The sequence below is a fragment of the Schistocerca americana genome, chromosome 11 (genome assembly GCF_021461395.2).
Source record: "Schistocerca americana isolate TAMUIC-IGC-003095 chromosome 11, iqSchAmer2.1, whole genome shotgun sequence".
Lineage (NCBI taxonomy): Eukaryota > Metazoa > Arthropoda > Insecta > Orthoptera > Acrididae > Schistocerca > Schistocerca americana.
In genome coordinates this window covers 158,023,367-158,167,545 of record NC_060129.1, presented here as the reverse complement: position 1 = coordinate 158,167,545, position 144,179 = coordinate 158,023,367, and the positions used below count along the sequence as shown (strand labels likewise).

The following is a 144,179-nucleotide window of genomic DNA, read 5'->3' as shown; positions in this document are numbered from 1 at the left end:
CCATCACAATCAAAACTTCAGGGCTGCATGAACAACAGACCAATAAAACACTCTGGTAACATTTCACCAGTAACTACATTATAAAAAAATAAATGTATGCCGCTGCTAAAACAAGAAGACAACAGAGCTCTCATTATTCACTCACAGTGTATTTCACATTATCTTAGCATCCAATTTAAATTCACTAAACAATAATATTTAACTGGAAAACAAGTTATTTCTATTCTGGCAATTGAACATCACTTATGTTAGAACATACAACATTCCAGCCTAACCAAGATCCTTAGCTATGCTACAGGTTAGTCTGTCATCACAATGAAAACTTCTGACATCATGGACAACAGACCAATAAAACACTCTGGTAACATTTCATCAGTAAATACAAAATAAAAAGATAATTGTATGCCGCTGCTAAAACAAGAAGACAACAGAGTGCTCATTATTCACTCACAGTGTACTTCACATTTCCTTAGCATCCCTTATAACTACATAAAACAACAATATTTATCTGCAAGACCAGTAATTTCTATTCTGCCGATTGAACATCACTTATGTTAAAACATACATCCCTCCAGCCCGACCTAGGTCCTTAGCTATGCTACAGGTTAGTCTGTCATCACAATCAAACCTTCAGGGCAGCATGGACAACAGTCACTAAAACACTGTGGTAACATTTCATCAATAACTACACAATAAAAAAACAAGTTTATGCCGCTGCTAAAACGAGACGACAACGGAGTTCTCATTATTCTCTCACAATATATTTCACATTATCTTAGCATCACTTTTAAATTCACAAAACAACAATATTTAACCGGAAGACCAGTAATTTCTATTCTGGCAATTGCACATCACTAATATGAAACACAAAACATTCCAACCTGACATAGATATTTTACTATGCTACAGGTTAGTCTATCGTCACACCCTAAACTTCAGATGAGCTCTGGCAGTCAGACCAATTAATCACTCTGGCTACATTTTATTAGGAACTACATAATAAAAAAATCGGTGTTTAATGCAGCTAACACAAGAAGACAACAGAGTTCTTACTACTCACTCACAGTGTACTCACATTTCCTGAGCATTCCCTTTAAATTCACAAAACAACAATATTGAACTGGAAGACCAGTAAATTCTATTCTGGCAATTGAACATCACTAATATTAAACACAAAATATTCCAACCTGACATAGACCTTTGTCTATGCTACAGGTTAGTCTATCATCACACCCTAAACATCAGGGGAGCTCTGGCAGACGGACCAATAAAACACACTGGCAACAATTTATCTGGAACTACATAATAAAAAAAACGGTGTATAATGCAGCTAACAATAGAAGTCACAGAGTTCTCATTATGCACTCACAGTGTATTTCACATTTCCTTAGCATCCCTTTTAAATTAGCAAAACAATAATATTTAACTGGAAGACCTTAAATTTCTATGTGGCAATTGAACACTATTTATGTTAAAACATACAACACTCCAGCCTGACCTAGATCCTTAACTATGCTACAGGTTAGTCTGTCATCACAATCAAAACTTCAGGGCAGCATGGACAACAGACCAATAAAACACTCTGGTAACATTTCATCAGGAACTACATATTAAAAAAATAAGTATATGCCAATGCTAAAACAAGAAGGCAACAGAGTTCCCATTATTAACTCACAGTGTATTTCACATTTCCTTAGCATACCTCTTAAATTCACAAAACAACAATATTTAACTGGAAGACCAGTAATTTCTATTCAGGCAATTGAACATCACTTACAGTAAAACATACATCATTAAAACCTGACCTAGATTCTTAGCGATGCTACAGGTTCGTCTGTCATCACAAACAGAATTTCAGGGCAGCACGGACAACAGGCAAATAAAACACTCTGGTAGCATTTCATCAGGAACTATACAATAAAAAAAAATAAGTGTATGCCGCTGCTAAAACAACAAGACAACCGAGTTCTCGTTATTCACTCACAGTGTATTTCACGTTTCCTTAGCATCACTTTTAAATTCACAAAACAACAGTATTTATCTGGAAGACCTGATATATCTATTCTGGCAATTGAACATCACTCATATTACACACAAAACATTTCAACCTGACATAGACCTTAAAGTACGCTACAGGTTGGTCAATCATCACCCCCTAAACTTCAGGGGAGCTCTGGCAGACAGACCAATAAAACACACTGGCAACATTTTATCAGGAACTAAATAATTAAAAAATCAGTGTATAATGCTGCTAACACAAGAAGACGAGAGAGATCTTATTACTCACTCACAATGTATTTCACATTTCCTTAGCTTCCCTTTCAAATTCTCAAAATAACAATATTTTATTGTAAGACCAGTATTTTCTATTCTGGCAATTGAACATCACTTATGTTAAAACACACACACTCCAGCCTGACCTAGTTCCTAAGCTATGCTACAGGTTAGTCTGTCATCACAATCAAAACTTCAGGGCAGCATGGACAACAGACCAATAAAACATTCTAGTAACATTTCATCAGTAACTACATAATAAAAAAATAAGTTTATTCCGCCGCTAAAACAAGAAGACATCAGAGTTCTCATTATTTACTTACAGAGTATTTCACATTTCGTTAACATCCCTTTAGGTTCATAAAACAACAATATTTCATTGGAAGACCAGTAATATCTATTCTGGCAATTGAACATCACTAATATTAAACACAAAATTTTCCAACCTGACATAGATCTTTAACTATGCTGCAGGTTAGGCTATCATCACACCCTAAACTTCAGGGTAGCTCTATCAAACAGACCAATAAAACACTCTGGCAACAATTTATCAGGAACTACGTAATAAAACGAATCGGTGTATAACGCAGCTAACACAAGAAGTCAACAGCTTTCACATTGTGCACTCACAGTGTATTTCACATTTCCTTAGCTTCCCTTTTAAGTTCACAAAACAACAATATTTAACTGGAAGACCAGTAATTTCTATTCTTGCAATTTAACACCACTTATGTTAAAACATACAACACTCCAGCCTGACCTAGAACCTTAGCTATGTTACAGGTCAGTCTGTCATCACAATCAAAACTTCAGGGCAGCGTGGACAACAGACCAATAAAACACTCTGGTAGCACATCCTCAGTAACTAAATAATAAAAAAATAAGTGTATGCCGCTGCTAAAACAAGAAGACAACCGAGTTCTCATTATTCACTCACAGTGTATTACACATTCTATTAGCATACCTTTTAAATTCACAAAATACCAATATTTAACTGGAAGATAAGTAATTTCTATTCTGGCAATTGAAAATCCCTAATAACAAACTCAAAATATTCCACCCTGACCTAGACCTTAAACTATGCTACAGATTACTCTATCATCACACCGTAAACTTCAGGGTAGCTCTGGCAGACAGACCAATAAAACACGCTTGCAACATTTTATCAGGAACCACATAATAAAAAAATCGGTGTATGATGCAGCTAACACAAGAAGACAACAGAGTTCTCATTAATCTCTCACAGTGTATTTCACATTTCCTTAGCATCCGTTTTAAAATCACAAACCGACAATATTTAACTGGAAGACCAGTAATTTATGTTGTGGCAATTGAACATCACTTATGTTAAAACATAAAACACTCCAGCCTGACCTAGATCCTTAGCTATGCTACAGGTTAGTCTATCATCACAATAAAACCTTCAGGGCAGCATGGACGACACAACAATAAAGAACTCTGGTAACATTTCATCAGTAACTACATAAAAAAAATGAGTGAATGCCTCTGCAAAGAGAATTAGACAACAGAGTTCTCATTATTCACTCACAGTGTATTTTGCATTTCCTTAGCATCCCTTTTGAATTCACAAAACAACAATATTTAACTAGAAGACCAGTAATTTCTATTCTGGCAATTGCACATCACTAACATGAATCACAAAACATTCCAACCCGACATAGGTATTTAACTATGCAGCAGGTTATACTACCATCACAACCTAAACTTCAGGATAGATCTAGGAGACAGACCAATAAAACACTCTGGCAACATTTTATCAGGAACTACATACTAAAAAAATCGGTGTATAATGCAGCTAACACAAGAATACAACAGAGTTCTCATTATTCACTCAAAGTGTATTTCACATCCTTAGAATCCCTTTTAAATTCACAAAATAACAATATTTAACTGGATGACCAATAATTACTATTTATTTAATTGAACTTCACTAATATTAAACACAAAATATTCCAACGTGACGTACACCTTTAACTATGCGACATTTAAGTCTAACATCACACCCTAAACTTCCGGTGGGCCCTGGCAGACAGACCAATAAAACACAATGGCAACATTTCATCAGAAACTACATAATAAAAAAATCTGTATATAATGCAGATAACACAAGAAGACAAAAAAGATCTCTTTATTCACTCACAGTGTATTTCACGTTTCCTTAGCATCCCTTTTAAATTCACAAGACAACAATATTTAACTCGAAGCCAGTAATTTCTATTCTGGCAATTGAAAATCACTGATTTTAAACTCAAAATATTCCACCCTGACATAGACCTTTAACTATGCTACAGGCTAATCTATCATCACACCCTAAACTTCAGGGAGCCCTCGCTGAAAGACCAATAAAACACTCTGCCGACATTTTATCAGTAGCTACACAATAAAAAAATTGGTGTATAATGCAAGTAACACAAAAAGACAACAGAGTTCTCTTTATTCACTCACAGTGTATTCCACGTTTCTTTAGCATCCCTTTTAAATTCACAAGACAACAATATTTAGCTGGAAGACCAGTAATTTCTATTCTGGCATTTGAACACCACTAATGGTAAAACATACAACACTCCAGCCTGACCTAGATCCTTAGCTATGCTACAGGTTAGTCTGTCATCACAATCAAAACTTTAGTGCAGCATGGACAACAGCCCACAAAGCACTCTGGTAACATTTCATCAGTAACTACATAATAAAAAATAAGTGTATGCCGCTGCTAAAACAAGAAGACAACAGAGTTCCCATTATTCACTCACAGTGTATTTCCCATTCTCTTAGCTTCACTTTTAAATTCACAAAACAATAATATTTAACTAGAAGACCAGTAATTTCTATTCTGGCAATTGAACATCACTTATGTTAAAACATACAACACTCCACCATGACCTAGACCTCTAACTATGCTACAGGTTAGTCTAACATCACACCCTAAACTTCCGGGGGGCCCTGGCAGACAGACCAATAAAACACACTGGCAACATTTTATCAGAAACTACATAATAAAAATATCTGTATATAATGCAGTTAACACAAGAAGACAACAGAGATCTCTTTCTTTCACTTACAGTGTATTTCACGGTTCCTTAGCATCCCTTTTAAATTCACAAGACAAGAATAGTTAACTGGAAGCCAGTAATTTCTATTCTGGCAATTCAAAATCACTGATATTAAACCCAAAATATTCATCCTGACATAGACCTTTAACTATGCTACAGGCTAATCTATCATCACACCCTAAACTTCAGGGGAGCTCTGGCTGACAGACCAATAAAACACTCTGCCAACATTTTATCAGGAACTACACAATAAAAAAAATTGGTGTATAATGCAGGTAACACAAGAAGACAACAGAGTTCTCTTTATTCACTCACAGTGTATTTCACATTTCCTTAGCATCCCTTTTAAATTAACAAAACAACAATATTTAACTGGTAGACCAGTAATTTCTATTCCGGCAGTTGAACTTCACTTATGTTAAAACATACGACATTCCAGCCTGACCTTGATCCTTAGCTATGCTACAGGTTAATCTTTCGCCACAATCAAAACCTCAGGGCAGCATGTACATCAGACCAATAAAACACTCTGGTAGCATTTCATCAGTAACTACATAAAAAAAAAAATACTGTATAGCGCTGCTAACACAAGAAGACAACCGAGTTCTCATTATTCACTCACAGTGTATTTCCCATTCTTTTAGCTTCCCTTTTAAATTCACAAATCAACAATATTTAACTGGAAGTCCAGTAATTTCTATTTTGGCAATTGAACTTCACTAATATTAAACACAAAACAATCCAACCTGACATAGACCTTAAAGCATGGTACAGGTTAGTCTATCATCACACACTAAGCTTCACGGGAGTTGTGGCAGACAGACCAATAAAACACTCTGGCAACATTTCATCAGGTACTACATAACAAAAAAGTCGATGTATAATGCAGCTAACACAAGAAGACAACAGAGTTCTCATTATTCACTCACAGTGTGTTTCACATTTCGGTAGCATCCCTTTTAAATTCACAAAACAATTATATTTAACTGGAAGACCACTACTTTCTATTCTGGCAATTGAACATCACTTATGTTAAAACATATAACCCACAAGCCTGACCTAGATCCTTAGCTATACTACAGGTTAGTCTCTCATCACAAACGAAACTTCAGGGCAGCATGGACAACAGACCAATAAAACACTCTGGTAACATTTCGTCAGTAACTACATTAGAAAAATAAGTGTATGCCGCTGCTAAAACAAGAAGACTACTGAGTTCTCATTATCACTCACAGTGTATTTCACATTTTCTTAGCATCTCTTTTAAATTCACAACACATCAATATTTAACTGGAAGAGCAGTAATTTCTATTCTTGCAATTAAAAAACTTATGTTAAATAATATAACACTCCAGCCTGACCTAGATCCTCAGCTATACTACAGGTTAGTCTCACATCACAATCAAAAGTTCAGGGCAGCATGGATAACAGATCAATAAAACACTCATTTAACGTTTCATCAGTAACTACATAGTAAAAAAATAAACGTATGCTACTGCTATAACAAGATGACAACAGATTTCTCATTATTCACTCACAGTGTATCTCACATTTCCTTAGCATCCCTTTTAAATTTACAAAACAACAATATTTAACTGCAAGACCAGTAATTTCTATTCTGGCAGTTGAACATCACTAATATTAAACACAAAACATTCCAACCTTACATAGACCTTTAACTATGCTACAGTTTAGTCTATCATCACACCCTAAACTTTAGCTGAGCTCTGGCAGACAGACCAATAAAACACTCTGGCAACATTTTATCAGGAACTACATAATAAAAAAATCGGTGTGTAATGCAGCTAACACTAGAAGACAACAGAGTTCTCATTATTCACTCACAGTGTATTTCACATTTCCTTAGCATCCCTCTTAAATTCACAAAACAAAAGTATTTAACTGGAGGACCAGTAATTACTATTCTGGCAATTGAAGATCACTTATGTTAAAACATACAACACTCGAGTCTCACCTAGATCCTTAGCTATGCTACAAGTTAGTCAGTCATCACAATCAAAACTTCAGAGCAGCATGGACAGCAGTCGAAAAAAACACTCTGGTAACATTAAATCAGTAACTACAAAAAAAAAAAAAAAAAAAAAAAAAAAGTGTATGCCACTACCAAAACAAGAAGACAACAGAGTCTCAATATTCACAAACAGTGTATTTCACATTTCCTTAGCATCCACTTTAAATTAAGAAAACAACAGTATTTAACTGGAAGACCAGTTATTACCATTCTTGCAGTTGAACATCACTTATGTTAAAACAGACAACACGCCAGCCTGACCTAGATCCTTGGATATGCTTCAGTTTAGTCTGCCATCACAATCAAAACTTCAGGGCAGCATGGACAACAGACAAATATCACAATCTGGTAACATTTCATCAGTAACTACATAATAAAAAAATAAGAGTATGCCGCTGCTAAAACAAGAAGCAACAAAGTTCACATTATTCACTTACAGTGTTTATCACATTCTCTTAGCATCCCTTTTAAACTCACAAATTAACAATATTTAAGTGGAAGACCAGTTAATTTCTATTCTGGAAATTGAACACCACTAATGTTTAACACAAAACATTTCAACCTGACATAGACCGTTAATTATGCTATAGGTTAGTCTGTAATCACATACTAAACTTAAGGGGAGCTCTGGCAGACAGACCAATAAAACACTCTGGCAAATTTTATCAGAATCTACATAACAAAAAAATCTGTGTATAATGCAGCTAACACAAGAAAACAACAGAGTTCTCATTATTCACTCACAGTGTATCTCACATTCCTATAGCATCCTTTTTAAACTCACAAAACAACAATATTTAAGTGGAAGACCAGTAATATGTATTCTGGCAATTGAACACCACTAATAATTAACAGAAAACATTCCAACCTGACATAGACCTTTAACTATGCTACAGGTTAGCCTATCATCACACCCTAAACTTCAGGGGAGCTCTGGCAGACAGACCAATAAAACACACTGGCAACATTTTATCAGGAACTACATAATAAAAAAAATAAGTGTATGCCGCTCTAAAACAAGAAGACAACAGAGTTCAAATTATTCACTCACAGTGTACTTCACATTTCCTTAGCATCCCTTTTAAATTCACAAAACAACAATATTTAACTGGAAGACCAGTAATTCCAATTCTGGCAATTGAACAACACTTATGTTAAAACATACATCACTCAAGCCTGACCTAGATCCTTTGCTATGCTACAGGTTAGTCTGCCATCACAATCAAAACTTCAGGGCAGCATGGACAACAGACCAATTAAACACTCTGGTAACATGTCATCAGTAACTACATAATAAAAAAAAAAATATGTATGCCACTGCTAAAACAAGAAGACAACTGAGTTCTTACTATTCACCCACAGGGTATTTCACTTTCCATTAGCATGATTTTTAAATTCACAAAACAACAATATTCTACTGGAAGACCAGTAATATCTATTCTGGCAATTCAACATCACTAATATTAAACACAAAACATTCCTACCTAACATAGACCTTTAACTATGCTACAGGTTTGTCTATTATCACACCCTAAACTTCAGCGGAGCTCTGGCAGACAGACCAAAAAAACACTCTGGCAACATTATATCAGCAACTATATAATAAAAAAATCGGTGTATAATGCAGCTAACACAAGAAGACAACAGAGCTCTCATTATTCACTCACAGTGTATTTCACATTTCCTTCGAATCTTTTTTAAATTGACAAAACAACAATATCTAACTGGAAGACCAGTAATTTCTATTCTGGCAATTGAACATCACTAATATTAAACACAAAACATTCCTACTTGGCATAGACCTTTAACTATGCTACAGGTTTGTCTATCATCACACCCTAAACTTCAGGAGAGCTCTGGCAGACAGACCAATAAAACACTCTGGCAACATTTTATCAGGAACTACATAATAAAAAAATAGTGTATGCCACTACTAAAACAAGAAGACAACAGAGTTCTCATTATTCACCTACAGTGTATTTCACATTTCCTTCGCATCTTTTTTAAATTGACAAAACAACAATATCTAACTGGAAGACCAGTAATTTCTATTCTTTCAGTTGAACATCACATATGTTAAAACATACAACACTCCAGCCTAACCCAGATCCGTAGCTATGCTACAGATTAGCTGGTCATCACAATCAAAACATCAGGGCAGCATGGACTTCAGACCAATAAAACACTCTGGTAACATTTCTTCAGTATCTACATAATAAAAAAATAAGTGTATGCCGGGGCTAAAACAAGAAGACAACAATGTTCTCATTATTCACTCACAGTGTTTATCGCATTTCCATAGCATCCCTTTTAAACTCACAAAACAACAATATTTAAGTGGAAGACCAGTAATTTGTATTCTGGCAATTGAACACCACTAATATTTAACACAAAACATTCCAACCTGACATAGACCTTTAACTATGCTACAGGTAAGTCTATCATCACACCCTAAACTTCAGGGGAGCTCTGGCAGACAGACCAAAAAAACACTCTGGCAACAATTTATTTGGAACTACATAACAAAAAAAAAAACGGTGTATAATTCAGCTAACACAAGAAGACAACAGATTTCTCATTATTCACTCACAGTGTATTTCACATTTCCTTAGCATCCCTTTTAAACTCACAAAACAACAATATTTAAGTGGAAGACCAGTAATTTGTATTCTGGCAATTGAACACCACTAATATTTAACACAAAACATTCCAACCTGACGTAGACCTTTAACTATGTTACAGGTTAGTCTACCATCACACCCTAAATTTCAGGGGAGCTCTGGCAGACAGACCAAAAAAACACTCTGGCAACATTTTACCAGGAACTAAATAACCAAAAAAAAACAGTGTATAATGCAGCTAACACAAGAAGACAACAGAGTTCTCATTATTCACTCACAGTGTATTTCACATTTCCTTAGCATCCCTTTTAAATTCACAAGACAACAATATGTAACTGGAAGAGCAGTAATTCCTACTCTGTCAATTAAACATCACTTATGTTAAAACATACAACACTCTAGCCTCACCTAAATCCTTAGCTATGCTACAGGTTAGTTAAATGGAAAAGGCCTTACCCACACCATTTGATACAATTGAAATTCTACCCACCTCTCCTTCTGAAATTTGGAAGATAATAAACTCTCTCAAGAATAAAAGCTCACATGGAATTTATGGCATTTCCAGTGGGGTAATAAAAGCTTGTCCCCAAGAAATAAGTGAGATTCTTAGCCACATATGTAATAACTCTCTGAACAGGGTATTTTCCCAGATAGACTGAAGTATGCCAGTGTTAAACCACTGGATAAAAAAGGGGATGCGTGTGATGTCAACAACTACTGCCCAATCTCTCTTCTGACTGCCTTATCCAAAATTCTTGTAAAAGTAATGTATTGTCGAGTAGCTTCACTCCTTTGTAAAAATAAAAATTAAAAAAAATGTCAGTTTAGTTTCCAGGAGGGTTTTTCAACGGAAAATGCTATATATACTTTCACTAATGAAATATTAAATGCTCTGTGTAACCAGAAGTCAGCTGTTGGAATTTTTTGTGATCTATCAAAGGCTTTTGCTTGTGTAAATCGTGGAATATTTCTAGTTAAGTTTATGTACTGTGGTATGAATGGGACAGTGCTCAAATGGTTTAAATCATACCTAAATGGAAGAGCGCAGAAAGTTGAAATAAGCGGTTCACATAATATGCAAAAAACTGATGATTTCTCAAACTGGAGAACAATCAAGAATGGGGTGCTGCAAGGTTCGGTCTTGCGTCCTCTGCTGTTCTTAATATATATTAATGACTTGCTGGTCTATATTCACGAAGATGCAAAGGTGGTACTTTTTGCTGATGATACAATTATAGCTATCACACCCAACAGACAAGACTTAACTGGTGAAATTGTAAACAATGTTTTTCAAAAGATCATTAAGTGTTTCTCTGCAAATGGGCTCTCATTAAACTTTGACAAAACACAGTATATACAGTTCCACATAGTAAATGGAATGACACCATTGATAAATATAGACTTTGATCAGAAATTGGTAGCTAAGGTAGAATATTCAAAATCTCTAGGTGTACGCATTTATGAGGTGTTGAATTGAAAAAAAACAAACTGAGGATCTGCTAAAACGTTTGAGTTCACCTATTTATGCTATTAGGGTCATTGCAAATTTTGGCGATATACATATGAGTAAATTAGCTTACCACGCCTATTTTCATTCTCTGCTTTTGTATGGCATCATATTCTGGGGTAACTCATCATTGAGTAAAAGTGTGTTCATTGCACAAAAGCGTGTAATCAGTATAATTGCTGGAGCTCATCCAAGATCATCCTGCAGACACTTATTCAAAGAGCTAGAGATCTTCACTGTAGCCTCACAGTATATATATTCACTTATGAAATTCGTTATTAACAATCCAAACGAATTCAAAAGTAATAGCAGTGTACATGGCTACAACACTAGGAGAAAGCATGATCTTCACTACTCAAAGTGAAATCTAACTTTGGCTCAGAAGGGAGTAAATTATGGTGCCACAAAAGTCTTTGGTCACTTACCTAACAGCATCAAAAGTCTGACAGATAGCCATATCGCGTTTAAATGGAAATTAAAAGAATTTCTTAATGGCAACTTCTTCTACTCATTAGACGAATTTTTGGATATACTAAGTGGATAATTTTCCCAACCCCCACAAAAAAAAGAAATTAAAAATTTTGAGTGTCATGTAATATTTTGTGTAATGTAATATCTTGTATAGACACCTTTTATTAACCTGACACATTCCACATCATTATGAAGTGTTGTGTTGATGATCTATGGAACAAGTACCAACCTAATCTAATCTAATCTAAGAAAGTGGTCGAAAAGATAAGAAGGATGATAGCGCCCTCTGGTGCCAGTACTGTGTACTAGCTCAGTTGGGCTCTGGACCTCGTGGTGAACACACTGGACGACTGTAGTGCCTCAAATTGTTGAGATACAGACTGGTGCATGATTTCGACAGTTGGTGATTAGCAATCACGTTTGCAGAGTCTTTTAGTGATTAACGTGTCTGTAGGCTGTTAACATGACCCCAAGCATGTCAGAGCGTGTGTTTTGTATCTGTGTAATAGATATACTCCATCCCTAAATAAATTGTTCCAAAATAAATAAAGTACACTCCTTCCTCTCTCCACCAGCCCAGTGCAAGCGGAGGCCTTCTTCCACGAGTCCCTAGGAGAAGGTGGCAGTCGGATGACTTATGTTAATCCAAGTGTCCTTTCTTTCGCGCAATTTTCGTAAGGTAGCAGAAGTAGACCAATTGACCTATCTTCCCGCCAAAATCCAAACTTCCCACCAGCTCCTAGGATGAGGTGACAGGTTAGTGGAGGTAACCAGAGTGATCTATCTTCCAGTGATTTTCTTAGCTTAGTATATATAACCGTGGTGTGATGAATTATCCTGTTTTAATTTGAACTTCCCGCCATTTTGGTGAGGGAGGGAAGCGTGGCACTTTCCCACCAAATTTCAAACCTCCCGCCAGGGGTGTGTGGCAAGGGGTGTGGCACTTGCGTCATCAGTGACGTCACGGACCTCGTCTGGATTCTGCATAGTTTGGGGCGACGTCCTGGTGTGAGGTGACCTACTTTGGGGCGACACTGGCCTTGGGGTGATGCCCCCCTTGTCACCCTACTGGCAGGATTTTAGAAAAGGAAGTATCAGAAAAATCTGAGTCCTATCCAAGAATTTAAATTATTTTGTTATGCGAGTGTATTCTTGTGTTTAAAATGTTTATTGAAAGCCTTTTGTCACCAGTTTTCCGTTTTATCTATCAAGAAATGATGCCTGGTTTGCCTACTCCCTATCCTTCGATAATACTGTGACTTGCCCCCCTCTCCCACCCAATTCCACTAGTTTATATCGTGGTTACGCCCTTCGATTTCACATTCATAGGGACAAACCGTGAGGTTATTCTCCAGAGCAGATTCTCAGAGCAAAAAAATATTCACTGAGAAAGTTTGCAGTTTCATATGAATGAAAAATTGGAAGCGTATTCTCCGACGAGAGAGTTTCCTCCCTTCTGCCTCCCCACCTCCCTGAGAAGGTTCTCTGTGTGTGTCGTCCGCCGTGTCACCGTGTCACGCACAGAACGCACGCGTAACGCCAGACTTCGTTCAGCTCGCTCAAGCAGGCTAATCATTTAGTGTACAAAGATGGAACTGGGATCAGTGTGTTCTGGAAGAGTTGCACTACGTTCGATTTCACTTTTACGTGGGGCAACGAACTATTAAGACGATTAATGACAATTTAGAAAAATGCGTTTTCTGCGATCTTATCGAATTAACGATATGCGGGAACCTCTTCTGTTACTGAAGTTAGGTGAACACATTATGTGAATGAAATGTAAAAATTACACGATTTTTCATCTACTCCAAACCGGAACTGTGGCAGAGCTTTCTAACACGAGATAATTTTGATTGAATACGACGCGGAACGATCTGCTCGCGTGTCAAGGAGGCAAGCGATCGCCTGTGGGGTTCGTTACGAGAAACAGGTCGCTAGGTTTGTAATCAACCAGCTGATAATTCTTCTGATTCACCTACATTTCTAACGTAACAAGATATTAGATTTATGCTGTGAGAAGACATGATTATGAATATCCGGAAATGTCAGCGGCACAGTTGTTCTGTGTATACCAAAGTCTTCTCATACATCAGTTTGAAAAAATGTTTTAATTTTCACTTCGTTTGGAAAGTCATCCCTCTCTTTTATCATGATTTTCTCGAAGGAAATGCGCCAGGCAAGTGATGTTTTTTATTGGGAAACCCGTATAAGCTTCAATAGTTTTTCTCTTCTGTATTTCTTCAGGTTACGTATGCCTTCTTACCTTCCAGGCAATATAAACTCTGCCTTTACCGCCAAAATGTCGGTAAAAATTAACCTCTACAGAACTTACTCAGTTCGATGTATGATACAGAGATCACTTCAAAAAACAGAGAATGTTCTCGACTTGTGATAGGCTCCTCTATTTTACTGATACGAAATGCTCTTTGTTTCGAGCGACCTCCCCCACACCTTTACTCAAGCTGAGGACGTTCTCGGACGGTGTGTATTCTCCGACTCGCTTTATTTCTACGAACCTGGGAATGTTCTCCAAAATTTAGAATATAAAGTAGACTCTCCGTCCTATTCATGCGACGGAAGGTCGCGATTTTGTAAGTTGCACCAAACCATGATGACGCACACTCATTGAGGTAATTCGGTTCAGAAAGTTTTCCCACTGGTTGGGAGCCAATACTGGACTTGCAACAGTCTGTTTCAGAAATTGTTACGTTATTCACTCTGAAGCTGCAAATCGAAATGTATAATTCTATCCCAAATACAGCAACACTACTTTTGACCAACGTGTACCCCACAGGATGCAATGTACTTTTTTCCGAGGTTTATATCTTATACCTGTGAATTTCTACGGGCTTTTGGCAGAATCGCGTGGTACCAAGACTTACTTAGGGTGTTTTCAATTAAAGGTGACCAACACTGGATTGTCAATCAGCAAAAACGTCGTGTTACATAGTGCTTCCGTGTTTATTTCTGCTCCTTTTCTCTTTAACCTTCAATCCTCTCACTTTGGGTTGTCGAGATCAACTTCTCTCCCATTTCCCCCACCATCGGTGTCCCTGCAACAGTGCCACTCTCACTCCAGTCTCGCGACTGGAGAATTGAAGTCGATGTCTGAGCGAGATCTCTGCCACGACAGGAGTTTAGCGAGGAATACGACCGAGCAAGTTCTGCCAGCCCGAATTATGCACAACTTTTCTCCTGTTTTTTAATTTACGATTTCCCAAGAGCATTTACAATTCATTTTCAAGGTTACTGCGACCCCATGTGGTGATTAAAGTACTTTAAAGGGAAAGCTTGTAATTCATTTGTAGTTGTGAATAATAACAAGTCCAACACCACATTGCATTCGAGCACTGCAGATGGGGGGCGCCACGAACTTGTAAGTCATCTTCAGCCAGGTGTCCGAATACTTTTCATCACATAGTGTATGTGAAGGCATCGTCAAGATCTAAAATGGATGTTCCAGCATCCAGAAAGTGCAGAATTGTCCAAGTCTACGACAGACAGGTAGCTAATATGTTTTCCAGTCATTAAACAATCGAACTACACAGTGAACATCAGTACAGTCGTTACATGTGTAATGAATTTGATCTGAAAATCCACTACGGAAGAAACTGGTTGACATGGCCAAAGATGAATAACATGTCTATGTTGGACAATCCATGTTCACAGGATGATCGTAGATACATAAAATCAAACATCTTTGGAAGAACTATGTTATCTGTGAATACATTTACAAATAAATACATCTCAGGAAGAACAGTGTTATCTGCGACCGCAAGGTGTAAACAGTATGTTTGCAGAACAAGAATATGGTATCATCCGGAAAAGAATACTCACGTTGTATACAAGTTTAAATGAGGAACACGTCCATATGTCATACATACCATGCTACAGAGAACTGCGAAAGTTTGCTATTAAAATATTTTGCGTTGTAACCAATATGTTGCAGACCACTAGAGTGTCAGGCCTATGGCCGGAATGCCAAAGTTGATAGCGAAATGAATCAACATATTAGTAGCTCAAATTCGCGCAGTCTCTACTAATACAGTTCTAGGGAGACGAGAACCCACGATTAAGGGGACAGTACTGCACTGGTGTTAAGGATGCGAATTACATTGGCACAAGGACGATAAAGACACCCCATTTAATGATACATTAACAGAAAAAAAATGAATAAATTCTAGTGTCTGATTTCACTCTCGGCTTTGACCACAGAGTGAGGATTCAGATGCACAGAATTTATTTTCTATTGTGGACATACATTGCCACCGCGGACATGTGATCTCGGGGTGGCGTAGGTTTCTCCATAAAACGTTCTATACATGTTGAATGCCGCCATATCGTTAGTACAGATAGGTTCCCTTCGTATGTGTTGTGTATTTGGGACAGGTGTTTTGTAAACACCTTACCAATTTGAATTTGATACATAGAATAAACTATTCTCACAGCTTTGATGTGCAAAATGAGCGGGCATCACGTCACAGCAGCGTCACATCAGCGTGTATTCACACTGTCTCTCACGTCATGTAACGTCAGTTCACTTAGTCCGTGTCAGAGTGTAGTGTTGCAACTGAGGAACTACGGTTATTAATGGCCAAACCAAACCTCATAACGTATGTTCTTGATCAGTTTTGTTTGTTGAAATACTGAGACGTGAAACAATATTTCAAAACATCGACATTTCTGTGCTATGGAAAAGAGGGCGTCTGTTCTGTTATTGTCATACCTGAATAATTTTTCGCTTCCAGATATCTCACATTCCTTGTGTTAAAACATCCAGTGGAAATAATTCTAAACCTTTACAATTTGCCATATAACAACATACAATAATACAATAAAGATTAAGAAGATACAAAAGCACAAGATCAACTACTATAACGCGAGCGAGTGCCGCAAAATAGGTTAACTTACGATGATAGCAGACGATGATACCGTCGACACTTCCTTGCCGGGAAACCTTGGCCTGCCGTGACGTGACGTGACGGTCTGTTGATGACTTGTCTGAATGCCGCCATTTCAAATGGATTGTGGAATGTTATGACGACATTACAGAACATCACGGCCAAGGTGAACTGATCTTAAAAAAGAGTCATCCTGAGATCATGTGACAATTTCGGCTTAATGTTGACAACATGCCCAGCACGAAATGCACACTCCAGAGATTTTTCTACTCTGTGGCTTTGACCGACGTCGTATCGGAGTCACAGACGCTACTTAGAGGCGACATATGAAGGCAATGAGATTTATTCCTAAATCAAAGAATGTATTTCAGAAAAGAAAGATAATACACATACATACAATAACATCCCATTGCAGCTCACGCGATTAATTACATTGTCACAAGTTACATCGGAAAGAAATTGGGGTAACAAAAAAGAAAGTAACAACATAAAAAACATACACGCATTAAATAAATTATTATCACAGTTTACACGAGCAAGTGAAAGAACCATAGCTGGCCTTCAAAGTCTACTACAATATCACTCGTAGTAAACTCGTAATCTACATCTACATGCCGGCCGCTGTGGCCGAGTGGTTCTAGGCGCTTCAGTCCGGAGCCGCGTTGCTTCTACAGTCGCAGGTTTGAATCCTGCCTTGGGCATGCATGTGTGTGATGTCCTTAGGTTAGTTAGGTTTAAATAGTTCTAAGTCTAGGGGACTGATGACCTCAGATGTCAAGTCCCATAGTTCTTGGAGCCCTCTACATCTACACGGGCACTTACAAATCACACTTACGTGCTTGGCGAAGGGTTCAACTACCCACCTTCACAATAATCCTCGATTATTACAATCACGAACAGGGCGCGAAAAAACACCTATATTTTTCCGAGCGAGTTCTGATTTCCTTATTTTATGATGAAGATCGTTTCTCCCTATGGAGGTCGGTGTCAAAAAAATATTTTCGCATTTGGAGGAAAAACTTGGTGATCGAAATTTCGTGAGAAGTTTCTAGAACAACGAAAAACGCCTTATTTTTAATTAGGTCCGCCCGAAATTCTGCATCACGTCTGTGTCACTCGCTCCCCTATTTCATGATAGTACAAAATGTGCTGCTCTTCTTTGAACATTCTCGATGTAGTCCGTTAATTCTATCTGGTAGGGTCCCACCCCGCACAGGAGCGCTCCAAAAGCGGACAGACAAGCGTAGTGTAGGCAGTCTCTGTAGCCGATCTGTTGTATCTTCAGCCAGTAAAACGCAATCTTTGGTTCGCTTTCCCCCACAACATTTCCTGTGTGTTCTCTCCATTTTATGTTGTTATCTATATCTGGATCCCGCTCCAGCTACTGCCAGTTCTGGGTGCTGACGAGTCCTCTCCATTTGGCTCAGTCCTCCCACCACTTTTCTTCCTCCACATGCTGCCAGGTCACACCTCTCCTTTCCACAGATATTTTCACTCCCGTTTTCCACCGTGTTCTTGGGCGCCCTCTAGGTTTTTTTCCATCCATCTTTAGTTCTTCCATAATTTTGGGGAGTCTCTACCCACACATCCTCTTAACATGCTCGTACCATCTTAATCTCTTTTTTTCAGATTCTTCTCTCATACATTCTTGTTGAAGGTCCTTTCTGATATCTACGTTCCTTACTCTGCCCATTCTTGTTTTTCCCATAACTGCTCTGAGAAATTTCATTTCCCCTGGTTGCAGTCTGCTCCAGACCCTTCCTGTCATTGTCCATGTTACTCCTCCATAAGTAACAATAGGGAAGTAATAACCCTTATACATAAGGAGTTTTGCTTTTTCTCAAACTTCCTTATTCCAAATCAGGTGTTTTATTGTTTGGTAGAAATTGCCTCCCTTCTGTAACCTCCTATTAATTTCGTTGGTTATTCTTCCATCACTAGATATTTCACTCCCTAAATAATGTACAAAAGACACTATTGTAGAATTGGAACATCATTGGGGAACTCTGAATACTTCGAAATAAGACAAGGACTCAAGCAAGGAAGTGTTCTATCTCCTGCACTTTTTAATGTTGTGATGGAGGAAATGAATAGGGCATTTAAAGATATAGTAAAAGAAAAAGACAAAAAGATTATTTTTGCAGATGATATGGTAATATGGGGTGATAAAGAGGTACATGTACAGTTACAACTCGATGTGTGGAAGGAAATAATGAAAAGGTATGGATTAAAAATAAATAAAGATCAGAGTGAAGTAATGGTATTTGGAAGAGACCAAGGGATCAACGGATGTATTACTTTGAATGGAGAACCCCTCAAAATGGTAGACAGTTCATTACATTAATTTATCCATCTTCTATATCTATTTTCTTCATTTCTTCCCAGAGTCTTTCCCTGGTAAGTGAGTCATATGCCATTATCACCCTTTTGTTATATTCCCAACTTTTTTTCATCAGTTGACAGATAGAAAATATGAGGTCAGTTGTGCTTCTTCCTTTCCTAAACTCATGCTATTCTACACTCAGCTCCTTTTCTATCTTTTCACATATTCGATTTAGTAAAATTCTGTCAAAAATTTGGCTGTATGATTCATAGGGGTTATTCCTCTGTAGTTTTTAGAAAGCCTTTATTGCCATTTTTGAAGATGGGAACAATGTCTCCTCTTCTCAAATCGTCAGGTACTGTACTATTTCTCCATACACTTGATAGAACTCTACACAGCCACTGCATTCCCTACAGACCTGCTGCTCTTATCATGTCGTCAGGTTCTGCGGCTTTCCCCCCATTCATCTTCTTCACAGCTATTTCCGTTTCTTCCTATATAATTTGTCCTATTTATGCTTCCCAACTTCTCTCAATTTCTCCATTATTTGCTGTTACCTCGTGTACCTGCTCCTCAGCGTTTAACAGTTTCTTAAAATGTTCTTTCCAGAGGTCTTTTATATTCCCTGGATCTTCAACCACAGTAACTTCCTCTGTTTCCATCTTTACTGGTACTTCATAAGCCTTCCTTTATTTTTCATCATTTTATAGAACATTTTCTTATTGCTCTTCACATCTTCTTCAAAAATTTTTGTCAACTCTTCCCATGCCTTTTTCTTTGCTGTTTCCACTATTTCTTTGCACTTCTTCTTTTCCTCTTCATATCTCATATGGCCCTCGTCATTTTTAGTTTTCCACCACTTTCTCCATGCTCCATTTTTTCTTCTAATTGCTTGGATTGTGGTATCATCCCACCAACTTGTCTTTTCTTTTCCAAATGTTCTGCCACATACTTTTTGTGCTGCTTCGACTAAAGTGTCTTTGAATAAACTCCATTCTTTTTCTACATCGCAGAAAACTTCTTTTGGAAATTTTTGTGTGATTAATTCTCTATAATTGTCAGCACGTTTACTCTCCTTCAGTTTCTAATTCCATATCCTCATCACTTTCTACTGTTTTCTGTTTTTCACACATTGATCCATTTTCCATTGTCCCACCAGTAATCTATGGTCTCCATCTGCACTCACACTAGAAATTATCTTCACATTTGTTACTCTCTCTCCCAATTCCCTGTCTGCTAGGATATAATAAATTACACTCTTGGTTCTTCTATCCGAACTATATCTGGTGATAACATGACTTTCTCTCTTCATAAACCAGCTGTTTGCTAGTTTCATTCCATTCCTCTGGCACAAATCCAGGAGTCTTTCCCCTTCTTCATTTCTGCCCCCATATACAAAACATCCCAACACTTGCTCAAATCTCTTTCTGTCTTTGTCTACCTGTGCATTAAAATCTCCCATCACTATATTCACACTGTCTATATGGTTCTCTAACTTATTTTCAAATACCTAGGTATTTAGTTCAATTTACGAACTTTAGATTTGAATGATTTATCGTCTAAATAAAGTTTGACAGAGTCCTTTTCGCACTCATGTGGATGAACTCACATTTTTCATCATTTAGGGTCAACTACCAGCTTTCGCACCATATAGATATCTTTTCTAAATCGTTGTGCAATTTTTTTGATCTTCTGATGACTTAACTAGATGGTAAATGACAGCATCTTCTGCAACCATCCTAAGAGGGCTGCTCAGATTGTCTACTAACTCGTTTATATAGATAAGGAACAGCATAACCCTGGGAAACACTGGAAATGACTGCTGTTTCACTCAATAACTTTCCATTAATTAGTATGAATTGTGAACACTGTGACAGAAATCTTTGCAATAGCACTGCAACTATTGAGTAATAGTCTACTGCTAAGAAACACAACGTCTCTCTCTCGACCTTGTGTTTCTCGTGGAATATAATGTATCCATACAACTTACAATAATGCTGCCGACATCTTTCACAATCTCGTCTATTTCCAAACGTAAACTCCCAATCTCTTTGAAGGTACAAATGCCGTAATATTGGTGGCTGTCTAGTACATCACCCAACTCTATTACCGTTTGTTGTTTGAACCAGTCCCCTACATTATCAGCTTACTGGAAACTATTTGCTGGCAGCATGTATGATCCTATCTTAGATTGGCGTAAACTGCACCATACTCAATTTACTGACATATAAGCTGTGCAGCTAGAATGTATTTTCAGTTGCGATCTCAGACTGAATTTACTTCTGTGTCTCTAGCACACATACACTTTTTGTGTTCAATTACATCATCACATTGGTAGCAGTACTTACATCACATCGTGCTAACATCATCTGCAGTCATCTTACTAGTTTGTTTAAATAAAGGGAATTGAAGAAAAACCTAATACGCTTCCTTTCCCGCAAACCTGCCATGCTAGTCGTACAAAACAAGCTACCATCAAAATTTTTGAAATGGCACTGAGCACTATGGGACTTAACATCTGTGGTCATCAGTCCCCTAGAACTTAGACCTACTTAAACCTAACTAACCTAAGGACATCACACACATCCATGCCTGAGGCAGGATTCGAACCTGCGACCATAGCAGTCGCGCCGATCTGGACTAAGCGCCTAGATCCGCTCGGCCACTACGGCTGGCGACTACGATCTCTCAGAGGATTATACACAACTGTGCACAAGGGTAAGTCAATTATTATCCACAATTTAGTCATAGTTTTTTTTATTTTGGTACTACTGTCGTTTTACATTTATGAAGCATGAGTTGTTTATTTATAGTTATATCTTTACAATTATCAACCTGCTAGGTTAGTTTCGTTAATGCTGCTGCGCTGTTAATCATGGCTGCTCCCTTTCTATTTGCACCAAATAAGACCAGTATTGGGACAAAGGGAATACAGCGCCACTCTGCATTGTTGCCATGTATATGCAAGATGGCGGCGATGACGTCATCCAAGATAGTAGCGTATAGACTTGGCAACAGCACATGAAGTCATCCAAGATGTCGGCAATGACGTTATCCAAAATGACGAATTTTGGTGGGAAGTTGGAATTTTGGCGGGAAAGTGAAACGCCCCCCTCCCCGAGAAAACTGTCAGGAAGTTCAAATTCCAGCAGGATAATGCATCACATGGCGGTTATCTCCACTAAGCTGAGAAAATCGCGGGAAGACAGCTAACTTGTGCTACCTCCACTAACCAAAGTCATCCGACCGCCACTTCTTCCTATGAACTGGCGCCAAGTTTGAATTTTGGCTGTAAAGAAAGGTCACTTGGGGTTTCTCTACCAACCCAACAAAATTGCAGAAAACAAAGCTCACCTCCACTAACCTAAGTCACCTGACCGCCACCTCTTCCTAGGGATTGGTGGGAAATGGACTATGCCTGCACTGGGATGCTGGAGAGATGAAGGAGTGTACTTTATTTATTTTCGAACAATTTATTTAGGGATGGAGTATATTTGTCAAAGCTATACAGAACACATGCTCTGACATGCCACACAGCATACATACTTGCAAACTACTCCTAAATAACTCATGTATAATGATCTACACTTGCACTTGCTAATTGCAAACTGTCAAAATAACGCATTGCACAGCCCACAGACATGCAAACCACTCGTAAATAATGCAGTACATTTACGTCCTGAGAGCCAAACAATTCGTAAATTGTCAAAATAATGATCCATCTAAAATACTCTGCAAACATGCTTGCTAATCGTCAAGTATCGAAATCATGCACCAGTCTTTATTTAAACAATCACAGACAGCACCACCATCCAGTGTGTTCGCCAGGAGGTCCGCACTCCAGCTGACCTAGTACACACTACCACCACCGGAGGGTGCTGTCCAAGATGACAGCCATTACATCAGCTGATGATGCAAGTACAGTTATCCAATATGGCTTCAAACAGTGTGTTCACCACTAGGTCAGGACCTAGTACTCAGTACCACAACCAGAGGGCGCTGTCATCCTTTTCATGACATAACCCAAGATGGTGGGGGTAAATTGGGGGAAAATGACTCTGCCTGTGCGGGACATGAGTTTTTATTTTGCAAGCAGTGTCTCCGCTATGAGATCTAGACTCCAAGTGAACTGTACACATTAGTGTCACGAGAGGGTGCTGCCATCCCTCCTGTGACGTAATACGAGATGGTGCTCTGTAGGGGGAAAATGGCGCGAAAATGACTCAGCTTGCGCTGGGGAGAGTAAGGAAGGAGTGCACTCTATTTATTTTGGAATATTTTATTTAGGGATGGAGTATATTTATCACACTGACACAAAACACACGCTCTGACATGCCTGGGGTCACGCCACACAGCCCACAGATCTGTAAACTACTCCTAAACAACGCTCTCCAGACACGCAAACAACTCCTAATTTACCAAAACAATTTCAGTACAGACATGCAGACTCCTCCTAAGTAATGCAGCACAGTGATGTGTAGACATGCTCAGTACTCTTAAACTGTCCAAATAATGAACAGGGCAGCTCACAGGCTGGCTCGCAAAATAATGCAACAGACACACAATCAACGAGCAGACACTGTCCGCTACCCCTCTCCAGTAGAGTGCATGGGAGGTTAGCGGCAATCCCTGTTAAGTGATGCAGCCGTCAGCTGTCAAACTACACACAGGTTCCCTCAGGCATGATGTCGCGACATCCCTTTCATACTTGACAATAGAGAAATTCCTATCCAAGTACGTGTTCACCTAGACACAGGGGCTGACACGACTGGGTGAGAGCGCAGCCGCAATCTGGGGCCGGACACAGGTGAAAGCTGCCTCTATTTCCGAGTATACAGTCACTGTTATACCGACCTAACAGAACTCCAAGGTGCAGCCCCCATATGCGAGACATCTGTGGACAGCACTTGTCTTTACTGCTGATGACAGAATAGCACAGGCTGCTTCCCCCTAATGGAACACATTAGCTGCGTTCAGCTGTGCATACCCGCCCCAGCATGTCTGACACCTCGCCGTGAAACGTTCGCATGGCGACTCGCCATCTAAAACGTTCTCAATGTTATTCTTACATCACATGGCTTTGTAAAAAAATAATAGCCAAGTCAACCTCTCGGGAATTGGAAACGAGAGAAAATTTCTGACTGATGACCTAGGATAGAGAGAATACTAACTGCTGAGACGTTTTCATTTTCCACTGCAGTTGCTAATGAGAACTGCACTCCGTACTCGTTTGAAATTAAAACTGCATCATATTCATCTAATTTTGATTCGGTTTGTTAAAGAAAACTGCTAAAAACAAGTGAGGAGAGTTGTTCTCTGAGGAAAACCGCAGGTCTGCGGCTCTACGTCTGCATTTAAAGTGTATACGGCAGGGAACCTGACGGTGTGTGGCGGAGGGTAGTTTGTGAACCAGTGTCGCTTCCCCCTTTTCCTGTTCCAGTCATGTATGGTTCGAGGGAAGAGAGATTACCGGTAGGCCTCTACAATCTTATCCCTGTGGACTTTTCGCGAGATATACCCAGATGTGGACTCTGACCACAATCTGTTGGTTATGGACCGTAAATTACAACTGAAGAAACTGCAAAAAGGTGGGAATTTAAGGAGATGGGACCTGGATAAACTGAAAAAACCAGAGGTTGTACAGAGTTTCAGGGAGAGCATAAGGGAACAATTGACAGGAATGGGGGAGAGAAATACAGTACAAGAAGAATGGGTAGCTTTGAGGAATGAAATAGTGAAGGCAGCAGAGGATCAAGTAGGTTAAAAGACGAGGGCTAGTAGAAATCCTTGGGTAACAGAAGAGGTACTGAATTTAATTGATGAAAAGAGAAAACACAAAAATGCAGTAAGTGAAGCAGTCAAAAAGGAATACAAACGTCTCAAAAATGAGATTGACAAAATGGCTAAGCAGGAATGGCTAGGGGTAAGATAGATACCGCCTACAGGAAAATGAAAGAGACCTCTGGAGAAAAGAGAACCACTTGCATGAATATCAAGAGCTCAGATGGAAACCCAGTTCTAAGCAAACAAGGGAAAGCAGAAGGGTGGAAGGAGTATATAGAGGGTCTACACAAGGGCAATGTTCTTGAGGACAATATTATGGAAATGGAAGAGGATGTAGATGAAGATGAAATGGGAGGTAGGATACTGCATGAAGAGTTCGACAGAGCACTGAAAGACCTAAGACGAAACAAGGCCCCAGGAGTAGACAACATTCCATTAGAACTACTGACGGTCTTGGGAGAGCCAGTCCTGACAAAACTCTACTATCTGGTGAGCAAGATGTATGAGACAGGCGAAATTCCCTCAGACTGCGTTAGAAAAAGTGAAATAATCAACACAGGAAACAATGCTGTACTGCTTCATTTTGTTGTGTGAATGTTGAGGACTCTAATGGCTCGACACATTTACATAATAAAACGGTCATTTTGTTTGTTGCTTCGATACCTTTGGCCCCATGCTGCTATCCACCACCAGATTGATGGTGCCTGACTAAATAAATAGTTGGAATTTCATTAGTTTTGCTATAGCTTTTCACTTCTACGTTTTTATTCACACAATTGTAATTGACATTTTATTGGACACATCGTTTCTGGAATAATTACAGGGCTTGAATTCTCTCCAGTGTCCAGAGTCGCCCTCTCCAGAGCAGGCGAGCCTCCAGCAGAGCTCCGTGGCCACTGGGGTGACACCCGCTGCCACCTGCCGCGGTACCTCCTTTGCCGCTGAGCGCTCAGCCCTGCCAGAGGGAATCCAGGCCTGGCCGCAAAGCTACTCCATCGGGAACAGCTCTCAAGTCTAGCTCTGAAACGTGTTCATAAGCCTGCGACTTATCCAGTATTCGCTTTGACTTATTGTCTCGAGAACAGATCGTTCATAAGCTTCAGGAGTTAGATCTCAACTACAACTTTCTATGTTTATATCGAAGCACTGGCCTGGACGAAACAGTCGGTCCCTAGACATGCCGTCGTCTGTCGCAGAGCAACAGTAGACCAGCAACAAAGCTACGATCATTCTTGAAAATGTCCTCCCCACATGGGGACGAAACGTCGTGCTTTAAAGTGAAATCCCTTCGACCACGGCATAATAGCCCGGAATATTTCATTAATTATGACAAGTACGGGCGTGGAAGTTTACATTTTACAATCAGATTAAAATGTTCGCCCTGAATATTGTTAATTATTATCTTTAGAATTACAAACGATCACTTTACCAGAACTGTTATTGTAGTTATAGAGCAAAGAAAGATAAAACGAAAGACATCTGACTTTGTGTTACACGCCGGCCGCGGTGGTCTCGCGGTTCTAGGCGCGCAGTCCGGAACCGTGCGACAGCTACGGTCGCGGGTTCGAGTCCTGCCTCGGGCGTGGGTGTGTGTGATGTCCTTAGGTTAATTAGGTTTAAGTAGTTCTAAGTTCTAGGGGACTAATGACCACAGCAGTTGAGTCCCATAGTGCTCAGAGCCATTTGAACCATTTGAACTTTGTGTTACAACAGTTTGAAAACTCACAAGGTAACAGCTGTATGAAATCATTTGCAGATTAGAAACCTCTGAAATTACATGACATTTTCACAGATACATCCCGACAGACACTGTGCATTACAGTGGACATGAACTCTGATGGTAATTACATTTGTTGGCCTACCTGTGCGAATGGAACGTTCGTCTGCTCTGCAACATATTACTATTAAGGTAAGGATGAAACTGTCAAAAACGAAATTTTGTTTACCGTGCTTGCGAGCGACGTGCAGTACAAGAGGCTATCTTATCAGTTTTCATAAAAATGTTTCTGCAGCGAGTATGCAAGCGTGTCCATAAAAGTCAAGAATGAAAAATGAGGAACTGAAGTTAACGACCGATAAATGAGGACAAAGGCTACAAGTACAACTATGCTTCGTAAAGACTGGGAAGGGATGATTATACGCATACCAGAGGAAACACGTGGTGAGGGCCGTCGGTACAGAGTCGGGCTGAGCACAGCACTGCAGCACGGGGGCGCCCAAGCGAACACTCTGCCCGCTCTCCATCATGTGCGGCTGGAAAGGGGAAAACTTGTGACAAGTGTTACGGTGCCAAGCACTCTCTGCCATGCTCTTCGCAGTGGTTTGTACGTCGATTCAGATGTAGATATGACGGTGAAGACTCGGTGTTACTCAATATCTCAAGTATGTCTACGTTGTGACGCCACAGTTGTCTACAGTGGTGTGAGGCGTTCAGCGATCGGCAGAACAGCCTACACAGGGCTTCTGTGGAGTACACGTCTTCCGTCTGCGCATCGTTCCAGATGCTGGTTAGACCGGCAGGAGTTGTCGGCGCCACGTACGTTGTCACTGCTGGACGACCCACGTAAACTCATTTGAAAATACGAAGTAATACTACGAGACTCGAATACGTGTAACGCAACTAAAGCATAGGGAACAGTAAAATCTCGGAATCGTCACATATTTCTAACATTTTCAGTAATTTTCTACGTGACTAAACTAATTACAACAATTCACACTACTGTCTTAGACAAAATCATTTGCAGTAGTGTTATCAACGGAATTCGGAGGCATACGTAATAAAACGGAATTACGTTTTCTGTGACCAGAGACGCCGCACAAAACAGATTCCGCAACAATATAGTTCCAGCCTGGCTGCGGCTATTGTCTTAGCGCGGACTGAGTACAGAGAAAGTCGCCGGAATTCATTAGGTCTCCGTGTGTGGGAAAAGCGTCGCAGACATCGACACCTTCCCTGGCAGTAATGCGGTCACGGAGAAAAAGGTGGTGCTGTTTTTCGCCCTGATATCGATTTGTTACTCGAGCTCAACGCGGCAACGACACGGACAGCGTCTGACGCAACAATGTCGCCGCGAGCAGCTCCGTTCCCAGCTGTAACGGAATTCTCGGCCCACAGCTGTTTTCGCGGCAGCTTACAAACTCCGCGTCATTTTAATTGTTCGTTCGTCTTCTTGACTCCCGCAAGGCGTTCGATACAGTTCCCCACAGTCGTTTAATGAACAAAGTAAGAGCATACGGACTATCAGACCAATTGTGTGATTGGATTGAGGAGTTCCTAGATAACAGGACGCAGCATATCATTCTCAATGGAGAGAAGTCTTCCGAAGTAAGAGTGATTTCAGGTGTGCCGCAGGGGAGTGTCGTAGGACCATTGCTATTCACAATATACATAAATGACCTTGTGGATGACATCGGAAGTTCACTGAGGCTTTTTGCAGATGATGCTGTGGTGTATCGAGAGGTTGTAACAATGGAAATTTGTACTGAAATGCAGGAGGATCTGCAGCGAATTGACGCATGGTGCAGCGAATGGCAATTGAATCTCAATGTAGACAAGTGTAATGTGCTGCGAATACACAGAAAGATAGATCCTTTATCATTTACCTACAAAATAGCAGGTCAGCAACTGGAAGCAGTTAATACCATAAATTATCTGGGAGTACGCATTAGGAGTGATTTAAAATGGAATGATCATATAATGTTGATCGTCGGTAAAGCAGATGCCAGACTGAGATTCATTGGAAGAATCCTAAGGAAATGCAATCCGAAAACAAAGGAAGTAGGTTACAGTACACTTGTTCGCCCACTGCTTGAATACTGCTCAGCAGTGTGGGATCCGTACCAGATAGAGTTGATAGAAGATATAGAGAAGATCCAACGGAGAGCAGCGCGTTTCGTTACAGGATCATTTAGTAATCGCGAAAGCGTTACGGAGATGATAGATAAACTCCAGTGGAAGACTCTGCAGGAGAGACGCTCAGTAGCTCGGTACGGGCTTTTGTCAAAGTTTCGAGAACATACCTTCACCGAAGAGTCAAGCAGTATATTGCTCCCTCCTACGTATATCTCGCGAAGAGACCATGAGGATAAAATCAAAGAGATTAGAGCCCACACAGAGGCATACCGACAATCCTTCTCTCCACGAACAATACGAGACGGGAATAGAAGGGAGAACCGATACAGGTACTCAAGGCACCCTCCGTCACACACCGTCAGGTGGCTTGCGGAGTATGGATGTAGATGTAGATGTAGATATCGACGAATTACAGACCAGTGAAAGATTTTTTCCTTTCTATTGTCAAATCGCAAGACTGTTCTCTCTGGATAAAGGGAGAGAAGACAACGCCGTTTCAGTCAATTCCCGAAGCACTGGAACATAGAAACAGAATATTTAAACGAGTTTGTCAAATTGCTTCATCGCTTTGTTTGTAAGGGCGACGTGGCTTGATAGCGTCCCAAATGAAGCAGTACACACAGCGGGAGCTGAATGACAAGCACAAAAATTAATGAGACGTCATTAAATATGGTGATATCAGGCGGTTCTTTTTCTTTCTCGTCTCAATATGTAGTTACAAGAGTAACGTAATCTGTGTGGCGTCGTGATGTACGTGCGCGAGCGGTTACGCATAATCTGTCGGAACAAGCAGGTGCTACCAGTTTCTTATGACCAGAAGACAACGTAGCTTCATATGTCACCAGTCTTAACTAAACTAAAACGGGCTAAATATTGCCTCAACACGCATATGTGGATAACCTCGACAAAACTTTACTAGCAGCTGGAAGTCGAAGCACCATTCCGAACGAAACAAGAAAGTCGTAGTATGCGTCATTCACAGAACTGCTGTGAATACCAGAGACGCTTTGGCACATAAAGTCAGTATACTAAACAGATATTGAAGATTTCAGTAGTACACAGTAGTTCTAGCATAGCAATTCTGTTCGGACTAATGGCGCCAGTTCCTAGTAGTTTTCTGCTATGGACTAGTCGAGCACTTGTGAGTGCGGTCACCACATTTCATACGAGCGGTTACTAATTATACATTTCTCCTCTGCCCTCATCAAGGCTACTACGGTACGGTTTAAGTACGTGGCCGGAATGTGTAACATGTCGCAGCAGGTAAAAGTGACTGCAACGAAAATAGTTTGGCAACAGAGATTGCGCGATTCGATTGTCGAGACTTGTCACCCGGCGTATTCCAAACGATGGATTACATGAACACCATTTACACGTTTTAAAAATGTGTTAAAGCTGTAGCAAAATAAAAAGTACGACCTTAAAATGCTTAAACTTGATAAACGTTGCGAATTGTTGTAGTGATAACAGTTTAAGGACAAGTTCTGTCGATTGTAAGGGCTTCGTACGTGTGGCGTTGCAAAGTAGGTCGTATTGAACACGACGCCTGTGTCGATGTCATGACGCCACGGGTGTGTACCATGGAACGAGGGCTGCCGCGGTGTGTACGGAATGTACGTAAATTTTCTCGAGCAGGTGTCTACACCTGCATATCGTGCGTCTGGCTTGGCGAAGCTGAGTCGGCACTGTATATGAGTGTGGACGAGAGTGCCAGCGCTACCAACACAGACGTTCAGCTGAGCGGCGATCTGCTTGACGCTGACCTTTCGTTTACCTCGAATGAGAGTCCGCACGTTCTGATGTTGCAGGAAGCACAGCTGTGCGTGGCCGCCCGGCCGCCACACGGGACAGCGGACGGGTTTGCGCAACTTCGCTGTGAAGACGAAGGACGCCTCGCGCGCCGACTCTCCGTGCTTTTGTTCACTGCCAGCCCTCCCGTCAGTGGCGGCTCTGGGCTGGGAACGCGCCTCCGTTTCAGACGCCATTTTGAAGTCTGCGTATCGTACCACCACGTGTCGCAACTCCATGAAACTGTGACGGCTGAACCGGGAGTATTCCACGATTCCCCACAACATATTCTGCATTTTTTTCAAGGGAAACTGGCGGAGAAAAACAAATGTGCTGCATTACTTACTTAACGCCTCTGGTTAACCCTAAATTACAAATACTGTAATTACTCCGAAAGTACTAACTAGATTTTGAAGAGCGAAATGCTGTAGACTTGGTCTCTTTCAGAACCACGATACTAACAGCAGAAACTACAGCAGTCCTATTGCAAAAAGCGAAATTGATACCGATATCCCTGCGATTAATATAACTATGAAAAGAGACTATACGTCGTTCACTGAAGCCTTTCTCACAGTGTTTAATATGGGGACAAATCGTATTACAGTATCTTAAACGAGTCCAGAAATGTGACTTGTGGTGCTCAGCTGTATCACTGTGTGTCTTGGGATGAATGATCAGTGTGCTACAGGTGGCCTCACTCGCTTTATGGCCGTCGGTCTACAGCTCCACATGTGAGCGATCCTTCGGTAATTGAAGGCAAAGTGACTCTGGCGCCGGAAGACTACGGCCTCTGTCATTTAATCACTAACACGTATTATGCACTTTGCTTTCAAATCCTCACGATACAAAAGACAACTAAAACATCCAAGTTCTGCGGAGTACATGACATCCCCTCAGAGTCACTAAGATGCTTGGCTACGCCAGCCAGGATAAAACATTCCCCCCTGGTGTGCAAGACATATGAGGCAAGCAACGTATCCGCAGAGTTCAAGAAGAATGTAACGATTCCTGTCCCAAGGGAGGCAGGTGGTTACAGGTGCGGAGACAGCGGAACTTCACTTACCCGACCCTCCTTGATTCAGATGTGTCGCTCATCTGAATAACTATATATCATTGGATACTGCAGAGGGAACAATCGATGTTGACAGACATTAAATTTAAATACAGCCACTGGCATACAGAGATCCAAGCGCAGTGGCAGTTAACAAGTCAACATCGAGTTGTGTAGTTTCCTCTATTGGCCCATCTGTTGCGAGTATAGAGGGACATCAAAGAAAAGGGACGTGCTTGTGTCCACAGTCAGCAAGATAGTTGTCTTGCAGAGGATGGATAAAGTAGAACTGTTGAACAAAATTGTTGTTTAATTTGTTGTTGGAGCTTCAACGATGTCAGATAGGTAGAGGAAACGGAAAGAAATTGAACACCTTTGTTTCGAAATGGTGAGTCCTTATGGTGATATTACTTCCTTTTGTTCGTCTTCAGCCAATGTAAACAATTCAGCAGGGACACCTGTGTGGTCCTGATGAGCACAAACTATGTACGAATACGTCTAAAATTAAATCCACCGGTTATTTCACTGTATAAAAGCCATTGTACTTCTTTTGTATCTTGGCAAAATTTAAGTGAAAATAACTTACAATTTGTGTGTTGCCATGAAAATAAATTTAACGTGTTTTAATGGCATTTAACCAATGTCTTCTAACTGTTTTTTTTTCATTTCCCGGTTACCCCTGTCCCACCTACACACACTCCTGCGTCCACACGACTGCTGTGCAGTTCACACTTTTTAAGTGCCTGGCAGAGGACTCGCCGGACCGCCTGTCTGCACTCTGTCTGCACCGTGCCCTTCTCGAACACCACGTGGATAAAACGACCACTTAAATGTGGTGTGTTGTCTCTTAGTTCAACACGGTGATCATTTCTCCCTGTGTAGGTGGGCGTCAACAAAATATTTTCGCCTATCATATCCGTGTCACTCTGGCCCTATATCGCGATAACACGAAATGAGCTGCCGCTCTCTCAAATTTTTCTGTGTCTTCCGTCAGTCCTATCTGGTAAGGGTCCTATACTGCACAGCAACACTCCAGAAGAGAACGGACGAGTTTCGTGTAGGCATTCTCTTCACAAGACCTGCTGCATCTTGTAAGCGTTCTGCCAATAAACGCCGACTTCAGTTAGCCTTCCCCGCAACATTATCTACGTGATCGTTCTAGTTTAAGTTGTTCGTAATTGTAATCTCTAGGTATTTAGCAGAATTGACGTCCTTCAGATTTGTGTGAGTTATCGTCTAACAGAAAACTACCGGATTCCTTTTAGTACCCGTGTGGATCGTGTCAACTGCCGCTTCTCGCATCAGACAGATATTTTGTACTTTGCAGCTTCGTGTGGCGAGTGTTTCAAATTGAAAACTTTTGTTTATCGTAACTTCACACAAACGGATTTTTTTCGATAGCGTGAAAGGTGTTGAATTCTTGGGCAGCATTTATACTTGCTTTGGGCTACATGCGGCTCGTGCGCTGTGCGCTGGATACCCCTGATGTAGATTAACGACAACAGTGGGCGCTGTAACACATTCTTGGGTAACGCCAGGTAGGACACCTGTTTTAGTCGATGACGTCTCGTCATTTACTGCGAACTGTGACCTTTCTGACAGGAAATCACGAATCCAGTCGCTCAACTTGGACGGTACTCCGTAGGCATGCAGTTTGATTACAAACATAGTGTGTGTTCCAGAATCCTATAGCAAATCGACGTCAGTGATATGGGTCCGTAATTCAGCGGATTATTGCTGTTCCCCTTCTTGTGTACTGGTGTGACATGTGCCACTTTTCGGCCTTTAGGTACAGGTCTCTCGTCGAGCAAGCGATTGTATACGATTGCTAAGTACGGGACTGTTACATCTGGAAACTAACTGGTGTACAATCTGGACCTGAGGACCTGCCCTCATTAAGTGATTTAAACTGCTTAACTCCTCTGAGGATCTGGACTTAAAAGTTTCTCATATCTGTAGCTGTCATTGACTCTAATTCTGGAATATTTACTTCATCATCTTCGCTGAATTTGGGAAACCGCTTTCAGTGACTGCCATAGGAAACATCAGAATTCCTATCGCAGAGTGCGGGTGGTGGCTGTGCCTTTGCACTGGTGTACTTTTACTACGACCTGAATCTCTCTGATTTTCTGCCAGTTTTCGAGACACACTTTCTTTGTGGGAACTATTAGATTCATCTCGCGTAGAATTCCACGCTAAATTTCCAGCTCCAGTAAGGACATCGCCAGTCACGATTTTGCGTTCTTTCTGTCTTGCTACGTCGGTACCACACTTGGTAGTTCTCAAGCACGAAAGGCGTACCTGTCAAGTGAAGATGTCCATGACCCTAGGTATTAGGAACGACAGTCAGTCCTGAGTACACATTACATTTTTACTGTTTGATCAATGTAAACCGTACCTGAATCTGATAAAGAATAGTGCCATCAAAAGGAAGTGAAGAAAGGCGGGAGAGAGGTCAGACACATTACACCAAATAGCGAAAAGGGTTGTGACTAAGATGATACCTGAAAGTAACTCGTACAAAAACTTTATGATGCAGCCATGTTAAAATCTCAAGCACTTTGGAATTGCTATAAAGGTCCCATAAAGCTTGTGAAAGCTATCTAGAATTGACTGGAAAATCCCCTACTTATCCATGTCAAAGACGATGGAATACACAACATAACCACGGGACCTGTGCGAAACACGCTCGCTGTTACAGTTTTAAATAATGTCAGTATTTGGAATAAGTTTAGTCATTGGTGTAAGGGTACTTGTGGGAATAAGAGGAAACATTTTTAAAAACTAACCGAACGATGTGAACTAATAATCGTGGATTATGTATGATACGTTCATGTTTCCAGAAATGTGTTTTGCATTCGGACTGTTTGTCCCGGTTTGTACGAGTGGCAGAGGTCAGGGACTGTCAGAGCATCCACGTAACCTGGAACTTCCTCTCGAGAGACATTTTCAGTTTCAGTGAGCACGTTACATCATGGTAGCTGCAGGTAAATCAGAATTGAAGGTGGCAATGGCAACTATGTCTGTCGTTTCAGAAGATATACTCGATTAGGAAAGTCAACTTGTACAATGGCAGATATAGCGGATAACTGCAGTGGCCACAGACATCATCTGTTACTGTGCTGTATACAAACTGTCCAGTTAATAAGTGCTTTACAACAAATAAAATTATTTTTGTAGCAAGGTGGTATGAAGATGGTGACTGTTATTCCTGTTTAATAACTTAGCTTCGTAGAATATAGGTATGATGCTCGCCATCCGCGATACCCTTTTGCGTGTGACAGTTGAAAGTCTCCTTTAAGCTCCGCAAGTAGCAAAATTTTAGTGCAATACTAATATGGAATGACAGAAGCCGGTTAAAAAACTTTCTAACGATACCTCATTTAGCCCCATACGATTAGTATGTGTTGAGAAAAAGAGATGTTGGCTTGTCTACTAGTATGAAAAATAGGCCTTAATTTGAGGAAGAAATTTCTTAGGGCTTACCTTTGGAGCACAGTTTTATATGACCGTGAGACACGGACTGTCTGAAACACAGAACAGAAGAGAATAGAAGCATGTAAGACGTGGTGCTACAGAAGAATGTTGATAATTAGGTGGACTGATGAGGTAAGGAATGAGGAGGTTCTCAGCAGAGTCGGCGAGGAAAGGAATATATGGAGAAAACAATGACAACAAGAAGGGACAGGATGGTAGGACAGCTGTAAAGACATGACGGAATGACTCGCACAGTACTAGAGGGAGCTGTAGAGGGTAGAAACTGTAGAGGAAAACAGAGACTGGAGTACAGCCAGCAAACAGTTGAGGACCTGGGTTGCCTGCGCTGCTCTGAGGTGGAGAGGTTGGCGCAGGAGACGAATTCGTGGCGGACCGCATCAGACCAGTCAGAAGAGTGATGAGTGAAAAAATAAACAAATAAACGGTACGGAGTGTGGAGTAGTGGTGAAGAGAGCGATGATGATACTCAATGACAATGACTCAGAAACGTCAAGATGTGAAGGGGACGTCAGACAAGAAGTGATAACTGATTACAATGGTTCCGGTTCGGTAATTTCGTGGTCCACTAATTGCAGTGTAGCTAGGAGTAAATTCCGTTCGACAGGAAATCTAGATGTAAAAATTTCTTTGGAGATCCTGCACAATCACTTAATAGCAAAACTTTTTTATGACAGCTTGCTACAAAGATGGCGAGCAAGACGAACAAATGTGCTGAACAGTTCATAAACGCACACCCTGGACAAATTACAACAGCGATCGTGTGTTCGCAAATGGGTAGAAAAAAGTATTGGGGAATTGTAATCTTTATTCGCTATCTTATTCCTCTCAGGGATTATTTAAAGACTGAATTTTGAAATGTACTAATTGAGGTTCCTTCATTTTACTGACAAGAGTGTTTATTCAAAATGACTCTTGTATTCCCGCTGAATTGTGTAGATACAGACCTGTCATTGATCATCTATAGAAAACATTTGAGGAGGCCTTTCACTCCCGCACATGAGTTATGCCATCATAAATCGCTGTTAATTGTGGAAAGGGCGGGACGTCTATAAATCTCGCTTTGATATTAAATAGTTTCGCTTGTGTAAAGCAGGTAGCGGTTCTTTGTGACACTTTGTAACTTGCAGTGGAAAAGACATTGTGTTTAAGCCACAATATAGTGAATATCCTCTAGTGTCTAAAGTCTTTGCTTCACCGATGTTTTAACAATGGATATACTTTGTCTACCGACAGGTTCTATATTATTAATGAGCGGGTCGATTTTCTCGTTTCTAAAAGCAGTGGCTGCATTGGAACTGTTAGTATTAACGGGAAGGAAGTGCTGACAGCTCTGAAGGAGGCAAAACTCGAGAGAGGTAAATGTAAGACCTCTTACAGAGGGAAGCTGATGGCAGTGCGGTGGCGAGACAGCAGAGGCGTGTACACGCTTCCCTGTGTTTACAGCGGCGAGCTGCGGCAGACTGAGGAGATAAAAGTGCAGTGGAAACCTGGAGTGATACTGGAGTGCAGGGACAGAACGGCTGGCGTTGATTAGCTGACCAATACGGGACCAGTTATTCGGCCACGAGCAAACGTCTTCGAAAATATATATGCAGCGATTTGGCCATTTCATGGACGTAGCAGCTCTGAATCCGTACCTGTTGTACAACCAACATGGTGCAAAATTCCGAAGAGTTGAGCTTCAAATGAACCTCACAGAAAGAGGCAGTATCGATGTCAGTTGATGCTCTCAGCGTGGACCCTCGCCAGGTGTCGGTGCCGACACGTCTGGTGGGACGACATCTTCCAGAATAACACACACAGTCTTTCGCGTAAAAGCAGGCGCCGACGCGAAAATGCCGTGTGTGTTGCCAGTCGGGAATAAGCGAGAAGAAAAGCACGTGTGTTTTGTGTAGAGTAAGAAGTTGGGGTTTGTGGAACACGATGCTTTGAACAGTATCATTCAAAATCTACTTTGTAATAAATTCGTTCGACAAAGCTGCACATACACTGATTCCACCAATATTATACTCCAGAATATCGAAACAAATACGAATTATATTTATTTTTATAAAAAGATCGTTATTGTGGAAAGCTGGAAACTATTTTCTAATAACAGTCGCCCAGTTTGAAAAACTCGCGCCAAAGCGCCGACCGAGGTGATTCTGTGACGTAACCTACAATTTACTCGTGAAGCAATAATTTGTATAACTGCAGCTTGCTCCTCTTAAAGGAAGAGAACGTAAACACATATTTGAAGCATGAGAAAATATATCTCGTTTGCTCTCTGTTCCTGTCATGATGGACAGTCTCTTTGACACGTAACAATTTTATATGCAGCGTAATGATTCACAGATTCTTACACTTCTATCGATGTTCTAATAGACGAATATTTCTTTCAATGTAATTGTTTTTGCTTCAAGAGCGAATCTGTTGTAATATTCTTGCCGTTCTTGGCAGAGATGTAGCAACAGTTGTGGAATTGATGTGATCCGTGTTGGAAAAGTTTCATTGTTTTTTATGTATTATTACCACATTTGTGTGTTTTTCATTTCATCAACAGTTGTGTTGGCTTATTTGGTACCTTACGTAACGCAGATACTGCATTCCATAGAAGTTTCCCATGTCTCGCGTTCATTGATCCGACTGGAGGTGTTGTGAACAAAACTTCACGTCGTCGAATGAATATACGACGTCTTTCTGCTGACGGTCAAGTCTTCCGCTGTTTACTAGCCTTTTTGATTCCCTTGTAAGAAAACGACGTCCTTCATTAAATATCTGTTACTTACAAGAGAATCGTAAGTAAAACGTCCCGAAATGTACCACTTCATACCTCCCACGGTCCTTAGGAAATTGAAAAAAAATGAGGTGTAATGTTTTAGTTACTGCAGATTTTTACAGAATTACAGACGTTCCCTGTTGAAAAACTGTGTTACAAATGAATATAAATGATGATATTCGCATTCCTCGTATATCGCATTTAGAACTATAGCTTAATGTCCGCTTGGAGCGCTGCTGTCAGGGGTGTATAGAGAGCGGGAAGGAGTGTCGGCAGTGTGTGTGTCGGACTGCGGCGACATCCACCACGAGGGGGGAGAGGCGGGGGCCGCCCCCTGCACGCGAAGGAGGCGCTTCTGTCTCCAGCTCTGTCTCTCTCCCTCCCTCCCCCCACTTTCCCCGTCTCTGTCCATCTGCCTGTCCATCTGTCTAGGTATCTGGAGGACGAAGCATGGTATCTCGGAAGGAGACTTACCAACAGGTGTGGGAGTAGCTTGAGACACGCCTCAGGGATGTGTGTTGCATGAACTGCTGTCCACGTCGTATGCTACTGACCTTGGAGGCAATGTTAACAGTCAGGCCACAGTTCGTGCAGATGATACATTCTCTATAATGAAGGAGTGTCTGAAAGAAGCTGTACAAATATTTATTCATATTTTCACATGATTTCAAAGTAAAGGAGGCTTTGAGAAATTGCTGTAAGCGGGAAGAAATGTAAAATCTTGTGATGGTGGCTAGACGAACACCCTGCCATCCACTTCAGTCTGTTTGGCAGAGAAATTACGTACAAAATTGTGCTCTTAAAAACACGCAAAAACGTCGTATTCTAAGGTTGTTGCAATATTAATGAGTCACTTCTGGAATCAGTCAACTCATGCAAAGACCTGGGTGTGGCACACTGAGGTGATATAAAATGGAAGTATCACATAGTCTGAGTTGTAGGTAAACTAGATGGCAGAGTGGACGAGACACTGGATGAATGCGGAGAGTCTACAAGGGAGACAGCTTACGGAACACTCGTGTGGTCCATCCTAGACTATCGCTCGGGTGTGTGGGATCCATTACAAAGAGAACTAACAGGGAATATTGAACGCGTACAGAGAAGGGTAGTGCGAATAGACAAAGTAGTGTTTGCCTGAAAGCCTGCTTACAGAAAATTCCAGAGCCAGCAGTGGGTGAGAAGGGCTCAGCCGGCGTGGGGACGTGTGCCCAAGTTCTGCTGGGGCTCTCCCACACCCTCCCCCCCAACCTCCCAGTCCCTCCTGCAACACAGCTCACACACCTCCGTGACGTTCAAAAGAATTCTAGCTTCCGTCATTAACGCAGTACCAGTGCATCAGCAGACTGTTACCGCAGGGGACCTACTGTCGTTGTAGGAAAATAGTTAATTGGAGAAGAAATCTTAACAGTTATGGTTATTACAAAAATGTTAATAATAAGACTGCTACGGGAATCCTTCCAATTCAATGAAATTCAAAATCAGGTAAGGTTCACAAATTTTGTTCAGGATATACGCTTCAATGTTTTCATCACTCGACTGTGCTCTGTGTTCACAAGAAATTAACTGAGTTGTAGGTTATAAACACAAAGGGGATACACAAAACATCTTTTCCTCGCTATTTGAAGAGCAAATTCATGAATAGTATCTTCAAAACTCAATTTTGGAACCACGCCATGTTCTATTGACAACATGGCCGACATGCTGCTTCGGAAATAATTCTTGACGAGATCTGGAAAGCTTGTTTCAGCAGAGGCGACAGTTCCTGGCACAGCTGGCAAAATACTGTGGGCGATGTAAATCCCGTGAAACGGGTTTGCAGAATCATTCGAGTATTTCAGTATTAACATAGGAGTTTTCACGTTAACCGACCCCATTTCTCTGAGCACATTTCTGTCAAAAGAGCTGAAGCAACAATGTCTTTCGAACATTCTCAGTTTATGTTTACACTTAGCTCTTTCTCAAGGTTTTTAGATGGCTTTTTCAATTCTTCGTCCTGTATGTATTTTAAACTGTCTAGAGAAAACAAAAAGTCAAGTACTCCGGAATACTTAGCCATTTGGCGAAACCTCTCTTTCAAACTTTTTAACACTGTCTCAACGACAGGGTAGAAAAAATCGATCCTATATGTCTCCTCTGAAGGTTGAGCTATGCAAACCAAATCGTCACCTTCATAATCAAATTGCTTCGCCTTCTTGCCAGTTCTCCTTTCTCCAAATTTTGGTCAAGTCTGCGAAGTTTCAGGTATCTCTTTCGCCATTAACTGCACATTAACGAAACCTCCTTCGCAGAAATTCCCAATAAATGTAATTAGACTTTCGAGGGATTTAGTTGCCACTTTCACGTCAACGTCTGCTGCTCGAACTGCCTTACTTGCTGCGCTAATGGCAAAGAGAAGGCCGTACTATACGACAACGCCTACAATAAACTCGAAGCTTTTCAAACCGTTCACAGCAAGCGAGTGAGCTGCGCTCTTTGTTTTCGATTCAACAGCGCCGTCGCTCACCTCAGGAAGGGCGCCCCTGACTTCTCTCGTCTGGCACCTTAACAGCTTTGACACTCTACACCATACTTTGAATCTGAAAGATTCATCGCTGTTCAAGTTGGCGCCCTGCGCAATAACATTTCCCATCTCTGAGTGGATGCACTGAAAATAAGGTATATTCTTTAAATTACACCAGAAAATGTGACTGCTTTTGCAGTAGATTCCGCCGCATCTGATAACACGAGACTGTGGCTGTCACATGGCATATAAAATGCTCTTGGTTTGCACCTTAATATTCTGGCTTGAACACCAGTTCGATAACCTTTTATAATCGATAACGTTGGCTTCTGCAATCATGAATATCGAGTCCTAGTTCATCTAATTTCGACAAAACGGTTTCGGTGAAACGTTCTCCTGTTGTTGAAGTGGCGCTCAGGAAGTCGAAGAAGTGTTCTTCTACAGTCGCTGCGTCTTCTGATAAACTTACAGACCTAACAATCAGTGTCATTTGTTCATTGTGGCATGTATCAGGAGTACAATATAGCACGTCAGAAACATATTTACTTTCGTTTACAGAATTAACAATGCTGTTTTTTACTTTGTTGGCAAGCAAATTTATGAGTTCATTTTGAACGTTTTTTCCCAAGAAAATGGTCATGACTTACTTGAGCCTTTACCCACCTCTAATGTTCCTGCAAAACAGGGTCAAATTCTGCTGTCATTTCGATCAAACCAAGAAAACTACCATTATTTTCTTGATAGAGCTTGTCGCTGCCTCCCTTTAAGGCAATATTACTTTCAACTAGGTACCTGACGGTGAGTACAATTCATTTTAGAACCTGACGCTAATGTTCTTTCTCTCTTTCCAGTAGTTCAAGGTCAGTATGATCAATACCACTTTGTTGTTTCAAATTACCTCGCATTCTATCCACTTTCTTGTACTGTTTATGTTGTTAAATTATTGTTCACGCTCTTGAATCCGATTTCCTAAATGAACCCAGCCACAGAGTCCATCGCCTGATATCTTGTTTGAAGGAGATCGAATATGTTAACAATAAAAACAAAGAACGTTGTCGGTAGGTTTCGAATACACAAGCCATTTACGATCATTGTCTGTCTCAATTTGGTAAACTTCTTATATTAAAAATGAGTTGAAAATTTTGTTTCATTCTCGTTTAAAGGATACTCAAAACTTACAATTTTAGTAGGGCCTTTATGTAAAATTTCATTTATCATTGTGGATGTTAACCTATTAGGCCAAGTGCCTGGGTCCAAACTCGTGATTGCTTCACAACTGCTAGTAGTAGGCCTACCCGAATGTGGGACAGCTGGGGGTCCGTGTTCCAGTGCTTGTGTTCACTTGTATCTGAAGCAGCACACGATGAGAGGCTGCTGTTAAGGACATGGCCTTTTAAGCACGCTTAAGTCTCACTGTCTGACGTTGTTGGTCGGAGAAATTTTCCGGAAGCGCCTTTTTGTGAGTTCAAAAACTGTTCAGTTGTAGCTTTTTCTTGATCTTTTAAATACATGAATCGTATCTTTTAAATCTGTCCCTTTCAGGAAAGGTTTCCCTGTTGGCGCTTTGAACTCCACAGGACAGGGAAAAACACTGTATCTTCACACACAGTGCACACACAACACGTGAAGTGGCGAAGTAGTGCAGGCATATGTATCAACTGACGACAATAAAACAATCATTCTGTGGGAACACCTTCTGACGGGTAGAATGTAATGCTTGATTGTTACCCACAGCAATGACTAGAAATGGCGCGGAGAGGCAGCGAGCAGCAATGAATCGAATCGACGCGTGGGTAGCGGCCGTGTGTTGGCAGCAGATACTGCTGCGGCGCGTCCGTCTCACAGCCGCTGGTTCCCTCGACTCCGGTGCGGGCATAATTTTCTGAGAGGCACTCCAGTGGCCACAGCAGTGTCACAGTGAGCGTAGAATTGGATTACATTAAGTGAAAAGTACTTTCACAAACATGTTACTTTATTTTTTTCAGCTTGTCCGCAATAACAAAATTAGGACGACCGTCTTCGTATTACATTCGCATGTTCTGCGCAGGGTCCCTGGAAGCGCTGCCCCCTGTGTGAAGCCCCCGTAGCAGACTGCAGTTGGTACCTGCCGGCCTCGCAGCCGTTGGCAGCACTGACTGCGTGCCACAGCCCTGCCGCTTCAGGCGTCTGTCGCATTTGTAGCGAGTAGTGTCCAGTGTGACGTTCTGCGTTGGGGTTTCGTGCTGCTGTTTCTGCGCCGAGAATTTCTTCTGCTACGCCCACACCCTTAATAAGGTAAGGACGACTGTTCTCATGCGTTCCTGTAGTGTTGACTTATTTTCTTTGTTTTCTTTTGGTTTGTTTCTGCAAGGTCATGGCAGCTGTAAGGTTTCATTTAGGTTCACTATGGAGACTATCGCGTATAAAACAAACCGCGTTCGTTTATTACGCTCTCAAAATACTAACGAATTTCATATTACAAATCTTGATATTTTAAAGTCCTACCGACATTCCTATTAATTCTGCTGTTCTACGGACTTTAGGCATGAGTGAAAAGCATAGGCTCGGACGAGATTTCTACTCGTATTCGCGCCATTTTGTTGAATTTTTTTTCCCCGAAATGTAGGTTCGTATTTGTACACATGTGATCCATAAAAGGATTATTCTGCTTGTTAGGAATAACAGAACAGAATGATGGAACACTGCTTGTGCAAGTAGATAAGATGCTATGGCAACTTGGACTATTGAGGAACTAAACAATTACTTTACGTCAGCATAGTGCGTAGACCTTGGGACAGTCTGATCCTACTCCTAATGGTTTGAAATCAAACCAAGCTAGACGCATTTTGACAGTTCGATAGTGGAGCATTGAATCCGGTATTTCCCCAAGCAGTCAGCTCCAGGAAAACTGTCGAATTTAGTACAAAATCTGTCAGCTTCTTTCTCCCAGTCCTGCATTACCAATCGTCAGCACGTCAAGTCACGCAAATGTGTTTTAATACAGAACGCTGTTCCATTGAATTTTGATATTTTCACTTTTCTAGAGCAATGTTTTTGGTGACAAGGTAGTCTGTTGGGTAGTAAGTAAGACAGATAATGTTATCGTCCATTTCGTCTTTGTTCTATATGTGTAAGTGCAGAAATGAATGAATGCTTACGTTGACCTAAAATTGATCCTCTTGCTAGAAAAGTTGTCAAAATTCCCGGCGTTACGGGCTTAGTCTTCACTTCTGTTAATAATCGTGCATCTCCAGGCAGAGACTGTGCCGTACACTTACCAAAAAAGTAGTCGGTTTTCTGCTAAGGGGGTATCTGGACGAGTGAAGCAGTGCCCCACGTAAAGGACCAGCACTGAAACACTTTGGCAGTAAAACCAGCCATCCTCAGAATCTTTTCTGATAAGTGTTTGTCAGTGCTCAGAACGATATCATAATACAGAGTATCAGCTACAAATCTCGCTGCAGAACTCAACTATTATATATATTCTTGATGGAACAGTCCATAGCTGTACTTTAGGTTCATAGCGTGCACGCTGGACACTACGAACAGGCAGTTCACCTGTGGACTGTTCCATCAAAAAATAAACTGGGAGAAACTGAAGATTCACATACATGTTCCTGTCAAACCAAACGAGTGCTGCTGAGTAATACTTTATTAGGACAAATAAAGAATTATTCAAGTGTTGCGGCTTTAAGAAGAACGCAGTGTTACATCTGTAGTTGCCTACAGTATGAAGGGTGTTGCTGTTGCGTAGAGAAAGGAATACACAGTTTATATCACAGAAAGCGGATCTCTTGTCATTAGTACGTTGGGAGTAATTTCATCGCCTTTTGTGTAAGTAAATGAAATATAGCAATGCAGGTGGTTGTAGACAAACTCCCACAAAGAAGGGCTGAGACCATACCCACCTCTCTGAAATATGGGTTGTGTTGACAAATTGGCCTGCATCCAAAGATACATACATACATACATACATTGATCCTTGTTGCATAGCGCATTAATACATTTCGTAATGATGTGGGATGTATCACTTTAACATAAGTTTTCTTTACACAAAATAGTAAATATTTTTATATTTAATACTTCATGTCTAAAGATTCATCTATTCAGTACGAGCTGTCATTCAGGAGGGTCGACAGAAGCGTCCGATCCCACGCGTCGGCTTTGACCCGTGGTGTAAGGGTGTTGTCGTGTGTGACGTCATGACGGCGCGGAGTTTGGTTTGAGTGTGGCGCGTTTGTAGATGTCGTCGTGTTGTGGTTTGTTGTGCTCTCTGGTGGTATGTTCAGGGTTTTCGTTCGTGTGGTGTAATGGGCTCAGTTTGCTTTTGCTCATTATCCAGAATTGTTAGTGTCAGCTGTGTTTGTAGTGGAATTCGTTTCAGTGAGTTAACGATTTTGTGTGAAGGTTAATTTAGTGTTCGCTATACGTCGTGTGGTAATTTTAGTAAAATTAATAGGTTGTTTTTGTTCAGGAATGGATATGACGGATAAAATTAAGTGCGCAGGTCAAGGGAAGTGTTCGATCCCGATGTGTGGCTGTGTGTCTTGGTATCAGAAGATGTTTTTGAGCTATATAGGCCAAGGGAAGTGTTTGATCCTAATTTATGGGATCGGGAGCTGCTGTTGAGCTATATAGGTCAAGGGAAGTGTCTGATTCCAAATGATATTGTTTAGTGGTATTTGGGGAGTTCTGTGATGTCGGTTTTTTCGTCTTTTTATGTGGTTTCGTATGGGGGTGGGCGTCTAAATTTGTTTATATTTAGTTTGCCCCCCTCCCCCCACCCAAAACACCCCATTTCCCGCGCTTGTCCCGTTAGTGTCATTAGGCTTCTTGTGGAAAGTGTGTGTGTGTGTGTGTGTGTGTGTGTGTGTGTGTGTTTTTCGATGTATTTTCGTCCTCACAATGTGTACATAACGACTTTATATGCGCCATATTGGAATCGTGGTTTATGGTCGTTTCCGCCATATTTGTGATGTCATGGGTGAAAGCAGACGGGCGGGATCGGACGCTTCCGTATTTCCATAATTTTCTTTTCTTTTAAATGTTGGTTAGTATCTGCCGGATTTTTAATGCTATTTGCCAAGTGACCAAATATTTTTGTGGCAACGTAATTCACACCTTTTTGTGACAAAGTGAGATTGAATCCAGAGTAGTGAAGATCGTTTCTTCTGGTGTTGTAGCTATGCACTTTGCTGTTACTTTTGAATTGGGGTGGGTCATTAATGACAAATTTCATAAATGAATATATGTACTGCGAAGGTACTGTGAATATCTCGAGTTCATTAAATAAACGTCCACAAGGTGATCTTCTGTGGGCTCCAGCTGTTAGCCTGATCACACCCTTATGTGCTATGAATACTTTTCCTCTTAGTGACGAATTGCCCCCAAATACGATACCATGTGTAAGCAGTGAATGAAAATAGGCATAGTAGGCTAATTTAATGATGTTCATCACCAATATTTTGCAATAACCGCAGTAGCGTAAGTAGCTCAACCTAACTATTTCAGCAGATCATCGATGTTTCTTCAAATTCAATTTCTCATCAGTGTACACATCCAGAAATTTTGAATCCCCTGCCTTAGCAAGAGACTTGTGTTCATAGCCTATATTTGAGTGTTGTTATGCCATTTACTGCACAGAATTATATTCACTGTTTTTTCTCAAAATTTAATAAGTGTCCACTTGCAGAGAACCACTTCGTAATTTTGTGAAAGACAGTATTTACAATTTCCTTGGGTGTGATTACTGTACTTGCATCATTAGCAAAAAGAACTAGCTTTGCATCTTCATGAATATAGAGTGGCGAGTCATTAATGTATATAAAGACCAATAAGGAAACAGACTGAACCCTGTGGGACACCGTTCTTGATACCTCCCCAGTTAAAGGACTCTGCTGGTTTTCGCAGACTATTTGTACTGCTAATTTCAGCCTTCTGCTTTCTTCCAGTTAAATATGAATTAAACCATTTGTGCACTGTCCCACTCATGCCACAATACTTACGCTTGTCTAGAAGAAATTCATGATTCACACCATCAGAAGCCTTCGAGAGGTCACAAAATATTCCAATGGATGAAGTTCGGTTATTCAGTGCATTTAATATTTGATCAGTGAAAGCACATATATAGCATTTTCTGCTGAAAAGTCTTTCTGAAAACCAAATTGACATTTAATTAGTACGCCATTTTTACAAATAGGAGATTCTGCTCCTGAATACATGAGTTTTTCAAGAATTTTGGATAAAGATGTCAGAACTAAGACTGGGTGGTAGTTGTTCGCATCAGACCTATCCCCTTCTTTATGCCGTTGTTGAACAATAGCGTATTTCAGTCCGTCTGGAAAAATTCATATGTGGCTGAGAATCCTACTTATTTATCGGCAACACGCTTTCAGTACTCCGTAGCACAGCAAGAGGCGTAGGTTGGTGTGGAATAAGAAGATACGGTTGAGAGACGGATAAGACAATTAACGTGAATGCGAAATAAAGGGTGGGGCTACGGGGTTCGTATGTAGCATGTACTTCATCATAAGAGCAAACCAGATGTAAACAAACGCAAGCGCGCTGACTGGTCAGCAGCCGAAGCTCTCTTACCATTGGTGGTGCTCCGCTCTTGGAAGTAGGTCCAACTTATGTGTTCGATAGCTTATTACTATGTCAGTGTGGAAGAACCTTTCAGACATTCTGACGTATTAACAGCCATCAACGTCTATCTTAATCGTACTTTACCTACGTAACTTTTATCTTAAATTGTGTACAGTCAGTGTCTCTGTAACCAGTACTTGTGCTCTGATTGTCTCGCTGTTCATACGTACCGCGAAAATGGACGACACTGCTTCCTGCTTCGTAGTGAAACACGCGCGTGGAACACCGTTAATGGCGAGAAACAAGTAGTTAATGTTCTTCACAAGATTACAGACAAAAATCAGCTTTTGACTTTTTTTCGAGTAGGACTATGTATCAGAAGTAAGGGAGGTGTTAACTACATGCGTGGCGTGATAGACAGGGTCGTAGATTGACCATCGTTTGTGCCGGCGGACGATGGTTCTACGCTCCACGTGGTGCGTAATTTTCTTTGTTTGGTTTGAATACCTAAAGCATTTAAATATGAAACTCATCACGTCTACATATACATCTATATGGTTACTCTGCAATTCACACTTAAGTGCCTGGCAGAGGGAGGGTTCATCGAACCATTTTCATACTACTTCTCTACCATTCCACTCTCGAATGGCGCGTTGGAAAAAGGAACACCTATATCTTTCCGTTCGAGCTCTGATTTCTCTTATTTTAATATCATGATCATTTCTTCCTACGTAGTTGGGTGTCGACAAAATATTTACACATTTGGGAGAGAAAGTTGGAGAAATTTCGTAAATAGAATTCTCCTCAATCAAGACTGCCTTTGATTCAGTGACTCTCACCCCAACTCGCGTATCATATCAGTTACACTCTCACCCCTATTTCGCGATAACACGAAATGAGCTGCCCTTCCTTGAACTTTTTCGATGTCCTCCGTCAATCCTACCTGGTAAGGATCCCATACCGCGCAGCAATATTCCAGCAGAGGATGGACAAGTGTGATGTAAGCTGTCTCTTTAGTGTTCTGCCAACAAAGCGCAGTCTTTGTTTCGCCTTCCCCACAATATTATCTATGTGATCTTTCCAATTTAAGTTGCTCGTAATTGTAATTCCTAGGTATTTAGTCGAATTAACAGCCCTAAAATTTGTGCGATTTATCGTATACCCAAAATTACTCGGATTTCTTTTAATACCCATGTGGATGACCCTTCTCACTTTTCTTTGTTTAGTGCCAATTGCCACTTTTCACACCATACAGAAATTCTCTCTAGATCATTTTGTAGTTGGAATTGGTCGTCTAATGACTTTACTAGACTGTAAATCACAGCGTCATCTGCAGACAATCTAAGGGGGCTGCCCAGATTATCTCCTAGATCATGTAGGTAAATCAGGAACAGCAGAGAGCCTATGACACTACCTTGCGGATCGCCTGATATCACTTCTGTTCCACTCGATGATTTACCGTCTATCGCCACGAACTGTGGTCTCTCTCGGAGAGGAAATCACGAATCCAATCACACAACTGAGACGATACTCCGTATGCACGCAATTTAATAGTAGCTTGTGAGGAACGGTATCAAAAGCCTTCTGGAAATCTAGGAATATCGAATCGGTATGAGATCCCTTGTCGACAGCACTCATTACTTCATGGGAATGAAGAAAGATATTTCCTGAATCAGTGTTGGTCATTTTCTTCAAAGTGATTCATAATGTTAAAGTACAGTATGTGCTCCAAAATCCTACTGCAAATTGAGGTCGGTGATACGGGTCTGTAATTAAATGGGTTACTCCTGTTTCCTTTCTTGAATATTGGTGTGACATGTGCTACTTTCCTGTCTGTAGGAACAGACCTTTCGCCAAGTGAACGGTTGTACATGATTGATAAGAAATGCTGTGTTGTCTGCATACTCTGAAAGGAACCTGATTGCTACATCATCTGGACCTGAAGACTTGCCTTAGTAAAGTGATTTGTCACTCACGCTAACAACTGTTCTGGTTTCGAATTCTGGGATATGTACGTCGTCTTCTTTCGTGAAGGAATTAGGGAAAACTGTATTTAGTAACTCCGCTTCGGTGGCACCATCATCGGTAAGGCTGTGTTCACACTGCCGGCCTGGCCGGGCCGCCGCCCGCTTTAATATCAAACATATGGTTCTGAACTGCGGTGCTCACACTGGCGGCCGGGCCGCGCCGACACGGCGTGAGCCCCTCGGAGCCGAGCCGGCGACATCCCGAGTGTTTTTAGCCGCATACTTTCTTCAAAACCTGTTGGAAAGCGTTACGAAACTAAGAAATCACGCGAAACGAAAAGTAGACTTTTTCTTTTTTCACGACGTAAGTAACGCTTTTAAGGAAAAAAATAAGTTAATAAAACGATGTGGCGAAGACTCGTATACCGCTAAGAATTTTTACAACATGAAAATCGGAGAAATGGATTTTCCCCCATTTCGCCGTCCCGGCTCGGCTCGGCGCGGCGCGCAATGCGAACGCAGCCCATCTTCTCCATCGCTATCGCGCAGTGACGGTGTTGACTGTTTTCTGCCACTGGTGTACTTTACATACGACCAGAATCTCTTTGGGTTTTCTACCATATTTTGAGACAATGTTTCATTGTGGAAACTATTAAAAGCATCTCGCATTGACGTCCGCACTATTTCGAGCTTCCGTGAAACTTAGCCACTCCTCGAGATTTTGCGATCCTCTGAATTTGGCATGCGTTTTTCGTTGCTTCTGCAACATTGATCTGACGTGTTTTGTGCACCATGGTGGATCAGTCCCGTCTCTTAACTTAGGCGGTATGAATCTATTGCTGTCGATACTGTATCTGTGAATTTGAGCCATATCTGGTCTACACTTACATAATTAGCTTGGGAGGAATGGAGACACTCTTAGGAAGGCATCAAGCGAATTTTTATCTGCTGTTTTAAATAGATATATTTTGCGTTTATTTTTAATGGTTTTGGTTGATACGGTTTTGAGCCATATATGGCAATTAACTCATACGTCACCAATTTTGAGAAAAATGCACATCTTGCAGTTTACAATTACATATCACACGAAAATTTCTCGTTTTTATTGCAAGTATATATTCTTAGTGTTATATGGAACCCAGAATTCAAATGATGGTTCACTCATCAGCGTTCAAATGAACAGACAGTAATAAATTTGTCATCTGGATGGAAATATCATTTTTAGCTACGTCATGCAAACGAAGTTGTACGGAGAATTTTCCCGTCATTTAAAGTTAGACGTTAGTAACTTTTCTCATGACTTCAGTTGTATCGTTTTGTGTTTGGTGGGAAACAGCAGTCGTAGTAGACGCCAGGTTATATTCAGTTTCCGCGAGGCGTAAGTGGTGCATTTCGGAGTCATTATTTATTAAGTTGCACACCGCGAAACTCTGTGATCCATTTTAGGGTACATAGGTATTGGAAAACTGAAACGCCCTTCGCAAGTGTGCAGTCCAGGCATGCAGTACGGGGCATTGGACAGCGTCTCCAGTACTTGGAGCTGGAACAACGGTGTTGCTAGCTTGGTCGGCTGTGTTCCTGTGAAGACAAAAAAAGGAAATGGCGGAAGACCAGACTTCATGCGGGCCGTCAAGACTGGTTAAAAAAAAAGAAACTTACCACACTGTTACCCCGTGAGTTGACGACATTTGCACGTGACTGTTATAATTATTTATGCATGAAAAAAATTGTCATTTGTCATGGCTGCTACTGGATATGAGGTCCTAAATTCCGTATTATGAAACAGCACCGTTTCAACGCAACTGTACATGGAAGATTTTTTAAAACACCACACTTTCTTTCTGATGTGTTATAATCAGACGTCATGTAAGGAAGTATCGGCTGCTAAAGCCTTCGTTACATTCAGTTTACGGTGCGGGGGCTGATTGTGAGGCAGCGGTTGTAAGCGTTGAGTTACAGAGCAGAGGGTGGCTACGGAGGTGACTTCGCGTCCTACCATATCACCTTCACGTTTGCAAAGGTTCTGGGACTTCTTTATTACGTTAATTGCAGTTAGTTCTTAAATATTCGATAATGTGTACATATAGTAGTTCTCTCTCCCTGGAGGTGTGCGTAGCAGGTCTGGATTGTCATTGTCAATAATTTTCAAATCTACATATTAAGTGTGAAACTCGCAAATGCGAATAAATATTCACACGTTGATCATATGGCAGAGCAAATTACCGTTAAAAATAAAAAGCATAGAACTGACACATTTGCAACAGAATAAAAAGGTAGCGTAGTCTCAGCTATACATAAAATGTAGCCATATGTAAAGTGTACAAAATACAATTTACGGGCTAAGTTTTAGAGGCCACGTCTTTCCCAGACAAAAATCTCCCATTAAAGTACCTCTTCAACCACTTACACAAAACGTTACAGATAGTGACGTGTTTTCGAGAGATGCTAGCTGTGTTGTTTCGAAACGGCTTTACTTACTGGACACAAGGTAAGTGAGCTGATGGTTTACCTCACTTGTTAGAGTGGCTGGCCCCCCCTTTTTTTCTGACTACGGACCAGCTCCACACATCAGTTTTCAGATGATTTAAAAATTTCATTTTCTTGAAAAACTTGAATGAGCAGAATATTGGAATCTGTGCAGGCTGGCTTAAGATTCTTTTTGCTTGTAAATCAGTTATTGGTCTCACTGTTGGTGTTGATGAAGGCGTATTAGCAAATCCAGTTGGCACAACTTTTTCAGTAAGTTTCGGAGCTAATTCTTGCCAACATTATAATCTCTCCCTTATCCACAGCCCGGTCCACATGAATGCAAAACTTATGGCGTCAAAATAACGTTACGTTTGCAGAAACTCCTGTGAACTGTAGGTTGCCCTTAACACAGCTGCAAAATCACACTCTACAGAAGACGAAATACACTACTGGCCACTAAAATTGCTACACCAAGAAGAAATGCAGATGATAAACGGCTATTCATCGGACAAATATATTATACTAGAACTGACATGTGATTACCTTTTCACGCAATTTGGGTGCATAGATTCTGAGAAATCAGTACCCAGAACAACCACCTCTGGCCGTAATAACGGCCTTGATACGCCTGGGCATTGCGTCAAACAGAGCTTGGATGGCGTGTACAGGTACAGCTGCCCATGCACCTTCAACACGATACCACAGTTCATCAAGAGTAGTGACTGGCGTATTGTGACAAGCCAGTTGCTCGGCCACCGTTGACCAGACGTTTTCAATTGGTGACAGATCTGAAGAATGTGCTGGCCAGGGCAGCAGTCGAACATCTTCTGTATCCAAAAAAGGCCTGTACAGGACCTGCAACATGCGGTCGTGCAGTATCATGCTGAAATGTAGGGTTTCTCAGGGATCAAATGAAGGGTAGAGCCACGGGTCGTAACACATCTGAAAGGTAACGTCCACTGTTCAAAGTGCCGTCAATGCCAACAGGAGGTGACCGAGACGTGTAACCAATGGCACCCCATACCATCACGCCGGGTGATACGACAGTATGGCTGTGACGAATACACGCTTCCAATGTGCGTTCACCGCTATGTCGCCAAACACGGATGCTGTAAACAGAACCTGGATTCATCCGAAAAAATGTTCTGCCATTTGTGCATCCAGGTTCGTCGTTGAGTACACCATCGCAGGCGCTCCTGTCTGTGATGCAGCATCAAGGGTAACAGCAGCCATTGTCTTCGAGCTGATAGTCCGTGCTGCTGCAAACGTCGTCGAACTGTTCCTGCAGACGGTTCTTGTCTTGCAAACGTCCCTATCTGTTGACTCGGGGATCGAGACGTGTCTGCACGATCCGTTACAGCCATGCGGATAAGATGCCTGTCATCTCGACTGCTAGTGATACGAGGCCGTTGGGATCCAGCACGGCGGCCGTATTACCCTCCTCAACCCATCGATTCCATATTGTGCTAACAGTCATTGGATCTCGACCAACGCGAGCAGCAATGTCGCGATAGGATAAACCGCAATCGTGATAGGCTACAATCCGACCTTTATCAAAGTCGGAAACGTGATGGTACGCATTTCTCCTCCTTACACGAGGCATCACAACGACGTTTCACCAGGTAACGCCGGTCAACTGCTTTTTGTGTATGAGAAATCGGTTGGAAACTTCCCTCATGTCAGCACGTTGCAGGTGTCGCCACCGGCGCCAACCTTGTGTGAATGCTCTGAAAAGCTAATTGTTTGCATATCACATCATCTTCCTGTTGGTTAAATTTCGCATCTGTAGCACGTCATCTTCGTGGTGTAGCAATTTTAATGGCCAGTAGTGTATTAATAATAATAGTAACCTCAGAGTTTTTCAGATGATCCAGTTATCTGTAATGTATTGTCTGCAAGAAGCTGCATAAATATTCAGTCAGATCTTGATAAGAATTCAAAGCGGTGGAAAAACGGCAACTTGATTTAAATGTTCATAAATGTAAGACTGTGCCTCCACAAAACGAAAAAAATGGTATGGTATGAAATGGAATGACGACATACGCTTAGTTGTGGGTAAAGCTGGTGACAGACTTCCGTTTACTGGAATAATACTCGGGGAGATAAGTCAGCCTACAAAGGACTTTGCTTACAAACAACTCGTACCATCGGTTCTAGAATGTTGCTCAAGTATGTGGGACCCGCACCAAATAAGACTAACAAGGGATACTGAACGTATACAGAGAAGGGCAGCACGAATTGTCATGGATTTGTTTGACCCGTGGGAGTGTAACAGAAGTACGCGAGGCACTGAACTTCCAGACTCTTTAAAGACACTCAAACTATCCCGAGAAAGTCTATTAACAAAGTTTCAAGAACCGCCTTTAGATGGTGATGCTAGGAATATACTTACAACCCTCTACGTACCGCTCAGATAGGGATAGCGAGGATAAGATTACAATAAGTACTAAGCTTACAAAGGCATTCATTCTTCCCGCGCTCCATACGTGAATGGAACAGGAAGAAACCCTCATAACTGGTACTGTGGGACGTACTCTCTGCCACGGTCTTTTGCAGAGCATATAGATGTAGATGCAGATGCAAATGTAGAAGATGCTGTTTAGCATCGTATTATCACAGCGTCTTCCGTAGTTTCGGGCAATTCTCGTTCTCATTTTCTTTTCTTTTTTCATCGCAGTGCATCTTTATTTTCGTTTCATCACAGACGCAGGAATTCTGCTCTCAATTTCTTCTGCACTTTCTCGAGTCAGCCTATTCATCCACAGTGGTTCCTACTTGTACTTCGGTCGATTCCAAGTTGAGCTCCCATTTTCTCTTTCAAAATTACCTAATGTTTCTCATTTCAGCTCGCAAATACTGTGGATTCCTATAAAATGTTAGATTCCAGTTTAAGTGGACTGCCTGTAGGTATTTGTTATGATTTCCTAAGGCTTCTGTGCATGTACTGTATCTGCACCATCGAGCGTTTCCTTACCTGTACTTTCCAGTTCCAAATTTCCTGCTGTTTGTTCGCTCCCAAGTGTCGATAATGTCCGTACTTCGCTTACATACAGGGTGGCGCACGAATTGTTTTACCATTTTGTTTTTGAATATAAACTGTGTCAATACAGTCTGAAAAGAACATATACTACAATGAGGAACCGACCATGGAGATTTGTTCTGAGCACATGGTCAATATGTCCGCCATTGGGGAGCCAATTTTGTCCGTGATTGAAGCGAGCTGGAAACCTGAGTGAAATGGTCCGCATGTCGAAATGCTCGTGTAAAAACTCCAATAGTCCAGACCTCAATCCATGTGACTTTCTTCTTTGGGGGTTCCTAAAGGAAAAAATTTCCCCGAAACGTCCACAAGATTTAATGGAGCTCAGAAGACTTATTCAACAAGCTTGCAGTGAAATTACGGAAGACATGTGCCGTAGGGTAATCACTAACTTCAGTATTCGTTTGAAGGAAGGTCGGAAACGAAATGGTGGCCATTTTGAGTATGCGCTGAGTTAGAACAAATCTCCATGGGCGGCTCTTCATTGTAGTATATGTTCCTGTCAGATCGTATTGACAGTAAAGTTCATATTTCAAAAACAAAATGGTAACACATTTCTTGCGCCACCCTGTATGTTGCCAGTGAACATGGGCATTTGTTTTAGTAGATTAAAGAATTCCCTATGATCACAATCAGTCACATCCCCCATGCTCCTGTTCTAGCCTCCTGGCAACCAGCCTTTCCCGCTCACTCCTTCCTGTCCTCCTTCTATCCCACTTAACCTGTTTCCTGCCTCTCCAAGTGCCGCGAGGTTTGAGGCGCCGTGTCACGGATTACGCGGCCCCTCCCGCCGGAGGTTCGAGTCCTCCCACGGGCATGCGTGTGTGATGTTGTTAGCATAAGTTAGTTTACATTAGTTTAAGTAGTGTGTAAGTCTAGAGACCGATGACCTTAGTAGTTTCGTCTCTTACGATTCACACACACACACACACACACACACACACACACACACACCACTTCAAATTTCGCAGTAACTTCTACAGCGATATCGTCCTTGATTTTGATTGCTAAGTTCTGAACGTTTCTTCCATATCATCATCAATTTCTGAGCTCAGTGATTCTACTGTAGTCGTTAAGGTGCCATATTCGGCAACTAAATCTCAGTTTAGCTCCTCCTTTGACGCCAGCAAGTCTGCAGTCTGCCTTTAACTCTTCGCTATGTGCTTATTCTTTTTATCAGCGTGGCCAAATTGTCCAGTCATGTTCTGCTCAGAGCTACATGCTCTGCTGCCCTCTGTTCACTTATCGTTGCTTCAGCCTCGCCCGCACTCACACTCAGTAAGTTGTGCACTCGACCCCAAACACTGCTAGCTGTGAGTGGAACAGGCTGTGCACGTCCTAAATCTAAACATCTCCGCTGCACCACTGAAGTCTGGCTCACTCATTTGCCTCGCATCGGAGGAACCTACTGTTTCATTTTGCACATTTTCGTCGCTAAAAGTGGGGAGAATATGTCCCTACACTTCTCTGTACCTTCGAAGTCTCTTTTCTAGGCATTTCGTCTACTTACCACCTTTTTTCTTTTCTCCTCGTACTGCTTTTGGAGCGACTACACGTAATTATTTTCGAATAACGCAAATGAAAATCTTATACAGAAAAAACACTATCTGAAATAAATTCACTTAAATAACATGCTAAATTTTTACTAAGTTCATCACAGTGGCTAAACAAGGGATTCATCACAAGAAACCTAATAGAATGAAAATGAGCTTCACACGCAATTCCCAGCTCAAAATCGTCACACGAGCATTAATTACATTTAAAAAAACTCCCCAATGAAAAGGATTACGACGAAAAGCTCCCAAAGTACCATAAACACACTTCACACAAAATTCAAAACAGACATCAAAGACGACACTTTCATAAAGCAAGCAACAACGCTGATCAACTACAATGAAGAAATTGTGTGAGATCTGTAGAAAATAAAATTTACATGTTAGTACACCCTAACAATGTCACAGCATCAACATAAGATCCCTGGGGTGACCGAAATCCTGTGCAAAAGGGTCTCGCCATTATGAAGGCTACCTGTTCTCCGCAAAATTCAGATTTAATGGCAAAGTCGGTGTTCCGAATGAAACCTGTTCCTGAATTCAAATACCAACAGCCACCAGGCAAACAGAGGTTATTTTCGTTTCATTGAGTACGCACCAGACACACAAACTTAGATTGTGGCTGAAATTCGTTCATGTACTGGAAAAATAGCCGAGAAAACCACCACCTGTCAGGCTGTTGTATGAGCTAAGGAATGAAATATCCTCGTACTGGATACACAAGACAACATATTACAATTTTATTGATCGCTATTACGGGAGGATAAGAACTGAATGCAGCCCCCAAATGCGGAACCCAATCTGCCAAATATGGGGTAGGATTTACTTGATACAGACACTGACCATATCCATAGATTATATAGTTTTGAAGAATGCTTGCTTATTCTGTTTTTAAGTACACTGGGACAGAGAGCAACTACCTTCGACAGTCAACTTCTGAGGACAAAGGCCCGTTGCAAGAATTCACTATAAACCCAATAATTTGACAGTACAATTACCGAATAAGAGCACCTCTACTCTGTACTTGACAAAGAATTTTATGTTCGGTTTTGGCCTCTAATATGAGACACAAAACACCTGTGGGGAAGGAAGTGGATCTAGCACCACACATTCCACACTCCAAAGGGAGCTCACAGTTGAAAATACTCTTTCCACAACATTATTTATGTCTGGTACAGCAGGAGCAAAACTCACAAGTGAGTGTGTATTTTTACATGAAGTACATGTACTTTTAAGTGTATGGAATATATCACACAGTTTCTTATGTTTCCAAATTAGCTTTTTCCAATTCCTCAAGTTTCTGGGATACAATGCTGTTCACGCATCCTATCTCGTCTGAAATGTTGCACATCAGTCTACTGTCTTAAGAATTAACAGAAAATTTAAAAGTTAAGCCCAAGAAACAGTATTTTTTTGTGTTATCCAATGAAATTATTTCAGTGGTTGAAGTGGAGAACTCTACTTTTCCAAACAAGTCAGAAAAGTGCCTTAGAATTCGTAAAAGGCTCGTATTTTGACTAAGTACCTTCCTTTCCCAAGTTACTTGAAATGGTATTGATTATTTCTTGAAGCAAGCGGAAACCGTGGTTATTTCCAACTTTTGGATTGAATTTAAAAACATTTTCAATGGGCATTGTGTGAAATGAAGCCAAAGAAGTGACTGTGGGTTCTCGAAAATTTGTTTCAGCAACGTGGGACACCTATTCTGAGATAGAAAACAAGATTTCAAAGGTTCATACGTATCAATAACTTTTGTAACTCCTGGCAACAATGACAACCATCTAGTTTTAATACTACCTAGAACTTTGCCGTAGCCAGTATCAACGAAATCACAGATTGATTTCAGTTGGTCCACACGTTGAGGGTAAATGTGTGTCGTCCTCAGTGTAACTTGTTTTAAGTTAAAGTAGTACGTGAGCCCAGGCACCGATGACCTCAGCATTGATATCCCTGTAACGTTCTTTAACGAAAACTTGTCACACTCGTCCGTCGTTTCTGGAGTAGCAAATGATCGACACAAATCGCGAAGCTCGCGCGTAAGTCACTGGCACTCAGCACGATGACGGAAGATGTTGTGTTCACACCTCTCCTCATCCCGTGACCAAAATGCAGCGTCTTTGTTCCATCTTTGCGTTGACCAAAAGCGGTACTGGGAAATCGGTTGACGAAATCCGGTTTTTTGGGGCGCCAGGCGAAGGGTGTGTGTGTTGCCAGCTGTATAGCGCGGTTCGAGATAACTGACTGTGGCGTGGATGGGACGCAGGCGGTCCGGCAGTGCCGACACAGACGTAGACGCCCTGCTGCAGCCGTTCCCTCGCCTGCCGCGCGAGCTGGCAACGCCGCCCCGTGACGTCAGCGCTGAGGGGGGGGGGGGGGGGGGCAGCCGGCTGTCTGTGCGGTCCAGTTGTGACGCAGCAGCCTGGAGGGAAGCAGCGTGCCACGTTGTCCTGCCTGCCCAGACAGAGCTCGTGTATCTTGTGTCTCCACGGGAATACCTCAGAAAGGTAAGGCAGGAATTTATGGGAGCGGCGGATGTTCTGCACGCTTTTGTGTGGTTTTTGTCGCGTAACTCACTTACTGCTCTTGTCTAATACTTTGTCTTACTTTGAAAAATTACGACCGCTACGAACAAAGGGGGTGGCTAACAGTGTGTTAAATTACCGTTTTAAGTGTTCAGTGATTTATTGGTCGTTACTTATGGCCTTGCTCCAGTCTATGAAAACTTGACCGAGAATAACGTGGAACGAATGGAAAATAACGCCACATTCAGTCGGCTAGTGTTTCGATGTGCCAGTGTAGATTTCCACGGAATTCACGTACAACAGGCATTTAAAATGAAAACCTCGCGTTCTTAAGTTCGCAGGACGCAATTTTACGAAAACCATCAAACGCAGAACTTTTTGGAGTAAGCGAGTTTTAGTGCGACAAGGCGTGTAGCGGTTTGCAGGCGTGGCAGAAATTTATTTTTTAATGTTTCGCGTAATGTGGCCGAATTCAGACATCTGAAATGTTGTCAAGATGTACTCATTCAGAGGTATAATCTTAAATTGCGGTCGTCACACAGTAAGAGAAGTACCGCAGTTGGAAACATTGCGCGTCGCGAGGTAACGTGACTAAGGGCGCCGAAATACGCGAACGTTAGTCAGAAAGTATTTCAGAATGAGGGCAGTTACCGACTTCCAAGAAACTGCTCGCAAGACTACGAAAACGGGAGAGATTTTTCCGCTACCCCCCCCCCCCCTCCCCCCCTACCCCGGCCACGTTGTCGCTGTTCATGGAGTCAACTTAGACATCAGACGTATCGTTGTAGTTTGTCGGTACCTAGCTATTCGCGACGCAGTTTGCAGACAGTATCCCCACACCCCGTAGGGTATCTGCAAAAATTACATCGTCGTACGGCCCACACATCAGTAGACATGACGTGTCAAAAATTTAGACGCGCGATAGACGGGCTTTTCTTTAAAAAGGAGCGCAAATTAGCCAGATTGTATTCACCCAGTATTTCAGAATGAGCACTTGCTTCCGAACACACGTTAAGAACAATTTAAAACCGTTTGTAAACTTTCTCGCTTAGATGCTTGACGTCACATGTTACTCATCTGCAAAATAATCAGACGTAGGAAGCTGTCTCGTGCGCGGGCGTTGCGGATCCTGAAATCCATTCGCGAATCACAACTCGTGGCGTCACGCCGACACGCTTGTGGCGAGGAGACGCAGCACTCGCGTTGATTTCCGTATTTTCATAATGTTCTGGAATTAAGGTTATGGTCAACGAGCAATCTGTAGCTTTCCCCAACACCCTCATTACACAGAGGCGACCATTTGCGTAGTAGTTGGCGAATTCTTGAGAATTTATCGTAATGTTTGTGCTTCACGAAATAAACATTTCGTATTTTTTATCGCTCTGTCACGTCTCCTCGTTTGTGATTTGCTGATGAAACTTTTTTTAGCACTCTACAACGCTGCATCGCTTTGTTGGGCTGTTCTCGTGTTACTATTTGTCTGATGAGAGCCCGGTGTGTCGACAAAGCAACGCGTCAGCCATCTGTGAGGCGCGCCGTGTTTTGTGCGGCCTGCGCTTCAGTCGTGTATTATGTGAGGGAGGAATGAATGTCGGTGATTCTGACGCCGTCACTTACCAGCTTCTTTATTTGACGTTGAAATGACACGATTAAAGTGCAGTGTAGATTTCTATGTGCAGCCTGTAACGGCGGCAGAATCTAGATTTAATTTGTGCCATTTCCAGTGCAACAATTGCGAGAGTCGAGGTAGATTTGTTCTCAGTTTCCGTCAGAGGGCTGAATCACGTCAAAATTATAACATTTGTGGGGGCATTTGGTAATTATGTTTGACAGAAACCTACAGTAAACATTATTTCGTTTAGCCAGATACTGTTACAGAAGCCTTACCCGTTATTGATGGTAAGTCACAGTTTCGGAATCGTGGGTGGCCACTGACGTCGCATTTACCGACACTTGGGCATGACAAAGTACTGAAGACGACCCGTCTTGAAGAGTTCAAAAATGGCATGTGTCAGTTAGACTGCACATCGTCGTAAAACGCATATTTGAATACCAAAACCATAAAATTGACAATTTTATCTTCGGAAACAGGTAGATCAACACGACGACTGTTCAGTGTGCTCCCCTCATCCACTGCCAGCAAAGAACGCGTGACGTCACGGAAAAGTGACTGTCGTCACACGTGAGGGACAGGATGATTTGATAAAAGTTGCGCGATTTTATGTATAATAAGTAACCCGGAATCGGTGCTGTAAATGCCCTTCACTTTCGTGACGTGGAACTATGTGTGGTGTTTTTCGTATTTATACTCGCCTATCACAAAATGTACAACGCAATTCATGCACGCCGTATTAAAGACCTGTTTGAAACGTGTCGTGTGTAGCGAGATAAGATTTGCTGAATTGTAGAAAAGTGTGGCGTTCACGGATGAACAGTAGCGGCAGCCAAAAGTTTCCTAAAAAGGCCTCCATTTAATCGCGATTGTGTGGAATCAGCTCTTTAGGTCACACATAGATATCCAATAATAAGGGAGTAAGGTCACTCGTGGCTTAGGAATGTGTACAGTGTTTCCGGGTGATTTTAATTCATTAGGTGTTCCGTCCACCAGTAAAATATGTGATAGTTGCATAAAATTTCTCACTGTGGTGTCTCACATGATACTTGGACCGGCAGTAAACGTGACTCAACGTGGAGACGGTGGCGAGGTGTCGCCCTGACACGTGGCTGAGGGTAGCCTGCGTGCAGCAGGAACCGTGCTGTACCGGTGTGCGGACATCCGCCACGATTTTAGCTGCTCCGAAGGGCTGGGTCCCTTGTCTCCCCCTCCTCCTCCTCCCCCTCACCCGCCGCGTAGTAAAGCTACTTACTGAGCCTTTCCGCTGGTTTACTTAACATAGGACCAGAATCTCTTTGGATTTTCCGCCACATTTATGGGGTATCAGTTCCGTCTCTTATTAATTTATTTGGTACGAATCTCTCGAGTGCTGTTGATAACATTTCTTTGACCTTTAAGCCTCATATGGCCTTCACTTACATGGTTTGGAAGGATTGGGGAGTGTCTCTTAGAAAGAAGTCTACCGAATTTTTAGCAGCTTTTATAAATAGATATATTTCGCCTTTAGTTTTGGTGAATTTCTTTTTTACGGAATTGATCCTCGCTATGACTGTGTGTTCAGTAACCCTCTATCCGTCGTGATGCTCGTGATTATTTGTGGCGAAGAGGTCAAGTGTGTTTCCGTAACCATTTACAATTTGTACGGCCTCGTGCACTAATTCTTAAAAAATTTTTTAAAAAAGCATTTAGAACAATTACCCAAGTTGTTTTCTATCTACAATAGGGTGTGAAAATGTATTTTTCTCAACATACGGAAGGTAGATTGAAGTCACTGCCAACTATAACTGTATGAGTAGCGTACCTGTTTGTGATGAGACTCAAGTTTTCTTTCAACTGTTCAGCAACTGTTTCGTCTGATACCGGGGGTCGGCAAAAGGAGCCAGTTATTAATTTATTCAGGTTGTCGAATATAACCTCTGCCCACACTGTCACAGGAACTATCTGCTTCAATGTCACTTATGAGTTGGAACACACATTACATTATTTTTCCTTACGTTGTGCTTCTTGTTTCTGTTCTAGTGTAGATCATTACAATTACGGTTTTTCCCTCCAAAACCTAGCATGTTTTCTCTGTGACTCTGTAAATACCAGAGCTAAACAATGTAGAACAACGTACGTTACAAGCATAGCATTCTGTATTACCACAGTTCCTTATCTCTAACATTTTAAAATTGTACGTAGACTTTAGATGACACGTCAATCATAGAAGTTCTTATCTCTATTTAGTAGCGTATTTTCAGTCATGTTTTGAACATTGTCCCGCTACACTTTATTAACTAATGTTTCGCCGCAAGAGATACCGGATTTTAGAGAGTAAATTAATATGGAGTATGTCGTTCTTCTTTTCAAACGTTCACTTACCCAATTCTTCTTCCCTTATTGTCTTTTGGGCATGCAGTTGTAGTAATTAAAGTAGGCACATTGCAGTGATCAAAACGAAATGATTAGCGTACATTCGCACTCTTTTACATCTTTCCGTTCTTGTTGTTCCCATGGCAATACTGTTTCTATCTCAATAAGTAAGCGTGAAAAGAAGCTACCGTACAGACAAAAAAAATGGTTCAAATGGCTCTGAGCACTATGGGACTTAACATTTGTGGTCATCAGTCCACTAGAACTTAGAACTAATTAAACCTAACTAACCTAAGGACATCCATAGCCGAGGCAGGATTCGAGCCTGCGACCGTAGCGGTCACGCGGTTCCAGACTGGAGCGCCTTTAACGGATAACAAGGCCGCCCAGCAGTGTTAGTGACGTCACACTAAGCGGCCCACAGCCGACGCAGCAGTCCACGGACTCCTCCGTACAGACGCGCCTGATGCTAACGATCTTCTGTCCGTCATACAGAAAGGAGCGAACTATAACTCGAACCAAAGACCGAATTATATATATTCTTGTAAACAGCATAAAGGTTCATAACGAAATACCGATTACATGTACGGGCAGGAATAAGTTTAATCGATTGAGGAACTTTGCCACTATTTTATAATTGTCAGAACACTATTTAGCTTTAAAACTCGCGTACAGGTGGTGACAAATGCCAACTGACAGCAGGACATAACATTTTCAAGCTATTACATTGAAAGTAAATTATCTTAAACACTGTCATACATAGCAAAACCCTCACAACTTTCGTTTACAATAAGGTAACAAGAGTTCGCTTTATCTCATAAAACACATGACTATTGTGAATTTACTCATATGTTCATGGTGACAGCTCTTTTCAAGAATTTTTACAAGTGTATCCCCAGTAATAAAGAATGGAAACAAAAGATAGATATCAAATATTCTCCTTTTAACATAGACATCACAGAATCTTGTGTTCAGTCTTGCACTGTGATACTAAGGGACTGCTCTTTCCTTTAAGAAAAGCCTGACAATTTGAAGTTCGCTCTGCTATTGAAGATACAATTCTTGAAACAATATTAAAAATGTTATGAAAGGTAAGGAAATGAAAAACAACCAAGTGCATTACATGTAAGAATGTGAGGAAAAGGCTGAGGCTCTCTTTACTTACCATTTTCAATCTCTCTACAGCTTATTTCCTTTTCCACGTAGAAATCACCAACTGCAAGTCTCATTATTGCTGTCTGTTACTAACAAAATGCTTTTCTATTTAGAAAACCTGACAATTTGATGTTCATTCTGGTCCTGAAAATAAACACTTTTCAGAGGAGTTCTAGAACCTATTCCTGCCCGTACATGTAATCGGTATTTCGTTATGAACCTTTATGCTGTTTACAAGAATATATATAATTCGGTCTTTGGTTCGAGTTATAGTTCGCTCCTTTCTGTATGACGGACAGAAGATCGTTAGCATCAGGCGCGTCTGTACGGAGGAGTCCGTGGACTGCTGCGTCGGCTATGGGCCGCTTAGTGTGACGTCACTAACACTGCTGGATGGCCTTGTTATCCCGGGGGTGTCGCTTTAACCGCACGGCCACACCGGCCGGCCCGTACAGATAGAGGGATCTGTATTTATACTTGGCACAACTAATCACATACTGACTTAGTCGTCGGTATTGCTTTCGTTTCCCAAATGTTATAAATGTTTCGATTTCGGAGAAGCAGGTCTGTATTTCCCCCTTACGTACTGGTTGCATCGAGTAAGATGGGAAGACGCCGGTTTGAAAGCGGACAGAAGTAGTACGAGGAAGGGCGTCCCTAACCTGAGGGACCGCTAGTCAAGCTACCTGGCGAAGGGGCAAGTGTGGCAAATGTCCGGCGTGGCAAATGTCACTCATTCGCTGTACCACTGTGTGCTTGTAATCTGAAGTTGAGCCACTCACAGAGGTCCATCGTGGGCTGTAACTGGTGTATGGCGGCGAAACCTGGTATGCTAATGCGCCCTTGCGGAACCGATTTACACTGGAAAGAAATGTTCCCATATCTAATGCATTGGGAACGGAATGTGGACAGGAAGGGACAAACAAGTGAGAAAGGCAGAATGTCGATATTGTTAACCGCCACTTGCAGAACTTGTTCAGTATGAGCACCGGAGACTTCCGCGAGGTGTTGCACAGTGACAGATTCGCACCTGCTAACCAACATTGGAATTGATTTCCTCCGGCGCAAACTGGTTTCTCGTTAACGCAATAGCATGTCTACAGTGTTTCGCTGCCTTACCATACTCACAGACCACAGTGGACTTGGGTCAGTAGCTGCATTTTACTTATGAGCAGCCGGTACTTCAGTGTGTCAGATGAAGAAATAAAAACGGTTCGCGAAAATTTCGCTGTCGCCTTGGTGGTCCATTTGGTGATACACCATTCAGTAGTTAATCAGTTAAAAAAATCTGCAGTTTTCTCAGACTTCCGTCGTGTGTTTAACTTTTCTCAAAGCATCAAGGCTCTGCAAGTACCCGTATTTCCAGTACAGGCGGCTGCCTAAACTGGAGCAGCTCGCAGCTGCTGATAGCGGCCGTCGGGATTGACCTGTGGCGTAATGGTGTGCTGCGTGACGTCACACACACTCACGGATACAGCAGAACGCGTGGCTGCTATATTATTTTCTGTAAAGTGTTGTTGTGGAATAGTGATCCGTTGCATAGCCAGAGTTGTGGTACAGGTTGTCAGGTTACAGTATGGTTGTCAGTCAGCGGAGCCAAAGAAATGGAATGTTACAGTAACAATTTTTGTGTGGCACGTATTTCACGCATGTTAGCTTTCGAAGAGTGTTGTATGTCCGTTTTGGTGACGCACAGTTGGAATCGGCAGGTTCAGTGCTGGGCGCCGCTTGCCCCGTGGTGTGGGGGCAGGTCAGGTCCACAGCTGTGCAGCCGGCCGGCCAGCCGACACGTGAGCACGGCGCCCCGCGGCAGCCAACACTCTCCGGACGGGCGCAGACCGCGCTCTCTCCCGTCCACGGTGTTTTTTGTCTGTCTTTTGTACTGCGTCTCACTGTTACGTTCCTGTGTCTCGCGCCCTTTCAAATTTTCGCAAGCCCATTGGCCGAGTGGTCTAAACAGAAACAAAATGGCTTTGAAGATCATCGTGCATACATACCTGTGGCGCGAGTTCTCGGTAACATCCATTATGGCCTCTACTTTGTGTAGTCAGTGATGGAGTGGCCTTCTGCTAATATTTCAAGTTCATTTGAGTCAGCCACAGTGCAATGAAACCCTATTTTAATCGCTAGATTTTCGAAAATAAACATTAAGAGAAACAGGGCTGTAGTAGAATTATAAACATTATAACTTCAATATAGGAGCCAACCGCAATTACGACACACACACACAGTTTAATTACACAAACCCGTGACCAGTTTCAGATTTTCAAGCATCCACTAAGTGCTTTTGCAAGCTGATCAGTACTTGCGTTAACCGCCTACGGCCAATGCAGCGATGCGAAATTTCGTCGTTTAGGTAGCAACAAACATCGATGCTCCCTGAAGGAATGAGTAGTCGAAACAACCACAGCTGCAACATATCAAGATAAGATGTACCCGCCACAGTTGTCTCACAGTATTAAAACGGCCCATTCAGCTTCGCCTGTCACACGGCACAGGATACATTAACCCTCGGCGAATCTCCTTCATGCGCCGAAATTACCTGAGGTTTTTCAGTACGGCACACTCTCACATTGCGGGGATAAACTTTTTCAGAAAAGTGTTAGTTGCTTTGTCGCTGAATATCAGCGTGGGGGCGAAATGTCCATCCTCAATTGATCCCTGCAATGTGGCGCAAATCTGAAGGCGCCGGCCGTAACTGTCCGCTTTTAATCGTTGTAAGGGATCCAGACGGTACGGTTTGAAGTGTAACCGCCGACGCATTGTCTTCCACACACTTTGCTGCGGTGTTCAGAGTTCGTGGCTTCTGCGTGCTGTTGACTTGTGTGGACTGCGTACAAAAATCTCGTTCAGCCCCCCCACCCCTTACACGGTTTTTTGCAGCTGCCACATTTGGTCAAATACCTCGCATGTTACAACACACGAAAAGTCTTCCCTTGCCTTGTCGGCATTTTGGCAAGGAGCTGAATTCGTAATGGCATGCAATCAAATTCGTACATCTAATACTGCGGAAAAATTCGAATTCTGGAAACGAGTGAATAGTTCATGGTAGCCCTCTGTCTCGCCTTTTACCCGTCGTCCTTAGTTTCTACACCAGTACGATGCTGAGCAGCCCAACTCATGATCTCGATCCCCTTGCTCATTTTACACAAGGCCAAGAAGTCTTTAAATTCTTAGTCAGTCTGGTTGACAACATTGCATTTACGAATTACTTCAATAACGTACGTAATATCTGTACACGTAAATGTGCCTCCAAGAACACGTGCGAAATGTTAACCATCAAAGTACTTCTGTGCCCTTACAATTAATCACTGCTGCGCCTAATTTTAATTCACAGAATCTGGTACTTTCTGAACACGCTTGGTTACACTTCATGTGCTGACTTCAATCCCAGTACATACACTGTGTACGTTAGTGTCGGGAATCTTTCCGTAAGCAATGAAAGATAATGTACGTAAATGAGTATATACCTACTTCTATTGAACCCATATTACTCCTCTGTGGTACACAATTTAATTATGTACGTACATGTAACCGATGCAGTTCCGCGTGTAACTGACGTATACAAAGACGCGGTATCGTTAATACGTCGAGTGTAAGTGTTTGAATTCTAAAATTGGATGTAGAAGTTCGTTATGTGGAGATCCAAGTACGGAAAACAACTGCACAATGGCTTTATTCTCCTTTCAAAATAATGCTGAGAAATTTATACACAAGTGCTAACGCGTAAATACCTAGTGTATGGTGAGCTATCAGTGTTGCTGTTCATTAACTTGTAATTCACGCCCTACCTACCCTTAGTTCATTTATAGTATCACTGAAGCGTCGTTCCTTTCCCTACGTAAAACTGCGATTACAAGTTACAGTAGGTGAAGTAACGCCCTCTCTAAAGCACTGCAGGACTTTCGCTTGTCTCTGAGCTGATACAATGAATTTTCGTTACCACTCACGAATAATTCCGTCTCTCGTTTATTTACGATTAAAATGCTTAATACTTGGGCAAATCTGCTGATAGCAAATATCGCTCTCCTTACTGTTTATCAAAATATGTCCCCGACCTTCCACGCCTTCTTTCTTTCGTCGTGTAAATTTTGCCAACTCCAAGGAAACAAGACGACCGGCAAGTCAGGGATTTTTGTCTCCTTATCTGTCAGTTTCAAACAGCTGTTTCTCTTCTTTTTCTCTTACAGAAATTAGTATTGCGTATTTCTTTATACTTCCCGCGTGTACAAATTATTTCCTCTTTTTTACTTATTTACATAAAATATGCAAATAATCGTTACCACATAGATGGACGTAAAACATGAAAATTATATCTATGGACGGTTAGTCTCTAAATTGGCTAAAAGAGAATTACTACCGTCTTTGTAGCCTCTTTTATGTAGGTGCTTTAAAAATATATTCATTACATGATGAACGGTGCAGTTTTTTATAAACTCACGCAAAGATTTATTAACGTGACTTTACTTGACCGAAATATTTCAGACAGGACTAAAGAAAACGATGGCGTCAACTCTTGACAGTTTTTGTGTAGTGATCCACAGTGAATATCCGCTGACAAACTTTGGGGTCACGTTATTCTGTTTACACTTGTTAATAAATGAAATGGCCATGCTAGTACTCGCAATTATGTAGGAAAATTATATTACAAATCGCCTACTTCCAAAAAGAAATTCATAGCTCAGATCCTCAATAACAGAATTGTGGATGTGGAATTGCATACAAAGAAAGATTACTGAAACCAGAAAGCTTATTTGTTGTATCTTGAAATATTGATGCACTATTCGAAGTCTTCCTATTATCAAATAGATGATTTTTGGGCACAGGCCACTGATGTCATTGCCAAACAGAGGGCGAAATCGCTGCAAGGCATGCGAAAAAACTGTCAAATTTGTCCAAGGGTGTTATCAGAGGTAACCAACAAGGATGTTCCAATAATACAGGTTTCACACCCACGTTCTGTTGAACGTGTTATTAATAAAACTTCTATAATGTTTTCAACAGCTAAGACCCAGTTACTGTCCAAAGCGCTGAAATTCAATATCGCACCTGCGATTAAAGAACCACACGTGGTAGACAATTTCATAGTAGGCCTTAAATTAGGTTTGGAGTGTACCAAAACGCCAAAGAATGTTCAAACGCGGTTTGGCTAATCGTGTAAAATCTTAGAAAATGAATGATCTGTCGCTCAAAGCATTACGTTATAGAACCGTGAAAAGTATTAATCGTAAACTGGAGAACAATAGCGCCCTAATTACGAAAGCCGATAACGGAAACTCGTTAATTATAGCTTCCAAAGCGGAATACATAGATAAAACAGCCATTTTTCAATCAAAATGGCATTACTTCCATCGAATCAGTCTACTCAAGCGTTACATAAAGAGATAAGAACAGGTTTGCAGAACACTAATAAATTAATAGGAGTGTTTCTAAAGAAATGGCTCCTGAATATGAAACCGAAGCCTCCCAGACTAACGAGTCAATTCAAAGTTCACAAAAACTTCCATCCGATACGTCCTATCGTGGTCAGTGCAAATAGTACGTACCACAAGCTGGCTATCTGTTTACATTACAAAATTAAGAACTTCGCTTTCCAGAAAAATTACTTTCAGAAACTCTGTCGAATGGTAAATAAACTGAATAATGTAATCTGCCATGCCACATCCGAGCTGGCCCGCTTTGAGGTTTCCAGCCTCCGTACCATCGTACCTGTAGATCGGACTTACACTTCCATAAGAAATTACCAGATATTGAAATTGATGAGCTCATGAATCTCCCGCGCCTTGTTTTGAAATACAATTACTTTTCTTTTAAAGACAAAATATACTCACAACCGTACGGGTTAGCATTGGGTAGCCCTCTAGCAGGGATTCTTTCCGATATATTCATGGATACGATAGAATCTCAATTTTTTGTTAGTAATATATAGATGGCGGAGAAAATAAAGTTGTATGCCGAGATACATGGATGATATTCTCTTGGTAATTGACTCATCCCAAGAAGACATAGCTCAGATACTTGTACTGTTCAACGATCTCCACGAGAAAATTTTTGCTCTTGAAAACGAGTCACCCAGTATGACGTTGTAGATCTTAAGTTATCTATAGTCGATGATCACATAGAATGTGACATCTTCATCTCCAGGAAGCATAAGTTTTCTGAGAATGTCATACCTGCCGATTCTGCACACCCGCTGGCGCATAAAATGGCACTTCTTCGTTCTAGTACACATAGAGCGATATCCATTCCCCTATCCGCAGAAGCCTTGGAACACGAACTGGCAACCCTGGAAACAACAGCCCGAAATAATGGTTACGAGCTTGAAATGAAGAGACGGCTCTAAGACAGGAAAGTAGATAATAATGGGACTAAAAGTTCTACGTTAGGTTATCGTGCTGGAAGTCAGTCCCTTCATAGGTAAAGTTTCATATTAAATAGGGCGTCTTCTAAAGAACCAGGGGTTCCAGACAATTTTGCCTACTAACAGTAGGCTGCAGAAGAACCTGATTCACACTTTAAAAAAGCCTAAATTGTCATTATCCGGAGTTTACAAGATTGCATGTGACAATTGTCCGAAATTTTACATCGGCCAAACAGGAAGAGCCTTACTAACGAGATACAAGGAGCCTATACCTCCTAAAGTTGCGGATGGCAATCGTGGTTCGACATTCGCTGAACACGTGGTGCAAACGGCTCACGCACCCAACCCTCCGAATAATACTAAGCTCTTGCATTGCGAAGTTCACGTACTACATGACAAAAAATAACCTTCTTAATGACCAGCTGCAGCTGCGAAACAAAAACTTTTTTGAAGGTGTTCACCCGTTATTCCATCCGCCATAATCGTAGGGAGTAATAAACATGTTTTAGCACTCCCGTTTTGCTGAATAGCTGGGATTATCCGGTATTTCAAACCCGTAGTTATCCCCATGCGGTCAAGTTCGATGTTTAGCCCAAATATGCTAGGTTGGCTTAAAATAGTAAACGCATTGGTCCCTTCACTTTTGACGTCCAAACAAATTATTACAAATGTTAAGACAGTCGCTATATCTGTGCTCCTTACTGGACAACGTGTACGTCAATTTCGTTAGCCGCACGCGGTTATTCATAAAATTTTAAGTTCAGGAGTACACGTTGGTACGAGTGTCAACACACACTGTCGCGCATGCGCTCTCGAGGCTGTGGACAGTACCAGTACAACGTCCGTTGCTGCCGTACAGCGGTCGCGAAGTGGGGCCGTGGCTGTTTCCCGGGTAAGTTATTACAACGTGGCGACGTATTTCTGTATTACAGTTTTTAGTTTCTAACGTTGACCAGTATGGACAAATCGTAGTTCCTTGTATTCTGAAGAAGGTTGGGTTGTCCCAGCTGAAACCTAGGTAAATCTAGGTAAACATTGCAACTGGGGCTGTTGTTAATTTCAGATTAATATTTATACAGCTGCTGACAGGGCCGCGAAATGTTGAAAATGTTATAATAACCTCATCTCCTCTTCATTACTGCTCACACATAAGCAGCTTATTTTCTGGAGTTGGGCTTTAAGAGCGTCGGTGGTGGCTGCTCCACACGCCGTGCAGGGCGGCGTGAGGCGCACACAGATTGTCCCTACAGCTGAAAGCAGCGTCGTGCCGTATTCGCAGTGCGCACTAAAGGCTGCCGACACAGACTGCCGCATATCGGCGGCCATATTTGTCTGCACGACATGCAGCCCGTCTTGTTCTCTGGAGTGCGTTAGCTTTTTTCATAAAAATATAACTGATTTTGGTACTTATATGCGGACATCAGTTTGAAGAGGTACGGGCACAGACAAATTTCAAAATTACCGCTATCGGCTGTGTTTCACACATAAGGACGTCGTCGTCTTGAGACCTCGTGATACCAGAAGACAGGAATGTGCTGCAGGAAGCTCTTGTGCCGACGTCACTCGCTATTGCAGTTCGCTGCTGAGCTCGGAATACAAATGAAAGACAACTACAGGTTCCCTTAGAAACGTCCTTTCGTGCAAGAAATACAACTGCGTCTTTGTAAAACAAAACGGAAGCTAATCCTACCGCTGATGAAGAAGAGAGCATACTTTTAAACTGGGCCAAGCCATAGATAGATCCAGTCTCGTATTTACGCCGTGACAACAGTATTGTGGGAAATCGTAACCCATTAGTCTCCGTCAATGCACGATAATTCCAATTGCATATTCCAGTGTACTCAACGAGATTCTAAATCGAAATACAGTGATACGTAGTTCTGAAATAAAATCAACTCCATGTTTGCAATGTACGTGTTAATTCCATCTCCGGATCACACTTCAGTGCCCTTGAGAGATGCAGACACACTCTTCTCACGATTACAGCTGTGGTAAACATTACCAAATGGTTTCGCGTTTTACGAACCCGGATTGACGTGAGCTGTGGAAGTTTGTGCGGCATTCGGGTTAGAGTTCAGATCCGGCCCAAATTTTCGTGTTTCGCAAACAGCGGCCGTGTGTCCGGCTTCGCGAAATTCGAATACATTACCCAATAAATGTAAAACTGTTTCCCATCTACACGAACCTACCGTTACATATAGGGATATGTTTGTCAAGCCCTAACAACTTGTATATCTGAAAAAAATCAGAATAAATGGCGATTTCGTAAGTTTTTCATTACTGTGTCAGATGTTACGCTTGCACATGTTCTGTATAAAGGAGATAACCTAAAGTGAATCGTTGCCACTGCCTGGTTGCTTATACTGTTGTAAAACTTGCTGATACTTTAGTTTTGTGAAGCACGATGGATGAAGCTTGCGCCGTAAGACGTGGGCGGATACCTCAGCTGGCAAGAGTGAAGCTTCCACTTTGGCAACCTCATGTGGGGCGTAAACGTCTCGACAGCCAGAATACGCGGGTGTGGTTGATGCTTTGCTGATAGGCGCTGAAGCAGATACTCCGGCTGCGAGGCTGAAACACTGAGGAGACACACAGCCACTGCGAGTAGTGACGGGGAGCTCCTGAATGAGTCGTTCAAATGAACGCTTCACTCCAGTGAAGTGTGAACTAACCACTCAATTTCAATGAACTGCTACTTCAAACTCTTCACAGACAGCACACTCCACACTTTTTTCTAGTTCACTCACTCTCTTCCCCTCTCCCACTACATCGGCGCTACGTCACTCATCCTCCCTTCACTTCAGTCCTCCCTCTACTGCCTGTCGACGAATCGCGCGGTGTTTGTGGCGAGCGATAGGTTTAGGAGGGGTTGGGGAGGTGAGGGGAAGGCAGCGTCAGCTGCTTCCTGCAGCATTACCCGTGACTGTTTGTGCAGTTAAACTTCGCGTCCACGGGTAGCTTGCCGTTGGCAGCGCTTGCAGACAAATTAATATTAAAGATACAAACGAAGAGGCTAGCTGTGTGAGCACGCACAGCTAACATGAAAATAAAAAGTTTGTTAATAACACTGAAAGAGGGATTTTACTTGAAATCGTACCAATGACTACAGGTGACAGTTTACGTTTTGAATGTGGAGGTTTATTATTCTCAACAAAAATAAAATGTACAGGAAAACTTCTGAATAATTACTTAACGTAGGTGTATAGACTTTGTGACAGGGGTAAACATACTCATTCTATTTTGATTTAAATTTTAAAAGGAAAATAAAATTGGACTGCATTTCGTTGGAAGCCCTAGTTCTCAGTCCATGAATACGACAAATTATGTTTCACTTGGCAGATAAAGACTTTTTTTGGGCGCTTCATCAAAAAATGTCGAGCAAGATTCAATGTATCACCTTCTTTATATGTGACAGGCTTCTCTGTTTATCTTTCCTTCGTCCCCTTCGACCATGTTCTATTTAACTCAGACGCTGTAAGAGCGTAAAACGTTGCGTTCACGTTACTGCATAGTTGGGCCATCTGTTGGTAAAATTATGAAGTATTACGAAGCTTTATTGTACGAGCGAGGCGAAGCGAGCGTAGCCGCGGCTGAGCGGCGAACTGGGCAACTTCGCCAGGCTTCCGTACTTCATGAATGAACTACTTCATTTGAACGCTTCGCGGCAAAGAGTGAAACGAATGAAGTAGTTCACGGGAATGAACGACCCATCTCTGACTGCGAGAGAGAGAGAGCGGTCTGCCACAGGGGAGCGGCCGCCCGCCGCGGCCAGCCCAGCCTCCACAGAGGCCGGGACTTCCCCGGGCAGCTGGCGCAGTGCGGCCACACCCGCGGAAAAAAAAGTACCTTTTTGCTGTGGGGGAGAGGAGTGTGCGGCAGCGAGGCTGACGCGGCGACGGAGCGCAGAATGGCCTTCCTGCCCCAAGTACCCTCCGCCACACACCGTAAAGTGGCCGGAAGTAGCTGTTCTTTTTATTTTTGGATCGCACTCCAGCTCAGGACTCATTTTGTACCGCTAGATGTAGAATGTCGTATCAGAAAGTTCATCGACGAAGCATGTTCGTCATAAACGATAGTGAAATTTAGATATAGCTCTGTCATTGCTTAAAAGAGCTATTTTTGTTTCAATTAAATCTTGCGGTAGCTTTAGTAGCTTGCTAACTGTTGGCTTTGTTTTAAAGTGACTTCACATTTTTTCAGTAATTACAAAAATGGTTCAAATGGCTCTGAGCACTATGTGACTTAGCTTCTGAGGTCCCCTAGAACTTAGAACTACTTAAACCTAACTAACCTAAGGACATCACACACATCCATGCCCGGGGCAGGATTCGAACTTGTGCGGTTCCAGACTGTAGCGCTTAGAACCCCTCGGCCACTCCGGCCGGCTTCAGTAATTACAGTTTTTACGTAATTACAGTAATTACGGAACCCAAAACGTCAAGGACGGTAGCTATTGTGCTGAACATTACTTTCTATCCGTCTGGTCATTTTACACTTTGCCCATAATTCCTTCACGTGCATCATATCGAAAATAAATGATGCACATTCATTGTCTTAAGATACTAACACCTGCTTAGCTACTCTTTCCATCGTAAATATTCTCCTATACTTCGTGAAGGATGTATTGGCTTCAGTAACCATCGCCCCTACGTTGAAATCGTGATCATTAATCCCTGTGTTTATAGTCTAATCAGTTGCCATTCTGTGTGGGTTCTCGAATTAGCGGTTCGAGACAGTTGTCGGAAAATGCGCAGTGGCGTTATCTCCTGTCTGATTCCAGTTGCTTTCCTATCACATGGTCGCATCTTTCGATATCCGCCATTCTGATATTCTTCCGATGGTTAAAGCTGAACTAGGACTAACACCGTCAGTGAAACAGTTTTCTGAGATGTTGGAGCCTCTCTCTGTAATCGCCGTTTTTATGCCATTGTGCTAGAATGTAATAACTCAGATTCCAAACAAAGTAGGTGCTGACAGGTGTGAATATTACCAAAATAGTAATAAGTCATGGTGGCAAAATGCTGATACGTAATATCTACAGAAGCTTGGAAAAACCCCAAGTCGTTGACCTCGGAAAAGATGAGTTTGTGTTGCAGAAAATTGCAGGGACGTGACAATAGTGACCCTATGACTCGTCTTAGAAGACAAAATTAAGCAAAGACAAACCTGTTTTTATAACGTTTTTAGACTGAAGAACACTTGGCAATGACTGGAATATTCTTTGTGAAGGCAATTTCCCTATCTCACGCCCACGGGAATGAAATATTTAGAACGTGCCTCATATCTCTTAAACCGCTACAGACATGGAAACGAAGTATTGGCGAATGATGGCACACGAGGAGGAGATTACTTTACCTTTACCGGTTTGTAAACACATCGAACTTTCTTATCTGTGGCGATTTACCTGAAGTTGTGCTTTCTATTTTAGTTTATAGATTCCAACGACTGTAAATCTGTAAGAGTTATCGCAGCTAGCGAAACAAGACTTTCCTAGTATGAAAATAAACAGGAAATTTCTTCTCTTATGCTAAAAAAGTGCGCGTCATTTACGATGGCGGCCGAGTTTAGGTTCGATCTGCGCATCTGACGTCACAAAATAGCCAGCCAATGAACAGAGAACGACGTTGCCAGAGGTAGACTGCAGTTCAGAGCACGGACGAGTGTCTTCAGTTTTAGAAGCGTTCAGTCATAAATAAAGTAATTGAACAGAAGCAATGTCTTCATAGACTTTCTTTTATAGAAAGTTTGGAAAAAGCATTCTTTATACCAATTGCTTCATATTCTATTAATTACACCAAGCATTAAGCCTCCTAATTCAGGCAATAGCAAGGAAATTCTCACTAACCGCTTTTTCGCAATAAAGAACAGCGGTAATTGTTTATTACCTATTGTTCAAAATGGTTCAAATGGCTCTGAGCACTATGGGTCTTATGAGGTTGTCAGTCCCCTAGAACTTAAAACTATTTAAACCTAACTAACTTAAGGACATCACACACATCCATGCCTGAGGCATGATTCGAACCTGCGACCGTAGTGGTGGCGCGGTTCCAGGCTGTAGCGCCTATAACCGCTCGGCAACCAGGGCCGGCTATTTCCTATTGTACTTCGACGAAACGTGAATAATTCATAGTCATACCAACAGTGTTTGTCGGTATTTTGCGTGATACTTTAAAGTCCTCCAGGAATTATGTTGAATGACGAGCTGTGTTAGCGTAATGGTGAAGGTGCTTGGCTGCTAAGCAACAGGTTCTGAGTTCAAACCTTGTGCGGTGTTTAATGTTTTCTTTATTTAAAAACAATATCGAAGTGTCTTCATGAATTTCATTCGTTTGAATGTAATTATCTGAAATATATAGTGGCAACTAAAATCGACCATATGGAAAGTATACGCTATGGACTTTTACCTCTGCAAACACTTCAAAATTTCGTGCAATGGTTTACTACACTTAATGCTGCACAATAACTGCGTTGAACATCGAAGCAAAATTAAGTCATTTATGGGGGGAAAGTATCAGTGAATATGTGTTAAAATCAAATTTTTGGGCCAGATAGTTTATGTGAAATTGAATGGTAAGTGTGTCAAAGCAGTCGGAACACCATGTGTCTGCACAGGCGAGCAGTGCAGTGACGACAAAATGGCGCACAGCGCGGAATGCGGGAGCACGTCTCTGTAGCAGCGAAAGGGTTAATGCGGCCGTGGTGGCTTTACTTCGTGAACTGCGCGCTCCCCCTTAAATGTAAGTTTGCGAACTATACTGTACTATGGCGCTGCTTCTCTTGGCGCGTACAACTGGCAACGCAGCAATCTCCCGCGTCTGGGCGGGCATGCGCGAGCCGCCAAGATAAAAGAACTGAACTATACCACAAATAGACACAATGCGGTTCTTCGTAAGCTATTGAGCTCTCTGATCGCCAATTACTTGTTTAATGAGACACTTTCAGAATTCTGTCACAGTAGCTGTTCCAAAAATGAATGTTAAAATAATAGTGTGTTTTGGCAAGAAGTACAATTAAACCGGTCAACAAGAGAAATGTGGCCGTTACTCACAAATAGTGATGCTTCATCGAATGAGAAAAGGTTAACAATTCACACAAAAATAAAGCGCCAATGCTGTTGGAATTGTGATTGAATCCCATAACCCATCGTATTTTTAACACTGAGCGACTGGAATGGAAACTTTACAAAGGACTTCATTCCTTTTCTTCTTCTGAGGAGTATTAAAATAATGACGAGCGTAGCCGTCGGGCAATGCGAGACGCACATGCCATATACTGGTTACTGACTTACGGCTTGGAAACTGACAAAATTTGATTCGCGAATAAAACGGTTGTTGCTGAGAAAAGTAAACAGTTGATAGGTGACAACACATTGCTCAGTGAGCTGAGAATAATGCGCGCGACAGGAATACGGCAGCTGGCCGTGTGTGCCTTGCGAGAGGAAGAGATCACGTCGTTCGAAAGACATCGCCATGTAATTAGATCTGCCTTCATTGGCAATACAGTTCAACAAGTTAAATACATCAAATCACCACAGACTTTCACGATACTCGTACTTCCGAAATAATACCGACCACTACTTCATTTGTGTAGACTGTTGTATAATTAGTTTATTAATGCTGTGTGTGTGTGTGTGTGTGTGTGTGTGTGTGTGTGTGTGTGTGTGTGTGTGTGTGTGAGAGAGAGAGAGAGAGAGAGAGAGAGAGAGAGAGAGAGAGAGAGAAGCTTAAATGGTCATGAGTAAGCTATCGTTAAAAGAAATATGTCGTATGTCATAGTCCCGCTTTCCTGTTTGACGATGGCAATTACCTTTTATTTGTTTTTCCTAGTTCTTACGCTTGGAATTGTCGTAATGCATGCGATCTAATGCGTAGGATTTGGGTCTAAGAATGTAGTCGCTGTCATGTTGACGCCAGGTACACTCAGCTGTGTAGTGTCCCTGAGCTGTCGAAGTCATTCCTAAAGCTGAAGACAGCGTCGTGTTTTATTTCGAGGCTCGTCTAAATGCGCTAGGACCTGCAGCCACAGAACATCGCGTATCCAGTGACACACGTACTGTTTTATGAAGTGAGCTAGCTTTATTTTGCAGTTGTTGCCGGTAGTAATACCTTGAATTCAGTATAAAGAGCGGCAAAGTAGAGACTACTATTACAATTACATAGCCGCCCAGAACAAGATTGTAACAGACAAAACTAATTTCCTTTTTCAGGAAGAAGGAAACATTCTGTTGCACACAGGTTTATACCGCGAAAGACAAAGTTACAATGAAACAAGTGTACTGACCTCGTTATTTGACTAACAAGCACTTGTAAGGGTCACATGTAGATTAAAAAACAAGTGATTGAAATATAATCTTGCTCTACATACCTAATCTGGTGATTTTGCCACTATTAACACCCCTTCTTCGATACTTCTGTACACTACTGGCCATTAAAATTGCTACACCACGAAGATGACGTGCTACAGACGCGAAATTTAAGACAGGAAGAAGATGCTGTAATATGCAAATGATAAGCTTTCCAGAGCACACAAGGTTGGTGCCGGTGGCGACACCTACAACGTGCTGACAAGAGGAAAGTTTCCAACCGATTTCTCATCCACAAACAGCAGTTGACCGGCGTTGCCTGGCGAAACGTTGTTGTGATGCCTCATGTAAGGAGGAGAAATGCGTACCATCACGTTTCCGACTTTGATAAAGGTCGGATTGTAGCCTATCGCGATTGCGGTTTATCGTATCGCGACATTGTTGCTCGCGTTGGTAGAGATCCAATGACTGTTAGCAGAAAATGGAATCGGTAGGTTCAGGAGGGTAATACAGAACGCCGTGCTGGCTCCCAACGGCCTCGTATCACTAGCAGTCGAGATGACAGACATCTTATCCGCACGGCTGTAACGGGTCGTGCAGCCAGGTCTTGATCCCTGAGTCAACAGGTGGGGACGTTTGCAAGACCACGACCATCTGCACGAACAGTTCGACGACGTTTGCAGCAGCACGGATTATCAGCTCGGAGACCGTGGCTGCGGTTACCTTTGACGCTGCATCCACAGACATGAGCGCCTGCGATGGTGTACTCAACGACTAACCTGGGTGCACGAATGGCAAAACGTCATTTTTCGGATGAATCCAGGTTCTGTTTCGGCATCACGATGGTCGCATCCATGTTTGCCGACATCGCGGTGAACGCACATTGGAAGCGTGTATTGGTCATTGCATACCACTGCACAAAAATTTGCGACTACAAAAACTTTTCCCCTATTTGGCATTATTTGGTCTTCACTGACTGGGCTACACGGCATCACTTAGCCCACTCCGCTGCACAATGAACGCCCTTCGACTTCTCATTATCACAATCAAATTGTGGGAGACTAGGTATCGCCCATTAACTGATGTTGCGTAGAATGATTTGGATTTTCCTCTCTTTCCTCTGATATCGAAGTAGCACTCGGCACAAAGAAGGGAACTCGCACAATAAGGACGCTGCGAGGGGTCTTCATGGATAGCACGAGGTAAACAACGCAAAAGCTCTAAAGGAACATAAATTATTTGACCGAAACACTGAACTGAAAGGTACACAGAGGTACAGGTACGGATTCAGCTCATATCCTCCTTGTGTTAACTAGCTGATCTAACTAGTATAGTTAGTGGCTTCCTATTCAAAATACAATAGTCGAAACAGGACGTGAAATGTGTTCCCAACATGACTACCGAACTCGGATAGAGTGCGAATGAATACGTAACAGCTGAGAACAGCATGATGAAATTATAAACAAACAGAGTCTGAGAGAAACTGTATTAGTTAATGAATAAAAATGAATTATGCAAAGTGGAAATTCTACAAATCTAGAGGTTAGTGATCGATGAAAAAAATGTTGGGACATTTAAGAAGCAGTGAAGCTGGAAGCATTTAAAGTCACAGAGGCCCATACACACACAGCAAAATGGCAAAAGAACGCATGCTATCAATGAAAGCTGGGCATAAACATTAAATGGATGCGAATGAAAGACAGCGACAAATCAAAACAACAACAGGCGCAAGAAAGAAATCTGTAGGAAAATTGAAAACCAACTACTTCTAATAAAAACTGATGTTATGCAAGGGAGGATGGGAAGTAAACGTGTTGAAATAAGGTTCCGGACTGCACTAGGCTAAAATAAGATGAAGGACCAGATCGAAAGTCTTGCGACGGAGAACGACTGTCCTCGAGGGTGGAAGATGATGAATTTCGATTAAGAACCCTGTGATCAGTCGTGTTGGTAATGTGATCGTACTGAATTACTTTCAGCCTAAAAAAAGGAAGCCAGCAGGGAAGCGATAAGATATCTTCAGATATTCTGAAATAAGTAAAGATATTGACTTTTATGTAAACAGATGTATTACGTTCAACACTACCTTGCAGAATGAGTGTGGTAAACTATCTTGCAGAATCAGTAAAGTTAGTCAGTCTGATTTTACTTTGTTATATGATGACTATAATTATGTATTAAAAATTACGATGTGATATACTGAAAGAAAAGTTACGATGCAGAATAGATGTAAGTGCCCGAGTACATTTTCTGATACTGTACTTGTGGAAAGGAGATTAAAGAAAGCAGACTGTACATATTACCTGAATTTGTGAACATAGGTAAATCCTCTGATCATGAAATGAGACTTTATAGAGCCAATACGAGTAATTTATATAGAAGGGGTAAGAACGGAAGTAAAAAAATTCATTTAAAACAGCCTGCCGCCGTTAATCAAGTATCAAAAGAATAAGAAAGGAGTTTTTAAAAAAAAATTCCGCAAATGAAACTTCGGTGCTGAGGAGTATAAATACACTACTTCAGGCAGAAATTCCTGGAACGTGTCTAAATCAACTTCCGTTTGAAAACTAAATGCAATATCCTGGAGCAAAAATTGTGAAAGACTTCTTATGTGCTTTCACAGTAAAATGTTGATCATCAAATGCAGATAAAACTCAAACGAGGAAGCACAAGTCAAAGGATGGCCACAGGCTAACTTTACGGAAAGGTTGGTATTCAGTGTACTTGGTTTGACACTGGAAGCAGCGATCGAGGGGAAATGGTGTATAAAAAAGACATAATATATTGAACTTATTACAGAGGACTGGGTAGGGTGGTGATTGTAAAAAGTGTGACAGTCTTCAGTTGCACGCTCATATTACCTATTTAGGCTTCCATTTCCACTAATCCTATCTCTATTTGTACTAATTCGTTTGTGGGCAAAGAATGTGCAGGAGAGAAAGACCTAGGCACCTTCTTTCCGATTCTGCGTTCAACGGTATGTAGTCCCCAGCTCTAGAACATCTCTCATAGAAACAAACTCTGGCTGACTTTAAGAATCTTGTACATTTAACCGAAGCCATGCATCTTCCGTGTTAACTACTGAATTAATTCATTTGCTCTCTTACTAGAAGTTAATATTTATGAACTCTCGTGGGCGGAGTCGACTGCAACGAAATTAACATATCTTCCAACGGTTAATTTACACGATGTCCAAAAAACATCATTCATTTAAATTCAAACCAAAAGAGTCTTAACCCCATATCTCTTGAAAATACGTTCGTATCAGAATCTGCCCACTTGAAATCCATATCCTACAAGAAATCATATCCTACACACACAAAATTGTCACTAGCTACACAGACAAAAATCTTCTCATAATTCAACAAATCTAAAATTTAGCAAATAATACAAATGACAAATCAGTAAACATTCAAAAATGTCCTTCCGAAAGTTGCTGTAGAAGGCAACGTTCGTTAATGTTATTCTTCGACGCATCTATTGTTGGTAATGCATGCAAATATCTTCGGAATCGGTATTTTCAAAATATTTTGTGTGAGCAAAAATTAACTGCGAGCCATAGTTCTATTGAAATCATCTAAAAGCGTAGTTTCAAATGCTTTCGCCACAATATGATCGTGTTTCATTTTTCCTTTGCAAAATATGCTGCTTCTTCCGTCTGTCCCACAACAATGGTCCTCTCCTCCTCCTCCTCCATGTTGGAGACTTTACTATTTACAAACACGGCAATGTTTATACTCTCTCTCTCTCTCTCTCTCTCTCTCTCTCTCTCTCTCTCTGTGCTACAACAGCTGTTAAAACTCGTTTCAGTCCAGCAAGAGAGAACAGTTTATCCTCTGCTGACTAGAATCATACGACGAATTAAATGATTAATACGTTTCATTGCCTGCTGAGCAGGCAAGCCTTAAATTCTACGTCTATTCTCAAATGAATTCAGACATTACAGGCAAAGTTTAACAGTAGGTGCTAGTAATTAAATTATAAACACGACGGTTCGCAACACAGCTGAAAGAGAACAGGCAATATTTATGTTCTCTCCCGCATTTTTAATCAGCTTTGGGGCACGATTGTGTTGAGTTGCCACATTTCTTGGCATGCAAGTACACAGAGGTAACCAGCAAGCAAATATCCGTACATAAAATTTAGAGCTGAAATTACTTTTCACGTCATAGTGTCGGATATCTATACTTGTCGTCCGAGTACCTACGAGGGATTGGGCTTATTTAACAAAGAGAGAGAGAGAGAGAAAATAATTGTCGTAGTTCACACTACTACAATGTGTTAATATTCTCGAGGCGTCATTTCTGACTTTAAGAAAAAAAGTTTTCTGTAAACAACTGTTTCCCTAAACATTTTGTCAAAACGACTTTCACCCACACCTTACACATTGTGCCAGATTCCTTAGCTAGCAGAATGTAAAAAGTTCGCAGAACTATAAAAATTCTAAACAAAACATTGTCTTGCCCTGTGAAAGACACTGTAGTGTCAAGTCATACACCTGCTGTTTCTGGAATAGTAGCGACGGAGAAATCGGCTGGAGGTGCACTTTTCGTCCGCTATGATCAGTCAAGTGAAGCAAGCAAGAACAGGGCGAGGAATTCCTGTCTCTAGCAGAACGTGTCCTCATGCCTTGTGGTCTACCTGCCATAAAAAGAGTGTAACGATACTTTGAACGGGAGGAAGTTGGACTTATATGAACGCTGGCCTGTTAAGGAAATAATGCGTCACAGGATGTCATAAACGTTACGAGGAAGCAGGGAGCACCCTTACTGCTATACTCTATAGCACGAAGTCACACAGATCCAGTGTTGTCAGAGAAGAAAGTAAGAATCAATTAGCAGAATCACGATGGATATTAGCGCTTTTCTTCTGTCAGAACGGATTGTGTAGGCTGTAAGGCTCATCTAAAAAACTCAACAGCATAAAATAAGTCAGACCCTATATATACTCCTTCCATCTTTCTGCTTTCCCTTCTTTGCTTAGAACTGGTTTTCCATCTGAGCTCTTGATATTCATACAAGTGGCTCTTTTCTCCAAAGCTCTCTTTAGTTTTCCTGTAGGCAGTATCTATCTTACCCTAGTGAGATAAGCCTCTACATCCTTAAATTTGTCCTCTAGGCATCCCTGCTTAACCATTTTGCGCTTCCTGTCGATCTCATTTTTGAGACGTTTGTATTCCTTTTTGCCTGCTTCATTTACTGCATTTTTATATTTTCTCCTTTCATAAATTAAATTCAGTATCTCTTCTGTTAACCAAGGATTTCTACTAGACCTCGTCTTTTTACCTACTTGATCCTCTGCTGCCTTCACTACTTCATCCCTCAGAGCTACCCATTCTTCTTCTACTGTATTTATTTCCCCCATTCTTGTCAATTGTTCCCTTATGCTCTCCCTGAAACTCTGTACAACCTCTGGTTCTTTCAGTTTATCCAGGTCCCATCTCCTTAAATTCCCACCTTTTTGCAGTTTCTTCAGTTTTAATCTACAGTTCATAACCAATAGATTGAGATCAGAGTCTACATGTGCCCCTGGAAATGTCTTACAATTTGAAGCCTGGTTCCTAAATCTCTGTCTTACCATTATATAATCTTTCTGAAACCTTTTAGTATCTCCAGGGTTCTTCCATGTATACAGCGTTCTTTCATGATTCCTGAACCAAGTGTTAGCTATGTTTAAGTTATGCTCTGTGCAAAATTCTACCAGACGGATTCCTCTTTCATTTCTTACCCCCAATCCATATTCACTCGCTATGTTTCCTTCTCTCTCTTTTCCTACTCTCGAATTCCAGTCACCCATGACTATTAAATTTTCGTCTCCCTTCACTAGCTGAATAATTTCTTTGATCCCATCATACAATTGATCAATTTCGTCATCATGTGCAGAGCTAGTTGGCATATAAACTTGTACTACTGTAGTAGGCATGGACTTCGTGTCTATCTTGGCCACAATGTGTTCACTATGCTGTTTGTAGTATTCTACAAACATTCCTTTTTTTTATCCATTATTAAACCTACTCCTGCATTACCCCTATTTGATTTTGTATTTATAACCCAGTATTCACCTGACCAAAAGTCTTGTTCCTCCTGCCACCAAACTTCACGGATTCTCACTATATCTATCTTTAACCTATCCATTTCCCTTTTTAAATGTTCTAACCTACCTGCCCGATTAAGGGATCTGACATTCCACGCTCCGATCCGTAGAACGCCAGTTTTCGTTCTCCTGATAACGCCGTCCTCTCGAGTCGTTCCCTCCCGGAGATCCGAATGGGGTGCTATTGTACCTCCGGAATATTTTACCCAAGAGGGCGCCATCATCATGTAATCATACAGTAAAGCTGCATGCCCTCGGGAAAAATTACGGCTGTAGTTTCCCCTTGCTTTCAGCCGTTCGCAGTACCAGCACAGCAAGGCCGTTTTGGTTATTGTTACAAGGCCAGATCAGTCAATCATCGAGACTGTTGCCCTTGCAACTACTGAAAAGGCTGCTGCCCCTCTTCAGGAACCACACGTTTGTCTGGCCTCTCAACAGATACCCCTCCGTTGTGGTTGCACCTACGGTACGGCTATCTGTTTCGCTGAGGCACGCAAGCCTCCCCACCAACGGCAAGGTCAGTGGTTCATGGGGGAGGGGGGGGGGGAGAACTCGGGACAGAGACTAGATATAGCTAGGTGTTTAAGATACAAGTTATATGTGTCAAAGGGGGCCACGCGTTTCTACTAATGGCCGTAACTGTGAACGTCATTTGGTGGTTAAAGTGATTTTTTAAAATGAAATCCTAATATTGGAGTTAAGATTAGAAACATTTTACGTGGAAAATGATAAAGTATTGGTCATGGGAAGGTTCAGTGCAGGTTGAACAAGCAAATACGTCTTCAGATCTAGCATGGATTAACTCTGAATATAGGAGGGCTACAGCAGAATACAATGTTGGATACAAACGAGAAGAGGTGTCCTGAGGGAAGACAGGCGAGGGACTCGCTCAGCGACTTGCACACCAGTGACCTCAGGTTTATTTATACGTGTTCTGTCTCCCAAGCGTCCAAATCACATTTATACTTCATGATACATTTATTTTTTCCAATAAACACGTTAACTGAAACATAAAGGCCAAATCTCTTCTCGATTTTCAATATCCAACGTCACTAATTGGAATTTCCATGAAACAAAACACAACTTGAGAATGATCTATAATTATCTTTAATACCTCCATTATAGGCAATGATACATGATTCTTTATGCGCCTTCCAGTTTGTATCTAACATTGAATTTTGCTGCATCTTTCGTATTGTGAATTAATCCATACTAGAATGAAGAACATGATTATTTTATCTTCATTGAACCTAGCCACGACCTTGAATTATGTGCCATTTCATTCCTCAGACCCTGCAAAACACTTCAATAACCAAAACACGATGAAATAATTATTTTCCAAACTACTTTTTATTTAGTCAGAAATCTGTGGTAATGAAACGAAAGAAAATTCCAGACAATTAGATCTTATGAACCTGTACTTCTGGTTGTAGTTTCAATTGATGCTATAGATGAATCCATCACAGTCGTCCCTTGGGTAAAAATTTATATCTCCGAAAGTACTGAAGTTACTCACTTGAAATCAGCTGTGCCAGCATGAGAACCAAAATTCTGCTCTCCTCCCAGCTCCGCTTTCGATGTAAGATGACAATTCGTAATAATTAGCTACATTGAAAACCCAGAGAGTGGTTGAAAAAGTTTTCATATTTTCATACAGCTGACATGGCCAGTTTCATCTGGTTGTTTCATTCAACTGATAAAACTGACAGTGAGTAAACAGTTGATCAGCCACTCACGTCTTGCTGCATCAGTGACCTGCCCGTCATCCGTGTACTGCTTGCCGTGGAGTGCATCCTTCGTTGGACCAGACAGACGGAAGTTGGAAGGTGCGAGATGCGGGTTGTTCAGCTCTGAGTGATCCACCGGTCACCTTGAAGGAGAGCACGTCCCCACATCGCAGGAGTCACAGCCGTCTGCAGCTGACCGACACGTGGAGGTCGGCCAGATATGCACAACCTTGCTGCGACGATGACGCTGCTAGGCTAGGCGTTGATCACCAGTGAGCTCTTCTGACGATGACAGATACCTCGCACTACGACTCAGGGTGCTTCTGTTCACTGCCAAATCTCCTCAGACATTCTACAAGCGGGTATGAACATCTCCGATGCTCTGGTTTTCATCCGAAAGAAACTCGTGACCGCTCTCTGCTTGGGTCGCACCCCCTTTATGGACGCCATTTTGGAGGCTACATACAGTGCTGTCAGCTGTTGGAATTTCATGAAGCTGTAGGGGTTGAAGTGGGAATATTCCACGATGTCTCACAAATTTCGCATTTTCCTAACAGAAATTGGCCAAGAAAAAAGTGTAGCGTTGCAGATCGAACGCCCCCGTAATTTTATAAGTAGCTCAGTTGGACGATGATTATGCTTATGTATTTTAGTCTGGGTCCTTGATCTTTATGTGGCTAGATTCTTCACAATGCCTGTCTTCGTCTCAGCATCTGGTAGCAAGAAATGAGTGTGTTTGAGAATAGCTCCTCCTTAGATTTCTCCGTGAGGTCACTGGAAATTTGTTTAATATCGTTCTCGGCCGAAAACATTAAAATCTTATTGCTATCTGAGCTGCACAGTGAAGTCGTTACCACAGCCAGGACAGACACACAGCCAAACCAGTTACAGAAGTACTGGCTTGCGCGTCAACTAGTTCCGAAAATGACGAAGAGATTAAGGAAATGCTTTTTGAGAGAAAAGAAATAGGTCAGATCGCTAAGCGAGATGAAAACTTGTGATGGGGCACTCGAAATAGATAGTCGGAATACGAAGTGGAAGAAAAGTTTGGGGAGAAAAGAACTGAAGTAAGGGAATGAAAGGGGAAGCTGCCTGGCAGAATTTTGCTTAGAGCACAATTTAACCACTAACAGTTTGTTTGAATCATGAAAGACAATTGTGTACATGTTAGGAGTCAGAATGCACCTCACTATTTGATACATACTACATAGTCCTAATATTTACTATTACTTAACAAATAAAAATGTGCTCGGATGGAACCTTCTTCTCTCATAATGACTCTGGAAGTTGCTAATGTCCATTCCAATCAGCTGGAAATTTATTTCCTGAACCAGAGATTACGAGTTGCAATTTTCATTTTAATCAACGACGTGGAAAGAAGTCCCCCTCTTAAGAAAAATGAAGACAGACATTGTTATCTAACAATCTATACAGAGTACGATATATTGTCTTAGAAATATTGGATCATGATTGGCTGTCTATTCAGAAAATACTGTCTGAAAAACTAGTTTCGTCGATTATTTGCCTATTTCTGGACCAGTTGGTTGATAAAGACCAGATGCCATCAGACACGTGGAATCACAGTGGAAGGCCCCATCACATCAAAAACGCCTCTGAGGGGTGGAAGAAAGTGATACACTAATATCAAAAGCTGTCAAATGTTTTCTCATTAATAAAAAACCTTCGAGAGGGCGTCGAGTGCTTTCGCTGATTAATTTCTAATTTGGATGGAAAAACAATAAAGAAGTTCGCAATTCATACTGATGAGACGACTGTAATGATTCCAAATTGATGGCACCGTGAAGTCGTTTCTGACTTGTGTGACCCACACACGGAAATTACACTGTAGAAGAAAACATCGCCACCACTGGATGTTATACGAGGGCAGTTCAATAAGTAATGCAACACATTTTTTTTCTCGGCCAATTTTGGTTGAAAAAACCGGAAATTTCTTGTGGAATATTTTCAAACATTCCCGCTTCGTCTCGTATAGTTTCATTGACTTCCGACAAGTGGCAGCGCTGTACGGAGCTGTTAAAATGGCGTCTGTAACGGATGTGCGTTGCAAACAACGGGCAGTGATCGAGTTTCTTTTGGGGGAAAACCAGGGCATCTCAGATATTCATAGGCGCTTGCAGAATGTCTACGGTGATCTGGCAGTGGACAAAAGCACGGTGAGTCGTTGGGCAAAGCGTGTGTCATCATCGCCGCAAGGTCAAGCAAGACTGTCTGATCTCCCGCGTGCGGGCCGGCCGTGCACAGCTGTGACTCCTGCAATGGCGGAGCGTGCGAACACACTCGTTCGAGATGATCGACGGATCACCATCAAACAACTCAGTGCTCAATTTGACATCTGTGTTGGTAGTGCTGTCACAATTGTTCACCAATTGGGATATTCAAAGGTTTGTTCCCGCTGGGTCCCTCGTTGTCTAACCGAACACCATAAAGAGCAAAGGAGAACCATCTGTGCGGAATTGCTTGCTCGTCATGTGGCTGAGGGTGACAATTTCTTGTCAAAGATTGTTACAGGCGATGGAACATGGGTTCATCACTTCGAACCGGAAACAAAACGGCAATCAATGGAGTGGCGCCACACCCGCTCCCCTACCAAGAAAAAGTTTAAAGCCATACCCTCAGCCGGTAAAGTCATGGTTACAGTCTTCTGGGACGCTGAATGGGTTATTCTGTTCGATGTCCTTCCCCTTGGTCAAACGATCAACTCTGAAGTGTATTGTGCGACTCTTCAGAAATTGAAGAAACGACTTCAGCGTGTTCGTAGGCACAAAAATCTGAACGAACTTCTCCTTCTTCATGACAACGCAAGACCTTACAGAAGTCTTCGCACCCGAGAGGAGCTCACAAAACTTCAGTGGACTGTTCTTCCTCATGCACCCTACAGCCCCGATCTCGCACCGTCGGATTTCCATATGTTTGGCCCAATGAAGGACGCAATCCGTGGGATGCACTACGCGGATGATGAAGAAGTTATTGATGCAGTACGACGTTGGCTCCGACATCGACCAGTGGAATGGTACCGTGCAGGCATACAGGCCCTCATTTCAAGGTGGCGTAAGGCCGTAGCATTGAATGGAGATTATGTTGAAAAATAGTGTTGTGTAGCTAAAAGATTGGGGAATAACCTGGTGTATTTCAATGCTGAATAAAACAACCCCTGTTTCAGAAAAAAAAGTGTTGCATTACTTATTGAACTGCCCTCGTACAAATATTGAAAAGTAGTTTAATGCACGTTGTACTCATTGGAAAGCTTGTAAACAACTTTAATGATGGACGAAATGAGACCACTTCCTCACGGTTTTCCTGGGAAACGACACACCGACAGCTAAATACCTGTTGCAATTTGTGGAACATTCGGTAATGAAGACCGGTAGGGCTACCTTAAAGGTCATGCCTCTCCTAGGGCACCATCACGGCACTCCTATTGAGAGAGACTCTATGAAGAAAAACCTGTGTGGGTGGACAGCAAACAGAGAACCGGTGCAGAAGACACAAATGTCAAGCAGCCACGTCCACTCATTTGCCCTTCGTCTGCAGACCAGTGCACGGTGTGTGGTCGAACCACGGTCCTCCCGAATGTGAGCCCAGAGTGTCTCACCGCCGCGCCCTGCATATCCAGTCCACTACTTGCATTTCACGCACGTTTCTCTGCCGGTTACATGGCGCAGACACGCACGAAGATTGTGTCTCCAAAATATGCTGAAGGTGATCGGGACCATGGCTCTGTGTCTACTAATAATTCAGACGCGATCCCGCTCAGTATCTCGGCAAATTTGTGATGACCTAGAAAACCGTTTGAGTGAAAGACTCTGCGGAAGCTCAGTGTAAACTACTGTCGCATTGCGAGTGTCACAATAAAGTAGAATACTACACCACTGATCTCGGGATACATTAAACATTTATAAGACAATGACGTCTGATTCTTAGACGAGGAACATGTCGATGCTCGAAGACTGTATGGAAATGTAAACCGCTTTACAGCTTTTACCACTTGGTTTATTTACAGGCAGCAGCACTTGGGTGTAGGAAAATACGGTAACAATACCTGTAAACAACAGTAAAAAGTCGTTCATTTTGCGATTACAACGCCAGTGTCAAGAGTTTTGAGCCTATAACATTGAGTGCATACTTGGTATGGGGAGGCGAAAAAAACCGCAAAGCGATATAAAACGCAGGCAAATGTACAATTAACTGACGAGGGATGGGAAAGGAAGACTAGGGTTGGTCGGGTGGCTTCCAGAAGCCTGCAGTGTACGTGTTGGCCTGCGACCCTGCGCTGACCTCCGGCGCTACGCTCTGTTCAGCACTGCCTCGGCGTCTCCATCCACGTCGAGAGGGCGCGACAGAAGCCTTCGGACGAATTCTTAGGCGCTCTCCTGGTACCGTAACGGTCCGGCAGACCTCTTACGCTGGTGGAATGGAGGTGCTAATTCGGGACGATTCGAAAAAAGTGGACGCCGTGCTCGCAAAACCCACTTGTCTGAATTTCGGAAACCAGTTTACACTGTAGGGTGTGGAACTACTTCACTGACTCCGTCGTTTGCCCCCTCATACGACCAGGATAGTAAATAGTGATGTCGGAGCTGTGATAGAGCTTACTTTGGTTTAACCATGACGTATCTGTCATCTAATAAGTATCCGAACGTTCTGTGGGGCAAAGATGCTATACAAACACGTCCACGCCAAAAGGAGATATAAATATATATTTGTGCGAAAGTTCCACAACACACGTCCTGGAAATGGAGGCAACGAGTTTAATTCCTAAACTGCTCAAGCTGGAAATACCTGGGTACACCATAGCTTGCAACATTCGGATAAAATGGGACATGATTTATGATTGTATTATGCAGCATTGTTTACGACGGAGGTGGGCGCTGAATCTTTTTCTGAAGAAAGAAGACACAGATATCAATCTGTTAAAAATAGAGTTAAACTTACTAATGAATTTAGACTCTTACAGTGGTTCAGAACGGTTCAAATGGCTCTGAGCACTATGGGACTTAACATCGGAGGTCATCAGTCCAATAGAACCTAGAACTACTTAAACCTAACTAATCTAAGGACGTCACACACATCCATGCCCGAGGCAGGATTCGAACCTGCGACCGTAGCAGCCGCGCGGTTCCGGATTGAAGCGCCTAGAACCACTCGGTCAAGGCAGCCGGTCAAGTTTAATCGTCCCTACCCTGAGACATTCACCGAGCAAACTGATTTCTGCATTACATGTACATTGCTTCTGATCAGGTGTCACGGATCTGAGGAACTTGAGATAAGGAGGAAGAAAATTTTTCCCAGTTAGAGGTGCCACCATCTTGGATTTAAATATAAGTCGTGTAACTTTATGGCTGAAACAAGTTTGTTGCTTTGCCAATTTTTTTTGCTATGACTTAAATAAACCATCTTTTGACTGAGAACGATAACATTTTTAGAAGGTGAAAGCAGTCTATCACAGCAGCTCGCTGGTAGTTACAAACCTTAGGTGATCGCGAAGCAGTACGGACCCTTGTCATTTTAAGGAAACTAGTGACATTCCAATTGGTATAGGGTGGACAACACTTTCACAGCTGCTGTTTCATACAGGTATGCATGCGCCTCGTACAAGTGTTGAGGGTGCAGTGTGAGGGCCGCTCAGTGGTACTTGTCCCCGACTTGGCCTTTTTTGCAAGAAGAAATATATGAGTATATTGAACCAGTCGAGGTCGCACATGGCTGTGATTGCTCTCCTTCGTCGTGGACATTTCTTAATTCTGTTGGCAATAAATGGGTCAACCCTAAATCGGCATCTACATCGTCTAGAGGACTATGTGCAATCGTGGACGAGGTGGATGTGGTCGTCATCATGTTTCCATATGATAATTTCTCCAGGGTAGACTGATGCGATAGAAGCAATTCGTCTACTAAATTCATCAATATCGTTCGGTCCTCTGATGACAATGACAGCAGTGTAATGCCATCGTTCTGAGATTTCAGATATTCGCAAAAGTTCTGGCAACCAAACGATAATTGTGAACAGGAATTTTCGAATTTCGTCAAACAATTCAAAATGGTGAATATGTATGTCCCTAAGGGTCCATCGGTTGCTCCCAACTGGCAGTGTAATCTCGTAGCATGAGGGTCCTTTTAGGACAATTATCTGAGCAAGCACCCACGCGCGTGTAAAAGTTGTTTTTTTGGAGTGATAGAAATGTAAGTATTGATAACTGAAATTGCTTAGCAACCAATCTAGTATATAAGCGGCATAAAATTGTTGTCTTCACAGTATGTCCTCTGACTACACGTCGAAAACGTCTATTGTCTGTGACGAGCTGCCAGAAACAGTAAGTACATTTCTGTATAATGGACACTTTGTACAAACTTGCACGAATTGCTGTTTGTGGAAGACTTACAAATGCTTTAGATGTGTATCAATTAGAAGTACCACAAACCATACGAGAAGATATTTTACTGGAATTCAGATATTCAAAATTCAATTTCATGCTGAATTCATATAGACCGCCAGAATGCTATATTTTTGATAGAAGTGAAAATGTCCCAATGATTAACGAAATTGTAAATGATGCAATAGAAGCAGCTTCCAAAATAAGAGCTGGAATTCCAGTTCCATGGGAAACACTCGCTTTAACCACAATGTCTTTCTTCGATACTACTACATTCTGGCAAAGTCGATTTAAAATTAAAATGTTTTTTTTATGAAATTACTTATAAGCAATTCGTATTTACCATTTGTGAAAATTGCTTATATAAATTATCAGATTCCTGGCAAAATCCGCTACTACAACCACTTCTAACTGATATGAAAATTAATATGGTTACCAAGCCACCATATTTTTCAAATGGTGTAATTTGTCCTCCACAAATTAAGCAATATAGCCATTGGTGCATGTTCTGTGCCAATAGTCCTTTATTCAGAAGTGTCGGCAGTTCCGGAGGTTCAGAACACCACAACCGAGGCCCTGGCCGCCCTGCTAGACGGGGGTGACGGCGCCCTGGTGACGCTGGTGGCGGGCGAGACGAGGGTGGCGGCTCACAGGGCCGTGTCGGCGGCCGCGAGCCCCGTGTTCGCAGCGATGTTCGCGCACGACATGCCGGAGGCCAGCTGCGGCCAGGTGAGCATCGACGACGTGGAGGGCCCGGTGCTGAAGCTCCTGGTCGCCTACACGTATACCCTGCAGGCCCCCCAGCTGCCCGACACGGCCCACCATTTGCTGGCAGCGGCAGAGAAGTACGGCTTGTCGGCCCTGAAGGCTGCCTGCGAGCGGCAGCTGATCTCGCAGTTGGCCGTCGAGACCGCAGCGGCGACGGCCGTCACGGCAGTGAGGCACCCGTGCCCGGACGCCACCAGGGCTGCCGTCGCCTTCATAAAGGACCACCTGCAGGTGATGGCCACGCGGGGCTGGGCGGACGCTGTGCTCGAGTACCCGCAAGAAGTCATTGAAGTCAGCAGAATGCTCGGTGGGCCACCAGCAGAAGACAGGTAAGCACGATTCCCTTTTTGGCAGTGCTAGTGTGAATTAGACGTCGTCCTTGCTTTGTTCCTCATGGGTTTCTTTGCTGCCTACGTTGCGTAACACCTTAATGTCATCTACTTACTGATTGTCAGTCACGATGCTAAGTCTCTCGCTGTTTACACTTCTTGTGCCTCTTATCAATTTCGCCTTTCTCTGATTTACTCTGATTCCCTATTCTGTACTCAATAGACTGTTCAGTCCATTCAGCAAACCCTGTAATTCTTCTTCACAGTCACTGAGGGAATCAGTCATCAACAAATCTTGTATCATTTCACCCTGAATTTTAATTCCACTCTTCAATCTTTCCTTTATTTCCGTCATCGCTTCTTCGGTATATAGATTGAACAGTAGAGGCGAAAGATTACATCCCTGTCTGACACCCTTTTTAACCCAAATACTTCGCTCTTCGTCTTCCACTGTTATTTTACCTTCTTGTCTCTTATACATATTGCAAATTACTCTTCTCCTCTGCCTTACCCGTATTTTTCTCAGAATTTCAAACATCTTGCAACATTTGATATTGCCGAACGCTTTCGCCAGGACCACAAATCCTATGAACGTTAGGAACGTCAATTTTCTTTTCCGTTCTCCTGTGTATTATTCTTCTTAGCAACTGGGATGCTAGAGCTGTTAAGCTGATTGTGCGATAATTCTCACACTTCTCTGCTCTTGCAGTCTTCCAAATCATGCAGATTATATTTCTCTCAAAGTCAGATTGTATATTGCCAGACTCATACATTCTACACAACAGTGAGAATAGACCTTTTGCCACCTCCTCCAATGATTTTAGAACTGCTGATTGAATGTTGTCTATACCTTTTGCCTTCTTTGATCTTAAATTTTCCAAAGCGCTTTTAAAATCTGATTCTAATCTCCAATATTTTCCATACCGACTCCTGTTTGTTCTTCTGTCACGCCATCAGACAAGTTGTTCCAATCAGAGAGGCCTTCAGTGTACTCTTTCCAACTATCCGATCTCGCCTCTGTATTTAACACTCGAATTCCCATTGTGCGCTTCATGTTACCACGCTTGCTTTTAATTCCGTGGAAGATTGCTTTGAATTTTCTATATGCTGCGTCAGTCGTCCCAAGAATCATTTCTTCTTTGATTTCTTCACATTTTTCGTGCAGCCATTTCACGTTAGCTTCTCTGCACTTCCTATTAATTTCATCCTTAAGTGACATACTTCTCAATTACTGAATTTCCCTGAATATTTTTGAACTTCTGTCTTTGATTGATCAACTGAAGGATTTCTTATGTTTCCCATGGTTTCTTCGCAGTTAGCTTCTTTGTACCTACGTTTTTCTTTCCAACTATTGAGCTGTTAATTATCGCAGTATCTGTAGCCTCAGAGAACATAAATCTCATCTCTTCTTTCCTTAGTACTACTGTATTCCACTTCTTTGTACATCGATTGCTCCTGACGAGTCTCGTAAAATTCAGCCTACTCTTCATCACTGCTAAATTGTTATGAGTCTAAATCTACTCCTGGGTATGCTTTACAGTCCAGTATCTGATTTCAAAATATGACTTTAAACCTCCCATGTTTCGGTCCTTTCTCAAGTATACCCCCTTGTCTCAAGATTCTTGAATAGACTATACCAGCTATTACTAGGATAAATTTACTATTGAACTTAACTAGCCTTACTTCTCTCCTATTCCTATTATCAAGTACATATTCTCGTGTAACCGTTTCTTCTACTACTTCGCCTACGGTTGCGTTTCAATCCCTCCATATGTACCGAATTACCTGTTCAATATCCTCATACTTTCTCTCTCTTCACCTTCAACTTGCGACGTCATCATGTATACCTGAACTGTGGATGTTGTTGGTTTGCTTTCGATTCTCACGAGAACATTTATACTCATCCGTTCACAGTATCTCACTTTCTGCCCTGCCTTTCTATTGATACTGAATCCTACTCCTGTTATCTGCTGCTGTTGCTACTACCCTATTCTCATACTACCAGAAATCCTTTCCTTTCCTTTACTTGGCTTTCCTTTACGCGTCACTGACACCCACTACAGCTAGATACGTCCTCAGCATTTCCCTTTTCTTATTTTCTAGCTTCTCAACCACATACAAATTCCTTACTTTCCACATGACGACTCGTAGAACGTTATCCTTTTGTTGATTACTCAACTTTTTTCCCATGGTCACCTCCCCCTTGTGCCTCCTCGCCTGGAGGTTTGAATGGGGGACTAGTCTTGCCAATGGAGAGTCCGTACAGCACAGACTTACTGAATCACATGCCTCATTGACGGACGTTATATATCTTTAAGCAGTGGTTTACATTGCCTTCTGTATCCTCACGTTGTTGATCATTGCCAAGTCTTCCTCATTTAGAACCAGTTTCAGGCCTCAATGGAAAGAGAGTGCCCTGAACCTCTGTCGGCCCCTCCGCCCTCTTTGGAAAGGCTGTTGGCTGAAAGAGGGTGACACCTGATGCTGGAAGTCTTCAGACACCAATGCTGATTATTCGTATTCAAAATTCAAATGATGGTGAGGTTCAAACCTGGGACTGAGGACTTTCCTGATTACGAAAAAAGACGCTACCCATGGGTGACTGGCCCCAAAGAGCAGGGTGTGACTCCCTGAGATATCCAGTCAAGCAGGAGCTATGAGCACTGGGGCTACTCATGCACACTGGGGGCAAACAAGAGAGAATACTCCAGCCAGCACAGTAACATTGTCACATTCAAGGCTGTGCCTTACAATCACATTTCCTTCTCGTCTCTGTTCAGCTATCGCCCCGAATTTTTTCCGTGCATTCCCTTTTACAAAGCAGACAGGAAATCTCTGCCCCCTGTCGTGTTTGAAGTTCCCTATGGCGTTACCAGAGGTCGTCCACGGAATCCTATGAGGTTTTCCGCTACTGGGATACAGCAGATTATATTCGCTGTCGACCTACAGGTGTACGACATATCTCCCACAACGTCAGTATTGATGTGACGTTTCCATCCAGCTATCATTTGTTGCCTCTGTCTCTCGGATACATATGCTCCATACAAGTCTAATTTGTTTCCTTTCCAATTTAAAAAAAAATCCATATTAGACTACAGGTTACTTCACAAGTTGTAAACATTGTCCATCAGATAAAATTGCATACACTGCGTAACCCATTTTTTTCTTTTAATGGTGACCTCTACTGCAAACTGCTCAACACGAAAATTGTTTAAGAAACACATCACCACTGCTGTCTTTTCAATGAATCGAATTGTGGAGACAGTACATGCATATATACAGTTCTATTTGCTTTACTCAAATGCAGATTTTGAATATACTCTTGATAACTTTTATAGCATAGCTCTTGTAATTCTTGTCCATCTTCTTCATTCCCTCGGGCTTCACATCAAACAGCGCCTGCATATCCATGACCATATAGTTTCAACAGTAAGTTGATACCCCAACTTATCAGTCTCTCTCTCTCTCTCTCTCTCTCGCTCTCTCTCTTCCTCCAGTGATATAATTCAGCATCCATATATCAGTTTTCAAATTACCTCACAACCAAAAGTAGCAGCCAGTTGACTTTAACTGCTTCTAAATTCTGTCTGATAGTTGTTCTGTCAGGGCAGCAAAATTGTTGGCCCTTATGTTTGGGATTTGGTTTATGCTTCATTGTGAACAATTTGTTGTTTTGCATCTTAGGCTACGCCAATGCGGAATATAGCAGAAGTAGTGTAGAAAAAGATCAGTTAATTGGTGGCACAGTCACATTAAGTGACAGGATGGTGTTGTTGGCACTGAGTGTTCTGTTGCCCCGGTGGACAGTCCCTCAGCTGTACCGCCTGCAGTGAGCCCCTGTGTGAATGCACCCACCCACACAGTGTTTCTCTGTGCAGCTCGCCGACCGCCACAGGGGGCGGGTCCACCCCCAACTCTGACCGTCAACCCCACAGCGGCCACAGCCGGACTCCTGCTGCAGCTGCACTTCCCACGTCTGCCCGACACACCCCTCCACCTGATGACGCAGCCGTCTCTCGCTTCCGGTGAGTTGTGTTGCCACACGTGCCCAAGTCTTACCCTCAGAGTACTGCTTATTTTGGCATTAACCAGCCGATATAGTAAATAAAATAAAATACAGATTCCTTCAGTTTTTGGATAGAGGTTACAGTTGCCATTAAACATTACTCCTTTCTCACTTTTTTGGCTATGATATTTTGAAGATTGAGCACATATGCAGAAGATTTCTCGTTCTCTGTATTTGCAGTGAGAATTACGTTCAGTTCACTCACTCAACTGTAGTTACGTAGGAAGTGTCCCATACAAATCATACTCATTCCCAAAGATTCTTTGTATATTGATGTGTTGAATCTAGATTTTGTTTTTAGTGACGATTGTGTGTCTTACAAATTGATTCTGAATTAAATGGGTGTGGAAACAGGATTTTTCACACAATTCCTCTCAACAAAACCTATGTGAATGGTTGTAGATATAAGTTGTTGAAGACACTGAGTAAGAAATGGCGAAAATAAGGTAAACAGAAATACAAGTAATAATGACAAAAAGTTAATATTTAGTACAGTAATGAGGATACAGATTGTTTTGGGTATGTCTTAAAATGTAATTCGAATATTCCTTAAATGGTTCCCTGGTCAGTTACATCTGTAGTGACTATTGGAAATCTGTGCCGCATTGGAACAGGAACCCAGATTTGCTGCTTATTGCAGGCAGTCTCCTTGAGCAGGCGGCTGCCTGAGCACACCTCATCGACACTTGCACTAGAGTTTATCCGGGGGGACTTGTGGGAAGAGTAGCAAAAGGGAAATCAAATCGGTGGATGTTATCCTACTTCAGAGGATGTACATGAGAATCTCTGGCGGTAGTGTTTGCAAACCATGGGTAAAAAGATCATCCACAATGGCATTTCCATCTACGCCAGCAAATGCACTCAGCTGGTCTAATGGTTGAGGTATCTGCTCTCGAGAAGTGAGAAATGCAGTGGGTGTGGCTGAGTGGAGATGCGTACAGCACTGTATGGCTCGTCACTCGTAAGCAAACTCCTGTATTCGATGGATGATGGAGGTCACCAGGTGTGACGAGTAGTGGATTTGATTCACCGAGGAGAAGTTTTGCATAATTCCATGGTATAATTAACTTTTATTTTTAGAAATGAGCAACTGACGTGGGCAAAGATAGTTGGACCTACTGTGTGTATATATATACATACATATATAAAACCAACAGCAGAGTTTCCACAATGATGATGGTGCCACTACAGCGGAGTTACTAAATACAGTTTTCCTTAATTCCTTCACGAAAAAAGACAAAGTAACTATTCAAGAATTCGAAACCAGAAAAGCTGTTAGCGTGAGTGACATAAAAGTATATATTTTAGGTGTTGTGAAACAACTCAAATCACTTAAGAAAGGCAAGTCTTCTGGTCCAGATGGAATACGAATCAGGTTCCTTTCAGAGTATGCAGACACAATAGTGCCTTTCTTAGCAATCATATACAACCGTTCACTTGGCGAAAGGTCTGTTCCTAAAGACCGGAAAGTAGCACAGGTCACACCAATACTCAAGAAAGGAAATAGGAGTAACCTATTGAATTACAGACGCATATTACTGACCTCAATTTGCAGTAGGATTTTGGAGAATATACTGTACTCGAACATTACGACTCACCTCGAAGAAAATGACTTATCGATACATAACCAACACGGATTCAGAAAATATCGTTCTTGTGCAACACAGCCACCATCTAACCGTCTAGTATTTCCCTGCTACGAAATATCATAGATCCAGGGTTGATGCGCAGATCAGGTTGACTTGTAGTGGGGAGGGGGGGGGGGGGGTAATCTGTGTTCACATTTAGTGATTTTGCTGTTTCCTTTTCGTTCACTGCTCTCATGTCAAATGAAAGAGAGTGGTTTCTGTGGCTGGGAGATATCAAGTGAATTAAAATACATTCACACAACTATGGAAGATTAAAATATGTCATTAGTTCCAGATTTTAATACAATTTCCACCTATCTGACAGTCAAGCATTAATTATCTTGCAGAACAATGAAGTTACTTTTGTCGCTTTGCTGAAGTAATTCGGCTTTTATTGATCTTTTCCGCTGAGGCAGCCAGTTTGTTTGAAACAAAGTGTTCAATTCCACACTATTGGCTAGTTTCAACTGTTCGCTGCATTTCAAGGGCACGTTTTCGTCTTCTACAGGGTGTATACGACCCGGGACAACCGGGAGATCTGGGAAAAACCCGGGAACTTTTTCATCTGGGAGAAAACCAGGAAAAACCCGGGAATTTTTTAGAATTCTGGGAATTTTTCATTGTTTTAGTTTTCAGTTAAATTTTTGTAATTTTGACTGGCAAGAACCGTTACTCTAACAAATGATATTACTGTATCCCGCAACTGCAGAATAATACTGCAACAATGAAACTTAACGAGAGAAAAAAAAAAACCAAAATAACTTAAAATGCAAACGAAATGCGCCATATACGACGATGACACAGAGTCCTCATGCAAGCACCTAATGGCAGAACAATCACGGGGTAACTAAACCGGTGATTCTGGCAGGGTTACTGAAGTTAATCGGCGAACAAATTTTGACAGTGGCAGGAATGTCTACAGAATTGGTGATGACAAGATTGTTAGAACGAGGAAGCAGAATAAACGGGGACATCACACAAATTATGGAAGGACGAGACTATTTCAAATTTATATAAGAATTTCGTAATACTACTTTCCGATCTCATGCTTGAGAAACTGGTGCGTATGAATGAAATGTGAAACTATTTCCTAACATAAAGGTTTTTGCTTGTTGTAGGCCTAATAGGCATTTGATATTGGTACTTAGAATATAATTCACTATCATGTTTTAAAAATGACCATTTGTGTCAAAAGTCTCGCTAATTTGGTGTGTGTTACAAAATTTGCTACAATATTAGAAAGGCCTGTTTTGTTTTATTTAGCATCCAGCGACAAAACAGACGTAATCAGATCCAGAAACCACACCAGTCTTGGGTATTATTTGTATTAACAGCTTTTTCAGTATTAGATAACGAAATTTCGATTTTTCATGCAGCAAAAAGTTTGACGAACTTTGGTGAGGTAATAGATTCTCGCGCAGAAAGCAAAGCACGCCGTTTAAAGCTGTAGCAAGATTAGAGAGAAAAAATGCTAGGAGGTAAGTACTGAAATGTGTACTTTCTTGCTTGTCTCTTGTCTATATTGGTTTTATGTATCCTATATTTTACTTTGTCACACAAGACATGAAGTTATTAGCTATTAGGCAATCAAGAGTCCAAATTTTCTGAAGAGTTCTTGTTCTCCCGATTACAAATAATCCCATCCGCTATTAATGGAGAGTTTTTTTAAAAAATAGAGGGGGGCAGGCTGTCAAACTGGCTGACTGGGAGCAGGAGACGCAGCACAGGACATTTCTATTTCCACAGTCCTGAATATAGTTTAATGTCATCGCTTACAAAATATACCCGTTTCAATTCCACAGAGTGAAATACAGTGACGTGCGGTAGGAGAATGCTGTACGAAGAGGCGTGGCACTGCGCTTCGGCATACTTCAGACCATATAACGTGTCTTATATTTTCTCGAACACGTATGTTTTTGTTTCAAATTTTTCAGAATGATGTGTTTTACAAGATGCTCTAGGGTACGTTCGAAAATTCGATTTTTTTAGTGTTGACCGGTTCGCAAATATCGTAGATGCGAGGCTGATGCGCAGAGAAGTCTGAACTACAGTGGGCAGTCTCCACGTGGCCCGTGTTAACGTTCAGTGGTTTTGCTGTTTCTCCTTCGTTTACTCTCGCGTCACATGAAAGCAAAACGGATATCTTTGGCCGGGAGGTATCAAGTGAATTAAAATACATTCACATAATTACCGAAGACTGATATACGTTATTAGTTTCAGATTTTATTTTGTTTCCACCTTTCTGACAGCCAAGCACCAATCGCCTTGCAGAACAATGAAGTTATTTTTGTCTCTTTGCTAAAGAAATTTGGCTTTCATTAACCTTTTCCGCAGAGGCATCCAATGTATTTGAAACTAAACTTTTAATTCCATAGTACTGGCTAGTTTCAACTGTTCGCTGCATTTCAAGTGCAAGTTTTCATCTTCTAGCACGTACGGCATTATGCCATACTAATGAACCAAACGTGAGATACTGCAGTACTGGTACTCCAAGAAAATTTACATCTGAATCTGGACACACGAATGTGCGCTTTAAGTTGCAGTTTAAATGTGCACATTTAAGTATGGTTCACGAAATTCTGATCTCTTGGAGTACCCTGTGATGTCTTACTGCTTTTACAACGTAATGTAAGATCTTTTAATGTTTTACACGTACGTGCATACGGGCTTCCTACGTCATGTTAGCTGCGCAAGCTCGGGGCGCCTCTTACCTGGCGCTCTCCGGCAGCTGCTGGAACGAACCTGTTTCCAGCAGGTCGTGGAAAAATATTGCGAATGTTGGTTTGAAAAGCGTTAATTTCAAAGTAAATATCTTTTAACGTAAGTTGGACTATGCGCGAGGATGTACCATGAAATTCTTAAATCACAGAGTGTTTGACTCCATTTAAAAATCAAGTCTTTGATGACAAGCCATTTACAAGAATTTCGAACCCTGGAGATCAGACATTTATGTCATTATTAAAAATTTTACTGCCACATTTGTGTGATGTATCTTAAAGTGTAACACGCGCAAAAAATCAACATTATATCGAAAGACTAGCTTCTCTTGCAGCTTATTAACCTTTGTGCGCAATATTATATGTGGAAGCTTTGCTTTTCTTGTAGCAACACTATGTATGTTAATGTAAGCCATTAACTCGTGTGTTACCGCTGCTTAACAGGGGTGTTGCTATTGGCTGACTACGTCACGCGCTCTATGCCCTGAATACTCGCTGTCATGAGCTGGCGAGATCACGTGACATGAGCTGTGACTGCCTTACAAAAGCGCATCGCAATCTCGATTTCAGTGATTCGGAAAGTAACATGCGGTGTTTGGTGGAATTTCAATGTGTGCTGTCGTAATACGAAAATACGCAACGTACATGTTGCTGCACATCAAAGATATTTCCAAAATGTATTTTTATCCCTGAGTTTCGTTTTCTAAAGTGTCGGGAAATTCTACGCCCATGTCCAAAACCATAACCATTCAAAGGATTGATAAGTTTTGCACTTCCGAGGGAAAATATACTGTCACTGAAAACGGAAAAAGTGTTTTCACGCGGGAGAAAGTGTATTTTTAAGCGGGAAATCCGGGAAAAATCCGGGAATTTTTTTCCTTGTCCACGTATACATCCAGGATTAATCAAATTTGATACATATGAAGTATCGTCTCTGTTGTGTGACTGGATTCTTGATTTCCTCGCAGAGATGTCACAGTTCATACTGATAGACGGCAAATCATTGAGTAGAATAGAAGTCATATACACTCCTGGAAATTGAAATAAGAACACCGTGAATTCATTGTCCCAGGAAGGGGAAACTTTATTGACACATTCCTGGGGTCAGATACATCACATGATCACACTGACAGAACCACAGGCACATAGACACAGGCAACAGTGCATGCACAATGTCGGCACTAGTACAGTGTATATCCACCTTTCGCAGCAATGCAGGCTGCTATTCTCCCATGGAGACGATCGTAGAGATGCTGGATGTAGTCCTGTGGAACGGCTTGCCATGCCATTTCCACCTGGCGCCTCAGTTGGACCAGCGTTCGTGCTGGACGTGCAGACCGCGTGAGACGACGCTTCATCCAGTCCCAAACATGCTCAATGGGGGACAGATCCGGAGATCTTGCTGGTCAGGGTAGTTGACTTACACCTTCTAAAGCACGTTGGGTGGCACGGGATACATGCGGACGTGCATTGTCCTGTTGGAACAGCAAGTTCCCTTGCCGGTCTAGGAATGGTAGAACGATGGGTTCGATGACGGTTTGGATGTACCGTGCACTATTCAGTGTCCCCTCGACGATCACCAGTGGTGTACGGCCAGTGTAGGAGATCGCTCCCCACACCATGATGCCGGGTGTTGGCCCTGTGTGCCTCGGTCGTATGCAGTCCTGATTGTGGCGCTCACCTGCACGGCGCCAAACACGCATACGACCATCATTGGCACCAAGGCAGAAGCGACTCTCATCGCTGAAGACGACACGTCTCCATTCGTCCCTCCATTCACGCCTGTCGCGACACCACTGGAGGCGGGCTGCACGATGTTGGGGCGTGAGCGGAAGACGGCCTAACGGTGTGCGGGACCGTAGCCCAGCTTCATGGAGACGGTTGCGAATGGTCCTCGCCGATACCCCAGGAGCAACAGTGTCCCTAATTTGCTGGGAAGTGGCGGTGCGGTCCCCTACGGCACTGCGTAGGATCCTACGGTCTTGGCGTGCATCCGTGCGTCGCTGCGGTCCGGTCCCAGGTCGACGGGCACGTGCACCTTCCGCCGACCACTGGCGACAACATCGATGTACTGTGGAGACCTCACGCCCCACGTGTTGAGCAATTCGGCGGTACGTCCACCCGGCCTCCCGCATGCCCACTATACGCCCTCGCTCAAAGTCCGTCAACTGCACATACGGTTCACGTCCACGCTGTCGCGGCATGCTACCAGTGTTAAAGACTGCGACGGAGCTCCGTATGCCACGGCAAACTGGCTGACACTGACGGCGGCGGTGCACAAATGCTGCGCAGCTAGCGCCATTCGACGGCCAACACCGCGGTTCCTGGTGTGTCCGCTGTGCCGTGCGTGTGATCATTGCTTGTACAGCCCTCTCGCAGTGTCCGGAGCAAGTATGCTGGGTCTGACACACCGGTGTCAATGTGTTCTTTTTTCCATTTCCAGGAGTGTATGACGTTCTGCAAGGTAGTGTCATAGGCCCTCTGCTGTTCCTGATTTACATAAATGATCTAGGTGATAATCTGAGCTGCCCCCTTAGATTGTTTGCAGATGATGCTGTAATTTACCGTCTAGTAAAATCATCAGACGATCAATTCCAATTACAAAATGATCTAGAGAGAATTTCTTTATGATGCGGGAAGTGGCAGTTGGCACCAAACAAAGAAAAGTGGGAGGTCATCGACATGGGTACTAAGAGAAATCCGCTAAATTTTGGGTGTACGATAAATCGCACAAATTTAAGGGCTGTCAATTCGACTAAATACCTAGGAATTACAATTACGAGCAACTTAAATTGGAATGACCACATAGATAATGTTGTGGGAAAGGCGAAACAGACTGCGCTTTGTTGGCAGAAACTTGGAAGATGCGACAAACCTACCAAAGAGAGCCTACATTACACTTGTACGTCCTCTGCTGGAATATTGCTGCACGGTGTGGGATCCTTACCAGGTACGATTGGCGGAGGACAGCTAAAAGGTGCAAAGAAGGGCAGTTCGTTTCGCGTTATCGCGCAATATGGGTGAGAGTGTCACTGATATGATACGCGAGTTGGTGTGGCAGTCAATGAAACAGACGGTTTTCTTTGCGACGAGATCTGTTTACGAAATTTCAATTGCCAGCTTTCTCTTCCGATGGAAAATATGTTCTTGACATCCACCTATGTAGGACGAAATGATCAACATAATAAAATAAGAAATCAGAGCTCCAATGGAAAGATTGAGGTGTTCCTTTTTCCTACGCGCCATTTGTGAGTGGAATGGTAGAGAAATAGTATGAAACAGGTTCATTGAACCCTCTGCCAGGCACTTCAGTGTGAATTGCAGAGTAACCATGTAGATGTAGATGTTGATGTTGATTCCCTCCTGTATAGAGATTCAAGTACTTCCTGCTTTGATTGACCAAGATAATCAGCTGCAGATTTGATCGACTTTGGAATCCAGTGAACATTCAAAACCCTCCTGCACCTCAGGCAGGCAACAGAAGCACACCCATTTCGACTGGCAGTCATGGAAGACACAGAGAATTAGTGTTGAAATTATATCAGGAGCAGGCAACAAACAGAAATTTTTCAATTTTCGTGCAAACAAATCATGCGGGTAATAACGCGTAATTTGGCGAATTTTTGAAAACGCTCCATATAAGATGACACACACCTACATGTGCTACATGAACACTGAAAACATCATCGATAGTGTCGAATTGTATACTTAGTGTCCAGGATAATAGTATTAATTATGCAGCACTTGCTGATATCAAAATCAGTATGCTCCGTAGAGAATGTGAAACAAAGCGGAAAAAAATAGAACGCCAGGATGAGATGAGATGCAAGACTTGCAAAGGTAAGAAGTGGGGAAATGTTTGGGATGCAAACACAACAGGTTATGTTACAACGAAAAAAGTGAGAAACTTACTGTTACAGAAGGAAGCAATGGACTTACAGCACACACAATAACAAACTAGGACAATGAAAAACAAAGAATAAAGTTTTGGGGGATGAATCGGTAGCTTTCAGAGAAGGTAGAAAAAGATCAAATAGGTAAAAAACAGGGCCAAATAGAAATCCTTGGTTAATGCAAGAGATACTGAGTTCAACAGTTAAAAGAAGAAACTATAAAAATTCAGCAAATAAAGCAGGCAAAAGGAAATATGGATGTTTAACAAATTATTGACAAGAAGTGGAAAATGGCTAAGGAGGACTGTGTAGAAGGTGTGTGTGTGTGTGTGTGTGTGTGTGTGTGTGTGTGTGTGTGTGTGTGTGTGTGTCAGGGAGAGTCGACCTGGTGCCCTTGTTGTATTTGAAATATGTCGACCAACTTATTGTGTACGAAGCAGTGACTTTTATATCTTTTGTCGGTATGTCAGAAAATTTCCGTGTTACTGGTCTGAATCACTTAGCTGTCTGATGAGGAAATTGTATTTCAGTATTTACAGATGGGTGTAGTTTCTAGTGTTTTCTTCCTAAGTGACAGAAGGAATTGGTAACCAGAGAAGGTAGTTTTAGGGGTGTGTTTGAATGTAGATGGACTGGGTAGCAACTGCATGCCGAGGTGAAAGGAGGCGGATCTGTGGAGTGAATTATGAGGAAATGTGCCAAATTAATTTGTTACGGGATGGAGTGCACCTATTTTTAATGGCAGATGGCTGAAGTTTTTGGTTATGGGCTAGTGCTGTGGATCTGTCTGTAATACGCTGGTTAACCCGTATCGCAGAAGCGAGATTTCTAGATTTGTGACTTGTCGCTCGGAAGAAGTGTATTCAGAATTGTTGGCAGTTTTGCGGCTGTGACAGTTTCTTTCATTTGGGGTGTGTGTGTGTGTCTCGATAGTACAGAGTAAGTGTGTCGATGTTTTGTGCAGGAGCCTTTCTGAGGAGAAGGGAGGCAGGAGGCTGATACTGGCGGCTGAGGAGGGGGCGGTGGAGGAGGTGCGGCTGTTGCTCGCGGCTGGGGCGGACGTGGGGGCGAGGGGCGGGGGCGGGCGGACCGCCCTGCACTGGGCTGCACGGAGTGGCCACGCGGCTGTGGTGCGGCTGCTGCTCTCTGCGGCGTCCGACCCCAACGCCAGGACTCAGTGGGGGCAGACGCCGCTGCACGTGGCGGCATCGTGTGGCCACACACAAACTGCGGCAAAATTGCTGCGGGCCGGAGCCGACAGGGGGGCGACGGATGAGTGGGGGAGGACCCCCCTGGACATCACCACGCGGCAGGACGATCAGAAGCTCGTCGAGATTTTAACACAGCATTAATACGTGCCAGTGGAGGAAATGTCATCATGTACTTCATTGTACAGCGTATTCAAATAAAAAATTGAAAAAAAAAAAGATCGCTTTCTCTATTCATTTCTACCTTTTGCAGTCCACACAATTTCACCAGTAACACCACAACTACTGCAACAACAGGAGATATCTGTAAACCAACGTGACACACCTTCCTTTTGAGAATTCACTATGTAAAACATTTCACAAGCAGTTTCTGCAAAAGCTCAGCAACAATTGACAAATACTCCATCATTCATAAACTCCACTTCTCTCTCCCTCTCTTGTGTTTCTCGTCCCACATACAATATTCAAACAGCTTGCAAGAATACAGCCGACGTCTTTCACAACCGCCTGTATTTCGAAACGTAAACACCCAATCTCTTCCAAGAGACAAATGCGAGAATACCGGTTGCTGTGTGACACGTCGTCCAGCCGCAGTAACGTCACTTCTTCCCACCAGTCCGCTACATTACCTAATTACTGTAAACTGTTTGCTAGCAGTGTCTATGGTGCTACATCACATCACTGCAAACTGCACCATACTCAAATTACTGCCATATAAGCTGTTCAGTTAGAATGTATCTTCACTTCCGACTTCACACTGAATTCACTTCTGTGCGTGCACTGCACAAGTACTTTTCGTGTTTAATTGTAATGTCACATTGGTAGCAGTGCTCACACCACATCATGCTCACACCATCTGCAGCCTTCCTGCCAGCCCACCTTCAAATAAAGAGAATTGAAGAACCACCTAAAATCATTCCTCTCCCACACATCTCCCTTGCTGCTCTTACAGAACAACCAACCATCTCTCAGGGAATTATACTCAATCACGTGAGACATGGAGCGATCACTGGAATTATACGGCAGTTTCCCCAAATTACACTTTTGCGTCTCTGTAGGCGTTTTGGAAGCAGACCACATTTGGAACATTCATTCCCCTGTCTGCTGTGATACAATTAGACTTGCCATCCCCGTGCGTGCATGTGTGACCAAAGTGGCAGACTGCATTCTGAACAAGAGCCTCTGTGGCCCTCATGTGGCGGCGTTACACACGGAAGCTCCTCAACATTCTCTGTGAGGAAGCAGCGGCGCCAGGAGACAGTATTGACTTGGTGAGTGACCTCCACGGCATTGATGAATACTTGATCCTCAACATAAATAAATGTAATACACTCTGCATACACAGGAAAAGAAATCCACTACTGTACAATTACACTGCTGATCACAAATTGCTGGAAACAGTAAGTCACCTACCGTAAAATATCTAGCAGTAACTATCCAGAGCCACCCTGCGTGCCATGACCAAAAATACCAGTTGGTAAGAAACTGTGGCAGATCTTTCCTCAGCGATTCCATAATCATATGTTTTGGGCTCCTAAATCCAAATTTCGTGCTTCCTGCCCTGTAGTATGTCGGCTTCACAACGAAAGCCTCAAAATTTTCCGACTTTTCTCAGATTTTCATTTATTTCACGAAGACTACGTGTTTCTCAAAGTTGAAAACTCAACACAAAATTAAATTGGACAAACTCTTCTACAACATGCAGCAATCAGCAGTGATTTTCTGACAACGAGTGGTGACCGCGCTAGGGCGTCCTAAAAAAAACGGTGACTACCCAAAATTCGGATCGCGGCTAACGCCATTCACCTGTTGCACTCTGCTATTACGGCACTTTGGAACGGTATGGCACGCGTCAGCAGACGGAAAACAGCCCAGAACTCCACCTGTGTTCTTCGCATCGTCAAACACAATAGCACTCACGGCAGACATCCGCTGTCGAAACGGACGTCATACATTTTGAAACGTGTTCGCATTTATTTAAACTAGTGCTTCCACGTGTCTGGTTGGTATCTGAGAAATGGCTAAAATTTATTTTGATATCGAAATACGCAAATATCAGTCCACTGCGACAGAAAAGTCTACAAACAAAATTTTGTACCGAAGTATGCGAAGCTCACGCTACACGATGCGAAATCCAGGCTAGCCGGTACATCAAACGATTAGCCTGCGAGAGAGGAGGTCGTTTTCAATGTAACTTATACATACCATTTATGTGCAAAACAGATAACTCAATTTAAAATATTGGTCCTGAATATCCGAAATCCTTATCTTCAGACTTGTAAACAATAACTGCACCAGATCTGCTGTCCTGTGTATTGTGCAAATGAAGATAAAATGTAACGCATCCCACTTTGTGTCAAAACTGCTCCAAAATTCACAAGATAACGCCTTTCTGAAATAATTTAGGGATTCGGAAAGTCTGAAATGATAATTTCACAGATACATTGTGGTGTGTGGCGGAGGACAGTTTGAGTACCACAGCTGTTCCGGCCTTTTCCTGTTGCAGTCGCGATGCTAGAAATATCTTTGGACTACTCGTCTATTAAGAGCTCTGAATGGAAAGTAAGAAACCCGGAGAACATCTGGCGTGCATTTCCTCGCCATGTTACAGGTTTAGGTGGAACCTTTAACCTGCCACCTCTGCAGTGGGCGACATAGGTGGCTGAGAGCGACGGCAGGGCCAGGGAATCGTGAGAAACTGATCCAGGTGCTTCACTCAAAAACTACCTCGGGCCATTAATCTGAGAAACGAGTCGTGAAGACAGCATCTTAGACTTGCAAGTGACAGACAGACCCGAACTTTTCGAATCTGTTAGGGCAGAACGGGGAATCAGCTATGACAATACCGTTACAGTGTTACTGAATACGACCGTAACCATAAATAGAAAATAAGTTGGGAATATTATTGTGCTTAGCAAGAGCGACGAGAAACAGACTTCAGCTTTCCTTCCCTCTGCAGCAGCAACAGCGCGGGTATCAGTGGAAGGAGTGGAAGAGCATTGTGAAATACGCTTCAGACAGGTGTGTACCGACCAAATGCGTTGCAAGCCCGGTTTCACAGCGACGAGTTTACAGCACTTGTTTTCGTTTAAGTGCGCGTCTGCGCACGCCAGATCACGAGACAACAAAGAAATTTCCGAGATCCGAATTTCATCGATAAAAATGACGCCAAAGAAACAGTTGTTTCTGGAAAGAGCACCATATCTGTAACATGTTGCATTACTCTCTACGTAACGAAAGCCTGTGCAAACATTCGGTCTTGTCTGTAAGGCAGAAACGCTTACGACACTGTTATTCACGTGCAAACAGCAACAGGTGGCGTCAGACAGCCCGCGCAAACGGCCGGCGCAGTCGCCGATGGGAAACTCGCAGGTGGGGGAGCGACGCAGAATGCGGGCAGCGAATCCGGCAGAGGGCCGCGCATGCGCAGAAGCAGCGGCGGGGCGGGAGCAGGCGGTAGGGGCGGTCCGACCACGGCGGCGGAGAAAAGACCGGCCACACGACAGGGGGGCGAAACTAAATCTGTAATACTGTTTAGCGATTACTGCTCCAGTTGTACTCAACAATTTCAAAGTCGGTGATGATCACAGACACCGGTGTCCGGCTGCCATTTAATATCCCAGTATTACAAAGATATTTTCTCTCGCCTTCGCAGCAGTTTCGCAGTTACGTCACAGCACGCTACATCTATCTAATGGAAGCCCACGATGTACTAACACTAAACATTATTTCGATAACAACCTCTGTTAAAATTAGTGCTCTGGCTGATTTAATACATGTAATGTTTTATTTTTGCAGCAAGTCTCAATGACAGCTGCAGGAACATCCGCTGACTTTCAACCTGTCATTACTATCGATCCAGAAATCAACAGCGCAACAGCGGATATTTTAAGGGATGGGTTTACACCTGAAAACGTCCAACTTTATCCCAGCAGACGTGCAATTGCATGTTCTGCCGCTGAGACATTCCGCTTAAATATTTACGCGCCATCCGGGACTGACGTTACACATGCACGATCCGACTATTTGTTTAATCAGGATGTCCCACGTCTTTTTGGTAAATGTGTGTATGCGAAGCACATGCTACAAGATGCGAATTAGAAGCTACTCAGTACATCGAACAATTCGCCTGCGAGAGAGCAGGCAGATTCAGTGTAATTTGTATATGTCATTTGTCTGCAAAACAAATGAGTCTGATTAAAACGTTGGCCCTGAAGATTGTTCATCTTCATGTTTAGATTTCATTTACCTGTTTGAAACATCTGAAATGATATATTTTCACAGATACATTGTGACAGTCGCTGTACCTTGCGGTGGACATGAACATTGATTCTAATTAAATTTGTTGGCTTAGCAGTCCGAAGGGAACGCTCCTCTGTTCTGGAACCAGTTACTATTAACAGAGTGACGGAACTGTCAAAAACGTACGGTACAGGTACAGCGCGACAGCCGTCTGGAGGCAGAAAGGGTGCCAGCATCACAGAAGCAGCAGACGGATTCGATACGCCCGCGCATGCGCAGAAGTACCCGTTCTGCTTCTCGCTCGGGTGGCCACCGGCCAAGTGCAGAGTTTCGTAATGCAGATTTTGCGCCTTTTTCAGTGAGTAACTCTTCACGAACGCAGTAACTAAAGGATGCAGAAAAAGAGCCGGGAGGACGCATTGACAGGCGTTGCGAATGTGGTCACCTCTCTAAACCTCTGCACTCCCTCCGCATCAAACAAGAGAGCTCCAAGGGAAAGATTTTTCAGCCATCGACTCAGAGGGTGCGACACCCTTCTGTGGAGCCCTGCAAAATCTGAGTGCAGGTCTGGACACGGAAGCCGCAGCTGAGCGGCGCGTCGCCACACGCACTCACTGCACGCGCGTCTCGCCAGTGTCGGCTTCGAGGCCTGACAGACTCCACACCACAGCGGGCTGTGAGTAACTGTGCAGGATTACGACGCAGCCCCTGTCAGCTTCTCTGACCGTGACACTGTAATTGTGAAAGCAAAAGGTCTACCTCGTCCCAAAATAATTGGCAGAGGATAATGGAAATTAAATTGTAACCTCCTCCACATAACATCGGTGAATATACATTTCATTGCTCGGTACAAACGCTTCTTCCATAACGCGAGTGAGTCGCGGCTGAATCTTGCAAAATCCCGTGTTCGGAAATTATTTACAAATGTCGCCTACAGGATTGAAGTGTGAATTACATTTTGAATTATTTGAGACTTGTAAGAATAATTAGTAATTAGCACTAAATAATTTAAAAAAAATTCGTTCACATAACACACTGTAAATACTACAAAACATGTTGCCAAGTCCTACATCTGACTTACTTATCTACAGAATTTTCATTTGGGGAATAGTAAACAGTTATGTATAAAATGCTACACAGGCAACCATGTCCTCCAGATAAACTCATGTGTGTTAACTGGAGAAACACTGGCCACGGTGGCTGGAAAGGAACAAGTAGGGGCGAAGCCTTCGACTGCAGGCGACAGACTAACTGGGCGACATTTTGGAAGAAAATTTCCTCCAACTGACAGCAAAGCGAGGCCGTGGAGATGGTGTAAAGCAGGCTGTTCCAGCTCGTCGGCTCCGTTGTGAGCCGCGGAGCGCTCCCTGCTCCAGGGAGCCGTGTCGCTCGCTGTGACCATTCCAGTGGGCCGACACGGCTCGCTGAGGCAGGCGGCAAGGCAAGCGTTTTGATGTGCCAGCTGCGTCTTACAAGATCGACAACCTCATGCTCTTAGTTGCTAAGACGTGGTGTCGTGCTACACCAGGAAATACGATGTTCAGGAAATAAATAAGAAACAACTGTTTACAAGAAATTGCATACTGAATTTATCGGGCCTCTGTAGCTTGACATTTTCTTTTCATTAGATAGCCTTCATTGTTGCATCCTGAAGAAACGATCGTTCCTTACTTTTTACTCTTTGCATTGCTGAGAAAAGCTGCTCGCAACAATACGTAGATCCAAACATGCACATCATCTGAGCGGCATTGTTATGAAGCTTGGGAAATGGTTCAAATGGCTCTGAACACTATGGGACTTAACTTCAGAGGTCATCAGTCGCCTAGAACTTAGAACTACTTAAACCTAACCTAACCTAAGGACATCACACACATCCATGCCCGTGGCAGGATTCGAACCTGCGACCGTAGCGGTCGCGTGGTTCCAGACTGTAGCAAGCTTGGGAAACGTTTTTTGCTGTAATGAACACTACCATCCTGACAAATACAACGTATTCTAGTACCTCTCTTTCAGCAAAGTTGAATTTTCCAAATCAATAATCTCCAATTGAAGTGACGGTGACAAGCCATCGGGGGAAACTGAAAAAGGAGTGCTGAACACCTTAAGTTCCATTTCGAAACTCTTGAGATCTCGGAATCGTGTTTCAAACGACGTGATGAGCTGTTCTAACTTTGCTTGGTAATCGCCGGAAGTAGTGCCTTCAGGTAGTTTTAAAGAAGCAAGACGATTGAAGAACGTTAAATTTCCATTACTCATCTGCCTCTCAAATAAACGTATCTTTCCCATGAACGCTTTGATCTGGTCGTGCATGTCAACGATTAGCTGCGCTTTGCCCTGCAGTGACCGATTTAAATTATTCAGATGCATAGTTATGTCAGCTAGGAACGCCAGGTCTCATATCCATTTTATATCTTTCAGACAACGCATTTCTTCCCATTTCATTTCGAGAAAAAGGGATATTTTCCCACGAATGGCAAAGGAAACATCAAGAACTTTTCCCCGACTCGGCCAACGAACTGTACTGTGGTAAGGTATATCCCCATACTCCGCTTCCATATCTTTCAGGAATCCTTTGAATTGGCGATGATTCATACCGTGACGCCGCACAAAATTCACACACTTCACGACATCTTTCATTACGCCACCTAGCTCTACTGTTTCAGCACACAGTGCCTCTTGGTGAATAAAACAATGAAGAGTCAGAATGTCTTTCCCGAATTCATCCCTGAGCTTATTTTTCAAACGAGAAGCAAAACCTTGGTGACGCCGGATCATTTGTGGTGCACCGTCTGTCGCTACACAATGGAGCTTATCCCACGACAAATTCATATTGTCCACTGATTCACAAACAGCTTCAAAAATGTCACATCCTGTTGCGGTGCAATCGAGTGCTACCACATCCAAGAGTTCTTCAGTTACTTGCAGCTCCATGTCGACACCACGCACAAAGACTGCAAGCTGAGCACAGTCCGATATGCCGGTGCTTTCGTCAAGCGCTAGCGAAAATGCAACAAAGCTCTCCGCCTTTTTTCTGAGCTGTGTCTCTAAATCCGCTGCCATGTCCAGGATTCGACGAGACATTGTTTGCTTCGACAGGCAAACCCCTCCAATTGCCTGCACCTCCATTGGAAACAAACATTCTGCAACTGCTACCCTGCACGATTTTACGAGAGGTCCCACCGAAAACGGTTTGCCACTTGTCGCAATGATGTGAGCGACCCTGTAGCTTGCTCGAATTGCAGATTCAGTAGTGTTTTCTCCGCTCTCATTCACCTGAAAATCATAAACGCATTACAGAACACGAACTATGTTGCATGTTTTGATACCCTCCGTATTACGAAACCGTTTTTGAACTTACGTCTCCTGGTATGTCGTTCTTAAGCCTGGCTACCAGTTCTCTGCGTGCAACGCCTTCTACCTGATCGTAGTGCGCTGCGTGAAGACGTGAATAATGTCGTTATATATTGCACCTCTTGGCAGAATTAAATACTTTATGACATACAAGACACTGCAGACGACCATCCCTCTCAATGAATAGAAAGGTAAGCCTCCAATAGAGGTACAGAGCTCCCGCGGCTAGTCATAGCCGTCATTGAGCACGGATTATTACGTCTGCATGCGGCCAGGGGGCAGTGGGTTCGCTTTCCCCCTCCACGCGGGCTCCGAGCTGCCGCAGTGAGCGCTCCGGAGCGCTCCGGCTCCCTGGAGCTCGGTTAGAACAGCCTGGTGTAAAGTGTCTGGTAGCAAAGCTAAAAAAGAAACTGGAGTGTGGGAAAGGAAAGAAACAACATACTGTTGTCCAGTGTGTGATGTTGCGCTGTGCATGCCAGAATGCTTTGAGCCATTTCACACGAAAGCCAATTACGTATACAAATTATTTGTAAAAAAATAGTAATTTAATTTAGTTGTGTATTAAGATATTTTTTAGTAAATGCCTTTCAGTTTGTTTGTTTCCAGACTTCAAAGTGTTGATTTGTTGTTCCGGTGAGAGGCAACAAGGCCAGGCTCACTCGATTGCGGGGCCAGCGTGTGTGGCAGTGGTGTTGTGACGTCACAACAGTGTGTCGGCAAGAGGCGCCTGCCGCGGCCTCCAGTTGATGACAGACTGAAGCAGAGAAACTGCAGACACACTCACTGAGGTCTTGGTGACGCGACACAAAATAACAACGTTTTTCTCTTCCATTATCGTCAAGAGAACTGTAACATTTTCAATATGTGGAACGTAGTATTGAAAGTCTAAACCAGATGTAATCACTGACCAAATGAAAGGAGGAGGTACTGATTTCTGTACGTTTCATAGCGTGCTTTTGGGCAGGGCATCTCCAATTTGCAAATAAAACACAGTTGTTGACAGAGAAAATGGTGGCAGCCAAAACACATTCATAATGTGCTGGAAAAGAACAGTGCTATTACTACAATTCATGTGGGGCTCTGTAGAAAACATCTGAGGCAGCAGAATGTAATGTTTAAAACGTTAACCAGATGTAATTTGTTATAAAAAAGATGTTCTCAAAAAGAGTGTTCGAGTAGGGCATCTTCCATTTGCAGATAAAATGCAGTCATCGCCAGAGTAGACTAAATGCTGATAAAGAACAGCAGAATACCCCCCGTTACCACATTCCAAATAGGAAGGTGTAGACAATAGCCTTTGACGTTGCAGAGAGTAATATCAAAAAATGTTAACCACATGTAATTACTTACCCAGTGCTAGAAGGAAGTACTTATTTTTCATTTAAAAGCCTCCTACCGAGCAGGGCAGGAGATCTTTCCTTGGCAAAAAATAAATAAAAGAATACAGTCAATATCAGAATAAATGGTCGCAGCGACGTGGCGCTCATTAACCTGCTGGTAAGGAACAGGAGACAGCATTTGAGGCAGCAGGGTCCCATATGAACAGTGTCTAACCAGGTCTGTTTATCTACCAAGCGGAAGAAGGGAGGAGCAGCTGTGTCACTGGAAGGTGTCCACGTGTTTGTCGTCGCTGCCGGGGAGTGAGAGGGGCGCTGGAGTTCCAGCGTCAGGGGGGTAGTTGTGAGTTGAGACGCGGAGCAGGGGACTCTGGGCAGTGCAGGCGTAAAGTTAAGAGCACCTGCGTTTAAGTAAAGTGGTTTGTGTTTGAATGCTGTGAAACAGAGGAGAGAGATACGATTAACGGTTCAGAATGAAATGAGGTGTAAGGACATGAGAAGAGAGTGTGAAGAGGAATGAAGGGAACATTTTTTTTTTATTTAGTGGCACTGCAGTCGCGCTAGTTACATTAGTTTCATTGTTGAATTAGACACCCATATCAAGGAATTTGAGATTTTTGACTAAAGATTGTTTAATTTTCACTGTGAGGGTTGTTTCATGTCTGTCAATTATTTCACTGACGTTTGTGAGAGTAAGATTTTGGTATCGGTGTCTTCCTTTGACAATGTTAATAAATGTTGTAATATGAACTGCATACGGGTAATAATATATCCGATAATGTAAAAACATTTTGCTAAAGGCATATTTCACCACATCCTCGGTCCAAGCCATTTTTATTTAAAGCAGTGTCTCACTCAGTGGTGTGTATAAAACAGTTTGCTCGCTGTCTGGAGCACTGCACTGGGCTCTCAGCAACTGGAGTCAGAAATTTGCAACTGGAGCGCAGAGAGCAGCCAAGCACTGTGCTTCCAAGCAATTACATTACGAGGTGAGATGTTTCCATTTAAGGATCTCTTTGCTACGAAAATTATCAACGGACAGGGAACATTTCACGAACAGCATTACTTGCAGACCATTAACACACGGGGACCACTTTGCTTTATTAAAGAGATTAATAGTAAAGTTCAGGTTTTAATCAGTTTACAGTTTTTACGGTATCAATACAGTAAAACAACATATCATCACGTTGGAACACAAAAGAGACACGTTATTGCAGGGAAAAGAACAGCCACAAAAGAATGTGCATCATGCGATTAGAAGCATACCAACTGACTTACATAATTTCACCGCACTGACTGACTACGGATCTCCAGGTACATCGATTAGTGATGCAGCGGGCAATAAACACAATGCGAATAATTCTTGCTGCACAATCCCATTACAAAAGACTAAAGTTAGAGGAGCAGTTTCAGGAAAAAGAATAGATGTAAAAACCACTCACACACACTTAAAATTTGCTGTTCACAGCCACACAATTTATGCAGATTTTTGGATCGTCCAACTTTTTAAAAACTGAAGCTAAGCTGCGTATGGGTTTTTTAACAGAACATGATGCCATTTCGGACTATGAAGGTGCACTACACTTTCGGCAGAGCATTTCAATAAACGAATGGGAAATTAACAGATTAGAGCTTTCTTCATACACAAAAAATAACCAATGGTACACATCATTTGAACTGACACGTATTTTGCCACAGTCAATGCCGATGAAGGATTAAATTTCGACGTTTCGCAGTCAGTCAAAGCCAAGGAAGACAGTTGTGAAGCAATAACAGACGAAGCAAACAACACACTCCATTGGACAGATTTTTCAGATCACCACTAATTCTGCCCCTACTGATACAACTTTGCTCTCGCCACATTTAATTTTGAAGGATAAAAATCAGCCAGACAAAATAAAAGAACTTGTGACTTTCCCCAAGTCACAGCGTCTACGTCATCGTTAACTGACAGACACTGCAACAGTTAATACAAAAGAGGCAGCTGATTAGAGGAAAACCCTACAACAGAAGGTAAGTCTCACTAAAAAATTTGAAGTTGGACAAAAGGTTTTAGTTCAAACACGCCCACTGTCTTGTAAAGCAAAGAACAGGTGTCAGAAATTTCCATTGATTTACAACGAACCATTTCGGAATCGACGAATCCCACTTTCTAACGTAGGACATCTTGAAACACTCAGAACGAAAGCTTCGAGAGGTCTTCATCACATCACCAATACAAAACCGTTCACTGTGTAATTGTTTGACTTTGTACTCCTTTTTGAAGACAACACCATAACGATACACAACACTTTGTTTCCTTATGACGTCAACCGTTAGTAGGTAGAAATTAAACTTTTTCTATAGGTTTTCTTTCATTGACATGTATGTATACATGACAATAACATTTTTATCTCATACAGCACAAGCCATTTCGGATGTTTATTTTCACTGTGTCATGATTGTTGCAGAGTATATACCATTCCGTGTTCTAACATAACTGACCCCGATCTTTACAATACATCAATATAAAAGCAAAAGTTACGCAAAAGAAGACAGTAAAGACTCCTTCGCCAAAGACAAACGCATCACAAAAGATAGAAGCAACATGTGAAACAATAACATAGAATTCCGCCGAGCTAATACATTTTGTCTTACAAGTTAAGGTACAGAAGTATGCAATAACGGATTCCAGATAGTACTGATTAAACAGGTATACAATGTATATTTGCGCAGGTATGACACGTACTGTCAACTATCGGAGAAGATATTTAATTTCTTCGTCTTCCACTGGGATACTCCAATCCTGAGCTATAACCAGGGTTTCTTCATTGATTGTAAGAATTTTACTCTCGGTGTCGTGTGTGAAATGAAGACTTAAGGATTAATTATACATGAAGCATGTGTAGCAATGATTTATGAATTTGTACAATAAACATATGGTGAGACAACAGGAAGTGAGGATAGCGAACTTTTCATGATTATTATGCAGACGTTTATGATTTATAATATGAAGTGTGGCACACTGATGTTTGGGAGTGTTAGGTATTACGTGATGATTTAACCTTTGGAGCGTGTTTTGTTGATTGTATTTTGGTGTGTTTCTCTGATGAATAGAATTTCTAATGAAACTTCCGAACAGATAAAAACTGTGTGCCTGACCGAGACTCGAACTCGGGACCGTTGCCTTTGGCAGGAGAGCTTCTGTAAAGTTTGGAAAGTAGGAGACGGGGTACTGGCGGAAGTAAAGCTGTGAGGACGGGGCGTGAGTCGTGTTTGGGAAGCTCAGATGGTAAAGCACTTGCACGCGAAAGGCAAAGGTCCCGAGTTGGAGTCTCGGTCTGGCACACAGTTTTCCTCTGCCAGGAAGTTTGATATCAGTGCACACTCCGCTGCAGAGTGAAACTCTCATTCTAGAACTTCTAATGGTTTGCAATAAGGTGTTACAAAGCGGTAAGAAAAACTGTGAATTTGCAGGAAGATATACACGTTCTTTAAAACATATGCCTTTTTTTCTTTGGGAATAACAACCTGAAGGTTTGAAGACGCTTATTACGATTTACTTGCTTTGATGAAATTTGTGACTTTGCTTCCACTAATCGATTTTCTTCTCATTCACAGAATAATATAATTTATCATTCCTTTTCGCCCACATTTAATCGACTTCATCGGAAAGAGATAATTTCTTAATTATTTTTATTCTGCACGTTGACTTTAGTTGTTCATAGGTATTAAGTAGTCTTCTTGATAACACTTAAATTTCGCATTTGGGGTAATTATAAGTAACTGGCACGTGCATAGGTTAAGGTTTTGTGGACACATTTTCATTAGCTTTATCTTTTTTTGTGTAACTGACAGACAACTGAGAAATGCAAAGTATTGTTCAGATTCCATTCCATTCCTGTCCTTTAGCCTGTATACTTACGTGCATTTACTCGAGTACATAGAAACACACACTCTGCAGAAATCACTATTGTACTCTTGCATAACAACACAATGTTTACCTATTGATATTTTCATAATGCATTATACATGTAATGACTATTGTATTTTAATGTTTCTCTTCTAGCACAGTGAAAACAAATTTCGTTTATGATTTTTCTGTTTGACATGTTACTACGGACACATCTGTCTAAATTGTAATGCTGATATTCGTGAGAAATGTTTGTTAGTCTTTGTCATTTAATCCGAGAATCTTCTATACGTAGTTTTAGATAAACGTCTTAGCTTTATTTTCTTTCACTGTATTGTAACAGAATATACGTACTATGTGAAACCAGCACATTCATGGACTCCAGTATAGTTATTCTCTGGACTGTGAGAAAGTTGGAGGTATTATTAACGTTTTCTTTACCACGACATGTCGCATCGATTACCGTGATTTTGCGTGACTTCACAGACATTTTGTTAAAAGTGACATGGAGGTACCTTCTGCGAGCGGTCTGGCTCTGAGTTGTCACTGGATTTGTTGCTGACACGTACTGAGTGCACCAACTCTGCTCTCAGCCGCCTCCCACACAGTCACGATACGACGCTTTCACTTGGAGAGGTGTTACAACGTCACGAGTGCTGGAAGACACTCCAACGTGTGCTACATAGCGTACTGGGTACTCTCAGACCAACAGCTGCGTGTGTCAAAACCACGAAAAGACATTGCTTCGATACACACTTGCTACGACTAAAAGACGACGTAATCACAATTAGTCTCACGAGATTTTGTGCAGAATAACGATCAAAAATGCCATCAATGTAACCATTTTCTTCATTTGTGCACACTTCTTTCAAACGAAATGTAACGTATTCTGAGTACACCCGAGCACCAATGTAAACAACATTTGTAACTCGACTTGTCGTTCACCTGAGCACGAAATCGACGAAGCTTTCTGCAAAATAATTTATGAGCGAGTAGGCGCCACTACTTAAAAAACAATTACATTATGCGGTGAGATATTTTCATTTCAGGATGTGTTTGCTACGAAATTCGTCAATGGACAGGGATCATTTCACCAACAGGAGCATTAACACACGAGGACCACTTTCTTTTTATTTAGTAAATCAATAGTTAGGTTGACGATTTAATCAGTTTGCACATTTTTACAATATGAGCACAGTAACAGAACGTATTATCACACTGGAATATATAATAGACACGTTATTGCAGGGAAAAGAACAGCCACAAGAGAATGTGTATCGTGCGATTATCAACATATCAATTGACTCACGTAATTTCACCGCGGTAACTGACTATGGATCTCCAGTTACATTGATTACTTATGCAGCATGTAATAAACGCAATCCGAATAATTCTTGCCCTACAGTCGTATTAGAAAAGACTAAAGCTAGAGGAGCAGTTTCAGGAAAAGGAGTAGATGTAAACCTAGAGACACACACCTATAGTCTGCTGTTCAACTCGACATATTTTATGCACAAGTGCCGCAACACGACGAGGTATGGACTCGCTTAATATCTGAAGTAGTGCTGGAGGGAACTGACACCATGAATCCTGCAGGGCTGTCCATAAATCCGTAAGAGTACCAGGGGGTGCAGATCTCCTCTGAACAGCAAGCTGCAAGTTTGACAGCCGTAGGAAGTGTTTAGAATCAGAAGAGTGGTCCTGGAGCCACTCTGTAGCATCTCTGGACAAGCGGGATGTCGCACTGTCCTGCTGGAATTGCCCAAGTCCGTCGTTGTGCACAACGGACGTGAATGGACGCAGGTGATCAGACAGGATGGTTACGTACTTGTCACCTGTCAGGGTCGTATCTAGACGTGTCACGGGTCCCACATCACTCCAGCTACACCAGTACAGCCCCTCCACCAGCTTGAACAGTCCCCTGCTGAAATTCAAGGTCCATAGATTCATGTGGTTGTATGCACACCCGTACACGTCCATCCACTCAATACAATGTGAAACGAGATTCGTCCGACCAGGCAACGCTTTTCCAATCATCAACAGTCCAGTGATGGTGTTGACGGGCGTAAAGCTTTGTGTCGTGCAGTCATCAAGGGTACACGAGTGGGCCTTCGCATCCGAAACCCCTTTTCGATAATTTTTCGGTGAGTGGTTGGCACGCCGACACTTGTCGATGGCCCAGCACTGCAATCTGCAGAAATTTGCGGAAGGGTTGCACTTCTGTCACGTTGAACGATTCTCTTCAGTCGTTGATGCTCCTGTTCTTGCAGGATGTTTCTTAGACCGCAGCGACGTCGGAGATTTGATGTTTTTCTGTATCCTGATATCGTAGGTACACCACTGAAATGGTCGTCCCGGAAAATCACCACTTCATCGCTACCTCGGAGTTGCTGTGTCCCATCGCTGGTGCTCCGACTATAACACCACGTTCAAACTCACTTAAATGTTGATAGGCTGCCATCGTAGCAGCAGTAACCCATCTGTGTAGATGAACTACATTTCGTATAGGAATCTGTAGATATCATTTTTATCAAATTAAAAAAAAAAGGAAGTATCAGAAACATCTGAGTCTAATCCAAGAACTTAAATTATTGTACTGTTACGCGAGTGCATTCTTATACTTAAAATGTTTACTGAAAGCAGTTTGTCGCCAGTTTTCTGTTTTCTCTATCGAGAAATGACGCCTGGTTTGCCTACTCCCAGTTCTTTGCGAATAGTATGATCTGCCCCCTCCCGCCACAATTGCTCTAGTTTATGTCGTGGGTACGCTCTTCGATTTCGCATTCATGGGGGGAAATCGTGAGGATAAGGAGTCGTATACATAAAAAGACATCTTTCTCCGGAGAAGATTCTCAGAGCAAAAGAATATTCTCTCAGAAAGTTCTCAATTTCGTACGAATCTAAAATTGGAAGCGTATTCCTCCCCACCTCCCTGATAAGGTTCTCTGTGTGTGTCGTCTGCCGTGTCACGCACAGAACGCACGCGTAACGTCAGACTTCATTCAGCTCGCTCAAACAGGCAAACTGTTCAGTGTACAAAGATGAAACTGGCGTCAGTGTGTTCAGTAAAGATTTGCACTACGTTTAGATTTCAGTTTTATGTGCGGCAACAAATAGTTAAGACGATTAAAGACCATTTAGAAAAATGCATTATCTGCGATCGTATTGAATTTACGACATGTGGGAACCTTTTCTGTTACTGAACTTAGGTCAGCAGATTATATGAATGTAATCTTAAAATTACATCATTTTTCATCGACTCCAAACCGGAACTGTGGCAGAGTTTTCTAAGACGAGACAACTTTGTTTAAATACGACGCAGAATGGTGTGCTCGCGTGTCAAGGACGCAAGCGATCGCCCGTGGGGTTCGTTACGAGAAGCAGATCGCTAGGTTTGTAATCAGCCAGCTGTTAATTTTTCTGATTCGTCTATATTCCGAACTTAACGAAGTGTAAGATTTACGGTGTGAGAAGACACGAATATCCGGAAACGTCAGCGGCACAGGTGCTGTGTGTATACCAAAGTCTTCTCGTACATCAGTGTGAAAACTTGAGTCTACTAAATAGCAACAAAAACATTTTAATTTTCACTTCTTTTGAAAGGTCGCTCATCTCTTCTTTCATGATTTTTTGGAAGGAAATTCGCCATGCAAATAATGTTTGTATTGTAAAACTCGTAGAAGTTTCTACGGTTCCTCTCTTCTGTATTTCTTCGGGTACGTATACCTTCTTGCCGTCCAGGCAATATAAACTCTGCCTTTAATACCAAAAAGTGTGCAAAAGCTAACGTCATCAAAACTTAATCAGTTCGATGTATGCTACAGAGCACACTTCAAAAAACGGAGAATGTTCTCGGTTCGTGATTCGGTCCTCCAGTTTTATTCATACGAAATAGGAGCATGTTCTTTGTTTTTAGCGGCTTCTTCCACTCACTTACTCAAGCTGAGAAATTTCTCCGGTGAAGTATATTTTCCGACTCGCTTCATTCGCGCGAACCTGGGAATGTTCTCCACAATTTCGAGTATAAAGTACATTCTCCGTTTTATTCATACAACCGAAGGTCGCGATTCTGAAAGTTGCACCAAACCATGATGACGCACACTTAGAGAGGTAATTCGGCTCAGAAAGTTTTCACTCTGGTAGGCGGCAAGTACTGGGCGTCCAGCAGGCTGCTTCAGAAACTGTTACATTATTCAATCTGAAGCTGTAAATCGAAATGTACAATTCTGTCCCAAACACAGCAATACTAGTTGCGACGAACGTTTACCGCACAGGAGGCAATGTACTGTTCTTCTACGACGTTAATACCACATACCTGTCAATTTCTGCGGGCTTTCGGCAGAATCGGGTCGGGCCAAACTGGGTTGCCAATCGCCAGAAACGTTGTATTAGATAGTGTTTCCGCGTTTATTTCTGTTTCCCTTCTCTTTAATCTTCCCTCCTCCCACTTTGGGATTCCGAGATGAACCCCTTTTCCTCTCCCGTTTTCCTCATCAGCGCCGTCCCTGCAACAGTGCCGCTCTTACTCCAGCCTAGCGACTGGAGAACTGAAGTCGGCGTCTGAACGAGATCTCTGTCACGGCTGGAGTTTAGCGTGGAATACGACTGAGTAAGTGCTGCCAAGCTTAGCCCGAATTATGCACAACTTTTCTCCTGTTTTTTAATTTACGATTTGCCAAGACCATTTGAAATTTAATTTTCAAGGTTACTGCGACCCCATGTGGTGATTAAAGTACTTTAAAGAGAAAGCGTGTAATCCATTTGCAGTTGTGGATGATAACAAATCGAACACCACATTGCATTCCAGCATTGCTGATGGGGGGCGCCACTAACTTGTAAGTCATTTTCCGCCAGGTGTCCCGATACTTTTGACCACACAGTGTATGTGAAGGCATCGTCAAGATCTAAAATGGATGTTTGAGCATCAAGAAAGTGCTTAATGGTCTAAGTCAACGACAGACAGGTAGCAAATATGTTTTCCAGTCATTAAACAGTCGAGCCACAGAATGAACATCAGTACAGTAGTTACATGTGTAATGAATCTGATCTGAAATTATACTATGGAAGATACTGGTTGACATGGCCAAAGATGAATAACATGTCTATGTTGGACAATCCATGTTCACAGGAAGATCATAGGTACATAAAATCAAACATCTTTGGAAGAACTATGTTATCTGTGAATACATTTATAAATACATCTGTGGAAGGGCAGTGTTATCTGTGAGCACAAGGTGTAAAAAGTATGTTTGTAGCACAAAAATATGACATCATGCCGAAAGAAATACCCACGTCTTTGCTGGTTTAAATGAGAAAAATGTCCATGTTTCATACATACCATGGTACAGAAAATTGCGAAAGTTTGCCATCAAAATACTTTACGTTGTAAGCGATATGTGGCAGACCACTACAGTGTAATGCCTATGGCCTGAATGCCAAAGTTGACAGCGACATGAATCAACATACCGGCAGCTCAAATTCGCGCTGTCTCTACTAATTTAGTTCTAGGGAGATGAGGAGCCAAGGTAATTTCACAGTACTGCACTGGTGTTTTAAGGATGCGAATTACATTGGCACAAGGATGATAAGGACGCCTCATTTAATGATGAAAAAACAAAAAAAACAATGAACATATTCTAGTGCGCCGACCGGTGTAGCCGTGCGGTCTGGGCGCTTCAGTCTGGAACCGCGTGACCGCTCCGGTCACAGCTTCGAATCCTGCCTCGGGCATGGATGTGTGTGATGTCCTTAGGTTAGTCAGGTTCAAGTAGTTCTAAGTTCTAGGGGACTGATGACCACAGAAGTTAAGTCCCATAGTGCTCAGAGCCATTTGAACCATATTCTAGTGCCCGATTCCACCCTCCGCTTTGACCATAGAGTGAGGATTCACATGCACAGAATTTATTTTCTGTTGTCGACACACATTGCCACAGTGGTTGTGTATTCTTGGGTTGGCATAGGTTTGTGCGTCAAACGTCCTATAAATTTTGAATGTCGCCAAATCGTTAGTTCAGATAGATTCCAATCGTATGTGCTGTGTATTAGGGACAGGTGTTTTGTAGAGACCATAACAACTTGCATTTGATAGCTGGAATAAATTGATCTCACAGTTCTGATGAGCAAAATGAGCGGACATCACGTCGCAGCACCGTCACGTCAGCGTGTATTCACTCTGTCTGTCACGTCATGTAACGTCAATTCGCTTAGTTCGTGTCAGAGTGTAGTATTTCAGTTGAGGAACTAAGGTTACTAATGGCCAAAGCAAACCTCATAACTTGTGTTCTTGATCAGTCTTGTTTGGTGAAGTGCTGAGGCGTGAAGCAACACCTCAAAACATCGACATTTCTATGTTATGGGTGAGTGGTCGTCTCTTCTGTTATTGCCAAACCTAAATAATTTTTCGCTTTCAGATATCTCACATTGCTTGTGTGAGAACATCCAGTGCATCCATCGAACATTTACAATTTGCCACGAAATCAAAGCACAATAAGAAAATGAACAGTAAGAAGTTACAAAAGCACAATATCCACCACTATACAACGAGTTAACTTACGCTGATAGCAGATGATGATACAGTCGACACTTCATTCCCTGGAAACCTTCACCTGCCGTGACGTGACGTGACGTGACGTGACGGTCTGTTGATGACTTGTCTGAATGCCGCCATTTGAAATGCATTGTGGAATGTTTTCACATGACGAGACTTGACGGCATCCCGAGATCATGCGACAGTTTCACCTTAATGCTAGCAGCATGCACACCACGCAATGCTCACACCAGAGATTTTTCTACTCTAGGGCTTTGATCGACGTCATATCTGACTCACAGATGCTACTTAGAGGCGACATCTAAAGGCAATGAGGTTCAATCCTAAACCAAAGAATGTATCACGAAAAAGACAGATAATATACATACATACAATAAAATTTGATTGCAGCACATGCGATTAATTACATAGCTATAAGCTATATTGCAAATAAATTGAGGTAACAAAAAAGAAAGTAACAACATAAAAAAACATACATGCATGAAACAAATTATCACAGTTTACGCGTGCAAGTGAAAGCACCATGCATGTCCTTTAATGTCCACTACAGTATCACCCGTAGTAAACTCGTAATTTACATCTTCATGGACAGTTTGCAAATCACACTTACATGCTTGGCAAAGTGTTCATCGAACCATTTTTCACAATAATCCACTATTATTCCAGCCTGAAACAGAATGCGGAAGAAACGAACAGATGTACCTTTCCGAGTGAGACCTGATTTCCTTATTTTATGATGATGATCGTTTCTCCCTGTGGATGTCGGCGAAAAAAAAATGCTTTAGCATTCGGAGGAGAAAGTTAGTAATCGAAATTTCGTGGTAAGGTTCTGCCGCAACGAAACATGCCTTTGTTTTAAATATGGCCGCTCCAAATTCTGTATCATGTCAGTGACACTGCCTCCCCTATTTCTCGATAATACAAAATGTGCTGCTTTTCCCTGAACATTCTCGATGAAGTACTTTAATTCTACCTGGTAATGATCCCACACTGCACAGCAGTATTCTAGAAGAGGACGGACAACCGTAGTGTAGGCAGTCTCTCTAGAAGATCTGTTGCATCTTCAGCCAATAAAACGCAGTCTTTGGTTCTCCTCCCCCACAATATTTCCTATGCGTTCTTTCCAATTTATGTTGTTCGTAACGGTGATTCCTAGGTATTTAGTTCAATTTCCGGCCTTTAGATTTGACTAATTTATCGTCTAACCGATTCCGTTTAGCATTCATGTGGATGACCTCACACTTTTCATTATTTAGGATCAATTGCCAATTAATACGAATTGTGAACTCGGTGACAGGAAATCACGAATCAAGTCACTGGCCAGCCTGTGACGACATTCCATAACCACGCAATTTGACTACAAGCCGCTTGTGAGGTACAGTGTCAGATGTCTTCTGGAACTCTAGAAAGACGAAATCAATCGGAAATCCCTTGTCAATACAACCCAATGCTTCGTGTGAATAAAAGCTAGTTGTGTTGACTGTGTGTCAATAGACCGTTCTCTTCGAGATAATTCATAATGTTCGAACACAATATACACTCCTGGAAATGGAAAAAAGAACACATTGACACCGGTGTGTCAGACCCACCATACTTGCTCCGGACACTGCGAGAGGGATGTACAAGCAATGATCACACGCACGGCACAGCGGACACACCAGGAACCGCGGTGTTGGCCGTCGAATGGCGCTAGCTGCGCAGCATTTGTGCACCGCCGCCGTCAGTGTCAGCCAGTTTGTCGTGGCATACGGAGCTCCATCGCAGTCTTTAACACTGGTAGCATGCCGCGACAGCGTGGACGTGAACCGTATGTGCAGTTGACGGACTTTGAGCGAGGGCGTATAGTGGGCATGCGGGAGGCCGGGTGGACGTACCGCCGAATTGCTCAACACGTGGGGCGTGAGGTCTCCACAGTACATCGATGTTGTCGCCAGTGGTCGGCGGAAGGTGCACGTGCCCGTCGACCTGGGACCGGACCGCAGCGACGCACGGATGCACGCCAAGACCGTAGGATCCTACGCAGTGCCGTAGGGGACCGCACCGCCACTTCCCAGCAAATTAGGGACACTGTTGCTCCTGGGGTATCGGCGAGGACCATTCGCAACCGTCTCCATGAAGCTGGGCTACGGTCCCGCATACCGTTAGGCCGTCTTCCGCTCACGCCTCAACATCGTGCAGCCCGCCTCCAGTGGTGTCGCGACAGGCCTGAATGGAGGGACGAATGGAGACGTGTCGTCTTCAGCGATGAGAGTCGCTTCTGCCTTGGTGCCAATGATGGTCGTATGCGTGTTTGGCGCCGTGCAGGTGAGCGCCACAATCAGGACTGCATACGACCGAGGCACAAATGGCCAACACCCGGCATCATGGTGTGGGGAGCGATCTCCTACACTGGCCGTACACCACTGGTGATCGTCGAGGGGACACTGAATAGTGCACGGTACATGCAAACCGTCATCGAACCCATCGTTCTACCATTCCTAGACCGGCAAGGGAACTTGCTGTTCCAACAGGACAATGCACGTCCGCATGTATCCCGTGCCACCCAACGTGCTCTAGAAGGGGTAAGTCAACTACCCTGGCCAGCAAGATCTCCGGATCTGTCCCCCATTGAGCATGTTTGGGACTGGATGAAGCGTCGTCTCACGCTGTCTGCACGTCCAGCACGAACGCTGGTCCAACTGAGGCGCCAGGTGGAAATGGCATGGCAAGCCGTTCCACAGGACTACATCCAGCATCTCTACGATCGTCTCCATGGGAGAATAGCAGCCTGCATTGCTGCGAAAGGTGGATATACACTGTACTAGTGCCGACATTGTGCATGCTCTGTTGCCTGTGTCTATGTGCCTGTGGTCCTGTCAGTGTGATCATGTGATGTATCTGACCCCAGGAATGTGTCAATAAAGTTTCCCCTTCCTGGGACAATGAATTCACGGTGTTCTTATTTCAATTTCCAGGAGTGTATGTTCCAAAATCCTGCTGCAAATGGAAGTTGGTAATATGGCCCTGTAAACTGATGGATTACCCCTACTGCGTTTCTTAAGTATTGGTGTGACCTGTGCAAGCTTCCAGTCTTTGGGTTACGAATCTTTCGTCAGGGAGTTTCAACACTCAGTTTCGCTACGACAATCCTGTGTTCACTAATCTCAGTATATGTTTTGGTGCTCATTATGCGAAAGTGGGTGTTTCTGGCAGGGACAATTTAAAATCAAACACAACAATTGCAAAATGACATAATTAGAAACATATGGGGAACGTATACATACAGACTCCAGACAGAACAACACAAGGAATTCTAAAAAGTTTTCAAAGCAGAAATAACAGGTTACAAGCAGTTGTACTTCAAAGATTCAAAAGGCAAACTGAGTACCAACAACAAACACAACTCTGTATTACTAGCAAAATGCTCCAACAACCTTCTAAACTGCGAGGAACCAACACAAAGACAATCTTTCAGACAGCCTCTAAAGGAAATCCCGCCTTGAGAGTCATATAACTGCATTAGACTGAACAATACACTGGCCAGCCGAAAAACAACAGGGCGCCAGGAGAAGACGGGGTATTGGCTGAGATGTGAAAACTAGGAGGGAGCGGGCAGTTGAAACCTTTTACGAGGTTACGAAACACTGCTGGTAGAAAGGAGGAGTACCGGACCACTGGAAGCAAGCCACAATCCATCCGCCACGTAAGAAGGGAGACAGGACAGGCACACACATATGTTGTTCAAATGTGTGTGAAATCTTATGGGACTTAACTGCTAAGGTCATCAGACCCTAACCTAGCACACTACTTAACCTAAATTATCCTAAGGACAAACACACACACTCGTGCCCGAGGGAGGACTCGAACCTCCGCCGGGAGCAGCCGCACAGTCCATGACTGTAGCGCCTCAGACCGCTCGGCTAATCCCGCGCGGCACCCACATCTACCGAGCTCCCTACTGAGACCTCTACTGACAGAACACCAAGCAGAGAACACAACTGGCGAGTACCAAGCGGGGTTGAGGAAAAATAGTTTTTGCCCAGAAAAAATTCTTAACTTGAAAACAATTATCAGGATCAGAACAAAGAAGAACCTCAACACAGTCGTTACATTTACTGATTTCAAAAAACTTACAGTTCTGTAAATAGACAGAGTATCCTTAACACTGGAAGAAGCAGGTACTGACAACATCAGCAGACAGTCAGTCAAACAGACACTTACAGACACAACTTCATAAGTTAAATTCCTAAGGAAATTTCTGAAGCCTTCAGAAGTAGCACAGGAGTTCGGCAGGGCGACGGCGTCTCACAGATCCTCTTCAGTATGATCTCAGACAAGGTCACGAGAGAGAGGAATAAAGAACTACAAGAGAAAAACATCGACCGAATCCATCTAGTAGAATGGGCAAGAACTGGCGTGGAATATCTTGTTTCTTTTCTGACTATATTGCTATGATTTCTAAGGATAAAACAGATGCAAAGATAATGATAGGAACACTATACAAAATTGCATCTCCAACCTGACTACAAATACCGAAAACGAAAACAGAATGCATTGAATATAAACACAATAGAGAAAAATATATACAAACACAAGATGGAAACGTCCAAAGAGTTGATAAGTTTAAGTATCGAAGAGAATGCATACAATCAAATGGGTTAGATAACACTACAAGCAAAGAAAGATCGAGGAAAATTGAATTAGCAAACAAACTCACCCAAAACCGATATAATAAAAAATCAGTATCATTCCAGGCAAAAATTTAACACCACGCAACAGTAACTACACCGGATGCACCATGCAGATCTAAATTCCTAACACCGAGTACAAGAGGTGAAGGAGAAGAACTGGAAATGCAGAAATACTTCAGGGCCACAAAAGAACTAAACTAATAAATAGCTTGACGAAGAGGATAAATGAAGAGCTATAGAGAAATATAGGAACAATCGCAGACTCAATAAGAAAGAGGAGATGAAAGTTTTACGGTTATTGTACGAATGACTACTGGCTATTGGATAAAAATTTTAATCTCGTATTTCCAAATTAAAAAACATCTCGAGGTGACTGGAACAGCCAAGAAAGGACATGACAAAACCGAACGTCACAGAAGACACCAAGACAGGGAAAATTTCAGGCCACAGGTCAGTAGTGCAAAATTTCTTGTCCGACAACAAAACTCACAAACTAGGAGGCTGATGTCAAATGAACAGAGCCAGGCCGCCAGCCATGCATAAAGAGATTCTGGGAAGAAGAAAAACAACGTACCATTGTCTTAGGTTCCAAGCTATCTATAGTTGATCAAATTCAATTATAAAAAAATAGAAAACTTAAAGAGGTCATAAGCAGGAAATAAAGGAGAAATAAACACAGAATTCCAAAAAGAAGCACTGCAGAGATAAGGAAAAGTCACAAAAAGTGACAAATGTTCGAACCGGTCACGAGAATTGAGCTACATATTTCAGTTCAAGATGTAAGTAGGCTGTTTAGGTTTTTTTATTGGTAACGCCACCTCTGTATGAAAATCACTGGCTGTGCTGTGTGCAGTCTGTGGCTGCTTTGCATTGTTGTAATGCTCGCCATTGTAGTGTTGGGCAGCGGCAGCTGGATGTGAACAGCGAGTAGCGTTGCGCAGTTGGAGGTGAGCCGCCAGCAGTGGTGGATGTGGGGAGAGAGATGGCGGAGTTTCGTAATTTGTCATGAACTGCTATATTTATATATGATGATATCAAGGTAAATACATTGTTTGTTCTCTATTAATATCTTTCATTTGCTAACTATCCCTATCAGTAGTTAGTGCCTTCCATAGTTTGAATCTTTTATTTAGCTGGCAGTAGTGGCGCTCGCTGTATTGCAGTAGCTTGAGCAGCGAAGATTTTTGTGAGGTAAGTGATTTGTGAAAGGTATAGTTTAATGTTAGTCAGGGCCATTCTTTTGTAGGGATTTTTGAAAGTCAGATTGCGTTGCGCTAAAAATATTGTGTGTCAGTTTAAGCACAGTCTTGTATAATTGTTCAAAGGGGACGTTTCATATGTCGACCCTTAGCCGAGGATACCTCACTGGAATCTTCTGATTTTTTGTAGTAGTTTGTGTAATTAGTGTAGATTTTGTTTATTGCTAGCGCGTAATTGTAGAGAAAATCTCCTTTGTAGTTGCAGACTTTCATTGTTGTACAGTAAAACAGTTGTGGCATGCATGTAGATTTGCACCAAGTATTTTGCAGCTGCGCTTGCAATTAACTAGATATTATTTTCAGTGCTATGTTAATGTGTTCTCTTATTTTTGATCTTCAAATTGTGTTTTTCTGTGTTGTCGTGTGAAATACTGTGACAGTAATGGCGTGTGAAAAACGTAATACTAGGCTCCAAAGTAAACTGAGAAATGACAGTGAAAATGAAAGCAGTGTGTTAGCGCCACCGAGTAATGAATTAACTGATGTTCAAAGTGGTAATTTGGTAATTGTGCATAGGGAAATGGAGCGGGCTGCAAACAATGGTGTAGACAGTGAAACAGGTAGTGAACAGGGAAGCATTATCGATCGATCGGTCGGCAACAGCTCGCCTCAGGAATCCGAAATGACAGGACACAATTTCGCAAATACTGTAGATTCAGGTTTTGGGTCATCACCGTTTTCTCAAATAAGTCAAGACACATTTTCTGCTTGTCAAAATGCGAATGTTGCCGGTGGAAATGCACTGCCGAAAAGCGTAGAGAAACAGATTCCAGACACTAATGCAACAAATGGAACGAAATCAGAGACAAATGGGACAAAATCTTAAAAAGTTAGACACAGTAGAACAAAATCTTAAAAAGTTAGACACAATGGATCAAAATCAGAGACAAACACAGCAACAGTTAGACACAATGGAACAAAATCAGAGACAAACACAGCAACAGCTTCAAAAGTTAGACTCATTGGAACAAACTCTTGAACAAACGCGTGAAGATTTAACTACTGAGTTACATAACATTGAATCGAAATGTCAAAAAGTCTGTAATGACGTAAAAACTCAAATTTGTGAGCATTTTCAACCTATTTTTTCGCGGCATGAAAATGCATTACAGAATCACGAAGCAGCCATAAAAGAACTGCAAACTATTGTTCATGAAAATCATGAGACCTTGCAAGCTAAATTTGACTCAATTGCATCTACCGATTCGGTTACGCAACTTGCAAAAACTCAGGAAAACTTAAAGGACACAGTAGATTCGATTTCAACACAAATGGACACTCTGAAACTTGGTTCAGAAAAACACATTGAGGAAATGTGTTCACTATCGAAGAAAGTAGCCGAACTTTCGGATCAGTTCACTAACTTATCTATGAAGGTAGATGATAATCTGAACGACACAAAACCGGTAGTCTTTAATGACACAGAAGAGTGCGAACAAATTAGGAAATTCAAACAAAATCAGAATCAAATTAATACGCAACACCAAAGAGAAATCCGGGAAGTACAAGATCAGCTGACTCAGGTAATACAAGAATTACGTATTTCAGAGGCCACTCGCGCTCCAATACGGGAAGAGGGACTTAGAAATACGGAACAACCACAAAATAATAACACAAGACACTTCGAAAATTATGAAAGAAATTGGCAATGTGCACCGAATTTTGAGATGGAACGGCCGACACGACGTAACAATGACCGATATGCGACTCGCCGACATGATGATTATGACTATAAGCTGTTCATTACTACACGTAAATTCAAAACATTTAAGAATTCTGGCAACAACATTCATCCACAAGCATGGATCCATCAATTCTCTCATTGTTTTCCTCCCAACTGGTCGTTAGAACACAGATTAGAATTTATGTGTGGCTACTTAGAGAATGAACCAGCTGTAAGAATGCGATCGGTCATTCACGATTGCCACAGTGAAGGAGAATTTTACCATGCCTTCCTCTCAGCATATTGGTCTCAAGCCACACAAGACCGAGTAAAACATAGCATCATAATGATGAAACGTTTCGAACAATCTGAATTTTCCAGTCTTATGAAATATTTTGAAGACATGTTGCATAAGAATCAGTATCTTTCAAACCCATACAGCCCCTCAGAACTCATCCGCATTTGCTTAATCAAACTGCCTGAACATTTACGACATATTATTTTGGCAGGACGTTGCAAAGACGACATTGAAGCATTTCAGGGACTCTTACAAGAATTAGAAATTGACACTGACAATCGCGGAACGCGAAACCAGGAACACAATAATTACAGGTCACATCAGTCGCAATTCCGCGATGAAAGAAATAATAACTGGACGCGACAAGGGTATTCTCACAACACAAATCGTGACCGAAACAGACACCACCCATATTACAACCGTTGGCAGAGTAGTAATAATTACAGGGAAAGATCACCTCTCCGCAGTAGTGACTATCACAGAGACAATGAGAGAAACAGACAATTTGGGAACCAAAATAATTATTATCAAGGGAGACAGAATAACTTTAGACGTAACGGTCCAGCGCGCAGTTACGATTCAGGGAGAAATTCTCCACCATGTGACCGACAAGAAAGAAACTATGGAATCTACCGACATGACGACAGACGATATGATCGTAACGACAGACCTGAATTGCATCAGAACTGGCGGGATTCAAACAGAGCAGGGCCCTCTCGTCATGGTGAATTTGTAGAAGTTAGGTCTCCAAATCCCAATAACAACGCGCGCCAACAAAGAGACAGACAATGACTCGCGCCGCAGGCACCCACGTGCCCCGGCTGGCTCAGAGAAAAATAACATAGAAGCTAACCTTGAGAAAAATTCCAGTATTCTTTACCGACGTATACCGTATGATAATTGCGTTGAAGTTGAAACTCTGCCTACTAGGAAGAGTATAGGTTTACACCACATTTCACACGTAAAACCGTTTTTTGAAAGATAATCTGCTTTTTAACTTAGTCTTTGTCATAAAATTTTTCGCTTTACATTACTAATATGCTTTGTCAGACTTAGAATCTATTAACATACAACAATGTTTGAAGTTAAATATCCAATCAAGAATCAAGAGAACTTATTTAAACAGAAATGACGAATGCATTGTTATAGTGAACAGACGTCACAGTGTTATTGTGTGTGTACATTCTTGCTTGTTAGTTGCACGATTATGGAACGACTATAAGGCTTACATATTTAGAACATTTACCAGTACTGCTAATGAGATTTTAATGCAACATTTTGGTTGACTTGAAAATATATTCTGGATTTAAAGTACTTTCTGTGAGATACCAGATGACACAGTGTTAGTTTATGTGACAGTTACACGATTTTATCACGACGCTACTAATGAGTGACAATTTACAATGTTGCTTTTGTAGTGTTTCTGTTTTATTTCTGCACAGTTTTTCTGCTTTATTCTGCAAAGTAAAACATGTTTTAGTAGTAACTTTTGTGGTATAGCTACAATGAGATTGCCTTTTCCGTAGCACAACAATACGTTACAGCACAGTACTTTCTTCATCATGGCAATAAGCGTAATAACTAAGAGATCTATACATAAAGCATTTCACTTTTGTTTATCATGAGGTAAGTACATTGACTTCTGCAGAACTTAGCTTTCGGAGGACGATAATTACGACACTTCCACAGAGATTATCTTACAGCAAGACGCACATTTAGCGCTACAGTACACGTATTTGAGTGATTAATTTTGTACTTAAAACATTTATTTTTAAAGATTTTTGAATTACAAAGAAAGTTTTCCGTGATACATTTCATTCCATTGCTGTAATCTGTAACACCTGAGGGTATAATTACATTAATCCTCAGGGAGGTACACGCTTACTTTGTGTACCATGTGTGTGGCAACCACAAGGAACCCTAGCTAATATGGTATTTGCTTACACAACTTTACACATCAGTACCATATTTCTCTAACACACAAATTACACAGCTATCTGATCATTTAACTGAGAGATAAACATTTTTTTACTACATCAGTGACACATGTTTACGCAATACACAGTTGGGTAACTTCACACTTATGAAACTGTATTTTGTCTGTACTTTGTAAACTGTTCATATTTTTTCGGAATCATTGTGATACTATGAGAGCTTTGAATGATGTATTTGGTATGGGATCATGATTTTTAAAGTACGTTTGAGGCAGATGACACTATTGAAATGAGCAGAGAATTTTTTTAGGTTTTGAAATTATTGCAGAAAGCTACGACGTTTTTGAGATTTGACTGAGGTGTTATGATGTTATTATTACGACGACGATGTGTACTATGCTGTTGAGATATGTTTATGATCAATAAGATGATGCTACCGTATATGAGGAATAAGAAGTATGTTGGAAACCAAGAATCGTACTTTAAGAGTTATGAAATGTGCGTAAATGCGTGACTGTATCACAATGCTGACGAATATTTTATTTGGACACTTATATTTATAGGATTTTCTTTCTACAGATTTGCAACGCTAATTCTTGAGCTGTGAAATATTTTTATGTGAGACTGTCACTGTAGTGGAAACTGCTGTCGTAAATATTTCCGTCAGAAAGTTAAGTGACCACCTGCACGTGCGTCGTCGGCACACCGCTGTGTCAGACACCTGGAGAACAAGCCATTAGGGTGTGCCTTTCCGGAAGCACAGGTAGGAAAAAAAAAAAAGAAAGGGGGGGAGGCCATTATCCTCCATATTGACATTTCCTTGTTGAAAGCATACTGTGGAGCTCGTAATTTATGATATTTACTGAAATGCCTAATGAAATGACGAGAAATATTTTTACATCTGCACACCTGATTACGACAAGCGTCTTTCTACGAGAGTTGAGAGAATTTCTACTAACTTATGAAATGTCCCATGACTATTGAATGATATTTTTGTGCTTTGCTTTTCATAGTTGCTTATTTCACTTGATATCTGGTTTCCAGCTGTGTTGCAGCATTGCTTTTATAAAATAAAATGCATTTGCTAATGTGAACACTTTCTGTCAAAAGATCTATTAAATAATTATTTTATGATCAACATTCTTTAAAAAAGGAGCACTTGGAAAGGAAAGAACAATAAGAAGGAACTAGTAACAGTAACACATAATTTTCTTTTCAAGTACATGGTAATATTTCTTTTACAATAAGTTGTTGTGGTGCACCACTTTAATTACATAGACATTAAGATGTGAATATACATTTCCCTTATCTGCATTGTTGTTTTTACTGTAATATTTTTTCTGCTTGAGCTATGTCATGTTTAGATATAAGCTGCTGTTTGCCAGGCGTAGTGCTACTGAACTTTAATTTGTGTTACTCTGCTAAGCCAGATTTATTTTTTTGTTTGCTGCGCATTGCCTCATATTAGTTGTAATGTTGAATTGCTTGGTAATTTAGATTTACTGTAGCTTGCTTTGCGATTTTCCATTTTTTTTTTCATTGCTGTTTATATTAATTGTTTTATGTGCTGCTGCATTGCCTCGTCCCTTAGTTTAGCATCTGAGCTCAGTAGATTTAAGTTAGCTTAAGACGGGGTAGACTATATACGAAACTGACTATGGAGAATAGGTAAAGAATGCATTGCGAAGTTATATGAAAACGATTTGGGCCCAAATGAGTATTGTACAATCAGAAATAAATATTTTGAAAGAAATATGAACAGAATACAGAAAGCAGGCTTAGATAGGACTTTTTGGGAATAATGATGAACAAAGGGAGATCTCCATGCAAAATACTGCAGTAAAACAAACCCTGTCCTTTCCTTTGGTGTCATCCCTCTATATGTTTGTGTACTCTTGTGTATTTGTGTTTTTCCTGTCTTTATGTGTTTATCTGATAAGAATTGTAGAATTTTTCTAGTACTAAGCTACATTCACTATGATGAGGAATACTGTTATCCTCAAATATAATTGGCATTAATAATATGTGATTTACCTTATAAATATGCTTGCACATTATTTATTCTGTTTTGTTTTAATGCTCATGTGTGAAATTGATGTTTCAAAAGTTATTCTGATCTTTTATGTATTTACTAATGTCATAATTCCTGTAACACTGATGTATATGTTATTTCGATTCTTTTGTAAAGCCCATATTACTACAAATGTTATCTGTATTATTATGTTTTTAATGATGTATTTTGTACCTTTGTAATTGTATTCTTATGTTATACAATTGTAATTGACACCAGTTCATCAAATTAAGTAACTTGTAAGTTCCATTTTACTGCACACGTTTCTGTTGGTCATAGTATATGGACAATATGTGAGAAGTAGGGATTGTTAGTGTTTGCACGTGTGTTAATAATTCAGCAAGGGACTGGATAACGGCATTGCTGGTTGTAAGGACAATTCCAAAAACTTTGTGAGTGCACAAGTGGTGGTTATGGACTTGCTATATTATCCGCAAGACTCTTCAATGGTGATTGTGCACCTGCACAGTCACAACAGATGGCTGCTGGCCATCTCTACAAGGACTACAGTGGGTCTGCATCTTTGGTGGCCCACCAACGCCATTATTTCTACAAGGTCTGCAGTGGGTCTGCATCTTTGATGACCCACCAACGCCATTATTTCTACAAGGTCTGCAGTGGGTCTGCTCTGTGATGACCTACCCATTGCCTGTCTGTATGTCAAGAGTCAGCATTGTCTTTCTGTTGGAAGGACAACACTACTTCTTCAAGACTGCATGGAAATCCACTACTTCCGTGTGCATTTTCTTTTACTGCTCAGACTTTGAGAAAAACACTGCAATTTTACTGTGACGAATGATGAGGACTGTCTTTATGGACTGTGAGAAAATTTGAGCTTTTGACCAATGTTGTATCAATAAGTGTGTGCATTTGATTTCTTTGTTATTGTAATTATGAAAAATTTTTTTCAAATCTGTATTGGCCACTGCCCAATCCAATTTGTAAAAATTTTTTGTGGGGAGCATGGGGGCTATGTAAGTGGGCTGTTTAGGTTTTTTTATTGGTAACGCCACCTCTGTATGAAAATCACTGGCTGTGCTGTGTGCAGTCTGTGGCTGCTTTGCATTGTTGTAATACTCGCCATTGTAGTGTTGCGCAGTGGCAGCTGGATGTGAACAGCGAGTAGCGTTGCGCAGTTGGAGGTGAGCCGCCAGCAGTGGTGGATGTGGGGAGAGAGATGGCGGAGTTTTGTAATTTGTCATGAACTGCTATATTTATATATGATGATATCAAGGTAAATACATTGTTTGTTCTCTATTAATATCTTTCATTTGCTAACTATCCCTATCAGTAGTTAGTGCTTTCCATAGTTTGAATCTTTTATTTAGCTGGCAGTAGTGGCGCTCGTTGTATTGCAGTAGCTTGAGCAGCGAAGATTTTTGTGAGGTAAGTGATTTGTGAAAGGTATAGTTTAATGTTAGTCAGGGCCATTCTTTTGTAGGGATTTTTGAAAGTCAGATTGCGTTGCGCTAAAAATATTGTGTGTCAGGTTAAGCACAGTCATGTATAATTGTTCAAAGCGGAAGTTTCAAAGATATCGAGTCCAAGTTTCACTATTTTCAGCGTTTCTGCACTAAGGGAGTGCAGTTCTTTGTTACAGGATTTCTATTCTTGATGTCGCATTCTGTACTACTGCGACAAATAAGAAATTCTGGAATCGACAACTAAACTTGACGTAGATATCTCAAGTACAGAGACAAGAAATAAAAAATCCTAAAAAGTAATTACAATACACACTTAATGAAATGTCAGGGAAAATAACGCACCGTGCATTAGAGACCTACAATTTACCTGTATAGGCCTATCTGTCGTCTCCTGCCTAACCTCACCCTCATAAATCGTGCAGTTTGCGGAAAAATACAGCCAAATATTCGTGGGAATCAAGATTATAAACATGCGTGCTAACCGTTCCATTCGCACCAATTATGCTGTTCTTTCGATTCCTGCCCGACCTCACTTTCGGAAATCATGTCTTATTAGGAAAGAAGTAGCTAAATATTTTGTAGGAACGAAGATTAAAAATACGATTGCTGCTTGGTTCACTGGCATCAGTTTCAGCTGCGCGCTGAGGTCGCGGTGCTGCCTAACCATACTCTCGGAAATCGCGACATATTTACAATAAACGGCACAGTTTACTTCAGGCACCGAGACAACCACAGATAACATTTAATGACTGGACACTTTCATCTTTCGCATCGTAGACCGCTGATGTCATGACGTCGCTAATCAAAGTTGACAGGTGGAATAGTACGTAATGCCCGAAATAAAAAGGCTGGTGGAAAATCTTGTAAAAATTAATTATGCCTTACGATAGGTCCATGGAGAACGCGTGTTTCAAGAAACCATGGCGGTGTGCTAACGTTGTCGAACATTATCCAGTAGATCGAACGAAGAAAGCACTTGGCATGGTAGCTTTGTAGGAATATTTATAATCTGCAGACGCCCGATCTTCCTGTGATTAAAAGATACATAAAATTAATCTTTCTCCTACAGAGACTGCCTTAGACAGATTCGTACGAATAATCCGCTCGACTGATTTGTAAAATTATATTATTCTTAATATATAAGTGCTGTGTCTAAGATCTACATATTTATTAAACATGCAGGAGTCGAGAATTAATGTTACGCATGCGCAGGAAGGTGCAGTCCTTTCGGTGGCCGTGCTTTGGCAGCGACCACACTCTGCTCGGTGACTCGGCACAGACCGCTGCCGCTGCTCCGTGCTGTTGCCGCATTTCTCTGTCTCTGCAGACTCTGCTGGCAACGGGGACAGCAACAGCCGCCTTGCTCGCCTTTCGACTCGACTCATAAACCGTTGCTGGGATACGGCGTGGGCCGATGACGAGAGCCGTGTATTGTTGACAACTGCGTCACGTCTTCATTTGTCTCGTTTACTGTAATGGGGTACAGTTGACTGAAGAATCATTTTTGAAAGGGCCTTAGTCCAAATTTTCACAAAATGAGTTAAGCACGGTCACAGATCCTATACACACAGATAGATATTTTTGTAAGAAAATGGCTTTATTGCCGATACCTCAAATGTGTTACTGCGACTCAGTTACAATGGCATCATTTGTGAAAGGGCTTTACTCCTGGAACAGTGCCCTTTCAATGGTGATTGTATTACCATGCCATCTACCAAATACTTAAAGCACTTTATCTTACCTTTCTCTTTCTGTAGTTGAACCGTCGCTATTTCTGAAGAAGTGTTGTGAAACGTAAAATGACTCCAAGTATTGTGTTGGAACGTAGTGGGAGTACCAAGAAAAGAAATAAAGAAAGAAACAAAAACGTATTGTTGGAAAACATGAGCAGAACGCTATAAGAACAGCCACAGTAATTTGTCATGAGTACACTAACCCTTTCAGCCATGTTCCTATATACATTTTGAACACAGTAGTTACAATCAGATGTGGCTTATAAACACACAGACTCAAATCCGATTCCAAAGTTCAGGAATTTTTGAAGGCTGTCGCCCTGTTTTCTGTATCTTTTTGTTTTTCGTGTTCTGTGCTGTACTCTACGATAATTCATCATTACTTGGGTACGAATTAGGGTTGCATAGTCTCCTCAGACATAGATAGCGGTTGCACAGAGTGTATTGCTGTAGTAGAGCAATGCAGGGCCGATGGGGGTCGACTACTTGAGTCGCATACGTGACGGCGCAGCAATAAATGCGCCGTGAGTGGCAGCGTTAGGCAAAGTGAGACGAGTACAGCGCGTGTCACGTGACCCGACACTACAGCGCGACACGCACGTGCTGCACGGGTCGCGCGGCTGCAGCGCACACTGCGACGCCTACACCACACCTCGCACGCGCCGGCTGGCGACGCTCTGCGCTGACAGAACCGAGGCGCGCGCAACCTGTTATCTTCCTCAAACGATTTTACAGAAACTGTTCACTGAAAATATTTGATTTTTGCCTTACTTGTATCGTTATATGTCAGCTTCGTGGCGAAGTGTCCATCACCACGCTAATGACCATTCTTATTGTGATGTACACAATTTTAGAAAGACACTACGCAAAATCAAAAAGTTTGCAACGAAAATTAGGGGTCGCTCTGATTTTGCGTTTGGTACGTATTACACCATATGTTGCTGCTTATGAAATTTAGCTAACATGCTGAATTTTTGTTTAGACTTGGGAGGAGATCTCTATCTGCCTCCGATCTCGAGAAAATGGATCCCATGTAGCGCGCTCACTTCTGATCTCACGCCCGCGAGAATGAAATACTCGCAACATCTCTCATATCTCCTAAACCGCTCGAGACATCGATACGAATGTTTGGCGAATGGTAGCACACAAGGAGGAGAGTGTTTTGCCAACTCTTAAAGACACGGAACTTTCTTATCTACGGCGATATATCAGTACTTATGCTTCCCTTTCTATTTATTTCACTCCAGTGACTGTAATTTTTTAAGAGTTATCGTCACCTAGCGAAACAAGAGCTTCCTAGTATGAAAATAAAGATGAAATTTCTTCTTTTATGTTACTGCAAACCGACACTATGAGGTTTTTCGTAAGCTATTGTTGCTCTGTGATTGCCAATTACTTGGTTAATGAGGCACTCCGTTTCGGAATTCTGTCGCAATAGCTGCTGTGAGATGAGTTTGGCAAATTACACTGTGACAAAGGACGTACAATTAAACCAGTCACCAAGAGAAATGTGGCCGTTACTCACAAACGGTGATGCTTCTTCGACTGAGAAAAGGTTAACAATTAACACAAAAATAGATTGCCAATTCTGTTGGAATTTTGGTAGAATCCCTGTAACCTATCGTATTTTTAACACTGAGTGACTGGAATGGAAACTTACCAAAGGATTTTATTCCTTCTCCTGATCTGAGCAGCATTAAAATAATGACGAGCGTTCCTTCAGGCGGAATGATAGGCACATGCCAGATACTGTTTACTCACCTACGGCTTGCCAAACTGACAATATGTGATCGCGAATATAATAGTTGTTATTGAGAAAAATAGTTGATCTGTCGCACAACACAATGGTCAGTGTATTGTCAGCAGCGCAGGATAATGCGCGTGACAGGAATGCACAAGCTAGCCATGTGTGCCGTGTGACTTGGAGTTCGATAAATATTGTCATGAAAGTAGATCTGCCTTTGTAAGTAGTACATTTCAACAAATTAAATATATCTAATCATAACATTCCTACTTTCGTGCCGGCCGCGGTGCCTAGCGGTTCTAGGCGCGCAGTCCGGAACCGCGCGACTGCTACGGTCGCCGGTTCGAATCCTGCCTCGGGCATGGATGTGTGTGATGTCCTTAGGTTAGTTAGGTTTAAGTAGTTCTAAGTTCTAGGGGACTGATGACCTCAGATGTTAAGTCCCATAGTGCTCAGAGCCATTTGAACCAGCCAACCTACTTTCGTAATAATACCGACCATTTTCTTCTTTTGTGTAGTCTGTTGTATAATTAGTTTATTAATACTGATAATGCGCATACAACAATTGAAATGCTTTTTCTCATCACGGCGAACCAATTAAAACATTGTTATTTGCGACTGCTTTTCGACTGTTTCTAGTTTGCAGTGGAAATATGTTGTTCACATGCATGTAGTACAGTGTGTCGTATTACATTATCACATCCATATCAGAGTAATCACAGTGAAACTTCTATGCTTCAGATCTTGGACGCTTTTTACCACAAGCACAAAGGGATCACACCTGTGGAGATTATCCCTTTCTAAATTTTTGTAACAGATCGTACAGGTACGCTAGCCTACTAGGCAGCGAGAAGATAACCT

General features: G+C 42.1%; 1 protein-coding gene across 1 annotated transcript; it reads left to right on the top strand.

Moving 5' to 3' along the window:
* The first annotated feature begins 42,483 nt into the window (after positions 1-42,483).
* LOC124553428 (ankyrin-3-like) lies at positions 42,484-107,297 on the top strand. Its single transcript, XM_047127290.1, has 4 exons — positions 42,484-42,706; positions 93,089-93,641; positions 97,520-97,666; positions 107,018-107,297. The coding sequence occupies exons 2-4, from the start codon at positions 93,235-93,237 to the stop codon at positions 107,295-107,297; spliced, it is 834 nt and encodes a 277-aa protein (XP_046983246.1). The 5' UTR covers positions 42,484-42,706; positions 93,089-93,234.
* The last annotated feature ends 36,882 nt before the right edge of the window (positions 107,298-144,179 follow it).

Bases quoted from the DNA above. Each gene is read 5' to 3' on its own strand.
- LOC124553428 (XM_047127290.1), top strand. From the start codon at position 93,235: ATGTTCGCGCACGACATGCCGGAGGCCAGCTGCGGCCAGGTGAGCATC. The intron at 93,642-97,519 runs GTAAGCACGATT...TTCTCTGTGCAG, and splicing joins GGGCCACCAGCAGAAGACAG to CTCGCCGACCGCCACAGGGG. The intron at 97,667-107,017 runs GTGAGTTGTGTT...CGTGGGGGCGAG, and splicing joins GCAGCCGTCTCTCGCTTCCG to GGGCGGGGGCGGGCGGACCG.